Consider the following 144,179-nt stretch of genomic DNA (forward strand, 5'->3'; position numbering starts at 1 on the left):
CACAATAAAACTATTACGTACTAACTAACGCAACTTCTACTGGAGTAAACATGAAACAAAATTTGAAAACTCATTTGAAGTTTGAAAAATTTTGTGGCCTATACTCCATTAAGGTGGTATTTTACAAAAAATATATGGGTCTTTTAAAGTCAGATTCCCCTAGACTTAATGTGGGGTCGTTTTAAGTCAGATTCCCCTAGACTGTGCACACCCCCAAACAAGCAAGAAACTGGGGTGGCACAAAATGGATGATGCGTGGTCAACTATAAACTAATAGTCGAAAGAGTTGGGGGTCTAGCCAAAAAAACATGATACTAAATGCACTTTCAAATAGAATGAAGTTGTATAATTGGAAGCAATCATGTAGAAGAATGAAAGAAAACTTATGCAACCCATCAAAGAACATATGCAAACCATCATGTTGTAGTTGTTTTAAAGAGCTAGAATGACCCAAAAGATGAATTAGCGATATTTTAGGGGAGAAAGGAATGAAGTATGGATCCTAATGTCTTTCATGAGGCTCAGATGAGAAAAAATAAGACAAACTAGGTTTCTTACTACACTTAGTCAATGCTTGGCTCTCAACTACAGGAATGGTGTACTCATGGGATTGTGTGCTAGGCAAATACTCTTCACCGTGAGGGTTGAAAAAATTATAGAGGGTCTCTGAGGCAATTGTCTCAAGTGGAAATTCGAGGTTCTACTGAAATGGTGGGTGAATGGATGGTTTAGTTGTGGTAGATGGTTGGATTTTAGGAGGTGGTAACTCAGGTGGATGGTGGTCAATTGGTGGTTCATCAGTTGGTGGATCCTCACACGCTCTTAAGAAATCATAGAAATCTTCATCTAGCTTAGTTGAATCCATAAAGTTGTGGTTCGTGGCATTATCGTTAAGAAATTCATCTATTTCATCCATTATTATTTCCTCAACTGCCAAAGTAAATTGAGATTCACATTGCTCTAAAAATGTTACTTCCTGTTTCTCTTGCACATTAACTTGTTCATGCCTTAGATTAGAATTGTTAATCTCTATTTTCTCACCCTCTTCCTCTAAAACACTATAAGTATCCTCCCTGACATCATTCGAATGTGTCGAGGAATCATCCAGCCGAGTGCGGTTAGCAAACACAAAGGCCTGGACATGCTCAACAGGAGGGTCCATATTAAGAGAATGCCAATAGTTATCAAATTTTTCCTTCGTCACATCTTTATAAATATCTTCTAATGTGTCATCATTATATTCATCTTCAGATGGATCAATGGGAGGTTCCTCGGAGGCATATCTTAAATTTGAGTGGTCATCCAAAACAAGTCCTAAAGAGTCATCTTTAAGAATTTCCTCATCCAGGTAGGGTGTGGAGTCAACATAATGATTAATGGGAGGGTCATGGGAAGGTAATGATTCATGAAATTCAAGGAAGGTATTAACTAGGTTGAATGGTGTGGTTATGGGAATAGGTTGTTCTAGTTGTGTGTCGATCTCTGGCAAGGTTGAAAGTTCTTTGTTAGGTGAGGGGATCATGTAAATCATCTGGGCTATGTTCTGAAGAATAGTTAGGTTATGAAGCATAGTTTGGGAAATTCAGTCTGGGAAGGGTGGTGAACTAGATGGTTGGGTAATTTCTAGTATGGTGGAAGGGTCTGGCTGGTATGGTGTGTGATAGTCATAGTTATTGGCGTTTGAGTGACTCAGGTTGATATTGTATTGTGATGGGTTAGGTTGAGGTTGAATAAATATACGACATGAATGGGCGGTGTGGTCTGGATCTGAACAAATTGTGCCCAAAAAAATGTTTGGTTCATTGTACACACTCATTACGGAACTAGAAGTAGACGACACTGGTTGACTCCTTGTATAGTTTGGATGACTAGAAAACTCTTGATTGTATGGGTCACTATAAAAATTTGAAAATTGAGGCTCATCATTATTATTATATCCTATAGTAGGCTCAAACTCTTGATATGATGGGCAATGAGAAGCCCAATGGTAAGGAATACCACAGCATGAACATGGTGAAGGGTTTTCATAATATTCACATGATTGCTCTTGATATGATGGGCAATGAGAAGCCCAATAATAAGGACTACCACAGCATGAACATGGTGAAGAGTGTACATAAAAATCACATAATTATTCGTCTACATATTGATATGCCATAATGGTTTTAAAAAAAAATATTTTAGGACAATTAATATGCAAACAAAACTCTAACTATAAATTTCTAAATAGGCTTGTGGTATTGTGTTTTACAAAAAACAAGCCTAATTATACTAGAATTAAAACTTCTCTGACAGAAGAGACGAAGAGTGAAAGAAAGAATACCTAAATGCCTCCTTGCAACGCGTATGAATAGCATCTTGTATATGCAATTCCAGTGTATTAGAAGATAAAAACACTGAATATACTTGAACAAATAAAAGTTTGAACTAACCTGTGAAATCGGGCTTATACAGAAGAGGATGCGGGGCACGCTTGGAATTAGCCTAAACAGGGCGCGAGGCGCGCTCTTGGCTGACTCAAAGTCCAAGTGCTTGAGCATGGGGGGCGCTCAGAATTTGGCTAAGTAGAGCACAGGGTGCGCTTAGAATTAGCCTAAAATGGGCAAGGGGCGCGCTCTTGCCTAAGCCTATGTCCAGGCACTTCAGCGCGGGGCGCGCTCAAATGATAGGGTACTTAGAGCGTGGGCATGCTCTCCAAAAAATTTAAAATTTTTACATTAGTTTTCTAAGACGTCTAGTAAGTCGTCTGTAAAATTTCAGATCAATCGGAGTTATGAAAGTTCTTCTATTGCCCTACAAAATTTGTGAAACAGTTGTTGGACACAACACAAACAAACGAATAGTTAACCAATCAAAACAGAGCCAAAAATCGCCAAAATTTTATTGGAAAATCCTGATAGATCATGCGTATTCCTGTAAAAGATTTAGAGCATTTGGAGTTCTACAAACCTTCCTTATCGATTGTTGTTCCAGAAATTAAGTGTTGCAAAACTATAGAAACACATTGGAAACAATCCACTAGTTAGGTGGTCAAAACAAATTAAAAACACTTAAAAGTTTTACTACAAACTCCTAACTTATGATTGGTACTCCTGTAAAAATCTTATAATTTTTGGAACTGCCTAAGTAACCTTACTCGTCAGTGTTTCCCGGAACTTACGGTTTGGAAGCTGAAATGCAGCACTGTAAAGATTGAATTAGTTTGCTTGGTAAAATAACTTGGAAAAATCGGAAAATATTCCAGTAAATTAAGAACACCTTAAAGATTATTCCTGTAAATTTGCAGAATTTTTCAAAATTTATAAATACCTTTTTGTAGTATTCTTCAGTGTGAATCCGCAAACACAAGGGAGGGCATGCGCGCTCTGAACAAGGCAAAATGGAGGGCGTGCGCCCCTGTGTCTAAAACAGTGAACAGTACCAAAAATGCAAGAAATAAGAAAGAAAAATTAAAATGGTGGGTGGGTTGAGAATGGGAGAATGCCCTTTGGATTGAACCAATTGAATTATTGTCCTGAATGAATTTAAGATGGCAGCGGCGCCATTTGATAAAGACAAATTTATGTAGACTAACTATCTATGCGTAAACACAAATAATCAATTACATAAACAAGTACTTAGATCAATATTCCTACTCTCAAATAATAATAAAGTAATATATAAAGAGTCAGGATTCGTTCCACTCCTAAACTACTAAGACATATTATAATCCAATTAATCAAACACAAGGAAACAATTATGAGAGTAATATTTATAGAGGTGAATTTATACTATGAAACTAAATATATGAATTTAACTTATACTAATTTAACTAAGCAATTGAATATGACTTGAATAAAATATAGAGAAGAAATTAGGGGGGTTTGATTCCACTTTGATTTATTCCTAATATGCTAGTGTAAATTATTGCAATCCTAACCAATTAAGATTAAGTATTTGATCCCTAACTATTTATGACAATCTCTGCCAACTAATAATTAGCATGTGAGGAAGTTCAACTCATTCTCATGGCAAATCAACTAATCTACTAGAGTGAAACTCTTAACTGGCCAACAATAATTCTAACTAACAATCAAGTCTTCATCAAGCTTCATCAAACCCTTCTAATGGAGGTTTAGCTAGAAGTAATTAGACTATCATTAATAGAAGAATAAATAGAAAACATAATGAAGAACAATAACTTGACTTTTATTAATCTAATGGAGGCTACAAACTAAACTAATTAACTAAAACTAAACTAAACTAAAAAGGGAGAGAACCCTAATTTTAAACTAAACTAAAGATGGGAGTAGCCAAGTTTTGTTTTAACCTTATCCCTCTTTATATAGGAGAGGGTTAGGTTACAATTTCGTGCATGGGCTTGGAGCCATGTTTTGGGCCATAAAATCAAGCCCAAAACCTAATTACATATGTCCAAATAGGGTTTCTCTACGTAAAATTACTTCAACACCCTTTTCGTCCACTTCTTTTACTCTGATTGGGTCACGTCTTGGACCATTAGAAAGCTCTTTTTGATCTGGTCGTTTTGACATATAGTAGGCCCAATTCCGAGGTCTGAGTCCAAAGATACGGCCTGCAGAAGTTCTGTTGACTTTTCTGCTCTTTTTTTACCCGCGTTGACTTTGACTTTTTAGCTTTGACTAGGCTTTAAAAAGGTTTTTTCTCCTTAAAACTTGGGCTTTAATCATTGAACTTCTTACCAACCAACCTTTGCTCCTTTCTCTTGCAAAAGTGATATATTTCTTTACATATTTGACTCCAATATCTGAAATACACAAAAATGCATAAACAGTACTAACTCTTATTTATTATACACATAATTGGTCTAAATATAATATTATTTAGGGGTTAAAACTATAGTTTTGGGCTCTTATCATAGATCATATTTATGACTCCAAGTGGCTTCTCGTGGATGGTTGTCGTTTCTGCGGGTCTGACGTTCGCCCTGAATTCTCACAATTTCCCATCCTTCATCAGCATATCAATCTCCTTCAATAACTGCAAATACCTATTAGTCTCATGGTTCTTAATCTTGTGGAATTGATAGTAAGGCATGCCCTTGACCTCCCTGAGAGTGTATTTTGGCAAGGTCACGAAATCCTCTTTCGCTATCCTCCTCAGTATATCTTCTGCTGTAGTATTGATAGCAATGAAGTTACTGGGATCCAGTTCCTCTTTTAGTATTCTCTCATACTTCCTACTTTGTTGTGGCTGATTATCTCGGTTTGTATAATGCTCCTGAGGTATTTTGTTATCTGATCTCGAGGAATCTCGACTCTCATGTCGATCACCACTCTCTTTATCTCTCTTCCCTATATCTGAAACTTGCAATACTTCTTTCACAGTGGCTGCCTTCAACCCCTCTTCTACTCGAATATCTCTATCAGCCTTATCATTCAACTCTTGTAGACTTTTCACTTTTTTTCTCAAAAGATATTTGTGCATAAATGACCCCAGTATCACACCTGTTTGGAAAGCCATGACAGCTGTCATCTCCGACTCGTTTAGCCTTTCCACTTATTGAGTTTCAGCCTTGAACCTGGCCAGGAAATCCTTCAATGATTCTTTCTTTCCTTGTTTTAACTGAAATAATACTGACACCTATTTTGGCTTCACCCTCTGGTGATCGTAGTTGGTGAGGAATCTTTCTTCAATTTCATGAAGACATGAAATGGTTCCCTCAGGAATTGTACAGAACCATTTCAGTGCTTTGCCTTTAAGGCTCGAAGAAAACGATCGACATAGTACATAATCCCAATACTTGGTACCCTGATATATCGAGAACTGGTGTTGATAGCTAAAAAGATGGTCCATGGGATCAGTAGTCTAATCATACTGATTGAACCATGGATTCTTGAACTTTGGAGGTAATAGCACCCTCTCTATATCCTTCTTCAATAGGTTTCGACTCACATCATCTGCTAGCTTACATATCGAGGCTGATACCTTTTCCAGCACCTGGTCGTCACCCTACATCATCTCTTACACCATTTCCTTCGTGATTGGTGCTTTTACTTCTTCCTCTTGTATTGTCCTTGGCGTCGATTTTGCTACGGATTGAACCTCTTCATGATGGCTTTTCCTCATTTCCTCGACATGACTCTTCCTTACCACTGGAGTGCCTGAACTTGATGCCTCTCTATATTTCTCATACAAAGCGTATTCAGCACGCTTCTCATTCTCTTCTCTCGCAACTTTATTTTTAGCCAATAAGATTTTGTTTTGCTTTTCCAATTCCTCCAACCTTCTCAACAAAGTTCTCAAAGACACCTCTTCTTCATGTATTTCCTCTACTTCTTCCATCACTCTACTTGCTGATTTTCTGGTTCTCCCATTCTTAGATACAGCTTGAGAAGTACTTCCTTCATTGACCATCATTGCTTTACTTGCTGTAGTACGCTTTGGAGGCATCTTGATTACCTTCTTCAACACTTCACTAATCCAACCAAAGTTTCCTGAACACAAACAATTACTCTTCCAAAATGTAGATTCGAAATCGAAAAAAAAATAAAAGAAAATATTTATTGTTTTCGACGCACAGATGGTGCCAATGTAATGTTCGGTGAAACTAAGCTAAGATTAACAGCACTGAAGAATTGAAGATGAAGATTGCATCAGAATAAAAGTAAGGTCTTTATATTGAGTAACAATGGAGGTTACAAATTTCTCTCTCTCTCTTCACTCTAGTTTTTACAGATTTTTGTGTAATGAATTTGGAATGAATCATTTCGTCCCTTTCCGGTCTTTATATAGTGCTCCAATTATAGTCTTACCCAATCAGTTCCTGCCACGTGCCCTTTCTCTTCTTTCTCCTCCTTTTTCCGCTTTAAACCTGCAATATACAAACTATGTACAAAATATCGATAGCCATGTTGATATTCCTAGTTAATCATGATATTTGGGCTGAAATATTAGGCTGACGATATTTGCCCATGACAGGCATAATAAACTAATAACCAATGGAAACATGTGTTTTTTTTCTTTTCTTCTGCCGTTAATGATTTGTGCGGGCAACTAGTTTGTGAATGCTTAAAAAGCTCTTTTTTTAATAAAAAAAAATATGGGGTTTCTTGAATTGTTTCCAGTTTGCCACCAAGGAATTTGGGTTTTAATAAAAAATACGGGATTTCATAAAGTTTGATCATTTCGATCTCCGTATTATAAGTGAAAAAGCGTGGTACAAGGTTAATGTGATCATTGTGATGTTCTAAATTCTAAGCTAGGGCAACAAATTAATTTTTATTTTTTGGAGTAGAATGTACTCTTAATCCGTGACCGTAGTGAATTCTTGAGGTCGCTTTTCTAAAGTCACCCAAAAAAACAACTTGATTCGTGTCACCCTCTCCTGTGTCTGACCGTACCCCCAAATAACACTTCTTTTTTGTCTGACCGTACCCCCCCCCCCCCTCTTTTCTCATCTTCCTCTATCTTCGCCTCCAATCTCTCCTCTATCAAACCTGTTCTCACAATCTACCTCGTTGGATCTAACTCTCCCAATCGTCTCTCTATTCTCGCTCTCGGAATATCCGCTGCTGTTTAAAATCTGCAAGTTGGAAATATCTGATCTGCTAAAGAACTCAAATCAGATTATTGTCAGTAGGTAAGAGATTTCAGTATATTCGGTCACTCTCTCTGCTGTTAAAAATATGAATTTGTAATACTCTCTCTGCTGTTAAAAATATGAATTTGTAATACTATGGATGTAGATGTTACTCTCTTTGCTGTTAAAAATATGAATTTGTAATACTATGGATGTATATGTTACGGTTCCTCAATTTGTTTGTACTTCTTTTTTACTTTTTTCATTTAAGTTTTTTCATCCAATCCTAGTATTAGTCCCCTGATTACACCATTATTGTCTTCTTGAGAAGCACTTACGTAAAAGCTCAATTCCAAAGCTTATCAAAGGCTAGAACTTAAAAGGTGTTTTAAAACACACAATGTAAACTATGCAGTTCACATTTAACGAAAGAGAAGGCCTGACATTTCCAATTATTTAGTCTTTTTCTAACAATTACTAAAGTTCGGATTAAACTAGTTTTCTGAGATGATGATCTCCAAATATACATGTGCTCAAGGGTGTATTATATGTTGTGCATGTTTCTTCGTGTCTCCAGGTGTTCAATATTTCTATCAATAGTTCTAAGTAAACCATCTCCCTAATTTATTTTGTAATAGTTTACTGTTCTAGCATTTTGACTCATTTTATTACAGATATCACTAGGGAGTTGACAATCCGAAGGCAATCAACGTTTGTCAATCTCCACACATCATAATGTTGGGACCGAAACAGATTTTTGGTTTGGGTGGTAATTTCTCTATCTTGTTACATTCTCCAAATAATTGTGATCGTGTTTTTATGTGCATATCTATGTTATAAGTAAATTGTCATCATGACAACGACTCAAGCAAATAGCTTAGTTGGTATCCGATATGTCCCTCACGATAAAGAGTTATGCTTTGCAGTAGTCCATATTCTAATTCATACTCTTAACTTGAGTCATCATCGATATCGCTTTATGGTATTAAATGCTACAGTTTTAGGAGTTTAGCACTTACATTACTTGCTTCCTATAATCCTACATAGAATGTGTGCCTTGAGAAAAATGCCTTTATACCTTATTGGAGAGAGATGTTATATTGGAGTCATGTCATATGCTTCTAGGATGGAATTTCCATTCATAGTTATTCTAAAACTGTTTAATCATACATTCATGCATACTTGTTTTTTCCGCCAATTTGGTCGCTCAGTGGTTCGTGCCGATTACCTTACACTTCGGATGGGATTTATCATGGTAAGCATAAACTTTGTATATATTCTATATAACAAATTGATAGCGGGTTTTCTTGCACCTAACTCTTACCTTCAGATGTTTTTATTTTACTTATACATGCTCTGATATTATGTAAGAGTAACTTTGCTTGATCTTTTCATTCAGTACTAAAAGTACTTATACAGTATGTTCCTGATATAATTTTTGCTTACCAGTCTCTAGCCTAATTATCAGTATGCAAGGAAGTACTATGTTTCTTGTGTTCTGTTAATACCAACCAAGAGCATGTTGTTCCTAATACCTCTGTGTACTTACCTAGCTCCATCTCGAACCTTAATCTATTGTCTGTTTTCAATGTTTTCCTTAATGCTAAACAACTTTTAAATCAGATTATTGTCGAGAGGGTCGAGATTTCAAAGATATTTGTTCTCTCTATTTTCCAGTAATTATTATTTACATTCAAAGCCCCAAAAAATCATTGTGTTGAGCCGGTCCCCAGTGTAACCATTTGTACGCTTTTAAATGGTGATCATCTACGTACACTGATCTTTTAAATGGTAACAATCTTCAAACCACCGAGCTACCGGTATCAAACAAAAGGTCAATCCTAACATGTAAGCTTCTTTATACCCTATACAAGTATGCCACACATTAGAGTAAAACATCCCTCATGGTAACGAACATAAAACTGCCTCGCAACTGGTATATGTCTATTAAGGTATTGTGTAGGGACTTCAAATGATGCCGAAGTAGAATGGTAACCTTATTTCTCTTTGGGGGTAGCCATTAAGTAAGATCCGAGGAAAATGTTCCGAAAAAGTAGCCATTATACAAGGTATGAGGAACCACAAAGATTGTTCACTAATTCTCATACTGTTTGGGTTTCCTATCCTCTCTTCGACACCTTTCTCTTCTTCAATTAGGGTTCTTAATCTCCACCCTAACCTTGTTTAGTCTGTTTGGGGATCAAACTTAAGGTGCATGTTTCTGGCTTTGTGTGTTTGAGGAGTGAGGGAGTGTGTGTGCTTGTGCTTCCTTCAAACCTGTTGAGTAACGATAATACCGCACCTAACAGATTGCACATAGTGCCTAGACCAAGTCTTTGGTAAGGGTATCTGGACAAGAGGTAGCACAAGCAGCTAACTAGAAGAGACTATCATCGAGTCTTCAAACTCTACTTAACAATAAACCTTCTCGGAGAAGGACAAACAAGATCTTCAAAATAACAATCATTATGGATACAATAAACAAGGCCAAAGATATTAAAATCACCTTACTTCTCAATTGGAACCCTTGAAAAGGCATTTAGTAACTTCATGCTACAATTTTGCACCTTGGCTTCCTAAAACTACAGTTTCATTGTAAGCTCTCAAGGGCAACAACAACAAGACCGACATCATCCGTGTGAGAGATAGAAACGAACACCTTTTTCTCGAAAGAAAAAAAGACACTTTATAGAATCAAAGAGATTGAATTTGAACTTCGAAATAAACTCTTTTTTGTAAAGCTTTATGAAATGTTTATGATACGTCACAAACATGTTTATCATGTGTCACATAAAAAGTTTATAGTACCTCGGATATTAAGTAGAGGTTTAACAAACAAAGTTAGTTTATGAGCTCACCATCAACATTGATACAAGAAAATACGATTATGCTTTTTAGAAATCTCTTATTAAGTTCACTCATAGCAGATGTACAAAACTTGTGCTACAGGCTCCATTTCATTCAATAGGCGAATATCCATAATCACATAATTATTCAACTTTCTATTCGAGGTACAAGTCAGAGATCATTAGACTTCAGAACAACATTAGGCAAAGTCACACATCGTAAGAGTAGATAATTAGAAACTAAAGTACATGGAATCACGGTAAATAATGATAAAATATTACATTTGGTCCTACGAAAAAGTAGGCAATAGTCATGCTTGTTCATATATCAAGGCAATTTAATATCAGTAAGCATACTAATATCATTTTTCATCAAAATCACATACAAGATTCAAACAAATTAAGACTACATACCAACTTAGAAATCGGTGAACGAGAGGTGACTCACCAAGTGTGGCAAAACACAATTCAGTAATATTTATCAAAGGAGTTATGACAAATATCCAATATAATACTATAGTGGATGAAAAACGATCTGAATTTTAAAGGTATTACCCGCACATTGTAGAGACATAGTCCGAACAAAGCTTTAAGCAAACTTAACTAAAGAGGAAGGACTCTTTCTCGGTTCGATCCTATGTTCCATGAGTTCACCTGATTTTGTTAGCCGAATGCAAGCTTACAACCGTGCACCAAAGACACATGCTAATCGAAAAGACAAAGTTGACACAAACCCGCGAGATAGTTAAGAAATTTACCTTATCAGCAGGCCCTCCGTTTCCTACACAGGTAAACAAAAGCAGATTAAACATAAAAAGTGACAATTTAAACAAGAATATAAGACATGAGCGCATTCTTTTTTTTGGCGGTGCATAATTTTTCAATTCAATGGTAAATCTGTGCACAAAACTCAGATCTAGCCTCTGGTACTCCCAAATCCGACTACATTTAAGATCCAAAAGATTTATGTGAAAGGATACCTCAAGCACAAGAAACTAAAATGTGAGATGACCCCTCAGGCAGCACTACTCATAGTTGAAAACACGATCCCTAAGACAATCACATATAAAAACTCAGTTACAAACATAAAGAAATCTCATTCATTTTAACATGCGATCAAGCACAATATGATATGAATGTTGTTGCTAATTAGCTTCTCAATCAAATTTACTTGAACATCACATTTATTATATGTACTTTCTCTGCATATTTTCCAAGTGTATTTCTTTATATATATCATTCATGCATGTTCTACCATGTCATGTCCCAATAAACCAATATAAGGGATGTAAGTAGACTTACGGCTAGTGGGTTACACCACTACTGTCGGTGTCGAAAGCCCCAACCACATCACCAACTAGAGATCCATTAGCGTTTACACTTACGGGGAGGTTTGAAGATGTGGAACCAAGCCTTACTAGATGCATTCAGTATAATCTACGTAGACAGATTAATTTTTCTCGTATTCTAATTGAACTATTTTATTTTTATAGGAGGGAGTGGAGAACTTGATAATGAATACCAAAGTGCCTAATAAAAGCCTATTGGAAATCATTAACAATGATTGGAATAGTGGTGATTGGATCAATTGGAGGCAAAAGAGTGGTATGGGAAACACACTAACTTTAGCTAAACTCGAAATCAATTGGGCTTTCATAGAAGCACTTGTTAGATGTTGGGAGCCAAATGACATGGTTTTCAAATTTGGCCCTCATCAACTTTGTCCTACACTAGAAGAATGTTCTCATCTTCTTGGCATGTTTTTTGAAGGAAGCCCTGCTTTTCCCCACCTAAAAGATAGCTATATAAAGGAACTTGTCGATTTCCTACGTATCTCCAAAAAAACTCTTGAAAAAGAAACAAATGGTCAAGTGAAAACTTGCTCTCTTGATTTTCCTATCGCTAGACACTTGCATGTTGGTAATCCAAACGATAAAAAAAATTCGTTAGGGCGTGCAAATTCAATAGACTTAGCAATTGTGGGACATGTTCTTCTTCCGAATAACACAAACAAAATTGATGCCTCTTTATGCAAAATTATTCAAGAAGTTAGAACTGGGAGCATTACTATCGTACCAATGATATTAGCAGAACTTCTTATAGGTTTGACCAATTGTGTCATAAATAGACATACCAAGCTTTCAGGATGCGTTCCACTTCTTCAAGTTTGGGCATATGAGCACTTATCAAATTCCTTGGTGAAAATGAAAAGTGTTGGAGATAGCAGATATAATCTTGTCAAAACAAGCATTAGCAAGTGTCCTTGTACAATTCCTAAGGATGCTAACGCATGGTACACCAGCTTAAATTCTTTGAAGACGGAGGACATCAAGTGGAAATGTGATTGGCTCTTGTGTCATAGAGATATTTATCTACATATTCCAGGTTGACAAAGTATTGTACTTGTCGGCTTTCATGGTTCCACTCCATATGTGCCACTTCGAGTACTATGCCAGTTTGGTTGTGTTCCATTCAATCCAACCACCGCTGATCTTGAAAATGACCGTGTTGATTTTACTTCTTACTCCATCAAAAAAGAAATTATATATGTCAAGACATGGGACCCGAGAGTCAATCTGTTTTTTCGTTTCTTCAAAACAATACCTCTACCATAAGTGAAGTAAATCACCTTGCTCCAAAGCGTGAGCAGAGAAATTTGATGGAGATCAAGAAAACCCAAATAACAAGATGTCCACTTGTAATAATGCAAGAAAAGAGGGGATTTAATCTTTGTCATGATCGCATTATACACCAACCTCCACCAATGCATGTAAGTCCAATATTTTAAATTATATTGTTTTATTTATTTGGCAATGTATTTTATTTATTTGGAAATGTATTTTAACTTTAAATTAGTGAACAAATTTATCCAAAACGAATAACAATAAATTAGATACAACTTTACTCTATCATTTTCAAACAATTCCAAGACAAATAACAAGATTTATTACCCTTTACTCACTGTGCAATATTTGACGTATTCGGTGTTACCCTTTACTCTTGCCAAATATGATTAGTTGTATGCTTCTGTCCTAGGACAACACATTTATTAATGGTACTTCCTTTGCGCTATTTTCCATGTGTATTTCTTTATATATATCATTCATGCATATTCTACCATGTCATGTCCCAATAACCCAATAGAAGGGATGCAAGTAGGCTTACGGCTAGTGGGTTAAACCACTGGTGTCGGTGTCGAAAGCCCCAATCACATCACCAACTTAAGATCCATTAGCGTTTACACTTTTGGGGAGGTTTGAAGATGTGGAACCAAGCCTTATTAGATGAATAAACCAATTATCTATATGTTTAAATCATGATTGAGAATTTTTGTTTGTTTATGTCAACTGCATGAAAGTTCACTTTTAAATTTGAAAGTGTATTTATGCTTTAATTTTGTTATAAATATTATCCAAAAGGAATGACAAGAAATAAGATACAACTTTACATTAGCATTTTCAAACAATTCAACATATAAAAGCAACCAAATCGTTATGTAGATTTACTTTATTGAATATCTATATTCCCATGTAGCTAACCATTTTCTTATGTTTTTACAGCTACACATTTTTGGTTCTAGGTATTTCTGTTATTGTGGAAAATATTGAAAAAAGGAAACGGTATGTTTTCATTCAGATTTGTGGTATTCCTAATCCTACAACTAATATTTTCTTGGCCTCTAACTACCCGTTGTCATTACAATATATTTCCAAAGCTAACCACTATTTGTTTTGTCCTTGCAGGTCCAGTTCTTTTGGTTTTGTTTTCGTTCCGAGTATTTATGTTTCTTGGAGATATTTTTGTCAAACAAATTGGTATGTATTCATTCGCATTTGCTTTACTCCTTGTTTTAATTTGTTTTCACCTTGAAACTACGATTTACATGGTAATGCAATTGGTGGAGACGGTCTCATATAAGTCGTGCAATCCTTGTTAATATTCATGCATTTCTCTTGCGCTTAATATTCTTAATATCTCCTAATATATTAGTTACTTTGGGTGCATTTAATAGGTGAGTATTGAGTAATAATGGCCCAAATTTCATTATTTCATTTATATATAACAAAGTAAGTGGTCATATTTATGTTTCATATATATTGCAAGTTTTTCACATTTATGACAACCACGGTTGAAATAATAAGTTTGAAGTAGTTGGACTTTATAGTTTTTATCCGTTTATTAATCTTTTCTTGGCTTAACTTCCCGTTAGAGAAAAGAAACAACTTTCCTAAGCAAAACTTTCAACTCTTTAATGCTCCAGTTTGCCCACCATGTAGGAATTTCAATTGACACGACATAAGAAGACTTCCCTCTCGTCCCTACTTTTCCACTCTCAGTGTTTTATTGCACAATGGATGCAGCTGTGGAAGGTTTACCAGTAGCACTACACCAAATTGATAGGTTCTTTGGTAGATTTTATAGTCGTCGGAATCGACATACTACCCTACCAACTACTACTCGGCCGCGTCTTCATAATCGTCGGCCCCGTAACTCTTTCGCCCAAATTTCAGCATACATCAGGAGATTAGACTACCTACCAGAAATTGCATATCCAACTACTCAAAGACGTACAATTATTTCCAGACGTACTTCTTCTCGGATTATGGCGGTGGCATCTCAACCTGAGAGTTCAATACATATTCATAGGAGACCTGATCACGCAGAATCCTCTATTAGTAATCACATGGTTAGAAATTATGCAGAAATATCTTCAGCAAGGGAGAGGGTCGATGATCTAGATGAAAATTGCCCGCTCATTGATTGGGTTCGTATGGATGGAATTCCTGCACCAAATTCTTTGGTAAGGGAGACTATATCTGATTTACCAGAAAATGTGCCCCGTATTCAAAAGTTGACAATCTACCATATCCAACAGAGACTTCAAGAGGTTGTGATAGGGTTGGAAGTCAAGTAGATAAATGTTTGCAACTAGATAGTGTATCTGATTTTGATTTAGCAGACAATTGCCCGCTCATTCAGTGGCTACGTAATCTAAAGGTTGCATGCCCAGTTGATAATAACAGCATTTCCCACAAAATGCAACGGGTGGAGCAGAAAAGGGCAAAAAATACTACAAAAAAGAAGAGAGCCTGTGCAAAACAGACAAGTGAGCAGCATGCATCGACGCAGTCAATTAATAGTGCTAGAAGAAAAGCTGCACGCATTTGCCAAACCTCTGAGCAAAGAGAAGCTCATCGTCGCCTAAACACTGCTCGTAGAGGTTTGGCTCGTGGATTGCAAATGGATGCAGTACGACATTCCCTCATAAGGCAAAGTGTAAAGCATGGTAGGTCTACAAATACTACAAAAAAGAAGAGAACTCGTGCAAAACAGACAAGTTCACAACATGCATCAACACAGTCAATTAATAGTGCTATAAGAAAAGATGCACGCATTGGCGAAACCTCCAAGCACCGAGATGCTCATCGTCGCCTAGACACTTTGCGTAAAAGGTTTGGCTCGTGGATTGCACATGGATGGAGTACAAAATTCCGGACAATCTAGTAGAAGATTAGCATTTGTAAAGGCAAAACCCTGTTGAAAGGGTTGTTCAAAACTCCCTTAATGCGTTTAAGTAGCGAGTTGTTGGGCAAAGACTTGCACGTCAAACAATTGCCGTCAAAGAGTTGTTATTGCTTTCGTCAAAGAGTTATTTCACGCGAGCGTTCTTCATCAAAGACTTCACGGTGTTCAACTTATGGTGTGTGAAGACAATATCCGTGAAAACACCGATCGCCACCTACTACGCAGGGCGACTACATACCACTCTCTAACGCATACAAGTATTTAGAAAATCATGCAATGATATTTCATGGGTCGGTTGTCCTCTATGCAAAAAGAAAATTTCCGATCTAAAGATTTCTGCGCAGTAATTGCTCTTCTTTGTATATTTTCTTGGAATATGTTTGTACTAAGTGAGAACCTCGCTTATAACAAGAATTGATGCAGGTATTTGTACCTCTTGCAAGTTGGAAAAACGGGACAACACTAACACTGGCATGTTCAGTGTTAACAATTCAATGGATCCGGGCATTGTACCTCTAGAACTGTCTCGTTTGTCCAATCTAGAAAGAATTCTCATTGCCAGGGTGCATCCCATGATGTCTGTGTATCGTGTTAGGGGTCAACAATATAAGTACAGTGGTAATGTGATAAATTTCTCCCAAGATGTCAATCTGATTGCCACTGTTCTTCCATTCAAGCCCGCTGATTTATCTGCAATTCTTGTCGTTAATAGAGGGGGGCCACATGCAAGCAAGGAATTCCGTGTTCGGCGAGAATTTGTACGCACAGCCTTGGTTTGGTTGAAAACTTATAATCGGTACTATAATGATATAATTATTGATGATGGAACTATCGAAGGACTACCTCTAGATGGACAACCTGATGACCTACCACATATGTCCCGACCTGTGGAAGATATCGACAACGAAGTTTCTGCCATACCTAGGGAAGCCGATGACGATGACAGGCCACCTGACTTGTATAACCAGGATTTGCACATTGATGAGTTTCATGTTGTTGGAACTATTTCTATTGAGCACAACCCAATCAACAAGCACGTCTCCGGAGGGCATTTATGGTACCAAATGTAGATCAAACTAATGTCCATATGCCTTTAACAACTCACATCATTGATGAGTTTTCAACCCTAGGATATATTGTTATGGCATTTCCAACTCTGTTTCCTTACGGTGATGCTAATCTACGACAAGCTCGCCAGCGGAAAGTCAATCCATTGCCGTACTTCCAGTTTTTGATGAAATATCATGATGACCGATTTGCTAGAGATACAAGATTCCGCTACTTTGCTTGGAACTCTCTTTCAAGGTGGCAGGCACTTTCTTTAGGTGATGTTTTTGTGAGGAAGAATCCAGGGGATGCTGAGTTGTCAATTGAGGAAATTCGAAATATGATTTCGTCCGGTGACAAGCAATTAGCTAATCATGTCTCTTACTTTGCTAACAACATTAAGTGGTACCCGTGTTATTGGTATACAAGATTGAAAGAGCTGATCGCCATGGTTAAACAGATTAGGTGCACCAACCATCTTCTTCTTCACACTTCACACTTCTGGCGACATGCAATGGCGAAATCTGTTTAGATTTTTAGATCTTTCTAATGATCTTGAAAGGATGTCTCTTTTAGATAAAAGAAGGGGACGCGCAAAGTTAATTAATGATAACCCAAATGTTGTCGCTTGGTTCTTTCAGGCAAGAGTGGAATTCTTCTTTCGGGATTACTTACGATATGAGTTCTCTGTGGTTGATCATTGGTACCGGTTTGAGTGGAAAAATCGTGGTAGTGGTCATGTTCATGTATTTCTTTGGCTAGCAGATGCTCCAGATGTTACTAAGATTGCTACAAGTGCTATCGATAGATCTAATGTTATTGATTATTTTGATAGACTTGTTTGCACTGTTAACCCAGACCCAAGCATGTCTAGAAATCTCCAAGAACATCCTTGTGCACGTATTTTGTCACTCGATTTACAACTTGATACAAACGAAGATGACTATGTTTCGTTGGTCAATTGGGTCATGCGACACTCTATATGTGGGAGTCATTGTTTGCGCTTACACAAAACAACCAAACAAATGATATGTCACTTTAGATACCCATTTGATGTAATTGGTCAGTCGAAGATTGTAGAAGAGCCTCCCAACAGTAACATGTATCGTTTCCTCGGCCGCCGAAATGATGAACTAGTCTGTTCCCACAATCGTAAGATTTTGTAAACCTGGCGTGCAAACATTGATTGGACGCCAGTCTTTTTAGTGCAATCTGTTGTCAATTACATTGCTAAATACGCCGCTAAATCTGAACCAGCTTCTAAAAGTTTCAAAGATACTCTTTAAGATATTGTTGAAGATTTTCATCGGCCCTGTCAAAATGCAAGATCTGCTTTCAAGCGCCTACTTATGAAAAGTGTCTCTGAAAGAGATATTTCTGCCCAGGAAGTATGTCACTTGCTAATGGGGTACCCATTGACCCGATCATCTAGAAAGTCTGTACTCTTAAATGTTAGTGAAAAGAGCATGCTAGCATCAATTGTACGCCGTCAAACAGTGGCCGACGAGGATGAAATTGTTGGAACAGATCCAACCTTTGTAGGAAGATATCTGCAACGACCTTTTTGTTATGAAAATATTTCCCTCCTGAATATGGCAAAAAGACATTATTTCAAGCAGCATGTTTGGCACACTTCTCGAGTTGACGCAGTTGTGCGTTTGGTTCCGAGCTAGACGGTGACATCCTACCAAACACTGAAAAATGGGAATCATTTTGTCGTCAACAAGTCTTAATTCATCATCATTATCGAACTCTCGAAGAAGCTCGGGGAGAATTTCCCTTGTGGTCTGAAAGATACTATGACTTGGGTTTCGAAATCACTCATGGGATTATTCTTCCAGAACCGATAGATGAAGAGCTTGAAGATGGTATTGAGGTAGAGCTTGGGTAATGTGAAGAATTACCGGGATGAGTGGATGATGGCAAAGAAAGAATGGGGCCCATGTTTGTCCCTGGGGAAACTGTGGAATTAGGAAGAAGAGACTTCGACATTTCACACAATTGGGCTGAAGGTTTACATCGATATCCAAATATAGAAATTGATAGAAAATTTGTCCATGCTCTTCGTGGTGGCAATGAACTAAATCATGAACCTCAAACAGTTGTACCAGATCATGATTTATCTAATGAACAAAGACTGGCTCATGATATGGTAGTTAGAGCCCTACAAGCTGGAGCATGTATTCGGTTAATTGTTTGTGGGGGAGGAGGCACAGGCAAATCCACACTCATAAATGCAATTGTGTATTCAGTTACTGCAATTTTCAAAACAAACAAAGCAGTGTGTGTCATGGCTCCTACTGGAGTTGCCGCTTTTAATATTGGAGGTGCAACCATCCATCATGAACTATCTTTCACTGTGGAACAGAAAGGTGTGAAACAAACTTCCAAAAAGATTGAAGGTGATCAATGTCGACGTATGCAAGAAGACTTTAAAGACACCAAACTTATCATTATCGATGAGTACAGTATGGTTGGAAGAAGTATGCTTGCAAATATTGACCGGCGTTGTCGAGATATTTTCGCAAAAAACGAGCCATTTGGTGATGTATCTATTATCCTCGTTGGTGATATGCGTCAATTACCTCCTGTATGTGACAGTGCATTATATGTCCAAGGTAGGTCTATTCAAAAACAACATGGTGGAATTGTGTATTCTAGTTTCGATAAATGTGTTCGGTTATCACATATATTTCGACAAGCAGGGGATGACCAAGCATCATTTCGAGAAACACTGTTCAGACTAAGTAATGGAACTTCAACCGTCAGTGATTGGCAATTATTTCTAACTCGGGATATTTCCTCGCTCAATATGGATGAGGTTAACACCTTTAAAGATGTTTTGCGTCTTTTTCCTACCAAACAGCCTGCACATGATTATAATCTCACCCGACTTATTGAGCTTGGTAAACCAGTTGCTCGAATTGTATCACTAAATAATTGTGAGACCGCTACCAAGGTTTCGTCAGATGATGCAAAAGGCTTGGAGAAAGTTCTGTGTCTATCACTTGGTGCACGTGTTATGCTTCGTTCAAACATTGCCACCACAAATGGGCTGGTTAATGATGCAATGGGCACTGTTGTAGATATTGTTTACGGAAATGGCTGCAAATCACCGGAAGATATACCTCTTGCTGTTATGGTTGACTTCAACCACTATCGTGGTGCTAGGTTCCGTCCAGATTCTAATACAATACCTATTACTCCACAGACATCAAATTGGAAGTCAGGTAATGCTTCATGCCAGCGCATTCAGGTTCCCCTAGTACTATGTTGGGCGATAACAATTCACAAGAGTCAAGGCCTTACTCTTGATCGGGTTGTGGTAGATATTGGTGAAAGGGAAAGCCTCGGTTTGACTTTTGTTGCTTTGTCTCGTACAAAAAAGTTGTGTGATCTGGCATTTTGCCCTATGTTCTCTTTGGAAAGACTTCAAAAGATTGGAAAATGTGTTGGTCTTAGAGGCCGATTGCAAGAGGAGAATTGTTTGTTGCACTTGTCTGCTTCAACCATTTGATGTTCTAAGAAAATCTTATAGTTGAAATGTTATTTTCTTGTTTTTATCTCGGTATGTAGTATTCATCTTTCTACCTTTATTTCTATTTATATTGTTTGCAAATTCACTTCATCAAGATATTATATATTTATCATAAATGAATATCTACTTTCGTTATCATGCTTAATTTTGTTGATTGGATTTATGCAAGTTCTTCCACAAGTAATGTATAGGAGGACATTTTTTGATAGCTGCTGCATATGGATTTTGTCACTTCAACTACTGCCTTTTATATTATAGTTGTTTGGACTTTTGCTAGCCCCCCTTTCTGTATCTTTTGAGTTGAGTTGAGCAGTTTGTAAACTCAATAACTGTGCAACTTGTTATATGTATAGTAGTTTAGAACCTTTGGGATGTTGTTATTTTGGTTCTTCTGGTAATATGATAGGTTTAATGATTTTTAGACATGACAGGTTTTTTATGATTTAATATTGAAAATACAAAGGAGGTTATGTCGAAATTTTCATTGAAGAGTTTGTTTTCCTTAAGTTGTAATGTCAAACTTAGTTAGCGTCGGCATCATTTTGGCCTCTTTGATGCTCAATTTTGTATGACATTTATATTTGTAGTTCAATGTTGAGTGTTTTAATTGTCTTTGATGTATTATTGGATCTTCAGAAGTTGTTGATCATGGATTTCTTTGACAGAGCTTTATCAATCAATAAAATTGTCTCAATATTGTGTTTGGTTTTTGGCCTTGATATTGATTATGATCTATAAACATTCATGCGTATGTGCACTATGAAGTAAACCTTTGATTGAACTTTCTTCTTTAATTTTTAGAAATGGTTGTACTTGCAACATGTTTTTTTTTTCCTTTGCAACTATGTACTAGCTAGAGGTGCTTGATATGTCTTTGTGGGCATAGACTGCATACCCTATTGCTTAGCTGGAATAGTGCATTAGTCATTCTATGGTTTTAAAACTTGTTATTTCATAACAGCATCTTCAGTTGTAACATTTTATTACCATTTCCTGGAAGTCGTAGGAAACTATATTAATCTTGCACAAGTAAAAATGAAGTCACACACAACCCACAGTGATGTTTCACATATTAACTTGTTTGGGAAATAAACAATTTTTTTTATCTTGGGATTAAAATGTCAAGAAATTGTTAGTGAGGCTGACGTGGGAATGTATATAAGAATACAACTCCTCTTATTAGTGCGAGATAGATAGAAATCGAGGGGCAAGTCGTAGAAATAAATAAATAAATATAATTTTTGTTATATATAAAAAAAAAAAGAGTCAAATAAATTATATACTATGCTCACGCCCCACTGCAATGCAGTATACTAGTTAGTTAGGCATAGGATTCTGGTAAATGTGGAATGTGTGTGTGAGTGTGTAGATTGGATTGCACTCCATAGTTACATGCCAATTACGCAAGGAATTAAACAAACTAGAATATCGTGGAGACGCCGTAAGAGAACCAATTACCAACCAAGCCGAACGAAGGAAGGTTAAAATAGGAAAATAAAATAAAATAGAAAATAGTCATGCGAGCGTGTATAGCATCTTTACTGAAGAAAGCCCGTACTTTTGTGAGCCTCGCCACCACAGCAACCGCCGCCTCGTTATCGACAGCTACTACTTCCAACATGTCGGACGAAATGAAAACCCTAAGAACACGGGTGTGCATAATCGGAAGTGGGCCCGCGGGTCACACAGCCGCCATCTACACATCACGTGCCGAACTGAAACCCATCCTCTTGGAAGGGTGGATGGCCAACGACATCGCTCCAGGTGGCCAGCTCACCACCACTACAGACGTCGAAAACTTCCCCGGTTTCCCCGATGGCATTATGGGGATAGAACTCATGGACCGCTGTCGCAAACAGTCCCTCCGTTTTGGCACCCAGATATTCACCGAAACTGTTAACAAGGTCGATTTATCTAAACCTCCTTTCAAGGTCTCTTCTGATTCCATCACTGTTCTGGCTGACTCTGTAATCGTTGCTACGGGTGCTGTTGCCAAGAAATTGAAGTTCCCTGGATCTGAGGTGTTCTGGAACAGGGGGATTTCTGCTTGTGCGGTCTGTGATGGGGCCGCCCCCATTTTCAGGGACAAGCCCTTGGCTGTCATTGGGGGTGGAGATTCCGCTATGGAGGAGGCTAATTTCCTGACTAAATATGGATCTAGGGTTTATATTATACATAGGAGGGACACTTTTAGGGCCTCCAAGATTATGCAGAATAGGGCCTTGAGTAACCCTAAGATTGAAGTGCTCTGGAATTCGGTTGTCAGTGAAGCCTATGCAGATGCGGACAAGCCTAGTTTGGGAGGGCTGAAGGTCAACAATATGGTCACTGGGGAGGTTACTGATCTCAAGGTCTCGGGCTTGTTCTTCGCAATTGGCCATGAACCTGCGACCAAGTTCTTGGATGGACAGTTGGAGCTCGACTCTGACGGGTATGTTGCTACAAAGCCTGGTACAACTCTCACCAGTGTTCGAGGGGTTTTTGCTGCTGGTGATGTGCAGGATAAGAAGTATAGGCAGGCTGTCACTGCCGCCGGTTCAGGTAATTGCTTCTCATACATTGTCTCTATTAATGGTGAACAGCACCTGGTTTAATTAGAAGCAAACACCAACGTACTTTAACATTTCCATGGTCTCCAACAATTTTATCAGTCCAAGTGAATCAACGTCATCTTAAAATTAGAGTCATATCAAACATTGTATACCTGTTTATGATTGTAAAGGAGTTTTTTTCCTTTTTATGTTTATATTTTATGATTACTAGTTCTTGTACCTGTCATTTTTCCTAGGATGGTCAACTCAACCAACACAAGTACTTTTTTGTGCACAGAGAAGTTAATGACCACATTTGTTTCATAATTTACTCGAATGTGCCTTCACTTAGGTAAATTACAGAATCAGTAATACACATTTAGTATTGATCACTTGTTTCTCTTTGAACTGTATTTGTTGATGTGATTTTCTGCATCGGTAGATACTGGATGTATTTCCAATACCACCTGTGTTGATATATACACATGATAAATCATCAAATTTCCTTTGAGATCGTCTATTCTTTATGCTCTTTAAGGTCCAGTCGAGCATGGTATCTCTATGACGCAACAAAATAACCTCCCTAAAGTAAAATAAAATAATGGCGGAAAGTGAAAGTATTCGCGCATAGGAAATTTGTCTAAACTTTCACATACTTGCATATTAGAAACGTTAAAAGTATCTCGTGGTTGCTATTTACTAGCCCCTTTATTATTGTTTGCTCTGTTCATTTGCATCTGGAAAGTTTATAGGCTCATTATACCACACACAGATAGAGTGCTGAGTTTATTATAATATCTCTTGTGCGCGGAAGATGCCATCGGGTGTGACTTTGACAAAATATTTTAAATAAAAAATGGACTTCATTATCTCAACTCTGTAAAGCTGCTGGTCAGAGTGTTTCTCCCAGACTGTTTGAAAATGAAAGTGTAGCTTCAGATTCAGTAATTTTCATTGCTTAAAAGAAGACATTAATTGGATCTTCGTTATAACCCTCCTCCCTCCCCCTCCGCCTTTTTTTTTTCATTACTTAGGTAAGTTGTCTTCTCTTTTTTCTTAATATTTGAATCATTACACCGCAGGATGCATGGCAGCCTTGGATGCTGAACATTACCTACAAGAAATCGGATCTCAAGAGGATAAAAATGATTGACTCTTTCTAGATTCTTCTTCCAATGTGGATTTCTTGGTGAACCAAAAATCTAGTCTGTAGCGGGGAGAATAATCTTGACCTATCCCCACCCAAGTCTCCTTGGCATTCTCATTGACATCTTCTGTTGTAATCATGAAAATGACATCCCCATGGTGTTTGAATTATTTGCTTCTTGTTTGGCCACGATACCTTATAAGATGTTGAAATTTGGATTCTATGTTCTGCTACACATCTGATTCTATCAACTTTTGGGTTCTCTTTGTTCTAGGAGCTCTCGAATGACATTTACTGTTGCAATATTTATAACCAATATTTGCTTTAGTTTATCTTTGGGTCAATTTGAGATACCCCCTGTTTGAGAATTTTTTTTTGAGATACCCCCCATTTTGAAAATCAAGAGAGATACCCCCATTTTGAAAATCAAGAGAGATACCCCCCCAACTAACGTCTCCTGTCAGTCAGTGAATTAGTTTCTACTGACCAAAACACCCCTGTGTCCATTTGAGGAGTTTGCCAACGTGGATTAATTGTCCACGTAATCATTTAAGTAGCACTATTGATCTAACCAACGGATGTGATGATTTAACCATTATTGAGTTTTACAGGGGGGTATCTCAAATAGTTTTACATATTATATGGGGGATTCTAACATAAAAATATATTATATACTGTAGTATGGTAGTTAGAGATATGTAACTTAAGTTGTCATATGCAGAAATGGTACTGTTCAGCTCTATGTTTCCAAACATAAGGTTTGAATAGTCTGCAGATGTATGTTGTAAGAAGTGACATAACATATAAGTATGACAGTTATAGTATTATATCTACTCGTAAAGCTTATATACAATAATATATAAGTTGTGCACAACACTGTATAAGTTGTGCACGACACTATATAACAAATAAAGTTTATATACGACAATATATAAACTTATATACGGCAATGTATAAGTTGTGCACGACACTGTAAGGTCAGGTATGAACATTCACTGTTCATAATTCAATGGTATAGTGTAATGTTCATACTCCTAGTGGACTATAAACACTGAATGTTCATACTCTTGTTAGACTATGAACATTCATTGTTCATAGTCCTATCATACTCTTGTTGGACTATGAACATTCAGTGTTCATACCATTGAATTATGAACAGTGAATGTTCATACCTGACCTTACAGTGTCGTGCACAGCTTATACATTGCCTTATATGTATGAACATTGAATGTTCATAGTCCACGAGGAGTATGAACACTGAATGTTCATAGTCCAATAAGAGTATGAACACTCAGTGTTCATAGTCCACTAGGAGTATTAACACTGAATGTTCATGGGTTAATTTGAGATACCCCCCTGTTTGAGAGTATGAACATTCAGTGGACTATGAACACTTAATGTTCATAGTACACTATGTAGTATGGAGGACAATAGAGTAGCATTGAAGATAAGATAAGATAAGAGAGTAAAGATAAGATAAGGGGCAATTTTGAGAGTGAATAGATAAGAGAGAGAGTCTTTCTTGAGTGGTATTCCATCTCCTTGTCTCTACCATTAACCCAACATAATATTGTTTAATACAACATCAAGCAAGACAGACATGACCATGTCTAAAATTCGAAAGGCAAAACAATATTTAAACCTGCTCTAAATAACAAGGGTACCCAAAAAATCTGACAAACATAGTCATTAACATAACCACAAATATAAAGTGTTCAAACCCTTAAGCCACCCCTGCCCATAGGTATTGGTGCTTGGAATTGGCTTCTTGGTCCTGCATCTGGTGCACTTTGTCCTGCGGCAGGTCCATTTTGTCCTCCACTTGCTAGTGATGGTCCCCCAATGCTTTGTCCTATTCCATTTCCTCCACTTGCTTGTGATGGTTCAGTAATGCCGTGTCCTCTTCCTCTACCCCTTGCTGTCTCTATATCAATTCCATCCTTTTGAGCAATCTAAGCAGCACTAGGTCCTTTGCATGTGGCTTTGTTGTGACCTACACACTTACATTTGCTGCACTTCATCTTTCTCTTCTGCCTAGGGTTTGAACCCGGTGGTCTTTCTTCCTATGCATCTCTTTTTCTATTTTTCTTTGGTTTTCCAACTGGTCTTTTCAATGGTGGTGGAGGACAAACATGTGGAGGCTGTGAATAGGCTTAGGCCCTAGTTATTACAAGCATATATAGTTATCACAAACATAAAATTATTCACTTACTTCTGGCCAATCATCTGAGTTTGGAATAGGCCTCACACCTTCTTCATATGTCTTTCTGTATGTCGCCACAGTTAGGTAATCACTACACATCCTGCATCACTAGCTATCATTGTGTGAGACCAAAGAAAAATTGAAAAAGAAATAGATTGAAAGCATTGAAAACAACATTGACTTGCCTTCCCAAATTTAGCCTTCTGAATGATATGATGCACACTGCATGGATACATGGTTGACCAGTAAGTTACCACTTCTTGCACTCACATGTGTGATCAGGTATGTTCACAGTCCACCTTTGCCCCTCTTTGCCTGTGACAATCCATTCATAATCATTAGAAGAAGTCCAGTTGTAGTTTGTCACACCCTTCTTCATAGTCTCATAAATCTTCTTGACCCTAGGCACCACATCATTTCCATCCAGTGAATTTGCAATCAATTTTCTCTTTCTCATCAAAGTCATAAGTAACAATGATAGTTCTTCAAAAAAAATGTACATACAGGCTTATCCCTTAGATTCAAAATCCAAGCATTAAAGCTTTCAAAAAAATTGTTAGTTATATGCTCACAAGTAGTGTGAGTTTGTAAATGTGACCTGCAAAATGACTCCAGACCTCGACCAGCTAGCCAATCATGAGCTTCTTTGTTGGCATTTTTCAACTAATCCAACCAATACTGACAACCCCTAGTCTTGTAAGCCCTTGCAGCTGCCCAACATATGTTTTCAAGGTGTTTTCCACCTTTGAATTTGTTCTTGAAGTTTTTGTATAAGTGTCTGAAGCATAACCTATGGTTTGAGTGTGGAAATATATCACTAACAACCTCCTTCAAGCCCTTCTGCTGATCAGACATAAAAGTAAGTCTTCTCTCATGCTCCTCTAAATAAGGTTGCATTTGAATTAAGAAAGCAAACCATGTTGTGGCCCTCTCCCCTTGCATAAATACACTGCCACTGGAAACAAACCATTATTGCCATCAAGTGTAGTAATATTCAAACACACACCACCATAGTTCCCTTTTAAAAATATCCATCAAGACCAAGTACAGGCCTACAACCCTTAGCAAATCCATTTATGCTTCCCCTAAAAGCAATGCACATCCCATTGAAACAACCATCATCAACATTAACTGAACAAGTAGCCCAACTTCTAGGATTTTTACGCAACACAGCTAAGTAACAAGCATGACCAAGCAAATATGAATTTTCATAGTTTCCATTTACTTTCTCAAGTATCTTGTGTCTAGCATGCCACCCAACAAAGTATGTTATTCTCACACCATAGTCATACCACACTTTATTAATTATATCCCTAGCTTTGTAAGATAAGTGGTGCAATTTAATTTCCTGTTCATATGCATCTGCAATGAAGTCAGAATTGCACAAATAGTTATGCCATTCTTCACTACCTTCACAACTTTCAACATGGTATAAATTCATACCTTTCAACTTACAAGTGAAGCCATCGCCTGCATTACCATATGGCACCTTGGCATAGAAGTACCACTGGCAATCTAAACCCCAAGTACTTTCCTCTGACTCAATTCCCATCATTCTTTATCAGTCGATACTCAAACCCATTCAAAATTGCATACTTCCTAAAGTAGTTCCTACACTCTTGGATTGTTGGCCACTCCATGCCATCCACTGGTTCGTCAACTGTCTTGTTTGGCACAAAATCCACTTGCACTTCCTCATTTGCATACAAATCATGTGTGTTACCTTCAAATTCTTCATACTTAGGAGGGAACTCTTCTTCAGACTCTTCTGATTCACTTCTATATTCCTCTTCAGTTGGAATATTATCAAGAGGATCATTTTGAGGCATTAAAACTTGCTCAGGCAGTGTAACATCTTCTGGCAATGGATCATCTTGGAAAGATGGCAGTATGTCCAACTCTCCTTCAGGTAAGTAGTTTGCTCTCATAGTTTTCTTTCTTTTTGTTGAAGAAGCTTCAAAACCAGGTACTGAAGTTTCAAACTGCTGTTCAGGTACTTCTACTGGCTCTTCTACATGCACAGTCTCAGTCTCAGGTTCAACTAATTTAGGAGTTAGAAATATCCTTGGAGGTCTAGTTTGCTTCAGTGTTCATGGGAGTAATAAATATCTATTCCACGTCATTACCTTCACATACTACTTTAAACACTTCACCATCCCCAATTGAAAATCTTTTAGGAGGCACAACAACAAATTCCACAAATAAATTCAAAAGACCAGTATCATCAACATCAGAATCCTTCACAAACATCATACAGTCACTGTCATTCTTTATACTTAGTATATCCCCATTTAAGCAATATATTAGGTCACCACCAATCTCAAGTTCATAACGAAATGGGTTCAGGACAAGTGTAAGAATCAATGGATTCAATCGAACCAAGCACAAATATTTTGCATCAACATTAAAAATGCAATAATCAGACCCATTAATATAATCTTTAGTAGACAAGTAGTCACTATAGTCAATGAATTTCCCCCCATGGTGCACCCTCATTTGTATCTTGGGCAATGGAGTTTCACTGAAAGAAGACAAATTTAGATCAACATATGACACTAGAGTTTTACACACATTCAACAAGTATAAAATATATTTCAACTAGTTATAAAATTTTGGCAGAGAACAACAAATTCTAAGAACATTCAACAAGCATGAAAAATGTCATAACTTTAGCAAAATCAAAATCAAAATGAAAGAGAGATGAACTTACTTTAAGCCTACGATAGTTGGCAATGAAATTTCTAGTGGAGGAGTTGTTGATTTTGCGATTTCTTCATCGGGTTCGTCAACAATGGAAATTGGTGGCACTTCGTTACATTTTCTTTTTCGGGTTTGGGTGCTTGATCCTCCTCGTGTGTTCGTGGATGCATGTTTAAAATGACGGTTTAGAACATTGATAATTAAGGTTTATTTGCTGCTAGTTTTTGTCGAGGTGAAAAAGAAAGTGAAACTGACTTATCGCGCTGGTTTTTTTTATTTTGCTAGACTTTTCGGTATTTTGCTGGATTTATCAGTATTTTTAGGAATAATTAACTTTTCATGGACAGTCCAGATTTGATCTTAAACTATTCACGTGGATGGTGGAGATTGGCTGATTACGTGGACAATTAATCCACGTTGGCAAACTCCTCAAATAGACACAGGGGTGTTTTGGTCAGTAGAAACTAGTTGGGGGTATCACTCTCAATTTTCAAAAGAGAAGGGGGTTATCTCAAATTGACCCTTTATCTTTTCAGTAGTTTTCTTAAGAGCATCATCAAAGCATTTCCATTTTGGGTTGTGACACCTCAGCAGTTTTGGTACCTCAAAAATTCTAAAACGAAGGGAAAAACCAGCGTGGTTTGCGCAAATTTGGGTAAAAAAATTTGGATGGGAATAGTTGTCCTGTGCCAATCTAAAGTTTTTTAAAACGGAAATAGTTGTCCTATCCCCTATTGAAACACATTTTATTTAAAACGCGCGCACAAGCTTCCAGTAACATTTCCTCGCGAGAGCTTCAGCAAGATAACTCAAAACCCAAACCTTCAATTACCAAATAAAAATTCGTTTTTCAACCAAATTTGATCTCTATTGTTTGCAATGGATCAACATTGTCGAGCTGGACGTAAGAAGACTATTATGCGTGGCTCGGGGAGTTCAAATCCACAGGAAAATGAGAATGAACTCGTACCGAAAATGATTTCAATTTTCCACGGAGATTGAGTATTGTTGATCATCCGACGTTGGCTCCCGATCCAGACAAGCATGTTTCGTGTTTATATAACACTGACTAAGTAAGTATGAGTTTATGAACGTTGTTCAATTGATTTTGATTTAAAATCGTGTTTAGAATTTAACGTATACTAACTATTTGATTAAATGCCTCAACGTGTAGAAAATGAGTTCGACAAAATGGAGATGCGCAATGTCGAGTATTAAAGACTTCTTGAGTCATCTAGTGGAAAGAGGGGAGGAAATGAAGCACGTAAGAGCTTCAAATTTTGGGAACACCTTTCGGTCCATTGATATAGTGTACGAGCATTTAGACTGATCGTCCACTGATATTTGCATTGGCGGAACGATGGTGGCACACCACGCACACTTTTCACCTTCCATGTGGTGAGATTGGTATCACACCACTTGACTTTACAATGCTAACGGGTTTAAGTGTGGGCGAGAAGAAGCCAGTTTTGTTTGATTCAAGTATCGAATATGATTTTGAAAGGTTGAAGACTCTACTGCCTTCGTTGTTTGATTTTGAAGGTAGACTTGTTCCAGGGAATATAGATAGCAGATACATTTTGAACCTGCATATCAGAGAAACATTCATGCATTGATTAGATGTAGAATATTGTTTAGAACATGAAGTTGACACCCTATATTTGGACCCAAACTCTGCGGAGGAGGATGAGTTTATCAGGATTTTTTTGTTATATTTTTTGGGCCAAGTCGGTTTTACAACAGGAAAATCTGGGGTACAGGATGGTTGGTTAGCGTATTTAGTAGACCTTGATAGCTTGGAAGATTTTGACTAGGGAGGTGCTTTCATGGCACATTATATACAGGACTTGATTTGTTTGTACAAACAAATCAAATGGGGAAGCAATGCAATGGAATTACTTGGATGCTACAGGTAATTCAATAGGATTTAACTTTTAAGATATAAGCTTTTATTTTGTTAGTTAAATATTATATAATTTAAATTAATTAGATACACTTTCATTTGATTATTTCAGTACTGGTGGTATGAGTATTTGGCTTGCTTAAACCCTATACTGAGAGAGGATTGGGATAAGGACTTATGGCCTCGCCCACAGGGATGGGCTGCAGACGGTCACGCTAGATTAAGGGATGAGGTCCATAATGATCTTCAAGCTGCGAGGATCCAAATAGAGATGAAAAGTATGAGATCTATTGTTTGGAGTCCGTGGCAAGGTTCTCAATTTGAGAATATGCATATCTGTCAGCATAGTACTCTAATGTCGTTAAAAATATTCATATTGTAAGCCCCTGATATACGTGTTTGGTTCCTTGGAGATAGGGTGACTATGCAAACCATTGGATATACATATATTCCTACTCCCCCACCCACAGATATGCGTGCCATGGATGTTTCAGAGAATTTGATTGAACGGAATCGCATTGAGAGTGCGTGGCCGTGTTTTACAAATAATGTTGATGTGAACTCCAGTCTTGATTATGAGACTTATTGGCGGAAAGTTTCTAGGGGAAGTCCACTGTATAGAGGTGCAAACATGGATGTCGCAACTAGTCAGAGTTTTAGGCGAGACGTCCAATTCCCAGAACCTGCAAGTTCCACAAGAACATCTAGAGTATATCATAGTTATACACCCCCACCTAGTGATCCATATGACCCATGGTCATACCGCGTTGTTAGTTCTCAGGGAATGGAGACCATATTTCACTTGGAGCGTTTGGTGCTTGTACTTGAGTTACAACAGTTTAATGATGTATATTTATATTTCATTATGTTAATTTAAACACACTATGTATATTTAACTTAGATACAATATTGACACAATGCAGGAAATAGTGCATGCTTAATTATCAGATGAAATGCAAATCAACCAGGGGATTCGAGCTAGTTTAATTGAGCACACTCAATAGTATTATGGCTATTTAGACGAAAAACGAACGCAAAGAGCAAACGCTGAGCGTAGGATGGATGAGATGACAAACGAATTGGAAGCCTTGGTAATTTTATTATATGTTTTACATTTTCAATTTTTTATTTATATATATCCAATTTTAGATTTTAATTGCATTATGTTGATGCTTTAGAGAATTGCTACTGATATCATGTAGCAAACATAGTGCTCCTAATAAGAGAGGGCGAAAACGGAGAGGGAGTGGCCAGAGCAGTTAGGGTAGTGCTCCATAGTGCTATATTGCACTATTTTGTAATAATTTAGTGATGTCATTGTTGTTGTTGTTGTTGTTGTTATTTTTTAGGGTTTGAACAGGTTTTTGAGAATCTTAACATGTTTAGGTATATAAATTATTTTGATTAAACAAAGGAGGTTATGTCCAATTTTTTTTATGCATTAAATTAATTATTACATTGTGTTAATTTAAAGTCAAGATATTTGGGGGCTAGTGAATCTATTATTTGCGTTAATTATTACATTGTTTTAATTATTATAGTAAGTTTAGAATTTATACATGCTTTTTGTTATGTAGACAAAGAAATTCTCATGTAAACAATCAAGCCCTTGTGAACGTGACTAATAAACCCATAGGCCTCCAAGCCAAAATTGCATTGCATAATAAAGGAAAAATACACTAAAACAAAGGGATCAATTTATACGTTATACATTGGCATTATTCCCAAGGGGGGATCAATTTATTATTCCCAAGGGAGGATCAATTTATATCCGTTGGCATTATTCCCAAGGGGGATCAATTTATATCCGTTGGCATTTATTTCCAACGGATATATTTCTATCCGTTGGAATTTATTCATAACAGATATATTTCTATCTGTTGGGCCTTTGCATATATATTCAAAGTCATTTTCATTCCTCACTTTAGCTTCTCATTTTCATTCTCTAATCTTTCTCAACTTCAATTTCTATCTCAAGTTCAACTACCAATATGGGCGGATCAAATATTGTGCACATTTCTACACCTGAGATTTGTCAGTGGTGTAAGGAAGTTGGTCATTACACTACTTCATGTCTATACATTAACATCAAATGCCCAAAACCTGAATGCAACGACATGATGATAGTGGTCATAACTAGCAAGGATGATGGAACATTGGAAGACAAACTTCTAAAGTGTGATGTTGATGATTGTTCCTCAAATATCAACATCTATCATTCAAAAAAGATTGACATACATGTATGTCATTTTTGCAAGGAAGCAGTAGATTTCTGCCCTAGGTGTCGCTTGTGCGATCAATGCAATCCTTCAATGTGTGGTGGAGAAACAAGTCGTACCTCTTAGAATTTAAGTGTAGGGATATGTAATATTTGTATTTTGTTTAATTCCCTAGTATATTGTCTTTAATTATTTTTCATGTGTTTTTAATTCCGTAGAATTTTATAAGATGTTTTGTGTTTTTATTTCAAATTAAGTTGTAATGTTTTTCATTTCTAGTTGAGTTGATTTGTTTTTAATTTCAACTTATAAACAAACACATTTTTTTAAGAAAATATACTTTAATTAAAACAAAATACAATTTTATTTAAAGAGAAACATACACGTAAACAATAAAAACATATTACAACATAAAATTTAAATAAATTAGTACGCTAAAACATAATCTAATACTACTTAAGTACACGTCCAGGCTCAACGGTACAAAAGCCCAATGGTACAAAAGCCCAACGGTACAATTTTTGCAAATCCTCTCAAATCGTTCAGGCCCAACGGTACAAAAGCCCAATGGTACAATTTTTGCAAATCCTCTAAAATCGTTAAGGCCCAACTGTACAAAAGCCTAACGGTACAAAATCGAAAAGATTTAAGTTTTTATTAAAAAAAAAACAAAAAAATGATGGACGGCAAAAGTAGTCCCTCCCACTCTTGGACAGGTCAAGTTGTAGCGTGAGAGACATTTCTATATTCTTCACCATTTTGGTTCCAGATTTGACAATTTCGAAAATCAAAACAATGTTTTGACAGCGTGTTAGTGATGATAATTGCCAAATAAATTGTCAACTGTCCCATTAGAAATGAATTATAGCATCGCGTTGATGATGCTCTAACTAATCGAGACATGGTTCCTGGAAACTTTAGTCGTTTTTTGCTACAGAATAGATAGTCTTCCTACAAAGTAAATAGTCTTCTCCTCAGTTTGTTACTTTGTTTCGCTAACAATCCTGAAAGACAAGTACATTCCCTGCCACCTAATAATTGTTTCCTAAATCGGCCGTCTTGCCCACCTGCACAAAGGAACACAACCATTAAAGTGAGAGGGTATGAGCCACTGGCTCAGCGGTGGTGCATGTCACCCCATATGCAGGAGGTTGTTACTACCGCTGTCATTCTAAGATGCATTTGACATCAGGTTTTGACCTCTTTTATGTTCTTCTATCATTTAAACAGATGTCGAAGAAGAGGATAGCTACCAGGTTCTTTGGAGATCTGCCAGAGAGCATTGGGTTACAATGAAGGAATATTATAAAGCTGTAAGTAGCAATTTCCAAAAAAATAATTTCTTTCCCATGCACATCATTCCCTCTTCATACACTTGGACACTCACAGATTAAAATACTTAATTCTAGATGATATATACTGCTGCCATTACCTTCACAGGCTGTAGAGGCGTTATCAAAAGGAAATCGCATTCTAGCTGAGAAGCTTCTTCAACAGGTAAGGTTATGAAGTTCTGTGTTTTGGACCTTCCAGATGATACAACTATCTTACTAGCAGCATAAACGTCAACCTTAATATTTGCCTTTGGGAAGTAGTATATTATTGGTATTTACAATGTGTGGTATATCAGTAGGAGTTATTGATCTCAAAATGTTGAAGGTGGATGATGCACCAGGATTTTGTGTACTTTCGAGGTGATTAGCTAGAATTCAAATGCAGTTACATTTCCCTAGAAGTTAGGAATGACTCAAGGTACTTTAAATATGAGATAGTTTCAATACTTTGTCAATTGGTCTTGTGATGTACGGAAATAGGTTTCATGAATTAATGGTGGCGCTGTTCAAAGTCAGAAAAATTGGCAATTGGTTAATCTGGTAAAAATTGTGAAATGTGGACGGTAAATTCTGTGAAATAAAGCTTTGTTTCCTTGAGGTGGGTATGCCTATGGTTTTATACGTTTGAACCATAAATGAGAAAAGTACAATGCCATTTATTTTTGTACTTCAGAGGTAAATTTAAACTTTGGAATGAAAAAAACGTGCTTTTTTTAAAAAAAATTAAAAAACAAAAATTCTTCTAAACTAGTATTTAATTTATAAGGCTTTGGAGGATATCAAGAAGCTTTTGTTTGCTTGGTCCAGGAGTGTCAATCTTATTAGGGAACTTAGATGACTTCACTAGAATCCTGTATGCACGAATTTTTTTTAAAAGGAATAATAACAATATAAGTTATTATAGCAACAATTTCTTTTAACGAAGAACCAAGTACCACAGTATTAAAATGTCTGCCTTGGATGGTAAGTTAATTTGCAAGTGGGGGATCATAGGATTAAAACTGAAATTGGCTTGCTCTCATGTGGAGTGACAACCCATGTAATCAAAATAGTTAAGACGTATGATCGGGATACTCTAGTTTTTGCGGGGTTGTAATTAGCTAAATTAGCAACTTGCTGAGGTTTAGCTACTTTTGTAACCTAGTTTGTGAGTGAATATACATTTCATTGATAAGAAAAATGTTACAGTCGTGTCACTCTATGGAGCTCTTATGTGTGTATATACCCATGGCTTACTATGGTATGCCTAGTAGGTGTAGCAGAGTCCAATAGTAGTCCTTACTTTTGTAGACTGTACTGACCTATGTGAGATAGGTGTACCACTTCAGAGGAGGTCAGATGATCCTGCCTCCTATAGGCTCCTGGAAACAAAAGTAGCAAGATGGTTCCGCAACTTCGGAAGGCTCTGTTTATACTGTGACTTCCCAGTTTTAGAGTGTTTAAGGGTAATTTGGCTGATTGAGGTGTAGAGCGGCGTATTTTAGCTGATTTTAAAAAGAACCTGCATTTAATTGTAACTTGTGGTTTTTGTTTTTGTAGAGCCTTCCCTACTTTTCACGAATGACGACATCTAGACTGTCTCCCATCTCCCATTGATTTTGGTTACTAATAGATGGTAAGTTTTTTCGTAGGTAGCAGTTTCCTTGTCATCTTCCATACACCTATCATTATATGATGAAAAGGCTGAACAGAAGATGGACACTGGGTAGGAATGACAGGGAAGTTAGCTTGGAAAGCAATTGTAATGCCTTAAGTCTGGAATCTGTAAAGCCATAATAAATGCATTTGTTCCCTTGAATTGAAGGTAGATACATAGTAGTTGTTGATTAGAGATTGCCTAAACTGGAGACATAGAGTTGGAAGGTGTATAACATATTAATTTTTTATCTCCAAGGAAAGCATGGTAATTGGATTTGTTCATTTCATACAACTTTGATGCCTGTATGACCCCTTTGGAGATGATATGAATGAAAGTTACAACTCTAAGGGTATTAAAACAATAAAGTTGAAACTAGAATCTTAGTAAGGTACATGTAGATAGCACTGTGCTTGTTATAAGGAGTTACATTGAATATTTACACATACTCTGAAGTTGGTGCAAAACTTTATTGGCGGTTGTTTCAATATCAAAGATCTTTATTAGGATTCACCAATGGAGATCATTTTTGATAAGATGTCAGGCCTGATCTTCTTGTGAAACTCTCTCGTGGCCTGATTTGAGCAGCTTTGATTTGGCTGTGATGTAGGGCTTTACTCCCGGAGTTTTACCCCGTCATGTTGGGATGTTCTTGTTTTTAAGCAATAATTTTCCAAATGTCCATGGTAGCCATCAATCTGGTCTCGGAGAATCAGTACTTGGGTTTAAGGGGTGACAGATGGAAGAGGATTATCTAAAAAAAAGACAGATAGTGGACAGCTTCTGTTGGCAGTTCCACAGTTCTGTGTTTTGCTTGGATCCTTGATAACTTTCATGTTAGTTTAATAAAAATAAAAATAAGGGTTTTTTAGACATCCCCCCATTTCAAAGATGAATAAGACTTGCCCCCCCCCCCCGCCCCGCAAATTCAGGGAAATTAGACTTGCTCCAAACTCAGACTCCATCTAAGTCAATGCAGTTTGACCGTTATCTCCTTGTGAAATGTCCAAACTACCCTTTTGAGTGTAAAATTACCTAAATAGCCCTTGACTTCACAAGACCTTGAAAATAGAAGGACACGTGTAAACATCTTGTTCACTCCGATCAACAGTCCAGATTGCATCCCTATTACGAACCCTAAAATTCACTTTTTCACTTTTTTTTTTTATAGGAGAACCCTAAAATTCACGCTCTCTCATCTTCAATTACTAACCTTAAAATGTCTTCCGCTTCTTGTTCATCCCAAAGAACTTGTTATCATGGAGATCCAGTATCTGTTAAAAGGTCCAATACAGACACGAACCCAGGTCGATTGTTCTATGGATGCAAACATTACAACAAGAACAACCCAGAATTGTCTTGCCACTTTTTCGACTGGGTTGATAAAAATCCAAATCGTCAACAGAACAAGGAAGAAGCATTGGAGGCAAGAGTTGAAGCTTTAAAAGCAAAAAATCGTAGACTGAAGATGGTGAATCATCAATTGGAGTTGGAGGTGAAGAAGATCAAAGTCAAATGGTTGTTGGTTGTTTGCATTATGGTTATCTTATGGTTATTCTACTTTTAAAATTAGTGTTTATTGTTATCTTAGAATAGGGGTGTTTATCTAGTTAGAGGTTTATATTGGGGAGGCAAGTCTAAATTAAAAATAGTATTGTTGGGGTTGTTTCTCTAACTATATGGTTAGATTGGGAATGCATGTACTTCAACATATCAGTGATGTTAGTTGTTAGTCTAAATAAATATTAGTGATGTTGTAGTTGTACTTCAACATACTTGTTAGTTATTATAGCTGTGATGTTAGTTGTACTTCAGGTGTAATTCCTCTAGTTGTAGTTAGTCTTTACTAAAAATAGCAACTAGAACTTTGAGTTATAACTATTTCTTAAACTTTCATTGAATTTTGACTTGGGAATTAATATGTTAAGATACTTTTTCATTAATGGGATGGAATTATGAAGTTACTTTTAGGTAAGAATGAATGCTGTTAGTAGATTGAGGTAAAGATTGGAGACCGTGTTGTATTCTTTTCTATTCTTCTATAAAAATCTTTCTAACAGGTTCCAAGAAGAGTAAAAACTTCTATAAAAGCTACTCATGGTGGTTTTCAGTTCATTTTCAGTTGAGTGGTCTGACATAAAGTGTAGAAATGGTGATAGCCAAGTTATGCTCGATGGAGGTGGATCATGACAATATAGAGGAATCTTGTGCTGTTGTCATAACTATGTTGAAAGCAAGGGTGAATAGTAGGGTTTTCATGGAGGTTGTGTTGAAAAAGGATAAGTTGAGGATGACTTCATGTCGTAAGTGTAGGGAACTTTGTTTCATAGAGATGGAACGTGGAAATGGAAGTGGTGGAGATGGAAGTGAAAATCATGAGCATCTGGAAACAGATCGGCCACCACCAGGTTATGAGCATGTGGAGAGATCAGCTCGAGAGAAAAATGTACTTGTAGCTCTAGCTTAAGGTCTAGCTCTAGAGGTAGATGCTCCACCACCAGGTTTTGAACATCTGGTCAGATCAGCTCGAGGGAAAAATGTACTTGTAGCTCCAGCTCTAGAGACAGATGATCCACCACCAGGTTTTGAACATTTGGTCAGATCAGCTCGAGGGAGAAATGTATATGCAGTTCCAGTTCCAATTCCAGCTCCAGCTCGTGGATTTGGTAGGAGATCTACAAGGGTCTTGCCACTTACAGCTCAACGACCACAAGCAGCACCTCAACATAGGCAACAACTTAAGGAAGTGGTTCAAGCACTTCCTGCTGATGGTGTGCCCATGCCGAAGCTTAAGAAGTGATGAAGTGATGTTGTAATGTTGTTGAGAAGTTAGGGAGTAATGTTTTGTTTTGATGTTGTTAAGAACAGATGAAGTGATGTTGTAATGTTTTGATGTTTTGATGTTTTGATGTTGTAATGTTGTGTTTTGATGAAGTGATGTTGTAATGTTGTTAAGAAGTTAGTGAGTAATGTTTTGTTTTGATGTTGTTAAGAACAGATGAAGTGATGTTGTAATGTTTTGTTTTGATGTTGTAATGCTGTGTTTTGTGTTTTGAGCACTCTGTAAAATGGTACAATCTTTGTGTTTTGTGTTTTGAGCAATATATGTTTTGTACAATCTCTAGACATTTGATTAGGTACATGATGGATAAGAATTATCGTGTATGGGTTTTACATGTACGGATCCGGTGGTGGAGCCAGTGATTGAAGAAGAAAACACTGAGGCTGAAGGGCTTGGGATGGGGAATTTTGATGCTTCTTATGGAGTGCATGAAGTAGTTGCAGGTGATTTGAATGAGGATGAAGAAAATCATATGGGGGATTTTGAACCACCACTTGTTCTTGAACCTGATTTAGGGAAGAGGTACAACGAATATAAGAATATGGCAAAACAAAAGCTATACCCTTCATGTGAGGCTCCTGTTACTACACTTTCGGTAATTGTTGACCTTCATAACTTGAAAAAGAAATATGGTTGGTCGGGAACTAGTGTGTCTGCACTTTTGTCCCTTTTGAAGATATGGTTCCCATGAGGAATCACTTTGCCATCAAAGTACCCTGTAATGAAAGCAATGCTGAAAGATCTAGGAATGAAAGCCACAAGTATCGATGCATGTGAGAACAATTGTATGTTATACTGGAAAGATGATGCTAAGTTAACGAAATGTCGTCAGTGTAAAACACCTAGATACAAAGTGAAAGAAGGAAAGATGGGTAAGAAAGAAACAAAAGAGCCGAATAAAGTTTTGAGACATTTTCCTATGATTCCAAGGCTCAAGAGGTTGTACACTATCCCATGGGTAGCTAACGAAATGACATGGCATGACCGAGCTACACCTTCTTGGGATCATATGCGACATCCTATCTACTCAATCTAGTGGAAAACATGTAAACTTAGCGGGCTGCATAACACATGGTTATAAAGTATGTCGATTTGTTCAGATAACACTCAATCGATATATCTTGAGCATGCAAAGAAGATTGTTTACACAAACTATCACCCTTTTCTTCCGTTGGGTCACCCGTTTCGGTTAGGCAAATACTTGGGACTTACGATTGAAGAGTTGAACATTGCTCCACTAAGGTTAAGTGGACAAAATGTTATGCAACAGGTGAGTCATATCAAGTATAAGCCGGGTAAAATCCAACAGGTAGCAAAAAAAACACATCTGATGTGAATTTGGATGATTGTGTAGATGATAAAGATGTTCAAGTTACAGAGGCTTGGTATAAAAGGTCCATTTTTTAGGATATGCCCTATTGGCCCACTAAGAAATCCCAACATGTTGTTGATGTGATGCATATTGAGAAAAATGTTGTAGAACTTCTACTAAATTACATCCTAGACAAGAAAGACAAGTCAAAAGATACAGTAGGTGCGCGAGAAGATATGAGGAAGATGCGAATTCATAGTGGTCAGTGGATGCAATCAGACCCAGTCATAGGGAAACCAAAGACGAGAAGTTACACTTTTGCAAAATTTTGAAGGACTTGAAGCTTCCTTCTGGTTTCTCATCAAATCTGAGCAACATTGTCACTTTAAATCCACCTGGTTTGCTCGTAATGAAATGACATGTGTCATTCTATGTTATTTGCTACCTGTATTGTTTTAACATACTTTTCCTAAACATCGTGGCCTGCGAAGAGCTATTCATCAGATAAGCTTATTCTTCAACTTGTTGTGCTCTAAAGTTTTAGTCCGACAACATATCTAAGAGGCCAAGTACATGGTTGCAGAAGCATTGTGCGTGCTTGAAAAATATTTTCCACCATCGATTTTTGATATCAGCATCCACCTCATGGTGCATTTGGAGGATGAAGTGCTACTTTGTGGAACTGTGCATCAAAGGTGGATGTTTCCATTTGAACGGTATGTAAATTAATTTTACCTTAATATCTTCTCTAGCTTTTTCTTTAATTGGATTTAAAAATTTGAAAGTGTATACTTAAATTTCTTATTGTAATAGGGCGATGAAAGAGTGTAAAAATATTCCAAGCTAACAAATTTCATTGTAATAGGGCGATGGTAGAGGAAAAGTGGTTGCAAAGTCAGAAATGCAGATACAAACAAATTTCATTGTCTGGTTATATAACAAGGTATTGTTTAATTCATCCATTAGTTGAGTAGGAAATATGAAGTTAGTAATAATTGCTTTCTAACTATCGTCTTTTTACAGTTATTGGCTGCAAACGACACCAAGAGTGACTTATGGCGATTAGTTGAAAGACCATTGCACCAAGCTAAAACATATAGAAAGTACCGCATCAATGGTTTTGTTTTTTCTACTAGGTTGCATGACGAAACAATTGCCACACAAGATAGTGGTGTTTGCATGGAGGCAATCACTTCGTTTACATCAAGTAGGAAAGACAAAAATCCAGTAGATGCATCGACAAAATGGTATGGGGTTATTGAACAAATATTAGAGCTGGACTATACAGACTTTCAACAAGTAGGCTTTTATTGCAATTGGGTGAGGGTGGAGGACAAGACCAATGGCTGCAAGCTTTGTCAAGACTCTAATTTGGTCTTGGTTAATCTTAATAAGATGAAAAGTGTAGATCAGTACTTTGATGAGCCGATCATTTTCGCTTCCGAAGCTAGTCAAGTGTTTTACTCGAAGGACTTGAAAAATCCTAATTGGTCGGTAGTCATCCATTCACCAAGGCAATTGATGTGTGGAGGTGACTCACTAGATGTACCAACTGTTTTCCAATCTACCCTTGAGGACTAACCTAATTTGAAGCCTTTGATGAAGTGCTTACAGTCTTAATATGTATGTTATTGTGTATATTGATAAGAGCCCAAAACTGTCGTTTTAACCCCTTAACAATCGTATTTTTAGACCAATTATGTGAATAATAAGTAAGAGTTAATACTGATTACGTGTTTTTATACATTTCAGGCTTCAAAGTCCATTATGTGCAGAAATGTGCCACTTTAGCGAGATAAAGGAGCAAAGGTCGGTTGCTAAGGAGTTTTGTGATTAAAGGCCAATTTTCAAGAAGACAAAGCCTCTGTAAAGCCCGGTCAAAAGATGAAAAGTCAAAGTCCACGCGGACAGAATTAGTGCACAAAGTCAGCAGAACTTCCGAAGATCATATCTTTGGACTTAGACCTCGGAATTAGGCCTACCTTACGTAAAAACGACCGGCTCAGAAAGAGCTTTCCAATGGTTTAAGTCTTGACCCAATAAAAGGAGTAGAAGTGGACGAAAAGTTTGTCAAAGCCAGATCTAGCTGAAGAGGCCTTTTTGGACTGAAAGAATTAGGTTTTGGGCCTAATTCTCTGGCCCAAAACATGGCTCCAAGCCTATGCACGACTTTGGATCTGAAACATATAAAAACAAATAAAAGCTTAGTTCTTAAGTTATCTAGTTTTATTTAGAAAACTAGTTCCTTGTAATGGTAGCTAGGGTTAGATTAGAATAATTTAGATCTAGACTTAGTTTTACATTAATTCATTAGTTAATTCTTGTTCAATTTCAGTATTACATTATTGTTATTCATTTGATTAAATTAATAAAATAGTTTATTATTATTCAATTCGTTTTTTGTCATTACAATTATAGATCTAGTTTAAATTCTTGTTGATATCATTTCTTAATTATTAATTAGATTTCAATTATTGTTTGTTAAATTAGTAAAGTTGGAATCTTGATATTATGTTTAGTTTAGATTCATATAGAAATGATTGCGGAATTATTCTCGGCTAAACCTCCATTAGAGGGGGTTGCGAAGCCTTGATGAAAGCTTGATTTGTGTTAGCGTAGAATAGTCGTAATTCCTTTCCACTCTAGAAATGATTAGTCACCATGAGAATGGGTTTAATCATTCACATGCTAGTTATAATTGGTAGAAATGTCATGTGTAATTAGGGATTAGGAAGAACCAATTGTTCTGCGAAGTAGTTCAATTCGGATTATGACGATTCGTTGTTAGCAAGTTAAGTTGAGTTAAGGTGGAATCAAATCCCCCCTAATTCCTTATCATAGAATCAACGTAGTATTTCTGTAGTTGAATTATCGTATCTTGTTAGTATAAATTGAATCTGTAGTATAATCGTGGAATAGAAATTTCACATAATACATTACTCTCACCATTGTTCTTTGTGTTTGTTCAATTGAATTTGTTTAAGTCTTGAGAGTTAAGAGTGGAACGAATCCTGACTCTATATATATTGCATGAATCTATATGTGAGAGTAGGAAATAAAATATTGATACCGTAAGAATAAGGTTAGAGTAATCTAATTAAGTTTTTACGGGTTATCAAATGGCGCCGCTGCCATCTTAATCTCGTTCAAGACAAGAATTCAATTGATTGAATCCAAGGGGCAATTCCCCATTCTCTACCCACCCAACCTTTTAAATTTTCATTCCTATTTCTTGAATTTTCGGAACTGTTCACTGTTTTAGGCATTGGGGCTGCGGATTCATAGAGGAAAACACTGCAGTAAAGGTATTTGTAAATTTCTAAAAATTCTAAAAAATTACAGGTGTAATCCTTAATGTGTTATTGATTTAATGTAATTTTTTTAGAAATTTCCTAATTGTTTACCTTGTGAACAAATACGATCTTTACAGTGTTGCATTTCAGTTTTCAAACCGTGTGTTCTTGGAAAAACTGTCGAGTAAGGTTACTTAGGAAGTTCTAAAAATTCTATAATTTTTACAGGAGTATCTATCCTATGTCAGGAGCTTGCAGTAAAAATTTGACGAGTTTTTGAATTGTTTTGACCTCCTAAATAGTGGAGTGTTTCCAGTGTGTTTCTGCAGTTTTGCAAACACTTAATTTCTGGAACACCAGCTCATAAGGAGAGTTTGTAGAACTCCAATTGCTCTTAAAGTTTTACAGGAACAAGTAGGATCTTTTCAGGAGTCTCCAGTAAAATTTTGACGATTTTTGGCTTTGTTTTGATGGTGTTGTTTGTATTGTGTCCGAAAACTGTTTCACAAAGTTTGAAGCGCAGTAGAGGGACTTTCATAGCTCCGATTGATCTGAAATTTTACAGGCTACTTGATAGACGTCTTAGAAAACTACTGTAAAAATTTCAAATTTTTTGGAGCACGTTAACCTTACTGGAATTAGATCCAAGCCACGAGCGTACCTGTGCCCAAACGCCTAGAACTCTGAGCGCACCTGCGCCCAAACAGAGCGCGACTGTGCCCTAAACTGCTGAATTTGCCCGATTTCCTCAGTTTTGTTCCAAATTTTCATTTCTTCAAGTCATTCATAAGCGAAGCAAGGAGGCATTCAGGTACTCCTTCTTTCACTCCTTGTTTCTTCTGTCAGAGGAGTTTTAATTCTAGTATAATCAGGCTTGTTTTCTTAAAACGAAATACCACACGCCTATCTAGAAATGTATGCTTAGAGTTGTGGTTGCATATTAATTTCCCTATAATATATTTGAAAAACCAATATGGCATATCAATATGTAGACCAACAATCATATGATAATTATGTAAACCCTTCACCATGTTCATGCTGTGGTAGTCCTGACCATTGGGCTTCTCAATGCCCATCATATCAAGAGCAATCTTGTAATTATTATGGGAACCCTTCACCATGTTCATGTTGTGGTAGTCCTGATCATTGGGCTTCTCAATGCCCATCATATCAAGAGCAATCTTGTAATTATTATGGGAACCCACCCTTCACGATGTTCATGTTATGGTAGTCCTGACCATTGGGCTTCTCAATGCCCATCATATCAAGAGTCTGAGCCTACTATAGAATATAACAATAATTATGAGCCTCAATTTTCAAATTTTTATAGTGACTCATACAATCAAGAGTTTTCTAGTCATCCAAACTATTCATGTAATTCGACCAATAACAATCAACAAGCCATTCAAATTTCAACCTAACCCATCACAAGATTTACATTAACCAGAGTCACTCAAATGCCAATAACTATGACTATCAAACACCATACCAACCAGACCCACACCACCAAGCTTCCCCTCAGCTAACAACATTCGATGAAATAATGGCCCAAAACAAAATAATACTTTAGGAAATAAACCGGAACCTAAAGATACTAGGTTCACCTACGCCAGACATTTCTACCATGCCAGAGATCAACACTATTCCCATAACTAACCCAGTCAACCTAGTTCACACCTACCCTACATTTCATGAACCATTAACCTTCCGAAGACCCTCCCATTAACCTTGATATTAACTCCACACCCCACCTGGATGAGGAAATTCTTGTAGACGACTCTTTAGGACTAGTTTTGGATGACCACTCAAACTTGAGCGATGTCTCCGAGGAACTTCCCACTGATCTACCTGATGATGAATATAATGATGACACTTTAGAAGATATTTATAAAGGTGTGACGAAGGAAGAATTTGATAACTATTGGCATTCTCGTAATATGGACCCTCCTGTTGAGCATGTCCAGGCCTTTGAGTTTGCTAACCGCACTCGGCTGGATGATGTCTTGACACATTCGAATGAGGCCATTGAGGATACTTGTAGTGTTTTAGAGGAAGAGGGTGAGGACATGGAGATTAACAATTCAAATCTAAGGCATGAACAAGTTAATGTGCAAGAAAATGAGGAAGTTACATCTTTAGAGCAATATGAATCTCAATTCAGTTTGGCAGCTGAGGAAATAACAAGGAAAGAAATAGAGGAAAATCTTAAAGATAAAGCCACGAACCACAACCTTGTGGCTTCAGATAAGCCAGATGTAGAGTTCTTAAGAGCATGTGAGGATCCACCACCCTATGAACCACCAACCAACCACCATCCACCTGAGTTACCACCTCCTATAATCCAACCATCTACCACAACTAAGCCATCCATTCACCCACCATTTAAAAGGAACCTCGATTTTGCCCTTGAGCCAATTGCCTCAGAGACCATCTATAATTTTTTCAACCCTCACAGTGAAGAGTGTTTGCTTAGCACACAATCCCGTGAGTACACCATTCCGGTAATTGAGAGACAAGTCTGACCGAGTGTAGTGAGAAACCTAGTTTGTCTTATTTTTCCTTATCTGAGCTTCATGAAAGACATCAGGATCCACACTTCATTCCCTTCTCACCTAAAGTATCGCTAATTCATCTTTTTGGTCATTCCAACTATTTAAAACAATTACAACATGATGGTTTGCATATGTTCTTTGATAGGATGCATAAGTTTTCATTCCTTCGCTTACATGTTTGCTTCCAATTATACAACATTATTACGTTTTGGGGGTGCATTTAGTATCATGTTTTTATGGCTAGACCCCCAACTCTTCTGGCTATTTGTTTATAGTTGACCACGCATCATCCACTTTGTGCCACCCCAGTTTCATGCTTGTTTGGGGGTGTGCACAGTCTAGGGGAATCTGACGTAAAATAACCCCACATTAAGTCTCAGGAATCTGACTTTAAAAGACCCACGTTTTAAAACAAATTTTTACAAACCGATTTTCAAAAATTTGTTTGGGGGTGGGGTGTTTGGTTTTTCCATTCTTGATCACTCAAATTCCTATTCTTACCCCCACCTCGCTCCCTTGAAGAGTAGCTAGATTTCTTCTTGTTTGTTGTTTTGATATTGTTTTTTTTATTATTTTTAGTAGATAGGATGTTACGTTGTTAAATTTCGTAGTTAACTTTGAATTTGGTAGTTAAATGTTGTTTGAATTTCAATTTTAATATAATGTGGTTCTTTTCAAATTGTGCATGGATTTTATTGTTAATCCCACCTTCCCGAATTGTTTGGGGGTGATATTATTTATTCTATCATGATTTGTAGAAGATCCTCCATTTTAGAGTTTGTTTTGGAGTGAAGGTTGAGAATATTACCGTAATTGGCATACCTATGATTAGATGTGGTGGTAGGATGAAATCCAAGAGAGTTTAGAAGTTACTAGTCTAAATCCAGTAGAAAAGATATTAGGGTTGTTATAGAATCAAGAATATGGGTTGTTTCTGTTTCTGGTTTTGGAAATTTCTGTTTCCGACAATTGCCTTAAAATGTTTTGGAAATTTCCCGATTCGTTTTGGAAACCTAACCCTATATAAACTTCATTTATTCTCCACACACACACATCTCTCACATCCATCCCTAATTTTTCACTCCCAATTTTCGCTTAATTTTCCTTCGCACTTTGGCACTATTAAAGACTCTCGAAGAGCGCTCTAATCAATCAATCATCGAAATTCTACCCTCGAAAGCACCTGCACCTAAGTTGAGCGACTTCAAAAAACACTGTAAATCCAAAACCCGACCCGGAGCTCGAACTCGAGAGACGCGAAATTTCCGATTTTTTGCGTGGATTGTTCCAGGATAGTTGCAGCTGTTCCAGAGAGTAGTTTTGTGATGACATCCTCGCGTATCATACTGAAACAGTCTTTCGAAGACTTGTTCCAAAGTGACACCTATGGTGCTTGGTTTTGCGAAGTAATCATACAAGCAGAATGGCAATCTTTAATGGTAAGTTCTGATGAACTTTACTCCCCTGCACTTGCCTCGTATTTTTATAACCATTATACATTCTTTTATCGGATGGATGGAGAACAAGTGTTCTCCATCAACATTGATGACGAAACAATGGAGATAACTAAGTCCCTATTGGCTTTTGTTCTTGAGATTCCTATGCCTGCTAAGATTCAAGACCCATGGGGCAACATAGTTGATAATTTCTCTGCCTACAACTATGAGCTTTTACATGAGAATTATGGGTCCGGCATTTTCCGTGTAGAGGACCAAGGGACATATAACGTAGCCCTTGGTAGCTTGTCCCTTAATGTGATACAATAATGTTCTTTATCATGCTAAACATATTAGGGAAGTGGCATTTTTCTTCTGCGAATGATGCCACTTGCGATGTTTTCCTTGCTTTAGCTGAGGAACGCCTGCTATATGACCTTCCTAAGACCTTAATGTCTAGTTTAGCATGAGCCCATAGCATGAGGCATAAGTATCTTCTTATGCCTATATTAGTTTGCCGTATTATGCTATGTTTCTTCCCTATTTTTTGTGCCCGTTTCACGGACTGGGTTGGGGGTCGACATTGTGAGACCCACCAATTCTATTATTTGATCTTTTCGTGCAATGACTTGGCAAGGGTGGAGGATACAACCTCATCAGGTTGCACCTTACCCCCCATCCGACCAAGTGGCGCTTAACATGTTAGCATCTGTAGATGATAAATGGCAGCAAGCTTGGCAAATTATAATGGCATGGCAGGTTGCGAAGGAACCTCACTTCTTTATAGAAGAGGAGGATGACGAGTAAACGCTGGAGTGGAGGTAAGTTTTTAGTTTTAGTTAGTGTCCGCTTATGTCCCAAACAATTTAATTGTTAACCCCATAATGGGTGGAACTCTTATAGAGTTCATACGTCCGGTTTTTATTTCCTATATTAGTATGTTCTAACCTTGTTTTGCAGATGTTCCAGAATTTCACGTGTTTCCATGGTATTTTTCTACCCTCTTTATTTAAATGCTTTGAGGACAAAGCATGCTTCTTGTTTGGGGCATAGAAACACGTGTAATTAAGGCATCTGTTAGGATATAGATATGTATAATATGCATTTGTTTTCAAGTTAAAAATTTCAAAAATATAAATAAATAAGTTTATGCTATACACTTAGGAATATTGGTATTGTTTTCTTTCTCTATGCTCTTAACAATCTAGAAGTCTCAAGTAGCTTTTGCATCGTAATAATTGTTAGAAACTTAGGTTAATATGTAGGTAATAATATTTGCATCTATCTATAAATATATTACATGAGTATCTATGATTGTTAGCAATAAGTTTCAAAATCTAGGCTAGAGTACTTATTCTACAAATCCTGTGAGAATATAGCCTAAAGCCTTATATGAGCAAAACATTTGAGAAATGACACAAGGGAGAAGTAAAATCCGAATAGAGAAATCACACGTCCACTTGCTTGATCACTATGCCATATCCTAAGCGAGAATTTAGGCCCTCTTTGGATCGATATAGCCGGAAATTCAAACCTATGAATTATTTTTCGCTAGTTGCCCCTTTGAGCCTTTCTTTAGCCTTCCATAAACCACAATTCCTTTACCCCGTTACAAAAACAAAACAAAATAAAAATTCAACTTACCCAATCTAGAATAAGTCCGAGAATAGAATGAGTGAAGAAAGAAGAAGAGAAAACCCGCGTGAAAACAAAAATTAGTTAGTTGCTTCGAGGAAAAGAAAAGAAGTTTCCATCCAAGGAAAAGAAAAAGAAAAATAGAAATAAATAAAACTCCAAAAATAGAATAAAAGGGATTCAAAAGCTAAAGAAAAGAAAAAAAAAAATATGGCTAAGGATGGAAACAAAGTATAGAAGCAAAAGAAAATAACAAGGTTTTCTAAGTTACATAATATGAAGACTCTATTATCTCGGACTTGTCCTTTTGAATATCCATTTCCTTCCTTCTTAAACCATCTCCTAATCCCCAACACCCTAATAAAGACTTCTAGCTCAATTAGGAATAGGTTAGTGTGATAGTAAGTGGCAGATGTGTTTGATCGACTCCGGCTTCCTTGTTTGTCATTGAGATTGTAAGGTAAAGTGTGCCCACTGCACACTGGAGTAGCAAAACTTGAGAGGAAAAATCAGAGTTCTTTTTGTCTTGACATTTATGTGAGGACCTACTTAAAGACGCTATTCCGAGTTTTCATAAACGAACCTGCTAGGCATTTCATAGTATTACTCATAGTATATATATTTGTATCATAGATGATTAATTATTATGCATATATTAGCTTAGGTTTTTAACTTGGTTATTCTTATTCATTTGCTAGTGAGATGTATAGATAGTTTAGACATGAATGAGGAAACAATAGTTTTATTTCTTAGTCGTTGTAGTATAGATGAAGTGTGTGAGTACCTTCACTGGAAAACTCTCAAGAGGCTATAACTCGTCCACTAGGGAATTCCTAGTGGTTTAAGGCCTTATTGCATATGCTAAATGCAATCGCACTCAGCGAAACGAAAGTAGTTAGAACTCTATTTTTGGTCACTTATTCTAATTTCTCATATTTGCTTGAGGACAAGCAAAATGCTGTTTGGGGGTGGTTTGATAAGAGCCCAAAACTGTAGTTTTAACCCCTTAACAATCATACTTTTAGACCAATTATGTGAATAATAAGTAAGAGTTAATACTGATTACGTGTTTTTATGCATTTCAGGCTTCAAAGTCCATTATGTGCAGAAATGTGCCACTTTAGCAAGATAAAGGAGCAAAGGTCGGTTGCTAAGGAGTTCTATGATTAAAGGCCAATTTTCAAGAAGACAAAGCCTCTGTAAAGCCCGGTCAAAAGATGAAAAGTCAAAGTCCAAGCGGCGTAAAAACTTGATTACAAAAAGTCACAGAACTTCCAAAGACCATATCTTTGGACTCAGACCTCGGAATGAGGCCTACCTTATGTCAAAACGACCGGCTCGGAAAGAGCTTTCCAATAATCCAAGCATTGACCCAATCAGAGGAGTAGAAGTGGATGAAAATTTTGTCAAAGCCAACTCCAGCTGAAGAGGCCTTTTTGGACTGAAAGAATTGGGATTTGGGCCTGATTCTCTCGCCCAAAACATGGCTCCAAGCCCATGCACAATTTTGGATATGAAACATATAAAAACAAAGAAAATCTTAGTTCTTAAGTTATCTAGTTTTATTTAGAAAACTAGTTCCTTGTAATGGTAGCTAGGGTTATATTAGAATAATTTAGATCTAGATTTAGTTTTACATTAATTCATTAGTTAATTCTTGTTCAATTTCAGTATTACATTATTGTTACTCATTTGATTAGATTAATAAAATAGTTTATTATTATTCAATTCGTTTTTTGTTATTACATTTATAGATCTAGTTTAAATTCTTGTTGATATAATTTCTTAATTATTAATTAGATTTCAATTATTGTTTGTTAAATTAGTAAAGTTGGAATCTTGATATTATGTTTAGTTTAGATTCATATGGAAATGATTGCGGAATGATTCTCAGCTAAACCTCCATTAGAGGGGGTTGCGAAGCCTTGATGAAAGCTTGATTTGTGTTAGCGTAGAATAGTCGTAATTCCTTTCCACTCTAGAAATGATTAGTCACCATGAGAATGGGTTTAATTGTTCACATGCTAGTTATAATTGGTAGAAATGCTATGTGTAATTAGGGATTAGGAAGAACCAATTGTTCTGCTAAGCAGTTCAATTCGGATTACGATTAAATGCCGTTAACAAGTTAAGTTGAGTTAAGGTGGAATCAAATCCCCCCTAATTCCTTATCATAGAATCAACGTAGTATTTCTGTAGTTGAATTATCGTATCTTGTTAGTATAAATTGAATCCGTAGTATAATCGTAGAATAGAAATTTCACATAACACATTACTCTCACCATTGTTCTTTGTGTTTGTTCAATTGAATTTGTTTAAGTCTTGAGAGTTAAGAGTGGAACGAATCCTGACTCTATATATATCGCATGAATCTATATGTGAGAGTAGGAAATAAAATATTGATACCGTAAGAATAAGGTTAGAGTAATCTAATTGAGTTTTTACGGGTTATCAAAATTATTATTATTCATTTTGTTTGTTATGTATCTCTCTGGGGTTTATTAAATTGGTGGTATGTGTGATAAGGTAATGAAAAACTTTTGTTTGGATTGAATTGTGTATATACTTTTATTTATTCTTCTTTCTCACCTTTCATTATTATATTTTTCAGTACCAGACTACTAATAGACTATTTTGCAATATATGTTAGGATTTCATTTGAAATGGTATCAGGTCAACCACATCCTAGTGCATCTCAACCTTCTGGCTCACATGCATCTCAGCCTAGTGCATCTCAACCTTCTGGCTCACATTTGAAATGGTATTATGTTGTAATGTTGGCATGTACGAATCGTCTCATACTGAGTATGGAAAGTTCATAGGCCACGATGAAGTAGCGGGATATGGGCTACATCTGTAGTAGCCCTTTCCAAAGCATCAACATCAAAACACGTCGTGTCTTCCTCATCCGGTGCTGTCCCAAAACGCCTAGCTTTCGGCAAATTCCAAGCCCGCTTAATACATTCTCGATAGATACAAGCATTGTCATCCAACTTCAAATTAATCTTAGCAAAAGTCGGAACACCACCCCAATACATCATAACCTTTGTAATCAAAGTAAGGAAGGGCTGGTCTACTTACCAACAGCCTTAATCTCATTTAACAAAAATTCAAGTATGCAAAACCCATACCTCTTGTTCTGAAGGGTCTAGAGAACATGCAAACAACTCAAATTGATGTCACTGGCTTCCGTGGTAGAAATCACATTTCTACCAACCCACTGAGCCACGACCAGCTAGTTTCATCTCAGAGACGTCTGACGAACACAGTGCGAGTTCGTATCGCCCTCCAAGATAGTCTCCTTCATCAAGGGCTCGATTCCACCAAGTTGAGACTCCTACATTGTGAGTACAATGGGTTTTCGGTCAATGCCCATAATCTCAGACAAAACTTCTGTCGTCAACTCCCTCCGACTACCATTCACCTTAACAAAAACCCTACCACCATCAACCTCCCTCTTTCTATAGAAATCATACACCAAATCAGTGTGATAAAACGCCTCTTGAGAATACCACAAACTATGCCACTTCCTAATAACCATTTTGGCACCATAAAAGCTTGTTCCGGAAGAATCTTTGGTGGAGGAGGATCCATTGGGTTTGGGTTTTGAATTTGGGGTGAAGTAAGGTGGGGAAGTGTTTGAATTGAAACTCTACCGAAAAAATTGGATTGGGTCACGGTGGTTGGTATGTTTTTTTTTTTTTTTTTTGGTCGATGGTGTTCTTGGAGGCAGAGAAGAAGAACTCACGAAGCATTTTTCTTTCTCTGTTTTGGTTTTTGGAAAAATCAAGTGTGAAACATGTGCGTACGTAGGGAAAACTTTTAGGCCCAAGCCTAAAACAAATTCCGAAATTCCCATCCTGTTCTATGCCGCGTAAAATTCAAACTAAAATTCTCGATTTGTTAACAGTCTAATTTTAGTGAATGAGCTATAAAAACGATCAGCAGAGAAAGTACAATCCAATGATCTATAGAAAACTCAAATCTAACTGTGGTTGACATATAAAAACATGGAAAATGCCTCAGAACGCGTAAATGATATAAGTTATATGATCATAAGAAATCTAAATTCATAGATAGTGTCAACCCGAAATAAAAATATAACTAAATAGCATAAACAACAAGAATAGGAAGTTGAGTGATCAAGAAAGAAAAGACCAAACACCCCACCCCCAAACAAATTTTTGAAGACATAGTTTAAAAAATTTGTTTTAAAAATGTGGGTATTTTAAAGTCAGATTCCCAAGACTTGCTAGATTATTGTTTATAGGGTTTTAATATTTTTTTTTTATTATGAATAAGTCTAATATAAAGGAAAACAATAAAACAATAAAGACATAAATCACTCTATAGAGAAACATGACTCAAAAACCGAGAAAACATGCAAGAGTGGAAAACGTGATTTACGTTAAACGTGGACTTAGGATCCGGTACTTATAGCCACACACTCCAAAGGAGGGCTCGGTTGCCTGAATGGTGCACTCACCAATATATGGAAATGAAAGGAAGTACACCAAACATCAAAGGTCAGTCCTCATAGACAGGGTCTTGTAAAAAGACATCCTCCACATCTGGGGACATTAACTCATGAAAATGTTTTAATCATTGGTCATTAACTTTAAAGATATTGTTGTCCTTGGAATTTACCAAGGTGATTGCCTCGTAAAGGGTGACTTCAGTAACCAGAAAAAGACCAGACCAACGGATTTTTAATTTTCCAGGGAAAATATGCAAATGGGAGTTGTAAAGCAAAACCTTTTGACTAACCACAAACTCTTTACGCAAAATTTGTTTATCATGAACACGTTTCATGTTAGCTTTATAATCTTTCACGAGATCATAAGAATCGCTATGAATTTCTTCAAGCTCATTTAATTGTAATTTGCGCTTGACACCTGCCTCATCCATATTAAAGTTAAGGTTCTTTATAGCCCACATAGCACGGTGCTCTAATTCAACGGGCAAGTGACAAGGTTTTCCAAACACAAGTCTAAAGGGAGACATTCCTACGGGAGTTTTAAAAGCTGTCCGATATGCCCATAAGGCATCAGTTGGACACTTAGACTAATCTTTCCGATTAGTATTGACTGTCATTTCTAATTTTTTTTAATTTCCCTATTAGAGACCTCTACTTAGCCACTAGTTTGTGGATGATAAGGAGTAGCCACCTTATGGGTAACTCCGTACTTCTTAACTAATGAAGCAACAACTCTATTACAAAAATGCATTCCGCCATCACTGATAATGGCTTTAGGGATGCCAAAACGACAAAAAATAGATTCCTTAACAAAAAACACAACTGTCTTATGGTCATTGCTATAGCAAGCCATGGCCTCTCTCCATTTGGAAACATAGTCCACGACAACAAGAATATAAATAAAGCCGTGGGAAACAGGAAAAGGAGCCATGAAATCAATGCCCTAGACATCAAAATTTTTTACCACCATAACGGGATTTAAAGGCATCATATTACATTTAGTGATACGCCCAAGTTGTTGGCAGCAAGCACACGTCTTGTTGTGAACCTGTGTATATTTAAAAAGAGTAGGCCAATAAAAACCACATTGCAGAACTTTAGCTGCCGTTTTCATACCACTAAAATGGCCACCACACTCTTTGTCATGGCAGAAGGATAAAACCTCATTATATTCCCACTGAGGAATACAACGACGAATAATTTGATCTGCACAATACTTAAAAAGGTAGGGCTCATCCCATAGCTTAACTCTGGCAAAAAATCTTTTACGTTCATTTCTTGACCAAACATCAGGAATAATATCAGAAGCTAAATAATTAACAATGTCGGCATACTAAGGTGCAGAAAAAAATAGAATAAAGATGCTCATCAGGAAAAGAATCAGGTATGGACTCAGAATCACTATCACTGGCATTGGTAAGTCTAGATAAGTGATCGGCAACTACATTTTCGACCCCTCGTTTACCCTTAATTTATAGGGTAAACTCTTGCAGGAGAAGAATACAGCGGATTAATCTCTGTTTAGCATCCTTCTTGGTGAGAAGGTACCTAAGAGCTGCATGGTCAGTGTAAACTAAGGTCTTAGAACCAACCAAATAAGGGCAGAACTTATCTAAAGCATAAACCACAGCCAAAAATTCCTTTTTAGTAGTAGTGTAATTTCGTTGAGCATCATTTAAAGTCTTACTAGCATAATAAATAACAGTGGACTTATCATCTAGTTTCTAGCCTAACACAACACCAACAGCATAATCGCTAGCGTCACATATAAGCTCGAAAGGTTTAGACCAATCGGGAGGCTGTATAATCGGTGCAGATGTTAAAGCGGCTTTTAAAATTTCAAAAGCCTGTTTGCAATCATAATTAAAATCAAATATGGCATCTGTTAAAAGCAGATTAGTTAAAGGCCTAGCTAATTTAAAAAAATCCTTGATAAAACGTCTATAAAAACCTACATGGCCTAAAAAGGCCCTAATGTCACAGATAGCCCGTGGTATAGGTAGAGACACAATTTTATCTAATTTGGCTTTATCTACTTCTATGCCGTCACTAGAAACAATATGACCTAGCACTATTCCTTTCTTTACCATAAATGACACTTCTCCCAATTTAAAACCAATTTTTTCTTCTCACACCGTGTCAACACCTAGGAAAGGTTAGACAGGCATTCACTGAAAGAGTCTCCATAGATAGAAAAATCATCCATGAAAACTTCCATAAAGCGCTCCACCATGTCACTAAAAATATGAAGCATACACCGTTAGAAAGTACCAGGAGCATTACAGAGACCAAAAGGCATCCGTTTATAAGCATATGTTCTAAAAGGACATGTGAAGGTAGTCTTGTCTTGGTCGTCAGGATCGATAATGATCTGAAAACAGCTAGAGTAGCCATCTAAAAATCAATAATAAGCATGACCAGCTAGACGTTCGAGCATCTGATCTATAAAAGGTAAAGGAAAGTTATCCGTTCGTGTCATAGCATTTAAGCGCCTGTAATCAATACAGATCCTCCATTTCATAGGAACTCGCATGGAAACATATTCACCTGCAACATTATGAACAACAGTAACCCCCGATTTCTTAGGAACTACTTGAATAGGATTTACCCATTCGCTGTCGGAGATGGGATATATGATACCCGCATCGAGTAACCGTAAGACTTCTTCCCTAACCACTTATTTCATGGCAGGGTTCATGCGACGCTGACGTTCGCGTGAAGTATTCGCATTATCCTCCAAATGTATGTGATGCATGCATACACCAAGGTCAATCCCTTTAATGTCGTCTAGGGACCAACCGATCATGGAACGATGTTCTCTAATCACCCTAATCAAATGTGCCTCTTCATCAGCAGATAACTGAGAAGATATGATCACCGGATGACTACCATCCAGATCAAGCTAGATATATTTCAACTCAGCAGGAAGAGGTTTAAGCATAGGGGTGGGAGGAATGGGTAAAAAGGTTTTTTGGGTTTTTGTATTTTTGAAAACATATATGAAATGCATGAAAGAAAAATGGAAAATTTTAGCATGATATATCTGTTTTACCTTCTACTCATATACCAAATTCCACAAGAAAAATAAAACAAGCATATTGATAAATGTAAAACTAAGGTTTTACCTACTCTTAACTAATTATGCTAAGAATAAGTAAAACTAACAAGGGTTTACTCTATATCAAAGTTTTCTACTCTCGATTATCTTGCGATATGGTGGAATAAAGAATTCGTTCCACTCCTAGTTTCTTAGACTTAACAGTTTCACTAATTTAACAATTCTATAATATCAATGAGAGCAATAAGTAAATTATACTAATATGATGAAATAACTAATTAAAATGTTCTAAACTATACTATGGCAATTTGAGTATAAAATGTGAATGAGAAGAGAGGTATTAGGGGGATTTGATTCCACCTTGATTTATTCTTAATATGCTAGTATAGATTTGTTGTAATCCTAATATTTATGCTTTCACATGAAGGTTGGGTATTTTTAATCCCTAATTATTCTTGGTAATCTCTACCAACTAATAATTAGCATGTGAGGAAATTTAAACCCATTCTCATTGTGAATTAACTACCTTTTAGAGTGGAATAGATTACTACAACTATTTATATACTAACACATCAAGTCTTCATCAAACCCCTCTAATGGAGGTTTAGCAAAGATTCATTAGACTATCATTAATAGAAGAATAAGAAGAAGACATCATAATAATAATAACTTGGCTTTATTAATCAATGGAAGAGAGTCTAAGAATTAAAACTATATTAAAAACTAATAGTGAATAATTAACTAACTTAAAACTAATTAAAGGATTATATGAATTCAAACCTAAGTACTTAAGAGTTATGCCTTAGTCCTCTTTATATAGTAGAGGGCTAGGTTTACAATTTCGTGCATGGGCTTTGGAGCCATGTTTTGGGCCCTTAAATCAAACCCAAAAACTAATTACTTAAGTCCAAAAAGGGTTTTCATGCTAGAAATTACTTCAACAGTCTTTTTGTCTACTTTTACTCCTTCGATTAGATCAAGGCCTAGACCGTTAGAAATATCTTTCCTAGCCGGTTGTTTTGACATATAATAGGCCCAATTCCAAGGTCCGAGTCCAAATATACGGCCTACGAAAGTTCTGTTGACTTTTATGCTCTATTTCTACCCGTGTTAACTTTGACTTTTCAGCTTTGACCGGGCTTTAAAAATGATTTTTCTCCTTAAATCTTGGCCTTTAGTCATAGAACTTCTTAGCAACCAACCTTTGCTCCTTTTTCTTGCAAAAGTGACATGTTTCTTCACATATTTGACTCCAATACCTGAAATACACAAAAACACGTAAACAGTACTAACTCTTATTTATTATACACATAATTGGTCTAAATGTAATATTATTAAGGGGTTAAAACTACATTTTTGGGCTCTTATCACATATAATTAAACGTCATAATAAAGAAAAACAACAATAAAACATAAAATATAGACTATAAACTATCTATATGGACACTAGGGAGCTGCCTAGTTAGAATTTGTGCGTGACTCGTCACGACGTCGAGAAGATCCTTCTCCTTGATGATGTCGAGTCTTAGCGTGTCTATCGCTACATGAGAGCACAAATAGAGAGGTGGAGGCAAAAGATAGAATTAAACAGAGAATAGTATCACTTTGGATTACTTTATTTTGTTTAATTCTCGTTTGGAGATGCCTCATCTATTTTTTTTTCAAGCAAAAGATATCTTTAACCATATCTAGGTTTTGACAAGAAGATAAAATTATACGTGAATCCAATATTATTTTGGTTACTCCGGAGCGTATAACTTTTATTTTTATATCCTCTAGTTTTGAAAATTATGGAGAGATATTTTAAGAAACTCATACTCAAAAAGTTGTGATTCTAAATGCTAAGCTTTTGAAAACAAATCATAACAGGTAATCTTAAGCAACTTTCGTGTCGGCTCTTTATTGAACGCAATCCAGTAAGACTATGGCTTCAGTTATGTGTGTTAGGGGGTTTACTGCGTAAGACATAATAGAACAATTTAGCTTATTTGACACTAGTGGGTGGTGGAACTAAGTCTTTTTGGTGAATTTTGGTAGTTCTTGTTAAAATAGGATGAGAACCAATGCTCTATTCTGTTTGTTGTAAGTACCTTGTCCTTGTCTGAATGTATTTGATGGTTGACGTGATGATATGTTGGTGAGAAAGGGACAATGATAGGGTTATATACTAAAATCATTACTTTTGTATTAACTCTAATTCTTTATATTTTGAATGAGAATTATATGGGCAAATATTATGCATATTATATATGTTATTAGTTATATGCATGCGTCTAATACTTTATATTGTAGATGATATGGTGTGTGGTGACACACAGAAGATCATATCATCAGTACCTTATAAAGTACAAGTAAACGTTCACAACCTAGATGGATTTGGACAAGCCATTGGTACGATTGTAATATAATCTGGTATTAGTCTATCTTGACTACAGGATTACACTAATACACTTTGTGTGTATTGAATAGGACCAAGTGAGGTTGTTTCTCTTTATACTAACTATATAAGAGAACAAACACCTCTGTTATTATGGATGCTTGTCCTTTTAATCTGGATATAATAACGGGCACTTTCGTGCATTATACATTGCTTTAAATCATCAATGAGTGAGATTCATTTGTGAATCAACAAACTCGATGGATTGGGTAATGACATTGTATGTAAGGTGTGTTGTTGATTATAGAAGGAATCTGTGACCCACAGGAAGTTGGGTTGATGATGTCCTCTTGAGGAGCTCATAAGGATTGTCATGTAAACCCTACAGGTGGATTTAATCTGACATGACAATGAGTTTGAGTGGTACTAGTCAAGGACATAAGAAGTTGATTAATGTAGTTGTTAGTAACTTAACTTAATCAACGAGCATTTGATATCTTAAACACGGGGAGATCAACGAGCATATAATAGGGCGCCCATAAATGTAATACACGTAATTTGGGATTAGGGCGGTAGTGCAACAATGGCCTTTAGTGGAATAAGCCATTTGTTGACAGACTTGGGCCGTGTGTTCTAGGCGAACATGGGAAGCCCAAGCCCGTCAGGAGACCTAACACTAATTTCTCCTCATGGTCCCTGTTGTAGCCTATAAAAAGAAACCCTTCTTCTTTGGCCGTTTTTACTAAGTGTTTTCTCAAGAAATATAAGTTCCAAATTCGCTTTTGATCTTGCGAGTGAGAGAGGCCTAGAGAGAAAGAAGGGGCTGGAAGATTGCTGTCCACACAACGTCCATTCTAAGGATAGGAATACAACAAAAGATCAAGAGGTTGCTGATTCGTAGAGCTTGGATTCTCAGAGTTATCACAGTTGATCAAAGGTATGATTCTAAACAAAATTATGAACACCCTTTATTCCGATGCGCATAGGTTCTCACGGTTTGTAAATCATTCAATGAAACCATAACGGTTCCTACAAACAATTGGTATCTATATGGTTTAAGATGAGACAGAAAGTGTATGGTGATATGGGTGACCCTTAGTAACACATAACTGATCCTCAAATCTTCCTTAGAAGAATGGAGATTACGTACTTCTAAGGGTTGGTCTATGTGGAATCCATTGCCCATTTTATTTGTGATAAATCACATGACTATTGATGTATCGAGAATCTTGCATTAAAATAACAGAGAAAACAACTATTTTTGGAAGAGAAATGTAAAATAAAGAAAGGAAAATTTATATACTCGCTCCACAGGTTCACATTTAGTCAAACGATGGTATAAGAATAGTTAATAACATAAAATGTGGTACAATTAGGAGGAGGGTATTAAGCATGTATATGACATACCCTCCTACCTAATGTCTTAGCCCACAAGCAAAGAGGAGAGGGAGGGTTTAAGCTTCTTCACCTTGTATGGCATTCCTTTTCTATTCTTAAGTGAATTGTTTAAATTTTGTTTTTTGGACAAGTAGAATGCTTACTGAAATCAAGAGAAAAGGAACATTAAGACACTTGACACATTTATAGGGGGATTTTCACCAGATTGTTTAGTGCAAACATCAAAAAGTGTCATTTCTTGTTGCTGAAGAAGATATGCTTGTCATTTATAATCGCCTATTAATGATTCTTTGTAATCGATTATATCAGCAGTCAACTCATGATGAACCGTTTGTTTCATATTGTTAACATATTTTAGCTAAAACTATGATCTTAAATGTCTGACTATGTTGGTGCAACTTTATGGTTGCATTAAAATGATTTTGACGACATTTCTTTTTTGGCAGAAAAACCATCTCTCTGGCTTACAGAAATCTTATTTAAAGATATCATTTGATACCGTCCAACAACTAATGCTCGTGAGAAATGATCTACTGCCAGTTGTTCAACACAACCAGGAAAAGATTGATACTGCAAAAGCATATGAATCCATATTAACCGAGAAAAGGTATCAAGATACATGTCTCTGTGAACATGTCATTATAGTTGTTAACTTTCATTTTTTTGTTTAAATTGCTACAAATATCAGAGCCTTTTAGTTTGTGACCTTTGTTGCTAGGGTTGGTATCTATGCCTTTTCTGTGTTCTAAGTTTGTTGATGTGTTATTATGATGAACTACAACAATCAAAGACATCAGGATTTTATAGAGTGCATCGTTGACCTCCGCGAGTACGACGTTCCCTTTCATGTCCGCTTTGCCATTGACAATGGTGATTTCATTGCCACATTTACCAGTGTGATGAGCTTTTGTATGTTATCTCTAATTTACCTGTTTGCCTCTTTTGTTGTAATTCTAGGAACTTTCTTTGGTTGTAGATTTAAGGTGTGGGCAATGGGATGATGTTAGTGTTTCTAGTACTGGTGTTATCTTAGAGAAGAGGACCGATCTTTTACAACACGCTGAAGTTCATGTTTGTGCATTTGATATAGAAACAACAAAATTGCCATTGAAACTTCCTGACACAGAGATTGATTTAATTATGATGATTTCTTATATGGTAGATGGACAAGGTTACTTGATAATTAATAGAGAGGTGCATGTTCGTAAAATTTTATATTTTAAGCATTGCTATTCATGTGTCCAATGAAACTAGGTTCAATAGTGGTAGTAGAAAGTACTAATTGGAAATATATTTGGTGTGGGGATCAGGCTTCTTAAGATTCACTAGTGCTTTCCATTGTCTACATTGTATAGCCAATCAATTGGCTTATTTAAGATCACAGTGTCAATGGAAGAGTCAGGCTTCCTTAAACGAGGTGATATCTCACTATAGGAGAATGCTCAGTTAGCTGATCTATTAAAATAAACAACACAAATCAGATAGGTATATGATTGTTAATTGTTGTCCTCCTTTACTTCTTTTGCATATGAAAGGAGATTGCACTCATTTTTTGTCTGTTTGATTGTTGCATGTCTCCAGTGTGTATGGGAGGATATAGAAGATTTGGAATATACACCAAAACCAGAGTTTGAAGGCTATTTCAAAGTGAAAAATGTAAAATATGAGGTATCATATTTATAATTATCTATTTGTTAATGGTCAACCAGTTGAAAGTCAGGTAGATTGTTTAAGATTTCGTCCTATTTGTTCAGACTTAATTATATTGCTTTACAATCTTGTATATGCAGGAAGAACTCCTTAGACAGTAGTTTGCGCATATGTGGGAGGTGAAACCTGGTATTTATGTGACCTACAATGGTGATTTCTTTGACTTGCCTTTTCTTGAAACTAGAGTGGCTCATCATGGGATGGTGATAAATGATGTATGTAGCTTTTTTCTCTCTACGATGTGTATTTATTAGTCACATCTAGCATATTTCTGACTTAGATATTAAACGTTTTGAGTTGCTTTCTTTTTTGGTTTTTGTATTTTTGTAATTTTATTATGTAGTTATTTTTACCATATTCCACTCCCCAAACATGTCAAGAGTAAATTCTTGAATGTTGTTTTCCTGATATCATATTCCTCCTACTAGGGTACCATACAGTTCCAGATGTTGGTAGGTGATATGGAGTTTGTTAGCTGCGTGGATCCTTCGCTAGTTTACGTTTATCCTGTCCCCAGTCATGTCTGTATACCCTCAAAAATTAAGTTCATTTTTGGAATGAGAAATTTTGAAGATACGAATGACAAACTCTTATGGACTGCTCTACCGATTGAGCTAGACTAAGTAGCCTATTCAAGGGTTTAAATGACAAACATATGCACACTCAGTTTGATGTAACTTGTTTGAGAATTTATGACCGGCCAGATAATTTATGTTTATATTATTTTGATTTTGTAAATACCCCAGATTTCCATATGAAGATACATATACGCTGATCAAATCCACCCTATGGATTTCTAAGAACTATCAATAGAAAAGAACCTAAACTTACCAACCAGATGGTACATGGTAATGGATATGTAGTTGAGGAAAGGAAACTTTACTGTTGAAAGTGGGAAGTTGTATAGTTCTGTATTAAGTATTAAAAAGTGACCTGTTGTCCTGATTTTTCAGGAATTATGCAGACACTTGATGCAAGGCATATGGAGCTATTTTTAACTAAAGGATATGAGAATGGGAGCTGGGAGTACCAAGAGATAGGATCTCATGAAATCAATAAGCATACTGATTGAGCCACTGGAGGCATTTTTGACATCAAGCATCTCAGAGATCCTTCTACAGTTGGTAATTAATCTAAACTACACTATAAACAAACTCAATACTGATAGAACTTGTAACTGGATACTAAATCTGTATCTTATGAACTGGAACCATTACTGGATAAAATTTGTATACAGAATGAGTGTCTTTTGAGTGTATAATAATGTCCAGATGTTGTTATTTTGATTAAATTGTTCAAATGATTGGACAGAGGTCTTGAATATCAAGTCATGGGTGGCGAAACCTACTGATAGGCAACCGAAAGCTTGAATTGCTCTGTATGATGTGGCGTGGTAAACACCATTTTTTCTTTTCTTATTATGGTCTTGGAGTTGGTGTTCTTTTATTTGGTGTAGATGCTATGGGTGTCATAGATGTAAATCAGTATATGATTATGAACCAGTTGATGCATGAATCGTCAAACCTTCATATAATAATATGACACCTTAACAATGTATGTAGTGGTAGTCCTTCACTCAGTATCGACCTTTATGTGTCTTTAAGTGAAAATTTTCATGCAGTAGTTCTTTACTTCTTTAGGCATAGAGTAAACGTTTGCCCTATGTAATCTAAAATTACATACTATAGAATAAACTGCTACTTGTTCATATCCCAGCCACCAAGAGTGTGATAAAGAGTTTCTTATAGGTTTTACTTGAAGGCATCAAGAGCTAATGGTGAGGTAGATAAGACGACTAAGTATCTGGCAGTACTCTCACTACTCGACCATGAACGACTGTGCTACTGGCTGGTCAGTGGAGGATATAAAATGGAGGGTGGTGGAGGTAAAGGTGTTACAGCATATGTTTCAGATCATGGATGGTAACTGGAGTTCGATGTACACTCAATGTACGTGTTGGCCTCTTTACTTTGCTTTCATTTCTGATTTGCATCAAATTATGTTTTCATGGATATATAAGCATTGTTGGAAGCCTGTTATCCTAAACTTATGTGGATCCTTTTCTTCTTTCAGCTAGTCTACATTCATTTGGTTCATCTGCCAATGGCTCCATTCTAATTGCAGGTTTATTCATCGTTAGTCGTCGATATATGGCTATAGTTATATGTGCAAGGATGGATATTTGGTTATGGTTTTATCGATGCTTATATCAATTTTTGATAGTGCATGACTTGGGACCTTTATCTATGCCTCATATTTGGATTTGGAGATTTGAACATAGACATATGTGGCAGAGATGTATCATATCTTGAGCCCCATTGTCTTACACTAGTTATTAGTCAATGGGTATTGTCTCATGTGCGTGGTATGAAATTTCTCTATGGATGGCTTTAACTACTTGATTTACGGACACCTGAAGCTGATATATGTATAGGGGATAGACTATATATTGTCACAATATATAAGTTGCATATATGTATAGGGTATAGAGTATAATGTATATGTATATGGATTTAAGCATGTTGAGCACATTTTTTATTTTGCAGATGTTAGATCAGCGACTTTTGGGTGCTATTAATTTCGGTTTCCACCTATTTGCCAAGCGTACCTCCAAATACAAAGGTTAGTTCTTAAAAACTATGGGATGCTTTATGATCTTTTTGTCTAATGGTATACATGCTTGTGCACTTTAAAATAAATGGGTGATTGGAAGATTCAAGTTTAAGAACGAGAATGAAATTCTTGTTCTTGGTCAAGTTTAACTTAATAGGTGCAGGTCAACAAGATACTTGTTGTTCTTGCTTATCTAGAGCATCCCTAGCTTTGTGTGTTGTCACTTTCTAGAGCAACCAGACAGGAAACAATGAGTATTCATGCAATGCGCTTCATGCGAGATTAGGTTTTTTTTATTTGGATTTGGATTAGGATTAGGCTGATTAAATATTGGAAATGCGTTATTTACTTCATTATGTTTTATGATTAAGTATAAATATATATTGGTTTTCCAAGGGAATGAATGGAATTAGTACTTTATGAATGCTACTTGAAGTTTAATTGATTATATTAAGGAGTGTAGTCTATTACAGATACAATTCTATGGTCTATGGTGAATGTTTTCATTTATTAGCACTATTTTTTTTTTTTTTTAAAAAGGATAAAAACAATCACTGTTTTAACAAAATTGTCATGAATAGGTGACTTGTTTATGACGGTTATTAGATGAATACAACACTGTTTTTCCAAAACATCACAAAAGAGTTGATTTTTTGTGACGATTTTTATTTATTTGTTACTATTTTATACAATGGAAATAGGCTAGTCTGGAACAAATATTTGTGACGGTTTTGGAGAAAAAAAATGACCACCACTCTGTCACGGTTCCAGTGACAAAAGACCTTTTGTCACTGTTTTTAACAGTGATAGAAAGCCTTTTTTCTTGTAGTGTATTCCATTCTAGAAAGTAGTTAGTTTACCATGAGAATGGGTTTGATTGCTTAACATGATAGCTGTTAGTTGGTAGAGATTACCATGAACAATTATGGATTAGAAAGACCCAATTGTTATGCTAAAGCATTGCAATTCGGATTACGACAAGTTTTGCTAGTTTATTAAGTTGAATTAAGGTGGAATCAAATCTATCTAATTCTTTATCTAGATTCAATTCTTAGTATTTTAATTGCCATCTTATTATTTAGAACATTTCGATTACATTATTTCCCTCGTTGTTAGCATAATTACATTAATACGTACTCTCATTAACTTTGATAGAACTGATAATTGTCGTTAACGTTAATTTTAAAGAACTAGGAGTGGAACGAATTCTCTACTCCACTTATTGCAATAGCATCGAGAGTGTAGAACTTTGATATAGAATAGAAGATAGTCTTAGTTTTACTTACGTTTGAGTTTCATCGCTTATTTGTAGATAAAACTAGCGTTTTCCCTTTTATCAAATGGCATCGCTGTCATCTTAGTTCTATTTAGAATTGTTTTCATTATTATTTTTAGTCTTCCCAAAGTCCCATTAAACCCACCCACCCTTGTTTGGTTCTAACAGTGATTGTTTGGTTCAGAAACTAAAAAAATTTACAAGAAAAAGCCTGAGCGCGCCCTGCGCCCATCCATGGCAAAGTTTGAGCGCCCCCTGCGCTGAAATGCCTCGAACTCGAGTTTGACAGGAGCGCAACCTACGCCCTATCTAGGCTACTTGTGAGCGTGACCTGCGCCCTCTTCTAAACAGCCCGATTTTCACTGGTTAGTACAAACTTCTATTTCTTCAGTGTTTTAACTTGTTAAATACACTGACCTCGCGTATACAAGATGTTATTCATAAGCGAAGCAAGGAGGCATTCAGGTACTTCTTTCTTCCACTCCTCACATCTCCTGTTAGAGGATTTATACTAGCATATCTGGGTTGTTTTGACTGTTGTCATGTGATAAGAGCCCAAAACTGTAGTTTTAACCCCTTAATAATCATACTGTTAGACCAATTATGTGAATAATAAGTAAGAGTTAATACTGATTACGTGTTTTTATGCATTTCAGGCTTCAAAGTCCATTATGTGCAGAAATGTGCCACATTAGCGAGATAAAGGAGCAAAAGCCAGTAGAACTTCCGAATGCCATATCTTTGGACTCAGACCTCGGAATTGGGCCTACCTTATGTCAAAACGACCGGCTCGGAAAGAGCTTTGCAACGGTCCAAGCCTTGACCCAATCAGAGGAGCAGAAGTGGACGAAAAGTCTGTGGAAGCCAACTGCAGCTGAAGAGGCCTTTTTGGACTGAAAGAATTGGGTTTTGGGCCTGATTCTCTGGCCCAAACCATGGCTCCAAGCCCATGCACGAATTTTGGATCTGGATGTATAAAAAACAAAAGCTTAGCTCTTTGTTAATGGTAGCTAGTTAGACCTAAATTAAGATATAGAATTATAGATCTAGTTTTATTAATTAAATTAAGTTTTAGTTCCATTTAAATTCTTGTTTTAGATTAAATCTCTGAATCATTGTTCTTGATTGATTAGATAAATAAAGTAGTATTTTTATCAAGTTTGAGTTTTGTCATTTCCATTATAGATCTAATTTCAATTCTTGTTCCTATTTCATTCCGACCATTAAGTTAGATTCATTATTGTTCAAATTAAGTAAATCTAAATTTCTCACATTATGTTTAGTTTAGATTCAATGGGAAATGTTAGATTGATGATTCAAGGCTAAACCTCCATTAGAGGGGTTGATGAAGCCTTGATGAAAACTTAGTTGTTTAGTATAGAAACGTTTTAGCATCTATTCCACTCTAGAAGGTGGAGTGTTTAGCCATGAGAATGGGTGGGCGACCTCACATGCTAGTTAGTACTTGGTAGAAATGCCATGAACACTAGGGATTAGACTCGGAATTCTTGCCGTGAAAACGTAAGAATCGAGATACCACAATCTGTACTAGGTGATTAAGTTGGATTCGAGGTGGATTTAATTCCCCTCTAATTCCTTTATCTAGAGTCAAACAATAGTATTTCCATAGCATTTGTAGTTAATTTCTAGTAATCATCTTAATTAAGTATCGTAGTATAATATTTCGTAAAGCTCTCATTGACTTAAGAGCGACTAGTTAGACTTAGAAAACAATCCATGCTAGGGAACTAGGAGTGGAACGAACCGTTACTCCATTTAGTGCAATTAAGCATTGAGAGTAGAAGCTTTGATAATCACGTAAAAGAATAGTTCTAGTTTACTTACGTTGTGAATTCATAGTTCATTTCGTAGGTAGACTATTCATTATATAGTTATCAAATGGCGCCGCTGCCATCTTAGTTGCACTTTAGCATTGTTTTCATAATAGAATTAGTCATTTTTAAGTCCCATTTAACCCACCCACCCTTGTTTGATTCATACTGTGGTTGCCGTTTCAGTTTTGGAAAAATTCCGCGAGAAAATACAGCGGCAAGGAGAAGGAGAGCGACCACCGCTAAGTTCTTGGAATTTTGTTTACCCATGGCGGCCAGCCGCATACCAAGCGCGACCAGCTCAAACACTGGAACTTCGACTTCCATCGAGCGACCACCAGCCCATTTGGAGCACGACCACAAAAAAACACTGTAAACTGAAAATTACTCAGAAGCGCTTGGCCTTCTATCTTGGCGCGACCGACCAGCCCAATGTTAAAATTTCGGATTTCCACAGTTTTGATTCAAACTTTGATCTTTCATATTTTTCAGTGTTCTAATCTCTTATATACACGAACACGCCGCATTACACAAGGCGCTATTCATAAATAAAGAAGCAAGGACGCTATCGGTATTCCTTTCTTCCATACCTCGCATTTCCGGTTAGAGGTTTTCTACTAGTGCTATATCGAATTGTTTGGAGTGTTGCATGTTTAGTTAAGCTCAACTTAGTCTTGCATGAGATTAAGGTCCAGTCGAACAAAACAACAAAAACGTAATTACACGGCAACAAACAAGTCAATCTAGTACACAACCCACGACACCTCTAACTACTATCACACACACCATACGACATAATGGTGAAGAAAGAGAGAGACTCCTCTCTCTAACTTTTCAAAGCCTTGGCGATAGCCCTAAATCGTGCATCGTTCTAGCGGACCGATTGGGGATTTTTGAATCCCCCAACATATTTAATTTGTTACCCGTCTTTCATGGGTTAGACCATGAAAAACCTTATCGACACATCGCGTAGGATTGAACAAGTCCTTACGACATTCCACCATCCTACGGTTGGTGCGAGCAAATTAAATTAAGGGTATTCCCTTTCACCCTAGCCGATAAAGGCGTCTTTGGTTAACTGCCCAAGCGCCTAATTACGTGGACTTCGTGGGCTAAACTTGTTCACCTGTTTATGGAACATTTTTACCCCCTAAAGACGGATGAGATGCTTTCAAAGATTCATTTTTTTCGGCGAATCCTCATGAATCATTTTACGAGGCATGGAATCGTTTCACCGATCTCCTTATAGAGTGTCCACATCATAACTTAGCTAAAGACCGTTAGTTAGTGCCTTTTCAAAGGTCTTCTACACCACCATAAAGAAGTCCTTGACATAATGAATGGGGGTAGTTTCCTAAGTAAAGGAGCCCGGGAGGCTTACAAATTTTTAGAAGACCAAACTAAGCGGAATAATAATTGGGGGAGTGATGATATTCCCGCTCCGCTAGTTCTTCTTCAGATCAAAAAGCCGCCCGGTATGTTTGAGAATAAAACCGATCGAACTTAAAAATTTACTAGAATCTCTAACTAAAAAAAGTAGAGGCTATTTACGTTCAACAAAAGCCTATCCCGTCATGAATGTAAACTCCAACCCATGTAATTTCTGTTTGAGTCCGGAGCACCACGACAATTATTGTCCTCTAGCTTATGAACAACAACCACGAAGCAAGATAATGTTTACTCTATTAATAACTATCCTATTCCTAAGCCCTTGGAGACAACATCCCAACTTCAGTTGGAGAAATAATCAACAAGTAACACCTCCGTGTACAATAATCAAAGCGTTAGGCAAGCAAACAATTATAACCAAGCTCCACTTAGGCAAGGACAAGGACAAAGTCAAGGGAATTATAATAATTATAACAACCAAAGCGCCAACCACGACAAGGTCAAGCACAAGGTCGAATAATTATAATAATTATAATACTAATAGAGGTATCGTTCGGTTAATAATACTAACTATCACAACCCACCCATAAATAATCAACGAGATAGTTCGGTCGCACCACCCGTGACTACTACACCTACACAACCGGATCGTTATCGGCGCTTTATCTGAGTTACCCAACAACTTTTCCAAACAATGACTCAATCAAACCAACAGATCTTACAATCCATAAATCGGGGCATACAACGGTTAGCCCAAGAGAAAGCCCAACCAAAAGGCGTGTTTCGGTCAAGCGATACCAAACCCTAAAACGGCAAACACCGCGCCTTTGAGGTAAACGGTAATTCTAGTATGCGGAAACTACAATCGTAGGTGACCTAAATGCCATCACCACTCTCCCTTACGGAAGAGTGGTTGATAACAAAAGTAACTAAGCCTATAGTTACCCCATCGATTACTCCCTACACGGATATCGAACTAGATACCGCAATAGAAACTGAGGAGCCTACCGCGGTAGAGGTACCAGTTAAATCACAACCAAAGAAACCGAAAGCCAAGGTTACCGCGACCATATCGCGAAATATAGAATATAAACCACCGTTCCCCTCAAAATTAGCCATGCTAACTAGGGATACAAACTTTGAGGAAATTAGGAACGTTTTCAAGAATCTAACGATAAACCTCCCTTTCTCGAAGCTATTAAAAGCTTCCTAACCACGCTAAGTTTCTTAAAGAGTTGTGCACTACTAGGCGTAAGACGCGAACATACCCAAAGGCGCCTTTTTAACTGAGCGGTTCCCGAACTTTATCCGAAAATAATGGAATTGTTAAGTACAAGGACCACAGGTAGATCCCTCTTGTCAAATGCACCTTAGGAGATTCCTACACGGCGACGGCTTTATTAGACACGGGGGCTAGTGTTAACTTACTCCCCGTATTACTTGTATAAACAAATAGGTCTACAAAAATGCAACCTACAAAAATAACGTTGCAATTAGCGGACGGGTCAATTAAGTATCCTAAAGGTGTAGTGGAAAACGTGCTTGTTAAGGTTCGAGATTTCTACTATCCTGCTGATTTTGTTATCCTCGTCTGAGGAAATTAAGCTAATGACTCTGTACCCGATCATCTTAGGGCGCCCGCTTCTTGGCAACGCCAATGCGCTTATAAATTGTCGCGATGGAAAGATGTCCTTATCTTTTGGCCATCTTTACGTCGAGGTAAATGTTTTAAAATGATGAAACAGTTACGGATTAGTCTATAGATGGGGAGGTTAGCATGATCGAGAGTTTAGCTCAAGATTATTTTAACAACACGTTTCACGAAAACAATATGTACAAATTCCTTTCTTTTGGAACTTGATTTTGTGAATGACTCCTACTTAGAGGAGGTCAACACCATCTGGAAATCCACACCAATTGTAGACCGTCGGTTGCTCCATATCTTGAGTATGAAGACTTGCTACCTAAGCAAGTTTTCATTCGCAAATAAGGACACTTATGAAACATCAACGGACATTCTGTCCACACCAGTGCTTAAACTTCTTCCCCCGGAGTTAAAATATATTCAACTTGATCCGGATGGTAGTCACCCGATAATTATATCTTCTCTGTTAACTAAAGATGAAGAGACATCTTTAATAAGGGTGATTAGGGAACATCGGTCTGCGATTGGTTGGTCCTTAGCTGACATTAAGGGCATTGACCCTAATATCTGCACTCATCGTATCCATTTGGAGGATAATCACGAAGACTTCTCGCGAACCTCGGTAGCCGCTTGAACCCCGCCATGAAAGAGGTGGTTAGGGAAGAAGTCTTCGCGATTACTTCGATCTTGGGTATTATATACCCAATCTCCGATAGCGAATGGGTAAGTCCCATTCATGTAGTTCCTAAGAAATCGGGAATTACCATGGTGCGTAGCGGGGAAGGGTGACTATGTTGTCACTCGAGGTCTATGAAATGGAGAATCTGTATTGATTCTGAGGCGTTTAAATGCTATGACACGAAAGGATCACTTTCCCTTACCATTTATAGATCGGATGCTAGAGCGTCTAGGCTGGTCATGCCTTTTATTGTTTCTGGATGGCTACTCGGCTATTTTCAGATTATTATTGATATTGATGACCAAGAAAAGACAACCTTCACATGTCCGCCGGAACATATGCCTATAAGCGAATGCCTTTTGGCCTTTGTAATGCTCACCGTACCTTCCAGTGATTGTATGCTTCATATATTTAGTGACATGGTAGAAGCTTTATGGAAGTTTTCATGGATGATTTTTCTATCTATGGAGACTCCTTCCGCAATTGTTTGTTTAACTAACACTAAAGGTTTTGACACGGTGTGAAGAAAGAGCCTCGTTTTAAATTGGGAAAAGTGTCATTTCATGGTCAAAAGGGCATAGTACTAGGTCATATTGTATCTAGTGATGGCATCGAAGTAGATAAAGCCAAACTAGATAAGATAGCGACCCTACCTAAACCCACGGATTTGTCCGGTGAGATTAGAACCTTTCTAGGCCATCTTGAGGGTTTTATAGGCGGTTCATTAAAGATTTTTCGAAAATAGCTAGGCCTTTTAACTAACTTGCTTTTGAAGGATGCAATCTTTGATTTTAATTTTAACGTAAAATGGGCTTTTGAAACCTTAAAAAGCATGCAACCACTGCACCTATTATACAGACCTCGATTGGTCTAAACCTTTTGAACTCATGTGTGATGCTAGTGACTATCGCGGTTAGTCTTTGTCTTGGGACGAAAAATAGATAATAAGTCCACGGTTATTTATTATGCTAGTAAAACATTAAACGGCGCTCAACGGAATTATACAACTACTGAAAAAGAATTCTTAGCTGTCATTTATGCTTTAGATAAGTTTAGTCCTTATTTGGTTGGTTCTAAAACTTTAGTTTACACGGACCATCAGACCATAGGTACCTTCTTGCAAAGAAGGATGCTAGCGAGAGATTAATCCGATGGATTCTTCTCCCGCAAAATTCACATTAGAAATAAAGGACAAAAGAGGGGTCGAAAACGTAGTTGCCGACCACTTATCTAGACTTACAAATGGCGATAGTAGTGATTACGAGTCCATACCGGACTCTTTTCACGATGAGCATCGTATGCTATTTTTCATCACCATGGTATCGGGACATAAATTAAAATTATTTAGCGGCTGATGTTATGCCTTATAATTGGTCAAGAAATGAGCGTAAGAAGTTCTTGGCGAGTCAGTCAAGTTATACTCTTGGGATGAGCCCTACCTTTTTAAGTATTGTGCGGATCAGATTATTAAATGGTTGCATTCCCGGTGGGAATATAATGAAGTTCTATCGTTCTGCCATGACAAAGAGTGTGGTGGCCACTTTAGTGGAATGAAAACAGCCGCTAAAGTTCTTCAATGTGGATTTTATTGGCCTACCCTTTTAAGGATGCCCAAGTGCATTGCAAGGCGTGTATTAGTTGCCAACAACTTGGGCGAATCCGCGGCGTAATATGATGCCATTAAATCCAATCTTAATAGTAGAAATTTTTTATGTTTGGGGTATTGATTTCATGGGCCCTTTCCACTGTTTCCCCACGGTTATATTTATATTCTAGTTGCCGTGGACTATGTGTCTAAATGGATAGAGGCCCTAGCTTGCCGTAGCAATGACCATAAGACCGTTGTATTTTTATTAAAGAATATATTTTCTGTGGGTTTGGCATTCCTAAAGCCATCATTAGTGATGGTGGAACACATTTTGCAACAGAGTTGTTGCATCCCTAGTTAAAAAAATGCGGAGTTACACACAAAATAGCAACTCCTTATCATCCACAAACTAGCGGACAAGTAGAAGTTTCTAATAGGAAATCAAAAAGATTTTAGAAACAACGATAAACCCTGATAGGAAAGACTGGTCGAAGCGTCTATCGGATGCCTTATGGGCATATAGAACTGCTTTCAAAACTCCTATAGGTATGTCTCCCTTTAGACTTGTATTTGGGAAACCATGTCATTTGCCCGTTGAATTAGAGCACCGTGCTCGTGGGCTATAAAAGCCTTAACTTCAATATTGATGGCGGGCGTCAAACGAAGTTACAATTAAATGAGCTTGAAGAAATCCGTGGCGATTCTTACGATCTCGCTGAAGGATTATAAAGCCAACATGAAGCGTGTTCATGATAAGCATATCTTATGTAAAAAGAGTTTGTGGTCGGACAAAAGGTTTTGCTTTACAACTCCCGTCTACATATTTTCCCAGGGAAACTAAAAACCCGTTGGTCTGGTCCTTTTCTGGTTACTGAAGTCACCCCTTACGGGGCAATTACCTTGGTAAATCCCAAGGACAACAGTACCTTTCAAGTTAATGGTCAACGGTTAAAACATTTTCACGAACTTTTGTCCCCTGATGTGGAGGAAGTCCTTTTACGGGGACCACATCTATGAGGACTGACCTTGTCATTTGGTGTACTTACTTTCATTTCCATATCTTGATAAGTACACCATTCAGGTAACCGGGCCCTCCCTATGGAGTGTGTGTGGCTGTAAGTACGGATCCTAAGTCCACAGTTCACATAATTCCGTTTTCCACTTTTGCATGTTTTCTCGATTGTTGAGTCATGTTCCTCTATGGAGTGAATTATGTATTTATTGTTTTTAGGTGTTTCTCATAATAAACAAATAAAATAAATTAAAATTCTTAAAAATCATAGACATAGCAATCCAACAAGTCTTGGGAATCGACTTTAAATCCACCCGCGTTGTAAACAAATTTTGTGTTTAAAATTTGTTTGGGGGTCAAATCAGTCTTTCCATCCGGATTGCTTTCGAACTTTCTAGTTGTGTTGTTTAGGTCCATTAGTATAGTTCATTGGGGTTGGCGTCATCTAATTTAGTGTTCATTAGTTAAGCATAACTTACGTCATGCACGCACTACGAGGCGTTTTGCACTATCTTATTATTCACCCCGGTCGGAATAGAGTAGTTTATGGATCATTGGATTGGAAATTCTCTCCTGATCATTTCCATATCTCATTCGAAAGGAATCGGACCGATAACGAACCGGAAATCTAGTTTGAAATTGCGCTAAAAATCGGCGAAAGTCGAAATATCTGAATGGGCTTGGGCCAACTTCGCTCACCACAATGGCGCCAGCATACCTTTCCAAAACAAATCGCGACCTTCATCTTCTCCAGCCGCTTGACACAAATTACAAATCCAAACCCTATCAACCAAAATAAAAAAAAAATAAATAAATATATAATAAAAATAGAATACATCCTGATAAGAAGACCACCGCCCATTGTGAAACACCAATCTTCCACACAATCCTACCGTTTCCACCAAGAAACCACCCACCAATTCGAAGTTTTGAACCTGCGCCCGAACCTACCATAACCACCACTGTTGGTTTAGTTAGTTTTCATCAAACTCGAATCCACCACCATCTACAAACCCCAAATCAGTTCAAACTTCAATGGCGCTTACGACGTAGAATTCTGCGGAAAAACGCGTTTCGAAACGATTCAGCGCCATTTTATGGCGCGGAGATGTTTAAGAAGAAATTGGAACGGACTGTGGTATTCGACGAGAGGATTTCTATCACTATGATTTGGTAGAACAGTTTTATAAGAAGCGAAAGTGGAGGAAATAGGATTTTCATTAGGATAGCGAGGAGCGGAGGAAGAAAGTTCTGAGGCGGTTGTTGGTGAGCTATTAGGAATCACGCAGTAACCAACCTAGATCGACCATTCGGGAACCCGATATCTGCGGTTCCTGTTTTGATGAAAGATCTGGTCATAGAGGGTGAATACAATCACGATATCTCATTCGTTAAGCGGGCGACCACGAGAACCAATCAATGGCCGTAGCTCGATGGATTGGTAAGAACGCCCTCGGGAAAGACAAAGTCAATGACATCGGACTTGATTAATGCGCGCGTTCTCTGGATTTTGCAAACGAAGGAGTATAATTTCTGCATCCTTGATTTAATTTTGAATGTGATTAGAGGGTGGGAAAGAGCACGCCTCTTCCCGTATTGATTACTAAGATTATGCTCTCATTTAGAGCCGTAAGCTAGATCTGCTCCTATTAATATCAAATTGCCTTCTAATGCAAGTATTTATAAGGAATGCATCCAAAAGACTTGGCCGTTGTCTGCGCCGAGAAAAAGAAGTTGAGTCGGATAATGTAGGGAAGATATGACATGGTTGGTTGAGGATAATTTTGATAGTCATACTTCTAATTTAGAACGAATGATAATCTTTAACTGGTTTTGCGATCGCGGTTATCGTATCTGTGAAGATATCGACATAGACAAATTGTAATTGAAATAAGCAAGCGAACTTTCGGGGCGAGAGTTGAAATGCTCGAAAGGGGTCGGGGAGATATCTTGTCGACTTGGAGGTTATCCACAAGAATCACCAAGCCCATTATGCGATACTCAAGGCGAGATGGAAGCCGCAGCTTGTTCAGATAGAGATGCTTCTGACGCATGCCACTTTCGTGGATGAGTGCATCTCGGTGAGTCCGAGAGGCATGGCGTCGTCGTCGCCCTTGAGCCGGGATGGCTCAAGCCATTCGTCACCACGAGCCGTCTCCATCTCGGGGACCATCTTCTTCACTGCGCCTAGGTGTTCACCATCGGTTGTGTCTGTTATCTTATCGTTTTATTGTTTAGTTAGTGGAATTTTATTTCAGTAGTTAGATTTAAATATTAAGTTGTTTGTTTTAGATTGCTTGGATTTCATATTATTTTAATATAATTTATTTTGATCATCTTTAAGTAAGGTTGTCTTGGAGTAAAAGTTGAAAATAGTGGTAGCATGATATGTAGGAGAGTTTAGATACCGGGGTTGTTAGGAAATCAAAACTATGGTTAGTTTCGGTTTGGGTTTGGCGGTTTTCTATTTCGAAATTGCCTTAAAACAATTTGGCAATTTGCCGATTCGTTTTGGAAACCCGAACCTATTTAAACTTCCATCATACTACACTCACAACCCACACTACACACCACAATCATCTTTCACTTTTCACTCCAACCTTTTTCCTTGTTTTCTTAGAAACTCACTTTCGCACCCTCTGCGTGCGTGCCAGCGCGAAGCAGACTTCGACTTCGCCCTATTATCTTGTAAATCGAAAAATCCCTAGAGCTGCCACTGCCAGCAGAAGCGACCAGCTCAAACACTGAAATCAAAAATCACTTAGCGCCAGCGCTACGCTAAGTAGAGCGACCAGCTCAAACACCGTAATTTCAAAACCAAAGAGCGACTTCGCTCTATCTGGCCAGCGCCAGCGCCTCTCCGATAATCCGAAATTTTTGATTTTCTGAGGTTCTTCCGGTTTTAGCGAGCTATTCTACAAGTAGTGTTGAGATGACACCACCTATAGTGATTCCCGAGCGGTCTTTTGAAGACTTGATGGGAACCTATACCTATGGAGCATCGTTCAAGCGGCGGATCGTGCAATTAGGATGGCGGCATCTTACGGTAAAATGATGACGATTCTTTTTCACCTAAGCTAACTGAATTCTTCTATAATAATATTTTTTTTTTTGTGCGAAAGAAGGAGAACAAAAAATTTTCCCTTACTATTGATGGTGCGACTATGGAATTCAATAAACACTTGATAGCTTTGGTTTCGGGATTGCCATTACGACCCTATGCACACGCGTGAGGATATATGACGGATAACTCATACCTATATGAATATGCCTATTTCCATGAGTATTATGGGGGAGGGTATTTCAGTATCATGGACCAAGACCAATATAACATCATACGAGTAGCCTATCACTGAATGTAGGCACAACCATGTTGTTCATCATGATGAACATTCTAGGGAACGACGGTTTACTTCGCCAATAATACCGGTGGTGGCGTTTTCCTTTGCTTTAGGCGAGGAACGTCGTAGGTATGACATTCCCGAGTTTTAGTTGCTACTTACTCTGAGCCCAGCCCATACCTTGAGGCATAAGTACCTTCTTATGCCTGTCTTGGTTTGCCGCCTTATCGCTACGCTTGCCTACCCGTATTCGTACCGCGATTACCGCATTTGGAAAAGGGTCGAAATCATGAGACCCACCAATTGTGTGGGTAAGATCATTCCGAGCCATGACTTGGCGGGATGGCGAGTGCAACCACATTTGGTTGCCCCTTACACCCCATCGGACCAAATAACACTAGAGAGGTTAGCACTAGTTGATGATACACCGGCGTAAAGGCGGGCAAGTTGTTATGGCATGGCGGGATCGAAAAGAACCTCATATAGAAGAGGAGGATGGCGAGTAGATCTTTGGGGTGCGGGTAAGTTTTAGTTAAGTTAGTGTCTGCTTATGTCCCAAGCAATTTAATTCTGCTAACCCCATAATGGGTGGAACTCTTATAGAGTTGCGTCAGTATTTTTATTACTATATTTGTATGTTTTAACTTTGTTTTGCAGATGTTCCTGAATTTCCGCGCGTTTCAATGGTATTTTTCCTACCCTCTTTATTTAAATGCTTTGAGGACAAAGCATGCTTCTTGTTTGGGGGGCATAGAAACACGTGTAATTAAGACATCTGTTAGGATATAGATAGGTATAATATGCACTTGTTTTCTAGTTAAAATTTCAAAAACTCAAAAATAAAAATAAAAAGTATGCTATACACTTAGGAATATTGGTATTGTTTTCTTTCTCTATGCTCTTAACAATCTAGAAGTCTCACATAGCTTTTGCATCGGAATAATAGTTAGGAACTTAGGTTAATATGTAGGTAATAATCTTTGCATCTATCTATAAATATATTACATGAGTATCTATGATTGTTTGGCGATAAGTTTCTAAAATCTAGGCTAGAGTACTTATTCTACAAATCCTGTGAGAATATAGCCTAAAGCCTTATATGAAGCCGAAACATTTGAGAAATGACACAAGGGAGAAGTAAAATCCGGATAGAGAAATCACACGTCCACTTGCTTGATCACTAAACCATATCCTAAAAGCGAGAATTTAGGCCCTCTTTGGATCGATATAGCCAGAAATTCAAACCTATGAATTATTTTCCGCTAGTCACGCCCCTCTGAGCCTTTCTTTAGCCTTCCATAAACCACAATTCCTTTAACCTGTTACAAAAACAAAACAAAATAAAAAAAATAATAAATCAACCTACCCAATCTAGAATAAGTCTGAGAATAGAATGAGTGAAGAAAGAAGAAGAGAAAAACACATTGTAAACAAAAGTTAGTTAAGTGCTTGAAAAATAAAGAAAAGAAGTTTCCATCCAAAGAAAAAAAAAATAAAAATAAAATAAAATATAAACTCCAAAAAAAAAAATAGAATAAAAGGAGTCAAAAGCCAAAGAAAAAAAAAAAAATATGGCTAAGGATGGAAACAAAGTGTAGAAGCAAAAGTAAATAACAAGGTTTTCTCTAGTTACATAATATGAAGACTCTATTATCTCAGACTTGTCCTTTTTGAATATCCATTTCCTTCCTTCTTAAACCATCTCCTAATCCCCGCAACACCTAATAAAGACCTCTAGCTTAATTAGGAATAGGTTAGTGGGATAGTAAGTGGCAGATGTCTTTGATCGACCCCGGCTTCCTTGTTGTCATTGAGATTGTAAGGTAAAGTGTGCCCACTCGCATTACATTTGGAGTAGCTGAAAACTTGAGTGGAAAAATCAGTGGTTTTGTCTTGACATTTATGTGAGGACCTACTTAAGGACGCTTATTCGAAGTTTTAAACGGACTGCTATTACATTTCATAGTATTACTCATTGTTATATGTTTATTTTAGATGATTGATTATTATGCATATATTAGCTTAGGGTTCGGGTTATTCTTATGTATTTGCTAGTGAGATGTATAGATAGTTGAGACATGAATGAGAAAACAATAGTTTTATTTCTTAGTCGTTGTAGTATAGATGAAGTTTGTGAGTACCTTCACTTTGGACTCTCTCCGGGGCTATATCTCATCCACTAGGGAATTCCTAGTGGTTTAAGGCCTTGTTGCATATGGTCAATGCAATCGCACTTTCAAATAAACGAGTAGTTAGAACTCCATTTTTGGTCACTTATTCTAATTTCTCATCTTTGCTTGAGGACAAGCAAAATGTTTGTTTGGGGTGGTTTGATAAGAGCCCAAAACTGTAGTTTTAACCCCTTAATAATCATACTTGTTAGACCAATTATGTGAATAATAAGTAAGAGTTAATACTGATTACGTGTTTTATGCATTTCGGGCTTCAAAGTCCATTATGTGCGAGAAATGTGCCACATTAGCGAGATAAAGGAGCAAAAAAAGCGCCAGAACTTCCGAATGCCATATCTTTGGACTCAGACCTCGGAATTGGGCCTACCTTATGTCAAAACGACCGGCTCGGAAAAGCTTTGCAATGGTCAAAGCCTTGACCCAATCAGAGGAGCAGAAGTGGATGAAAAGTCTGTGGAAGCCAACTGCAGCTGAAGAGGCCTTTTTGGACTGAAAGAATTGGGTTTTGGGCCTGATTCTCTGGCCCAAACCATGGCTCCAAGCCCATGCACGAATTTTGGATCTGGATGTATAAAAACAAAAGCTTAGCTCTTTGTTAATGGTAGCTAGTTAGACCTAAATTAAGATATATAATTATAGATCTAGTTTTATTAATTAAATTAAGTTTTAGTTCCATTTAAATTCTTGTTTTAGATTAAATCTCTGAATCATTGTTCTTGATTGATTAGATAAATAAAGTAGTATTTTTATCAAGTTTGAGTTTTGTCATTTCCAAAGATAGATCTAATTTCAATTCTTGTTCCTATTTCATTCCAAACCATTAAGTTAGATTCATTATTGTTCAAATTAAGTAAATCTAAATTTCTCACATTATGTTTAGTTTAGATTCAATGGGAAATGTTAGATTGATAATTCAAGGCTAAACCTCCATTAGAGGGGTTGATGAAGCCTTGATGAAAACTTAGTTGTTTAGTATAGAAACGCGTTTTAGCATCTATTCCACTCTAGAAGGTCGGTGTTTAAGCCATGAGAATGGGTGGGCGACCTCACATGCTAGTTAGTACTTGGTAGAAATGCCATGAACACTAGGGATTAGACTCGGAATTCTTGCCGTGAAAACGTAAGAATCGAGATACCACAATCTGTACTAGGTGATTAAGTTGGATTCGAGGTGGATTCAATTCCCCTCTAATTCCTTTATCTAGAGTCAAACAATAGTATTTCCATAGCATTTGTAGTTAATTTCTAGTAATCATCTTAATTAAGTATCGTAGTATAATATTTCGTAAAGCTCTCATTGACTTAAGAGCGACTAGTTAGACTTAGAAAACAATCCATGCTAGGGAACTAGGAGTGGAACGAACTTCGTACTCCATTTAGTGCAATTCGCATTGAGAGTAGAAGCTTTGATAATCACGTAAAAGAATAGTTCTAGTTTACTTACGTTGTGAATTCATAGTTCATTTCGTAGGTAGACTATTCATTATATAGTTATCATCATGTTTCTTTAATATTGGACTTAGCCTTGCATGAGATTAAGGTCAGGTAGAGAAAAAACAAATAACGTAATCTATCGTGAACGTCAGCACACACACCTATCTAGTATACCACACACTACACCTGAAATAATGGTTGAAGAAAGAGAGTCTCCTCTCTCTGAATTTTACAAAGCCTTGAACGATAGCCCAAAATCTTGCATCGTTCGTGCAGACCCAGTGGGGGATTTCCGAATCCCCCCAAATATATTTAATTAGTTACCCATTTTTCATGGGTTAGACCATGAAAAACCTTATCAGCATATGCGTAGGATTGAACAAGTCCTTACCACATTCCATCATCCTACGGTTGGTGCGGAACAAATTAAACTGAGGGTGTTTCCTTTCACCCTAGCCAACAAGGTGGCATCTTGGTTAACTGCCCAAGCGCCTAATTTTGTGGACTCATGGGCTAAACTTGTTCAACTATTTATGGAACATTTTTACCTACCACTGAAGACAGATGAAATGCTTTCCAAGATTCTTTTTTTTTTTGACAAAATCCTCATGAATCCTTTTCAGAGGCTTGGAATCGTTTCATTGACCTGCTTATAAAGTGTCCACATTATAACATTGCGAAAGACACGTTAGTTCGTGCCTTTTTCAAGGGACTTTTACACCACCATAAAGAGGTCCTAGATATAATGAATGGGGGTAGTTTCCTCAGTAAAGGAGCCTTAGAGGCTTATAAGTTTTTAGAGGATCAAACAAAGCATAATAATAACTGGGGTGGTAGTGACGATATCCCCCACTCCGCTAGTTCTTCTTCAACAGTTAAGGCTGCCGGTATGTTTGAGATTAAACTCGATCCTGACCTTAAAACTTGAATCGAATCTCTCACTAGAAAGGTAGAAGTTATTTCTGTTCAACAAATGTATGTCCCCGTTATGAATGTCAACTCTAATCCATGTAATTTCTGTTTGAGTCCTGAGCATCCCGACTCCTATTGTCTTCTCGCCTACAAGCAGCAAACATCACAAACAAGTAATGTTTTCTCCATTAATAGCTATCCTATTCCTAACGCCCCTTGGAGACAACATCCCAACTTCAGTTGGACAAATAATCAACAAGTTACACCTCCAAGGTATAATAATCAAAATGTTAGGCCAGCAATCAATTACAACCAAGCTCCACCACGATAAGGACAAGGACAAGGGAATTATAATAATTATAACAATAATAATTATAATGCTAATAGAGGTATTGTTCTGGTTAATAATAGCTATCACAACCCACCTGTTAATAATCAACGTGAGATAGTTCCTGTCACACCACCTGTAACAACTACACATCCACAATCGGATCGTTTCGACGTCTTTATGCAAACCCAACAACAGATTTTACAGTCCATCCAACTTTTCTTACAACAGTTAGCCCAGGAGAAAGTACAACCCAAAGGTGTGTTCCCAGGTGAAGCGATACCTAATCCTAAAACAACAAACACAGCCTTTGAAGTAAACGGTAATACTAGTAATGAAAATGGAAACGTAGGTGACCTAAATATCATCACCACTCTCCGTTCTGGCAGAGTGGTTGATAACACCGTAACTATGCATGTAGTTACCCCACCAGTAGTTCCTATACCAGATATTGTACTAGATACCGAAGTAATAACTGAAGATCCTACCCCAGTAGAGGTACTAGTTAAACCACAACCTAAGAAACAAAAAGCCAAGGTTAGACATCCTGTTGATCCATACGCTAAATATAGAGAGAAACCACCGTTTCCCCAGAGATTAGCCATGTTAACCAAGGATACGAATTTTGATGAGATTAGGGAGGTTTTCAAAAATCTAACGATAAACATACCCTTTCTGGAAACGATTAAAAAGTTACCTCACCATGCTAAGTTTCTTAAAGAGTTGTGCACTACTAGGCATAAGACAAATATTCCTAAAGATGCCTTTTTAACTAAATAGTTTCCAACTTTAACCGAACATAATGGCATCGTTAAGTACAAGGACCCTGGTCGTCCTACTGTACAATGCACCTTAGGAGATTCCCACACGACGACTGTGCTATTAGACCTGGGGGCGAGTGTTAACTTACTCCTGTATTATTTATATAAACAAATAGGTCTACAAGAGATGCAACCTACTAAAATGGCATTGCAATTAGCTGATCGGTCTATTAAGTATCCTAAGGGTGTGGTTAAAAATGTGCTTGTTAAGGTTTAGGATTTCTACTATCCTGCTGATTTTGTTATCCTCGATACAGAAGTCGCTAACGACTTTGTTCCGATCATTTTAGGGCGTCCTTTCTTGGCTACTACCAACGCGCTCATAAACTGCCACGATGGTTCGATATCCATGTCTTTTGGCCCTCTTTCTATAGAGGTAAATGTTTTTAAAATGACGAAACAGTTCCCAGATACGACTTCGGATGGAGAGGTTAGCATGATCGAGAGCTTAGCTCAAGATTATTTCAAAACCACATTTCCTGATAATCAGATGCACAAATTCCTTTCCTTTGGAAGTTCCAACTTCGACAAGAAGTCCCTAGAAGTCGAGGAAGATTTCCTTCAACTCTTTTGCAACTCTTCCTTGCCACCTCGCGAGTCCCTCCTTGTCAACATCCATTCATCCCTTGACGCTATGACGGAAGATGAATTTTTCACCCTCTATCCCAGTGATTCTTTTAACCCACCTATTGAGGAATGTCTTACATATCTCAAGGCTTCTGATGATCTAGACCTGAGAGCTCTAGCCGAACCCCATTCATCCACCTCACATCATCCTGTCACTCATTCATCTTCCATCACCAATTTTCCTAACCTTCCACCTTTTCAAAGGAACCTTGAGTTTGCACTTGACCCTCTTGTTTCTCCTGTGCTTCATGATTTTCTAAGTCCTCCTAATACGGAAATAATTCCCAAGAAAAAGGCACTTGACACCTTCATTTTCAAAATTGAGACAGTTCCTACCTACACCATGAATGAGTTTTGTGCTAAACCCACATTCCCATTTTTTCCATTCTTTCCTTCTAAAACTTATACATATCCAACATATCTTCCACAAACATCCATTTTCTCATGATCATTCACTTGGACACCCTTTCGTTCAAAGATGAAGAAGAAGGTGTATGCTCGGTTACGTTCTAGGTCTATCAGACTTCGCTTTATTTCATTAAGTTGCATCGTAGAAAATCTTGGTGCTTGATTCTATTTGGGGGTGCATTCCATGTTAATTATTTATGGCAAGATCCACAACTATTTCGGTTGTTGATATATGGTAAACTGAATGTTCATTATATATATATATATATTTTTTAGAGATAAAGTCTTGAGTAGCTGACTATAAAAGACTCATTATATTATTCGGTGGACTCCATTCCAATCTTATATTTTGGTAAGTGCACCATTCAGGTAACCGGGCCCTCCCTATGGAGTGTGTGGCTATAAGTACTAGATCCTAAGTCCATGTTTAATATAATTCATATTTTCTACTCTTGCATGTGTTCTCGGTTTTTTAGTCATATTTCTCTATGGTGTGAATTATGTCTTTATTGCTTTATTGTTTTTCCTTATATTAATCCATATTAATAAAAAGTAAAAAAAAAATATTAAAACCATAAAAAGAGTAATCGAGGAAGTCTCGGGAATCTGACTTTAAAAGACCCACGTTTAAAACAAATTTCTAAACTCTATTCTATAAAATTTGTTTGGGGGTGGGGTGTTTAGTCTTTCCATTCTTGATCACTAAACTTTCCATTCTTATCCCATCCTCATCTCGTAACTAGTTGTTGTATTGTTTTTAGGAAATTTCCCTGTTTTCGTAGAATTTTATTTTGAGTTGTTTAGTCTATTAGTTAGATTTGGATTATGTAATCATTTTCAACTATTTGATTATTAGTTTAGTTTTTAATTTAATTTGGTTTTGTCTAAGCATGCGATGAATTTTCCATGAATCCCACCTTCCCGAATTGTTTAGGGGTGGTATTATTATTTCTTGCATTGTTTTTATCTTATCCACCGTTTTAGAAGTTAAATCTTGCAAATTGTGGAAATATGAGTTGTTGGGAATGTTGCCGATATGGGTGTGGCTAAGATTAGATATTGTTGTAGAAGGGAATTTCAATGAATAGAATTAGAAAGATGTTATTTTGAAATAGACCAAAAAGCTATTGGTTTATATTCGGAATATGCACCTAACTTGTTTCCGTTTAGGTTTTAGAATATTTTGTTTCCGGCAATTGCTTTAAAATTTTTTGGCAACTTGTTGATATTCGTTTTAAAAACTAAAACCCTATATATACTTGATTCACTCTACACTCACAACCCACACCCCTCACTTGCATCTCTCACCTTGAACCTCTAAATTTTTCCTTTTGTTTTTCACTTCATCCTTCTAAGAGTACACGGAGCGCGCCCCGTGCCCTATATAGGCTACTTCTGAGCACGCCTAGCACTGAAACGCCTAGAACTCGAGTTAGAAAGGAGCACGACATGCGCCCTTCAAAGGCCATTTCGGGCACCCCGCGCCCTGACCTTCGCAGCCGCTTTAATTTTTTGATTTTTTGTGAGTTTGTTTGTAGCACTTCTAGAGTGTGTTTATTGTGATGACATCTCCTACAATCATACTGGAGTAGTCTTTTGAAGATTTGTTCCAAAGCGACACCTCCGGTGCTTGGTTTCGCAAGATGATTATGCACGTAGGCTGGGAACCGCTAATGGTAAGACCTGATGAACATTATTCTCCGGCACTTACATCTTATTTTTATGATAATTGTAAGTTCTTTGATAGACCGGATGGAGAACAAGTGTTATCCATCACCATTGAGGATGAACCAATGGAAATTACGAGGTTCTTCCTAGCTTTTGTTCTTGGACTTGCTATACCCACTAAAATACAAGACCTATGGGGCTATTGGGTAGATAATATGTATATCTACACCTATGAGTTTTTGCATGAGGCTTATGGGGCAGGATTTTTTTTTATCGAGGACCAAGGGGAATATAACGTCGCCCTTAGTAGCCTGTCCATGAACGTGGGCACTGTTATGTTTTGGATCATGCTAAACATATTAGGGGAATGACATTTTTCTTCTGTGAATGACGCCACTTGTAGCGTCTTCCTTGCTTTAGCCACGGGACGTATGCTCTATGACCTTCCCCGAACCTTAGTTTCTAATTTAGCACGAGCCCATAGAATGAGGGATAAGTACCTTCTTATGCCTGTTTTAGTTTGTCGTATTATGTTGTGTTTCTACCCTATTTTTTGTACCCGTTTCACGGATTGGGTTAGGGTCGACATTGTGAGACCCACCAATTGTATTATTCGATCTTTCTGTGCAATAACTTGGCAAGGGTGGAGGATACAACTTCATCAGGTTGCACCTTACACCCCATCCGACCAAGTGGCGCTTATCAGGTTAGCGATCGTAGATGATAAATGGCGTGAAGCCTTGCAAATCATCATGGCGTGGCAGGATGCGAAGGAACCTCATTTTTTTATAGAAAAAGAGGAGGATGACGCTTAAATACTAGATAGGAGGTAAGTTTTTATTTCAGTTAGTCTCTGCTTATGTCCCAAGCAATTTGATTCTTGTTATCCCCATAACGGGTGGAACTCATATAGAGTTGCGTCTATTTTTCTTTATCTATATTAGTATGTTTTAACTTTGTTTTGCAGATGCTCTAAATTTTCACGCGTTTCAATGGTAACTCCTATCCTCCTTAATTCTTTACTTTGAGGACAAAGTATGTTTTTGTTTGGGGGTGGCATAGAAACATGCGTAAATTAAGGCACCTGTTAGGATATAGATATGTACAATATGCACTTGTTTTATAGTAAAAAGTTTAAAAATTCAAAAAAAATAAAAAGTAAAAATAAATAAATAAATAAAAAGTTATGCTATACACTTAGGAATATTAGTATTGTTTTCTTTCTCTATGCTCTTAATAATCTAGAAGTTTCACGTTAGCTTTTGTGTTAGAATAGTTTTTAGAAACTTAGGTTAATATGTAGGTAATAATCTTTGCATCTTTCTATAAATATATTGCATGAGTATCTATATTTGTATTGGCAGTAAGTTTCTGAAATCTAGGCTAGTATACTTATTCTACAAATCCTATGAGAATACAGCCTAAAGCCTTATATGAGTGAAATATTTTAGAAATGACACAAGGGAGAAGTAAATTCCGGATAGAGAAACCACACGTCCACTTGCTTAATCATTATACCATATCCTAAGCGAGAATTTAGGCCCTTTTTGGATCGATATAGCCAGAAATTCAAACCTTATGAAATTATTTTCCGCTAGTTGCCCCTTTGAGCCTTTCTTTAGCCTTTAATAACCCGCAAATCCTTTACCCTTTGAGTCTGAGAATAGAGATGAAGAATAGAAAAGAGAAAGACCTTTGAAATCAAGAAATTGTTAGTTGCTTCAAATAAGAAAAGAAAGTTTCCATCTAAAGAAAAAAAAAATAAAAGAATAAAAATAAAATAAAATAAAGGGTTTTTAGACTTGCCCCCCCATTTCAAAGATGAATAAGACTTGCCCCCCCAAACTCAGACTATGTCTAAGTCAATGCAGTTTGACCGTTATCTCCTTGTGAAATGTCCAAACTACCCTTTCAAGTGTAAAATTACCTAAATAGCCCTTGATTTCACAAGACCTTGAAAAATAGAAGGACACGTGTAAACATCTTGTTCACTCCGATCAACAGTCCAGATTGCATCCTTATTACGAACCCTAAAATTCACTTTTTCACTTTTTTTTTTTTTTTTTTTTTTTTTTGATAGGAGAACCCTAAAATTCACACTCTCTCATCTGCAATTACTAACCCTAAAATGTCTAGCTTCTTGTTCATCCCAAAGAACTTGTTATCATGGAGATCCAGTATCTATTAAAAGGTTCAATACAGACACGAACCCGGGTCGATTGTTCTATGGATGCAGACATTACAACAAGAACAACCCAGAATTGTCTTGTCGCTTTCTCGACTGGGTTGATAAAAATCCAAATCGTTAATAGAACAAGGAAGAAGCATTAGAGGCAAGAGTTGAAGCTTTAAAAGCAAAAAATCGTAGACTGAAGATGGTGAATCATCAATTGGAGTTGGAGGTGAAGAAGATCAAAGTCAAATGGTATTTTGTTGTTTGCATTATGGTTATCTTATGGTTATTCTACTTTTGAAATTATTATGGTTATCTTAGAATGGGGGTGTTTATCTAGTTATAGGTTTATATTGGGGACGCAAGTCTAAATTAAAAATAGTATTGTTGGGGTTGTTTCTCTAACTATATGTTTAGATTGGGAATGCATGTACTTCAACATATCAGTGATGTTAGTTGTTAGTCTACATAAATATTAGTGATGTCGTAGTTGTACTTCAACATACTTGTTAGTTATTATAGCTGTGATGTTAGTTGTACTTCAGGTGTAATTCCTCTAGTTGTAGTTAGTCTTTACTAAAAATAGCAACTAGAACTTTGAGTTAGAACTATTTCTTAGACTTTCATTGACGTTTGACTTGGGAATTAATATGTTAAGATACTTTTTCATTAATGGGATGGAGTTATGAAGTTACTTTTAGGTAAGAATGAATGTTGTTAGTAGATTGAGGTAAAGATTGGAGACTGTGTTGTATTCTTTTCTATTCTTCTATAAAAATCTTTCTAACAGGTTCCAAGAAGAGTAAAGACTTCTATAAAAGCTACTCGTGGTGGTTTTCAGTTCATTTTTAGTTGAGTGGTCTGACATAAAGTGTAGAAATGGTGAAGGCCAAGTTATGCTCGATGGAGTTAGATCATGACAATATAGAGGAATCTTGTGCTGCTGTCATAACTATGTTGAAAGCAAGGGTGAATAGTAGGGTTTTCATGGAGGTTGTGTTGAAAAATGATAAGTTGAGGACGACTTCATGCCGTAAGTGTAGGGAACTTTGTTTCATAGAGATCGAACGTGGAGATGGAAGTGGTGGAGATGGAAGTGGAAATCATGAGCATCTGGAAACAGATTGGCCACCACCAAGTTATGAGCATGTGGAGAGATCAGCTCGAGGGAAAAATGTACTTATAGCTCCAGCTCGAGGTCCAACTCTAGAGGCAGATGCTCCACCACCAGGTTTTGAACATCTGGTCAGATCAGCTCGAGGGAAAAATGTACTTGTAGCTCCAGCTCGAGGTCCAGCTTTCTAGAGACAGATGATCCACCACCAGGTTTTGAACATCTGGTCAGATCAACTTGAGGGAGAAATATATCTGCAGTTCCAGTTCCAGCTCTAGTTCCAACTCCAGTTCCAGCTCCAGCTCGTGGATTTGGTAGGAGTTCTACAAGGGTCTTGCCACTTACAGCTCAACGACCACAAGCAGCACCTTAACACAGGCAACAACTTAAGGAAGTGGTTCAATCACTTCCTGCTGATGGTGTGCCCTTGCCGAAGCTTAAGAAGTAATGAAGTGATGTTGTAATGTTGTTAAGAAGTTAAGGAGTAATGTTTTGTTTTGATGTTGTTAAGAACAGATGAAGTGATGTTGTAATGTTTTGTTTTGATGTTGTAATGCTGTGTTTTGATGAAGTGATGTTGTAAGGTTGTTAAGAAGTTAGTAAGTAATGTTTTGTTTTGATGTTGTTAAGAACAGATGAAGTGATGTTGTAATGTTTTGTTTTGATGTTGTAATGCTGTGTTTTGTGTTTTGAGCACTCTGTAAAATGGAAATGTTGTTAAAGTTCTGTGTGAACTTGATTTTGTCTGTTTCTTCTTTGCCATTTTGTCTGTTAGGGTACCTTGAGTTGTCTGTTTGAGTATCCTATCTGTTTTACTTTCTTATAACACATTTTTATTTGAATGTTAGGTTTCTTCTTTGCCAGTTTCTTCTAATCAACTAAACTGATTAGACATAAAATTTTGACTTATATATGTGAATTAGGTTACATGCTTGTGTGCCAAGTCTGAAAGTGGATGTTTATATTGTTATCACTTATCACTACCATTGTGGTGAAGTAAGGCTTATTGGTTCTCTCTCCATTTTATTTCAGTCAGAAGGTAGTAAAGATGTTTTATCAAGGCAACATGTGGTCATGGAGAAGGGTAGATATGTTCTCATCAAGACGGACAGTGGAAGTTCAGTTCAATTTGAAGAGAAGATTGGAGAACTATTTTACTAACAAAAAATCAACATAGAATCCGATTGATTTCACATTTCAACATATAAACCCAATAAATACCTGTAAGACAACCAATCACTCTTCAAATTTTGAATGTCATGGACCATGACTCTTGCAAATTCTCTTTAACCCACAGAAGCTGTAAAAACTAGTCCTCCATTAACCATTATCTTTTAAATAACTAAATTCCAAGCATAAAATGCCTATAGTTCCTCAAACCAGAGAAACACAGGTACAAGCAAACATAAATTTTCAAACACAGATATCCTTTATTTACAATCTTGAATAGCAATAGCCATAATAGTTGTGTTTTCATGTGCTCATTATGAACAAAAAATCAACAATATAACCTTAACCATTTCTGACATGAGTTACTAACAAAAAAAAACCTTGAGCATAACCTTAACCAAATGTCTGACATGAGTTACTAACAAAAACACCAAAAATAATTCACTCCACTCCTATACATACCCACATCATTTGGGTCTGACAACTTGAAACTTCTTCCTTGATGTTGGCAAGGGGCCGGGAGCAAGAATAGGTAGTATTTTTTTAGTTGCTTTGAATGGTGCATCCCCCACTTGTCTTGGTGGCACCCAAGGCTGAGATGCTGGTCCTGCTAGCATAAATGGAGTTGATCCTGGTCCATGTGGCGTTGGCCTTTTGGTTGCTATTGGTGCCCTGACAGTTCCCCCAGTAGTATATGTCAGCTCGGCTGCTTCAAGCACACTAGTGGATGACTTGCCTGATCGCTTAGACAAGAAATCACCAAATGTGTGCCTTTGTTCTGGTGCCTAATAACATAACATAACATAATTTTAAGCTAATCAACTAGGGTCTGACATAGGGAGCATAATATTATAAGCATATTGTAACTTAAAACAATTACAAAATATACCTTAAAAACTTGAGCAGTTTTTTATCTTCTTACTCTTGGTGGTCCAAAAGTCAGAGTTGCAGGCTGAGCTGTTGATTGAGGAGTTTCTGATGAAGCCTGAGATGCTTGCAAACTTGATTTTAGAGCTATTTCAATAGTTGACTTTGTTGCAGACTTTGCTTTGGATGCTTCAGTAGGAGCCGTTCCTTCAGAAGTTGATTCTACATACTTCTTCTTACATACCCTCTATGCTGCTTTTGATGATGCTGATTGAGTGGATTCTATAGCTTCCTCAGGAACAGGAGCTGATACTTGTGATGCTTGAGTAGATTTTTTAGCTTCATCTGGAACGAGAGCTGAAGCTTATGATGCTTGAGTTTCCTTTTGAGATTGTTTGCCATGCTTATCTTTCTTTGCAGTAGGAAGACCTTGACAAGTCTTGGCATTGTGTCCTGGGTGATTGCACTTAGAACAAACCCTCTTTGCTCCTTTTGATGATGATGCTTGAGTAGGAGATGATGTTTGTGATGATTCAATAGATTCTAGAGCTTCATCTGGAACAGGAGCTGAAGCTTGTGATGCTTGAGTTTCCTCTTGAGATTTTTTTTCATGCTTATCTTTCTTTGCAGCAGGTAGACCTTTACAAGTCTTGGCATTGTGTCCTGGTTATTTGCATTTAGAACAAAGTCTCATTTGCTTGTTGGGATTAACTTCTTCATCTGCTCCTCTAGTCCTTGCCTTTTTGGGCCTCCCAATGCCTCTGACATATGGAGGTGGCATGATTTGTCTTTCAAGATCTTACATACATAATATATGTTAGTCCTTTTGAGATTCGGAAACTACACAATCATTAATTATAGATAGACTATAACTTACACAATTCATAGGCCACTCAGACATATCAGGCATTGGCATGATGTGTCCCATGTAAGCAAGCTTGTAGGTTGACACCCAATAATAGCTACTACAATATTCTTTCCAATACACTCTCCTTGGATACAACACTACCACTGCATGTACACAAACTATACCAGATAACTACCACCTTATACAGCTACACTCATGGTCAACTAAGTTCACACAAAATCTAGTTCCATTTTCAATTTTAACACTTATCACCACCTCATTGCTTGACTCCACATGATACCAATGGACTTTTTTTTTATCAGTTCTTTGATTCTCTTTTCCACTTGTGGAACTAGACCATCCTCATCCCATTTCTTGGCCTTTTCTCTCCTCTTGTACAGAAAAGACATTAACAATGTATGATATTTATCAACAAAAGGAATTATTGGCTTATCCCTCAGTTCCAATATCCAATTGTTAAAAGGCTCAGAGAAGTTGTTGCTAATATGATCACACTTTGTAGTAAGATCAAAAATGCTGGAATCTGTCCAGGAAGAAGTGGGAACTAAAGTGTTATTGGCAAAGTTGGGAATCAGGGTAAAAGTTATACACAAGGAGGAAAAGTGGGTGAAATGGGAAAAGCCGGAGGTGGATACAAAGGGTCCCCCAACACCGATGGGTCGGTCAAGAGGGGTGGCGGGCTATGGAGGAGTCTTATGGGGACAGCTATGGGGAAGTGATAATGGCGTATAGTGGCAGTTCTAAGAGATTATCGGTTATCTTTCAGGAGCTTCTCGCGGTCCTTAAAGGGCTGGAAGGCGCGATACAGCTGAGAATCAAACGGCTTCAAGTGCAATCGGATTCCATGCAGGGGGTCCAGATCTTAACTAAAAAAGGAAAACCACCGTGGTACTGTAGGAACTTGGTAGCACATATCCAAGCTGTGAGTATGGAGTTTGATCACTTATCATTTGTCCATATCTTCCGGGAGAGTAACCAAGTAGCTGATTACCTAGCGAAATCGAAGAGAGAAGTGTGTAATGATTTTTTGCTCTTTATTCCCCCTATGGATCGGAAAATGCATGTATTGACCATGAGGGATAAAGAAGGTATTATGTACTTGAGATCCTGATATATAAAAAGTTTGGGGACTGAGCCCCTAGTTTTTTCAAAAAAAAAAAAAAAAGATCAAAGTGTGACCTAGCCCAACATTCCACATCTTCTTGTAGCAACCATGCCTTGGCTTCCTTACATTCTCTTCCTAGCTTCTCCATTAACTTTTCAAACTCTATCTTCTTATAACACTTAGCTGCACCCCAAACTATAGTCTCTAAGTATTTGGCTTTAAAGTACTTTTTGAAATTCTTGAACATATGCCTAAAGCAAAACCTATGGGGATTCCTAGGAAATTCATGTGCCAGAGCCTCAACCAATCCTTTCTGTCTATCTGAAATGAATGTCACAGGTTCCATATGTTCATCTATTCCATACTTCTTCATTATATTCAAAAACTCAATCCAACTATCTTTATTCTTAGACCTAGTTATATAAATGGCCACAGGAAATAAGCCATTGTTTCCATCCAAGGCCACCATGCTTAAGCATTGCCCTCCATACTTCCCCTTCATAAAACATCCATCTAGTCCTATGATAGGTCTACAACCATTCAAGAAGCAGGAAAACAAACACACATATCCTCAAATTTCAAAGTACCATCAGTTCTAGAATAACATGCTTTGGATCCTGGGTTACTTTTCAAAATCTGTATCAAGTAAACATTTGAAATAGTTCAAACACCACTATGATAAACAACCAAATTATTTACAAATATAAATAAGGGTATAAATAACATACCTGATCACATAGCACATGCAACATGTTATAACTTGCTCCATAGTCACCATGAATATCTTGCAAACATTTCAACCTTGCATGCCAAGCAGTCCAATAACTAATACTAACAGGGAAATCTCCTCTCATGACTTCAGCCATGATAAATCTTGGAGACATGGTCTTGTAATGTATATTCATCTGTGCTGCAATCTTTCTTGCAACCCAATTTGCATCAGCCATCCCATTCTTCAGTTCTGGATCAGTTGAACATATATGTTCATTTACAAATGTATTTAATCTCATTGTGAAGGCATCAGGCCTCAGTCTCCAATAAGCAACGCAAGGGCAGTCTTTACCCTTATAGCTACCCTTACATTTAGCTCTAATCCTGTACCTTTCATTGACAGTCCTCATATCAACTTCAAATCTATTATTTATGCAATAATCTGAAATTTCATGCCTTTGAGTTTCAATGTCAGGCCACTCCATGCCAACTTTCCATTCATCAGAACATGTTGGCATAACTATCTATCCTTCATCCACATACACATTGGAGGTTTCATATACAAAATTGTAAAACTCATCACTCCTTGGTTACTGCCACTCTATTTCTTCATCTGATGAGTTTATACTATGGTATCCCTCATCAGGATCAAGCTAATCAATCTGAGGCTCCCTAGGTGGGTTTCTAAACCCAACCTCAACATCAATCTCTACTGGATCATTTGTTGTAGGTCTTGGTACATCCACATACTCTGGCAGCTCAGTATCCATTTCTTCATCAGAAAACTTATTAAAATTACTAAGTTCAACCAAGAAGCTATCTTCCTCATCAACTAGTACGCCTTTACCCTTCATATGTGTTGTACTTTTCTTCTTTCCCTTTGCTTCTCCCTTGTCCTTACCATTCTTCTTATTTTGCTTACTACCAAATCCCTTGTCATTAAAACTCTTCTTCTTCTTTTGCATGGAATTCCCCTTGTCATTTGCATTCAAAGCCCTCTTCTTAATCACTTTTTTTAAATCCATTAGTGTACACATTATTTCATCATATTCTTGAGATGGTGGAACAGCACTTTCACCCATATCATTCTCCACAAATACATGACAATACCCTTCATCATCAACAACTAACAAATCAAACATTCCTAAAATACCACTATCACTGTTTACATACACTTGCTTACCACTAACAAGATTAAACAACTTAATGTTCATATAATCCAACTTTGACATGTGACTAGGTAGACTAACATTTGTAGCAAAGTCTATCATATTCAACTCATCACTATCAACATCAAGCATTTCCTTAACTGGATATTTTGATCTGTAATCCAAATGTGACAATTCCTATCCATTTCTTCTTTTTGAAAATGACCAAGCATAATGTATCTTCAAATTTTTCCTATCACCCATTCTGTAATACAAACATAAAAATTGTTAACCCCACTTCCATTCATAAAAAACCAAAATTATATCTTGGGTTGAATCGAAATTGTCAAAATTATATACAAATTTAAACTACATGCATAAAATTGTTATCTTTCTCAATTTCCCAAGTACCAAATCAACATATTCCACCAAAAATACTTAAAACAACTTTAAAACATAACATAATTACCTACAAATTGCAGTAAAATTCATCCTTGCTTCTCCTCTTCAAGTTGCAACAGATTAACAGTTGAAAATGACAACAAATAGCACTTGCTATGAAGACTAACACTAAAACAACATGAATTTATCAAACACGACCTAACACCATAACTCAACACAAAAAATGAAAGCTAGAGTATCTTTTCCCACCTTAAAAATGAGAGAGCGCGAATTTTAGGGATGCAATCTGGACTGTTGATCGGAGTGAACAAGATGTTTACACGTGTCCTTCTATTTTCAAGGTCTTGTGAAGTCAAGGGCTATTTAGGTAATTTTAGACTCGAAAGGGTAGTTTGGACATTTCACAAGGAGATAACAGTCAAACTGCATTGACTTAGATGGAGTCTGAGTTTGGGGGGGCAAGTCTAATTTTCCTAAATTTGGGGGGCGCAAGTCTTATTCATCTTTGAAATGGGGGGCAAGTCTAAAAACCCTAAAAATAATAGGAAAAAACAATAATTTTCTGCAGGTGGAAATATCTAAATGACATGGTAGATTGGTGAACTAAGATGCATTTGAAACTGATCTATTTGTGTACTATGCTTGTGTGTGACGCAGAAGCATATAATTTTCATGTTAGCATGTGTTTACGTATATGACTAAAATACATATAAGTACTTGTTGTTACGGTTAACAATTCATATGTTTTCTTTCTTCTTGTAGACAAGCCGCAGTAAGTGGAATTTTCATGGAAAGTGGTGGCAACGAGGAATCAAAAAGACCTATGAAGACTAGTACACCATTTCCATGTCTTCAAATCGCCAAGGATCTCGCACTTGGCAAAGCAAAAGACAAGAATTTTGTGTTCTCTCCTAGTTCCATCCAACTCGCACTGAGTCTATTAGCAAATGGTGCCAACGGTTCAACCTTAGAAGAATTGCTGACATTTTTGGAGGCTAAAAACCTTAATCATGTCAACTCTGTTGCTACAAAGCTAATTGACTCATTCACTGAAGAAAAAGGACCCATTTTATCATTTGCTGGTGGGATATGGGTTGAAAAGTCTTTGACTCTGAAGCCAACATTTGAAACTATTGCAGAAAATGTTTACAAAGGGAAGGCTGAAGCTATGGATTTCCAAAATAAGGTAATTCATCTTTATTCATCTTTTATATAATTTAATTGTTGACATTGTGCAAACTTGACTTCATCTTTAGGGTAGACTGGTAGAACCACTATAGCATTGTTCCAAAAATGAGTCTACTATATATATATATTTTTTGGAGATAGGTAAGTAATTCATCCATATAGTGAAAAGAACATTACAGGGCGTATGCTGCACAGATAGGAGAAAACAAGTTTAAACATACAAGTAAACAAAATTCGGTTACTCAAATCTGTAATAGCAGCTTGGAGAATATTTGCTGGAACTTACAAAGGGATATACCCAAGGCTAGAGTTGCTCCATGTCTAAAGGCAAATCAACCCTAAAATTTGCTTCCCTTAGTGTGTGAGTGTCCAGTTCAAGAGAAAACTTTATCAACTCATAAGCATTTGGTCCATGGCATGAGAGGTGGCAGCTGATAGACAATGGCGGCGAAGATTAACCATTACTAAATCACCAATCAGAAAGGTCTGGAGGTGTCGGTGTTTATCAGCATGGGCCTTGTAGGTAGCATAAGATTTTTCTAGGCAAGCATGGATGTGTGTACCCTACATTATATTTCCAGTCCAAAGTGTACTCGGACCATGGACCGGATGTGGGACCAGTGGTAGACTAGTCCAGTGGCCGTCCAAATAAACACTTTTGGATCATTCGGTCTTCTAATCCGTCAAAGTTCAGAATAGGTCTAGGGCCCATCCGGGTGGCCCAAGTTCATAGATCCAATCCGTTAGGATGATTCTGATCCAATAATCCGATCCGCGGAAGCCAAAAATCCTAGTGCAATCCGATAAGATCTTGCACAATGATAAAATAAAATCTTAGGGAATGATCCTATTTTAGATAGGATCATACTAGGATTCATCAAGGAAGGCAATCTCCGAGAATCACTTTCTTGGCCACCAAGGCAGAAGATTGTTATATATACGGAGGCTTCTGTAGCCTCCAGAACTACGTTTTAAGAGACTTGATCCCGGATTCCTCACTGGGTACGTAGGCAACCAGAACGTTGGTGCAGTCTCTCTTCCTCAAAAATCCCAATCCCCATCTCTTTCGAGCTTTCGGAAGCACCATCACATCGGGAGTGTCGAGTTAACTTTTTGCCCCGACATTCTTTGGCGCCGTCTGTGGGGACCGAACCCACGACCACGTGGTCTTTCGTTGAAGCGTGATATCCTCGACCTTATTTTTCATACGTCCTTGTTACCATGACTGAACAAATTGCGATGAGTAACACATAAGTTGCCAATCGGCATATAGCGACTCGACAGAACATGGAGACTGTTCCAGGCACCACCACAGAGGTGGGGCAGTCGAGTCGTCGTAGATCTTTCTCTCAGAATGGAGGAAACAGACTATCTGAAATAGTTCCACCCACTCTGGAACCACTAGGAATTCGGGAATCTAATCTCGATGTCCTCGCCCCTTATAACGCTAAAGAAGAGCAAGAGCTGCCGAATACACGCCGGGGATGGTCCCATCGAACCAAAACACAATGCTATCACTACGATGTTCGAAGGGGTCGGGGAGGCCGACATGGTAACCCATGCGCCTCCATCAGGAACCCGCAATACCAATCGGATCCAGCTCTTATCTCTCTTTTGACAAGAATAGTTACGGAAAATGAGAGTTTGAGAAATCAACTAGGCAAACGGCCCAGAGACCTTGAGGAGCACCAATCGGTCGAGTCCCCTTTGTCTGAATGTAGGCAAAGGCAAAGGGCCGAACCGGGACAGCGCAAAGATCCTGACAATGGCCAAAACCTTATTCACAATAATGGTCGCGTTAAAGATCCAAGCCAAAGCCGGACAATCCACCCTATCGTGCCGGTCCCCCCTCATTCACAACCAAACAATGTCTGGGATCGTTTGGGCACAAATCCTCGGACAAACCAGTCACAACAATCTAGAACGTCAGCAGCTGCATTTAGTTCCAGTTCAGAAACGCCACCATCCATAGAGGTGTCCGGATCAAGATATGAATCCTAGCACACGAATTGGAATGAAAGTCCACTACTTGCTAACATAGTGGCAGGCAGAAGGCGGGGTAGAATCGAACGTCAGCAACGACCAAATCCCAATCGAATCTTAGCCTGTGATGAACGGATCTGGAGAGAAGAGAATCAAGATGAAGACAACTATGAGAATATGAATGAACAAAGGGTTAAGGAATTGATTAACCAAGCCGTGACCAGGCAAACCATCCGAGACGATCCACTCTTGGAGAGGGCTGTGCGAGGTCCAAAATTTTCACCCTTTGTAAATGACATTAGGGACTGTGTTCATCCTCCGGCATTCAAACAGCCCCCTCTTCCAACTTACGATGACGTGGATGGACGTCCGAACGAGCACGTCATGAGCTACCAAGCAGCTATGACCTTATGGGAATTTCATGAGTTGTTAATGTGTCGTATTTTTCCAACAATGTTGAAAGGATACGCACTGTCCTGGTTTAACAAGTTGGCTCCGCGTTCAATTGATTCATTTACCAACCTCAGTGATATGTTTGTTGAATGTTTTCAGTAGAATATGAAGACGAAGAAGAGTCCGAGCACACTGTTCAATCTCGCTATAGAGAAAGGTGAAACAATCAAGAGTTTGGTACGACGGTTCAGGAAGCTTCACGCCGAAGTTCAGGATGTGAGTGATGCTTTCGCAATACAGGCATTCCATCAAGCATTGCATTTCGACAGAGATGGACTTTACAACTCTCTTACTCGAAAGCCGCCTACCACCCTCTCTTATTTATTCACCCGAGTGGAAGGGTACGTTCGAGTGGAAGATGATCAAAAGTCTCGACAGAGAAAGGATGGCGCAGATCCCGTTTCCAAGGACTCCATAATGGATAAGATTACCAATCAAGGTAACAAGAGGAGTACTCAGAATAATACAAAGGCCCCCAAATCTAGATGAAAAGGTATTCTTTGACTCTTGGCCTTGCAGACCTGTACGAAAAAATCATAACTAAAAAAATGTTACAGCCAGCTCGGCCGCTACCAGAATATCCTACAGGTAGGCGGGATAAAAATCAAAAATGCAAATATCACGATGATATTGGGCATGAAATAGATCACTGCAGAGCTTTAAAGAAAGAAGTTCAATGCCTCGTTAAAGAGGGACAGCTTACTGAGTTTGTTCAAAACAAACCTCGGTCAGCCCATATCAACTTGGCTGACCACAACGTTATCGATGTATGCCACGCAGTGTCAATAGCGTCTCCCGCCATCAGCGCAAGATAGAAACACGCTTGAAACTTCGTCATATACAAGATCATTACCAGGTCAATAGTTTCAATTTTGACCAAGGTATCAATACGGGGACCTATGAAGGCCACGAGTTGAAGCTCACTGAGAATGACGAAAAGGGGGTTTATTACCCTCACAATGACCCTGTTGTTATTACTGCATGGATAGGAATCTTTAGGGTGCAGAAGATTTTTATCGACATAGGAAGCTCAGCTAGCGTGTTGTTCACCAGGGATTACTCCATAATGAAACTATCAAAGGACTTGATCATAGAAGACCGTAACCCAATCATTGGATTCAACGGAGAACCAGCCCATGCCATTGGAAAGGTTCATCTCCCTGTCACGGTTGGGCATCAATCTGTCGGGATAAATTTCCTTTTGATAGATTGTGGTTCTTGTTACAATGCAATTTTCGGTAGGGATTGGATCCATGCAAATCAGGTTGTTGTATCCACCTTCCACCAGGCGTTGAAATTCCCCACGCCTATAGGAGTATGTAAGATCCACAGTGACAAGATGATGTCACATCAATGTCATGATTTGGCACTAGAAGATACAAGGAAATCCAAAGTCTGGGGCAACACGATCCTCCAGGTTGATCATGCCAAATAGCAATTACAGAAATGTTAAGCTTATCAGGTACGAGAAGCCCGACTCTCTGAAGAAGGTCCCTCGATCGATCAGTTGGAGGAAGTTCAGATAAGGGGCGAGAGCCACGAAACTACTTTCATCGCTGCTGTCTTACCTCCAACCGAAAAAAGAGCTCTAATTCACCTGTTATAGGATTATCAAGAAATATTTGCATAGGATATCAACCAAATGCCCGGAGTTGACACGGATCGTAAACACCCACGACATCGATATTGACGAGATTCAAACCGGTTTGACAAAGACCAAAGGATGGATGGCTCCGGGCGAACCGGTCAATACCGATTGGTAAACTGGATTGGAGTAGGGTTCATTAAAGCGTCGAATACCCGACTTGGGTATCCAATATCGTCAGCGGTTCCAAAGAAAAATGGGAAGCTCAGGGTTTGCATTGACTTCACCAACCTAAACAAAGCTTGCCCAGTGCATCCATACCCATTACCTCGCATCTCAGATCTAGTCGATGCGACCTCGGATTTCGAGGGTCTGTCGTTCATGCACGCTTCCTCTGGTTATAACCAGATACCTCTGCTTGAGGAGGACCAGGTGCACACGACGTTCGTAACGGACCACGGCCTGTATTGCTTTAGAGTCATGCCATTCGGTCTGAAAAATGCAGGTGCCACCTATCAGAGGATGATGAATACAATGTTTGCCGATCTGATTGGGTGTATCATGGAAGTTTACATCAATTACATGGTGGTCAAATCCAAAGAAACACCCGACCACCTTCAGCATTTGCAAGAGGTATTCGATTGGCTCGTACGATATAAACTAAAGTTGAACCCTTCGAAGTGTTCTTTTGGGTTAGCATCTGGAAAGTTCTTAGGATTTCTGATGACTCGACAGGGTATTGAGGCAAACCCTGAACAGATTCGGGCCATTCTCAAAATGCCCCCACCCTCGAATAAAAAGGAAATTCAATGGCTCGCCGGTCGTTTGGCAACCCTGAATAGATTTATATCAAAGTATTCGTATTGATGCAGGCCATTTTTTCAAACGTTGAAAGGTGCCTCAGTTTGGAATGAGGACTGTGATAGGGTTTTTAAAGAAATTAAAGCATACTTGGTATCACCCCCCATCCTGGTTAGTCCGCAAACTGGCCAAGACATTGGAATTTATTTGGCAACTTCTGAGATCGCAGTATTGTTTGTGGACAACCCGGAGGAGCGCTCAATCTACTTCATTAACAAAATGTTGACTAGATCAGAGAGTAGATATTCTAAAATTGAGAAAATCGTGCTTGCCTTGGTGCATGCAGCACGCAGACTTAAGCCATATTTTCAGGGACGTGTGGTTAAAGTGTATACAGAATATCCCTTTCGCAAGGCACTCGGACGAGCCGAAGAGTCTGGCCGCCTTGCTGATTGGTCTAGCTACCTAAGTGCTTACCATATCTTATATGAGCCTCGCACTACAGAAAAAGGTCATGCTTTAGCTTCTCTGATGGCGGATTTCCCAGTAGAAGATATCATGGTTTCACCCGAGTTATTCGAGGAAGAACAACTGCCAGATTTTCCCAACCACCAACCTGGCTCCATTGAAGAGAATTTCACTGGAGGCGAGGCATGGGTTGTGTATACAGATGGTTGAAGTAGTAAGAAGGGGTCCGGGATCGGTTGTGTGATAGTCGACCCAAACGGTAGCCGAATCGAGAGGTTCGTCTGACTTTGCTTTCCTGCTTCCAACAATGAAGCCGAATATGAAGCCGCAATATTTGGAATGAGAGCAGCGCTTGAAATGGGGGCAAAGACAATCAACATGGTAACGGATTCTAAGTTAGTTGCTTGTCAGTTTGGCGGGTCATATCAAGCACGAGATGAGTGAATGGCGGCTTACACTACAACAAATATGACATATGACATCGCTAATTTTACATCACTTTCAGCGAAGTGATGTCATAAGAAAACTATGACATCACTTTTCTTAGCATGTGATGTAATATCACATTTTTTTTTAACATCACTTATTTCAGAAGCTGATGTAGTAGAGTTGTACAACATCATTTTAATTAGTGATGTCGAGATAGTGATGTAGTAACACTTTTTTGCGTCACTCGCTGTGTCACTTATAAAGTGATGTAATATTTATGTATTCAACATCACTTTAAAGGTGTTGTCCCTCACCGTGTCACTTATAAAGTGATATAATATCTATATATTCAACATCACTTTAAAAATGAATTTGCCAAGTTTTCAAAATCACTTATAATGTGACTTCCAGAAGTATTATTATTAATATACTTCTTAATTAAATTAATTAGTTAGAAAAAGACCATCTAAAAAATTAGGTTAAATATAAATAAAACAGGGTGGACGCCGGTTTGCTAGACTAGCCGCCCTTAAATGAAAAATAGAAAATAAAAAACTACCACCAATACCCAAAAGGCTTAAACCCCATAAGCAAGGCCCGGCCCATAAATTTATAAGACCTAATACATACGAAGAAGAAAATTAAGAATGGAACACGCCCTCACTTCTAAATTTTGGGGATTTTTGAGATGATCTTCAGTATTTTATTTTCCAAAACCCTACAATCTTTCATTAAACTGAAATCGGAGATAGATTGCCGCGTGCAAACAAGTTTGATATTAATCGATTACAACATTGAAAGGTTTCACTACACCATTTGGGTGATTTTGCAACAGTTGGGATTTTTTATTAGTAACACTTATTCATCCGTTAGCAAGTTACTCACATTTATAATCTGTTAGAAATAATATCAACCGTTGGTGAAATACTTGAATTATTCTCTAACATTTCTTTAGTTATTTAGTGAAGTTTCTCTATATGTTAGAAATTGATAAATGTAAAAAGAGGAAAAGAAAAAATAGATCGGAAAAAAAGGAAAACTTAAGCGGGAGTTTTTCACATCTCGCACTCATCGAAAAGTAGAAAACCCTAAAGTTGAAAACAAAAAAAACACGACACCAAAAAGCCCTAGCCGTCTTTAACCTCAACACACCGACAGCAGCCACCACGTACCTCTCCCACCCACGGTATGCTACTTCTTTCTTTCTTATCTCATCTATGTTTCTTCTCACTTTCTTGAACCTAGGGTTTCACCCGTGTTTATGTTCGATTTGTTTTTTGTTTCCTTTTTGTTTAGGGTTCATTTTTAGGCTTTTCAAATTTACTTGCAAATCCACAACATATTCACAAGTGATGTTCGAGAACGAGTCATTGGTTTCTTGTTGGCAGCTCATCTGAAGATGAAATTTTGATGTCAGGAATAGCTATGAAGGTACTTTGTCCCTCACTTTCTTTTTGAAATTTGAAAATTCCAGAACAATTGTGTGTTAATTTCTGAAATTTGGTGCAAATTAGGGCTAAAAGTGGTATCAATGAGTGCCCTAATTCAACATATTAATCAGTTTTTCAAGTTGGTTTTAAAAAATGTTGCTTTGTCATTTTGCCTTTTCGGTTTGATGTAGATTTTACCAACAACTCTGCTTCGTAGATTGCTATTAGTGCTTATTTGATAGAGCTAAGAACAGAGATATTTAAATTTGTGGGAAATTACAGGCCTTTTTAGTAAATGACTACTGAGCTTGAAAACCATATCACAGAGCATTTAATTAAAATATGCATATTGAAAATGCTTAGAATAACTTATGGGAATTGATATGGATTTAATCCAACAAGAAGGAGAAGCAAGACATTATTAGAACAATGGAGTTTTATTATTTCTGGAGCACTTGCTATCCAAGTATATAGAAGACTATAAGACTCTCTGGCTTCTTTCTAACATTTTAGTAGAAACTCCCTTTACCATATATATCCTATCTCTAGTCCCTACACTTTCTAGATATTTATTACATCAAGTAATCTACATATCTCCAGATTTATTGTCTAGAAAAATCTATAACAACTCTAACCTTCTAGTAAAGTGCATCAAATTTTAGCACTCCTCCTCGATGTACTTTCCTGATTCTCCGAGTATGTGGTGTAATAGGTGAAACTTATCTCGCGGTAGAGCTTTTGTAAAGATGTCTGCCACTTGCTCCTTAGTACTGCATTAGTTGAGTTTGATTTTTCCATTTGCTTCATCTTCCTTGAGATAGTCATACTTTAGTTGTTGTTCAATTTCATTTAATTAGTAGTTCTTTGCCTTTGTGGGTTTTGAATTGTGTTTTTTTAGGTTACCTTACCTATTTTTTACAACTTTTTGGGTTTGTTCCCCAAATCTCACTTCGTTAACATGTTCTTGTGGCTCGATTAGCCTTTGAATTTGTCAGTTCAAAGGTGAAAACGAGTCAACACATGCTCTTATGAAATTTCAATTATGTTCATTCGTTATATTAATATTTTTCTATGATAAATTCTGTTTTTTTTTTATTACGAGCTTCTCATATTTATGAGCTTCTAATTCTTATTTGTATTGTAATTTGACATGTAGTTTTATTTTTTATTTTTATGTTGTGTTGGTGGAATATTTGGACGTAGGCTAGAAGAGATGAAATGAATGATGCTCTGACTCCTGCTTTGAAGGCATTCTTTTTGTATCAAGTTGTTTATGTTTGGCAAGTCATTTGGTAGATGTGATATTACATTGTTCTTATCAGCTCATTGTTTTTGCAACGGTAACACATGTTCATACATTAAGGGTATGTGATTGTGTGAATGTCATACGAGTAATGGAGCAAAATCTTCACGGATGTGCAGCATGATCTGCTACTGGCCATGTGCAGGTTGACTTTTAAACTAACAATAGTTATTTAACCAATTTTTTAAAGTTGGAAATATCTGAAGTGATGCCTTAGAATTATGTCCATTTAGATTACTTGCTTTAAATGAATTAAGTTGTGATTCTTTTGTAAGTAACTATGCCAATTAACATGAACTTCTTAGTTCTTCTTTTTGGCTAGAGTTAGATTAGGTTGAGCCTTGTTCACTAGCATATAGGACAAGGAATTGTTGATAAATAATTTCTTGGATGTTAGCAAATTTATTGGTGCTAGTTTGTATGCACTTAGTGGGTCTAGCTTTGTTGGTAAATACTTGTTTGGTGTGACTGAATTATTGTTCAAGTCAAGTTCCCCGAGTTCTCCACGTGAGATGCGTTAGTGCAGTATTTATGTTACTATATGTACATGTGTAACTTGGTTTTAACTTGGGAGGGAGTTTGCCACATGTTTCCATGTAGGCGGCACCTCCACTAGTAGGAAGAGGCAGAGAGTTTGCTACGTGTGCGTACTGCATCCCTAAAGAAAAGTGTGACATGTAATTGAGTTACATGTATTGTTTCTATTGCTAAGGAAAATACTAAAATAGGTCTTACTACACCAAAGTCATGAAAGAATGTTAAGGAAAATACTGAAACAGGTCTTACTACACCAAAAGTTATTTTTATAATTTTCGTAGTAATTTTTATTATCCTCATAAGTATGTGATAAAAGTTGTATAAGATGGACATCTTCTTGTTGGTAACACTTTTTAGTTTCATAATCTAATATAAACCAAAGTGTGGATGTAAAGGGGCTTATAGATTTATCAATACGTAATATTTAAATTGTCAGGGGGAATTAACCTATTTCTTTTAACCTTTCGCTTTCCAAAATCAATATTCTGTTGGAACCTTCCTATTAGCAGTAGATCTTGGTCAATCATTATTTTTTCCTTAATTTGCAAAACAATATTTTACTACCTGTAGAAATTTGACCGAGAAATCCAGAATACATGGTTTTTGTTAGTTTATTCAAGTACTGCTTTGAATGATTTAACAGCTCCGTGTTTGCTCCTTATAATGAGTATCCGCAGTTGCTTGGCTTACTCTTGAAATTGTTGAACAGTAAGTTGGCCTGGTCAACTCAAAGAAAAGTACTAAAGGTATGTTTTTGTGAGATTATCGTATTTAGTGTTTAGTTCTGTTACTTTTAGAGTCTTAAATATCATGGCAGTGTCTCCAGGTCTTAGGCATCATGGGTGCTTTGGATCCCCATGTACAGAAGCGCAATCAACTAAGCTTGTCAAGATCACATGGTGAAGGTGCATGTGCAGGTAGTGATAGTGGTCAGCACATTCAGTCAATGGATGAGCTACCTATGGACCTTCGGCCATCTTTTGCTATGTCAGAGGATTAATATTCTACGGTAAAAGCTGAAATTTGGATTTTGTAATAGTTATACTATCTATCTTTTGTTATTAGTTCTTAATTGTGATTTACAATAACTAGGTTGATATTAATTCTCTTATGTGAATCCATCGAAATCCCTCACTTTCAAGTTACCACCAAAAGGTGGTCAGTTCTCTTCTGTTCATCTTCAAGGTACGATGCATATGCGCAACAATATGGTGTGTTCTTTAAATTAGCATATTTGTCAACTTCTTCATATCTAACTTCACTTGTGCTTTCTGAGATTAGTCGATGGGCCTTGCATGTGTTCCATTTTTACCAAAGGTGAGTTCATGGAATTCACAAGTTTACACGTTTCCATTTTTACCAACAATCTGAGAATCATGTTTTTTTTCTCTCTTTAAATTGTATTACTGTTTAATTATTCGGAATGCAACATAATGACCTTCCATATTTAGAAATGTTTTTTTTTTCTGGGCAGACACAATTTTTAGATTACTCCGCTAGTGATGCAAGAAAATGGATGACAACGTTTTTATTTTAACTCAACCTCTAACTAGCTTTTGGCAACGGGCTGGCCTTGATTTTGAACACAAGTAACTGTCTTCTGTAGAACTTCCTTTGTCATTCAGGTACTATATGATGCGGATGTTCCGTATGTTTATTTTCTTTTTATAAAATTTGCATTGATTTTCTAGGACAATGTTTCATACTGCAGAAAAAAAAAAACAAAGTGATTTGTTAGGTTGTGATAGGTTCTTGGATTAAATTGATTGCATCAAGCCAGGCTATGATAGGTTCTTGGTTGGGTGATTGTGGTTCTCTTTGGCTCATTTCGGTATTGCATATTAGATTTTGTTGGTATATAGTGTAATATTTGTAATTGAAGATGATATTTGTGTAATGAATGTGATTTTAAAATACATTTTATCTTTATTTGATGATAAATGACTAGGAAAATGGTATTATATTGGGATGATATAGGCAATTTTGTTTTCTTTTTATTTTTTTTATTATTTTGATAAATGGGACATCACTTTTAAAGTGATTTATAGAGTTATTTCACATCACTTTACAAGTCATTTGGAATCTAAATGAAACATCACTTTCTAAGTGATGTTAATCGGTCTTATTGATTTCACTTAAAAAGTGATGTTAAACGTTATAACATTACTTGTGGACATCGATTAAAAAGTGATGCAAAGTTATAACATCACTTGTGGACATCAATAAAAAAGTGATGTGAAGTAACATCACTTGTGGACATCGTTTAAAAAGTGATGTGGAAAACCCTGACTTTTCACGTCGCCACTAGTTACATCACTTGCAAAAGTGATGTCGTATATTTTTGACATCACTTATGAAGTGATTTTAAATGTCTTTTCTGTTGTAGTGTTATTTAGATATTATACGCGACCTCGCTGCAAAATTTGAGTGCACGCATCTCCATTTTCCAAAGACCAAGGACTGATGTTCAGCACGCTGATGCATTGGCCTACCTGTCAACAGCAGTTGATTCAATTGAACCTCGCAATATCAGGGTAGAGGTCCAGTTACTACCTAGCATTGACCTCCCATTGCCAGATATGGCTGACATCTACGCTGTCGAATGCAAGGCATTCACGCAGATTTATCACGATCCTACTCTGTGCAAAGCGGCGGGACAAGCACCAAGAGCATCCCACTCAAGATTCTCCTCACAGCCATGAGGAGGATGCTGACATCTCCCCCACGGTGGATATTAACTCTGCAATGGTGGATAATGAGGTTGTACAGGAGGAAGATTTTGTAGTTGATTCCGAAACGGATCTTGCTGACAATGCTCCTGAAATACCAGATGATCAGTTTTCCGACATCGAGTCAATGGAACTTCTACTTCCCGATTGGCGTCGAAATATGGTTGAATTCTTACGAAATGGAGAACTCCCCATAGACAGGGCTTTATCTGACAAAGTCAAATGGGATGCATGGCAGTTTGTGTTGTTACCTACCTCGGAAGGGGGGTCCCGCTGATAAGAGCCCAAAACTGTAGTTTTAACCCCTTAACAATCATACTTTTAGACCAATTATGTGAGTAATAATTAAGAGTTAATCGCGATTCGTGTTTTTATGCATTTCAGGCTTCAAAGTCTATTATGTGCGAAATGTGCCACTTTAGCGAGATAAAGGAGCAAAGGTCGGTTGCTAAGGAGTTCTGTGAATAAAGGCCAAGATTCAAGGAGACAAAGCCTTTGTAAAGCCCGGTCAAAAGCTGAAAAGTCAACACGGGCAGAAAGAGTGCACAAGTCAGCAGAACTTCCGAAGGCCGTATCTTTGGACTCAGATCTTGGAATTGGGAGTAGCTTATGTCAAAACGACCGGCTCGAAAAGGGCTTTCCAATGGTCCAAGCCTTGGCCCAATCAGAGGAGCAGAAGTGGACGAAACATCTGTCGAAGCCAACTGCAGCTGAAGAGCCCATTTTGGACTAAAGAAATTGGGTTTTGGGCCCGATTTTCGCCCAAAACATGGCTCCAAGCCCATGCACGATTTTTGGATCTGGAAGTATAAAACAAAAGCTTGACTCTTTGTTAATGGCAGTTAGGTTAGGAAGCTAATGTTAATGGAGTTTAGGGTTAGAAAAAGTTAGATCTAGATTAGTTAATTACTTAGTTTTCATTCCATTAATTAGTTTCATTCTTTGTTTTTAGCTTAGTTATTTAAATCATTGAATATCATTCATTAGATAAATAAAATAGTTGTTATTCATTCAATCATATCTTGTTCTTATTGTTCTATTAGATAAATAAAGTTAATTAGTTCTCCATAATCTAGTTTCATTTTCATTTATTTATTAGCCTAAATCCTTAGATTTACTTATTTGTCATTATTAGTTTAATTCAATTATTGCATGAGTAGTTTCAAATTGAGTTTAAACAAATAAAGTTCAACTCTTTATATTATGTCTTGTTTAGATTCAATTGTTGGGAATGGTAGAATAGAAAATTCACATCAAATCATTACTCTCACTATTGTTCCTTTTGGGTTTGATTAGTTGAATTCAATTTAAGTCTTGAGGGTTTAAGAGTGGAACGAATCCCCGACTCTCGATATTACTTCATTATTGAGAGTAGAAATATTGATATAAACACGTATTTACGTAATTTGATTATTTGTGTTCACGCGATAGATAGTTAGAATCATTAAAATCACTTTTATCAAATGGCCATCTTAATCTCGTTCAAGACAAGAATTCAATTGCTTGAATCCAAGGGGCAATCCCCCATTCTCTACCCACCCATCCTTTTAATTTTTCATTCTTGTTTCTTGAATTTTTGGAACTGTTCACTGTTTCAGGCATAGGGGCTGCGGATTCACAGAGAAAAACACTGCGGTGAAGGTATTTCTAAATTTTCGAAAATTATGAAAATTTTCATACATATTATTTAATGTGTTGTTGATTTACTGGAATATTTTCAGATTTTTCAAAGTTGTTTTACTTTGTGAAAAAAATACGATCTTTACAGTGCTGCATTTCAGTTTTCACACCGTATGTTCTTGAAAAACAGACGAGTAAGGTTACTTAGGGAGTTCTAAAAATTCTATAATTTTTACAGGAGTATCTATCCTAACTAAGGAGTTTGTAGTAAAAATTTGATAAATTTTTTATTTGTTTTGACCTCCTAAATAGTAGAGTGTTTCCAGTGTGTTTCTGCAGTGTTGCAAACACTTAATATCTGAAACACCAGCCAATAAGGAGAGGTTATAGAACTCCAATTGCTCTAAATATTTTACAGGAACAAGTAGGATCTGTCAGCAGTCTCCAGTAAAATTTGGCAATTTTTGGATTTTTTTTGATGGGTTAACCATTCGGTTGTTTGTATTGTGTCCGAAAACCGTTTTGCAAACTTTGAAGGGCTGTAGAGGGACTTTCACAGCTCCGATTGATCTGAAATTTTACAGACTACTTCATAGACGTCTTAGGAAATTACTGTAAAAATTTCAAAGTTTTTGGAGTACGATAAAAGGCCTAAAACTTGAAAACCCTGGAGCGCGACCCGCGCCAAACCGAAAGCACGACCACACAAAAACACGGACATTCGACAAAACAGGGGGCACTTTCGCCCAACCCGCACCCTACAAGGAAATTCATCGTGAACAGCCCGATTTTCATAGGAAAGTTCAAATTTCTATTCCTTAAAGTTATAAAGTGTTTCTAACTTGTTAAATACACTGAAATCGCATATACAAGACGCTATTAGAGTTTAAGCAAGGAGGCATTCAGTGCTCCTTCTTTCACTCCTTGTTTCTTACGTCCGGAGGAGTTTTAATTCTAGTATAATCAGGCTTGTTTTTTAAAACGAAATACCACACGCCTATCTAGAAATGTATGCTTAGAGTTGTTGTTGCATATTAATTGCCCTATAATATATTTGAAAAACCAATATGGCATATCAATATGTAGACCCGACAATCATATGATAATTATGCAAACCCTTCACCATGTTCATACTGTGGTAGTCCTGACCATTGGGCTTCTCAATGCCCATCATATCAAGAGCAATCTTGTAATTATTATGGGAACACTTCACCATGTTCATGTTGTGGTAGTCCTGACCATTGGGCTTCCCAATGCCTATCATATCAAGAGTCTGAGCCTACTATAGGATATAATAATAATTATGAGCCTCAATTTTCAAATTTTTATAGTGACTCATACAATCAAAAGTTTCCTAGTCATCCAAACTATTCATGTAATTCCACCAATAACAATCAACCAGCCATTCAGCCTCAACCTAACCCATCACAGTACGACATCAACCAGAGTCACTCAAACGCCAATAACTATGACTATCAAACACCATACCAACCAGACCCACAACCATACCAACCAGATAGTCAGCTAACAACATTCGATGAAATGATGGCCCAAAACAAATTAATAATTCAGGAAATAAACCGAAACCTAAAGATACTAGGTTCACCTACGCCAGACATTTCTACCATGCCAGAGATCGACACTATTCCCATAACTAACCCAAACAACCTAGTTCACACCTACCCTACATTTCATGAACCATTACCTTCCGAAAACCCTCCCATTAACCATGATATTAACTCCACACCCCACCTGGATGAGAAAATTCTTGTAAACGACTCTTTAGGACTAGTTTCGGATGACCACTCAAACTTGAGCGATGTCTCCAGGGAACTTCCCAATGATCCACGATGATGAATATAATGATTACACTTTAGAAGATATTTATAAAGATGTGACGAAAAGAAGAATTTGATAACTATTGGCATTCTCGTAATATGGACCCTCCTCACTGAGCATGTCCGGGCCTTTGAGTTTGCAAACCGCGACTCGGGCCGGGATGATGTCTCGACACATTCGAATGAGGCCATTGAGGATACTTGTAGTGTTTTAAAGGAAGAAGGTGAGGACATGGAGATTAACAATTCAAATCTAAGGCATGAACAAGTTAATGTGCAAGAAAAGAGAAAGTTACATCTTTAGAGCAATGTGAATCTCAATTCAGGTTTGGCGGTGAAAATAACAATGGAAGAAATAGAGGAAAATCTTAAAGATAAAGCCACGAACCACAACCTTGTGGATTCAGCTAAGCCAGATGTAGAGTTCTTAAGAGCATGTGAGGATCCACCACCCGATGAACCACTAACCAACCACCATCCACCTGAGTTACCACCTCCTATAATCCAACCATCTACCACAACTAAGCCATCCATTCACCCACCATTTAAAAGGAACCTCGATTTTGCCCTTGGAGCCAATTGCCTCAGAGACCATCTATAATTTTTTCAACCCTCACAGTGAAGAGTGTTTGCCTAGCACACAATCCCATGAGTACACCATTCCGATAATTGAGAGACAAACTCTGACCGAGTGTAGTGAAAAACCTAGTTTGTCTTATTTTTTTTCATCTAAGCTTAATGAAAGACATCAGGATCCACACTTCATTCCCTTCTCACCTAAAGTATCGCTAATTCATCTTTTTGGTCATTCCAACTATTTAAAACAATTACAACATGATGGTTTGCATATGTTCTTTGATAGGATGCATAAGTTTTCATTCCTTTGCTTACATGTTTGCTTCCAATTATACAACATTATTACGTTTGGGAGTGCATTTAGTATCATGTTTTTATGGCTAGACCCCCAACTCTTCCGACTATTTGTTTATAGTTGACCAATGATCATCCACTTTGTGTCACCCAGTTTCATGCTTGTTTGGGGGTGTGCAGTCTAGGGAATCGGACGTAAAATGACCCCACATTAAGTCTCGAATCGACTTTAAAAGACCCGTTTTAAAACAAATTTTACAAACCTATTTTCAAAATTTGTTTGGGGGTGGGGTGTTTGGTTTTTCCATTCTTGATCACTCAAATTCTATTCTTACCCCACCTCCCCAAGCTGCCTTGAAGAGTAGCTAGATTTCTTCTTGTTTGTTGTTTTGATGTTGTTTTTATTATTTTTAGTAGATAGGATGTTACGTTGTTAAATTCCGTAGTTAACTTTGAATTTGGTAGTTAAATGTTGTTTGAATTTCAATTTTAATATAATGTTGTTCTTTTCAAATTGTGCATGGTTTTTATTGTTAATCCCACCTTCCCCATTGTTTGGGGGTGGTATTATTTATTCTATCATGATTTGTAAAAGATCCTCCATTTTAGAGTTTGTTTTGGAGTGAAGGTTGAGAATATTGTCATAATTGGCATACCTATGATTAGATGTGGTGGTATGATGAAATCTAAGAGAGTTTAGAAGTTACTAGTCTAAATCCAGTATAAAGATATTAGGGTTGTTATAGAATCAAGAATATGAGTTGTTTCCGTTTTGGGTTCGAAATTTTATTGTTTCGGAAATTGCCTTAAAGCTTTTGGCAACTTACCGATTCGTTTTAACAATTCAAAACCTATAAAAACTTCATTCATTCTACACTCACAACCCACAATACACCTAACTTCCATTTCTCACCTTTCACTCCCACGTTTCCCACGTTTAAATTCGCATTTTTCACGAATCAACACCTCGGGCCGCCAGCGCCTCTGAGGAGCGGCCACAGCGCTACACTTTTGTCGAAATTTTGTTCAGAGCGCCAGCTTCAAGGTCAGCGCGACTTCGGCCAAACACTGGAATTCCAATATACAGAGCGCGACTCGCCCTAGTTGAGCCTTCTTCGCCGCTGACTTCCGTCGACCGGAAAAATTCCAGTTTTCTGGGGTTGTTCCTTGTTCATTCGCGAAATGTTCCAGGCGTGGTTCGAGATGACATCTCCTATAATAATACTGGAACAATCTTTCAAAGATTTGTTTCAAAGCACTACTTATGGTGCTTGGTTTTGTAAGTGATCACACACGTAGGCGGGAACCGCTTATGGTTCTTGCTAGCATTTGTTCTTGGACTTGCTATGCCCGCTGAAATACAAGACCCATGGTGCTATTGGGTAGATAATATGTATGTCTACACTTATGAGTTTTGCATGAGTCGTATGGGGCGGGCATTTTCCAGATCGTCGACCAAGAGCAATATAACGTCGCCTTGGTAGCCTTGCCCATGAACATAGGAACTGTTATGTTTTGGATCATGCTAAACATTTTAGGGAATGGCATTTTTCTTACGTGAATGATGCCACTTGTAGCGTCTTCCTTGCTTTAGCCACGGGGCGTATGTGCCATGACCTTCCCGGAACTTTGATGTCTAGTTTAGCTCGAGCCCATAGCATGAGGCATAAGTACCTTCTTATGCCTGTTCTAATTTCCCCGTATTATGCTATGTTTCTTTCCTATTTTTGTGCCCGCTTCACGGATTGGATTAGGGTCGACATTGTGAGACCCACCAATTATATTATCAGATCTTTCCGTGCAATGACTTGGCAAGGGTGGAGGATACAACCTCATCGGGTTGCACCTTACACCCCATCCCACCAAGTGGCTTTAATAGGTTAGCAATCATAGATGACAAATGGCGTGAAGCATGGCAAATTATCATGGCATGGCAGGACGCGAAGGAACCTCACTTCTTTATAGAAAAGGAGGATGACGAGTTAAACGCTGAAGTGGAGGTATGTTTTTAGTTTCAGTTAGTGTCGCTTATGTCCCAAGCAATTTATTTCTTGTTAAACCCATAATGGATGGAACTCTTATAGAGTTAAGGTCCGTTTTCTTTCTATATTAGTATGTTATAACCTTGTTTTGCGATGTTCCAGAATTTCACGTGTTTCCATGGTATTTTTCCTACCCTCTCTATTTAAATACTTTGAGGACAAAGCATGCTTCTTGTTTGGGGGGGGGGGCATAGAAACACGTGTAATTAAAACATCTGTTAGGATATAGATATGTATAATATGCACTTGTTTTCTAGTAAAATTTCAAAAATTCAAAAATAAATAAATAAATAAGTTATGCTACACACTTAGGAATATTGGTATTGTTTTCTTTCTCTATGCTCTTAATAATCTAGAAGTCTCATATAGCTTTTGCATTAGAATAATTGTTAGAAACTTAGGTTAATATGTAGGTAATACTCTTTGCATCTATCTATAAATATATTACATGAGTATCTATGATTGTTAGCAGTAAGTTTCTGAAATCTAGGCTAGAGTACTTATTCTACAAATCCTGTGAGAATATAGCCTAAAGTCTTATATGAGTGAAACATTTGAGAAATGACACAAGGGAGAAGTAAAATCCGGATAGAGAAATCACACGTCCACTTGCTTGATCACTAAACCATATCCTAAGCGAGAATTTAGGCCCTCTTTGGATCGATATAGCCAGAAATTCAAACCTATGAATTATTTTCCGCTAGTCGCCCCACTGAGCCTTTCATTAGCCCTTCCATAAACCACAATTCCTTTACCATGTTAAAAAAAAAAAAAAATAAAAAAATATATATAAAAAAATAAAAAATCAATCAACCTACCCATTTTAGAATAAGTCTGAGAATAGAATGAGGAAGAAAGAAAAAAAAGAAAACCCGTGTAAACAAAAAATTAGTTAGTTGCTTCAGAAATAAAGAAAAGAAGTTTCCATCCAAAGAAAAAAAAAAATAGAAATAAATCAAAACTCCAAAATAGAATAAAAGGGAGTCAAAAGCCAAAGAAAAGAAAAAAAAAAAATATGGCTAAGGATGGAAACAAAGTGTAGAAGCAAAAAGTAAATAACAAGGTTTCTCTAGTTACATAATATGAAGACTCTATTATCTCCAGGACTTGTCCTTTTGAATATCCATTTCCTTCCTTCTTAAACCATCTCCTAATCCCATGACACCTAATAAAGACCTCTAGCTCAATTAGGAATAAGTTAGTGTGATAGTAAGTGGCAGTTGTGTTTGATCGACTCCGGCTTCCTTGTGTGTCATTGAGATTGTAAGGTAAAGTGTGCCCACTGCACACTGGAGTAGCGAAACTTGAGCGGAAAAATCAGAGTGATTTTTGTCTTGACTTTTATGTGAGGACCTACTTAAGGACGCTATTCCGAGTTTTCAGAAACGGACCTGCTAAGCATTTCATAGCATTACTCATTGTATATATGTTTATTCGTAGATGATTGATTATTATGCATATATTAGCTTAGGTTTCGACATGATTATTCTGTATTCAATTGCTAGTGAGATGTATAGATAGTTGAGACGTGAATGAGGAAACAATAGTTTTATTTCTTAGTCGTTGTAGTATAGATGAAGTTTGTGAGTACCTTCACTGGAAAAACTCTCACGAGGCTATAACTTCGTCCACTAGGGGAATTCCTAGTGGTTTAAGGCCTTGTTGCATATGGTCAATGCAATCGCGACTCAAATAAAAACGAGTAGATAGAACTCCATTTTGGTCACTTATTCTAATTTCTCATCTTTGCTTGAGGACAAGCAAAATGCTGCTTGGGGTGGTTTGATAAGAGCCCAAAACTGTAGTTTTAACCCCTTAACAATCATACTTTTAGACCAATTATGTGAGTAATAATTAAGAGTTAATACCGATTCGTGTTTTATGCATTTCAGGCTTCAAAGTCTATTATGTGCAGAAATGTGCCACTTTAGCGAGATAAAGGAGCAAAGGTCGGTTGCTAAGGAGTTCTGTGAATAAAGGCCAAGATTCAAGGAGACAAAGCCTTTGTAAAGCCCGGTCAAAAGCTGAAAAGTCAACACGGGCAGAAAGAGTGCACAAGTCAGCAGAACTTCCGAAGGCCGTATCTTTGGACTCAGATCTTGGAATTGGGAGTAGCTTATGTCAAAACGACCGGCTCGAAAAGAGCTTTCCAATGGTCCAAGCCTTGGCCCAATCAGAGGAGCAGAAGTGGACGAAACATCTGTCGAAGCCAACTGCAGCTGAAGAGCCCATTTTGGACTAAAGAAATTGGGTTTTGGGCCCGATTTTCCGGCCCAAAACATGGCTCCAAGCCCATGCACGATTTTGGATCCGGAAGTATAAAACAAAAGCTTGACTCTTTGTTAATGGCAGTTAGGTTAGGAAGCTAATGTTAATGGAGTTTAGGGTTAGAAAAAGTTAGATCTAGATTAGTTAATTACTTAGTTTTCATTCCATTAATTAGTTCATTCTTTGTTTTAGCTTAGTTATTTAAATCATTGAATATCATTCATTAGATAAATAAAATAGTTGTTATTCATTCAATCATATCTTGTTCTTATTGTTCTATTAGATAAATAAAGTTAATTAGTTCTCCATAATCTAGTTTCATTTTCATTTATTTATTAGCCTAAATCCTTAGATTTACTTATTTGTCATTATTAGTTTAATTCAATTATTGCATGAGTAGTTTCAAATTGAGTTTAAACAAATAAAGTTCAAATCTTTATATTATGTCTTGTTTAGATTCAATTGTTGGGAATGGTAGAATAGAAAATTCACATCAAATCATTACTCTCACTATTGTTCCTTTTGGGTTTGATTAGTTGAATTCAATTTAAGTCTTGAGGGTTTAAGAGTGGAACGAATCCTGACTCTCTGATATTACTTCATTATTGAGAGTAGGAATATTGATATAAACACGTATTTACGTAATTTGATTATTTGTGTTCACGCATAGATAGTTAGAATACGTAAAATCACTTTTATCACCCGCCTTTACAGAAAACCCATGGGTTCAGGCCCACTCCTCCGGTGCCTTACTCCTGAACAGGGACAACATATTTTAAAAGAAATTCATGAAGGCATATGTGGAAATCATTCGGGTTGTAGGAGTCTCGCTCACAAAGCTCTCACCCAAGGATACTGGCGGCCATATATGCAAAAAGATGCCAAACAGTTTGTCCAGATATGTGTACCATGCTAGAAACATGCTCGGATCATTAAGCTTCCTGCGAATGAGCTTCATCCCATACTTAGCCCTTGGCCATTTACTAAGTGGGGACTCGACATTGTGGGTCCTTTACCTAAGGCCCCAGGTAATGTAAGGTTTCTCTTGGTCGCAACTGATTACAACACGAAGTGGGTTGAAGCTGTATCCTTGAGTCAGATTCAGTCTTCAGACGTCAAACGGTTCATCTGGCGCGATATTGTGTGCCAATTCAGCGTCCCAACTGAAATGGTATCGGACAACGGCCAACAGTTTGATTCTACTGAGATCCACATCTTCTGCTAATCCTTGAAGATACGGCATAACTTCTCTATGCCCTACTATCCCCAGGGAAATGGACAGGCAGAAGCAACGAACCATGTTATTCTGGACACGTTGAAGAAAAGGCTTGAATCAGCTAAAGGAAATTGAGCCAAACAGTTACCGGGGGTGCTTTGGGCTTACAGGACAACCCCCCATCGTTCAACAGGAATGTCACCCTTTTCATTGGCATATGGAACTGAAGCAGTACTCCCAACTGAAATAATCGCTCCAACAGTGCGCACACAAGCCATCTCCACAGAGGTTAATGCTGACATCTTGGCTCGTGACAGAGCCATGGTGGAGGAGCTTAGAGATGAAGCCCTGCAGAATCTCATGACTTACCAGGATTCTATGAAGCGCAGTTATGACAAGAAGTTACGTGCACGAGCATTCAAACCAGGCGATTGGGTCTTATGTACAAGGCAAAGGAGCAACGAAGAACCCAACAGCGGGAAACTCGGTGAGAACTGGGGAGGGGCCTTTTATCATTGAAAGGCCCGCATCCAAAGGTTCTTATTTTCTCAAGAACTTGGCTGGCGATGTCCTAACCAAACCCTGGAACGCGTATCATTTGCATTTATTTCCCAAGTAAATTACTTATCATTAGTTCCACCAATAAATTTCACATACATTGTACTTTCCTTCCATTTTTCATCAATAAAATTCATTTCCATTTATGTTGTGTTTTAATTTCAAATTGGTCATTTAGTTTTAAATTTATTAAACCCGGGTGACGAAGGCCATCCTGCACTTCAGTTTCGGCTTACACCTGGTATCATCGTTTGACAACGCAAACCCAAGAATCATAATGTATTGTTTTTGGTCTGGGTGTGATCGCTTAGGTTACATCAAGCATCTACCCTTGGTGGCGTAATCTAAGCTACACTCCGATTAATCAAACCAATAAGGCACTTCTGGTTATCCTTTGGTCTCCACAAAGATCATCTACTGGAGAATCTTTGCAATGTAACTACGCTTGTTCGTCAAGTGCCTTAGTTGCATTGATATAGTCGTGACAACGGTAGACCACCGTATAATCTTTTATAAGGATGGTTACACATTCAACATATCCAACTTATTGCCTGAGTTTTTATCTCTGCCGAGTTAAAACAAGCTAGTTCATGCAAACATACATGTACACCATATCTAAAATATGATAGGAACAGTTCAAGTACTGTTACGATATCGGGATAACTCCTCCTTCAGCACATCAAGCTCCACGTCTCGCGCGGCAATTTCTTTGGCTAAGCGAGCATTCTCCTCCTAATGGCTCTCATAGCGTAGCGTGGCTAACACCCGTATCTGCAGTCCATATAAATATTAACGTGTTAATTCGCTTCTTTACTAATAAAGTTACAAGTTCAAGTGTTGTTGTTTACCTTGTCTAAATCCCGTTGTAACGCGTCAATCGCTTCCATAATATCTTCCGATGGCAGCACCGGCGACGACTATTGGGGATCAGGATCAGGATCAGGATTTGGACATTGCCTATAGGCAGATCGGCGGCGCGGCCACGAGATCCAGATGACGCGGAATTAAGTACTTTCGTTCCTGTATCAGATACATTAGGGGTTCGCTCTCTATGTGACGCCGAACGCCCATCAGATACACTCGACCTATCTGTTGCAAAGGTCGGTATCATACTACTGATAGGCACTATATCTAAAGGTACTCTCGAAGGCCTACCACTCCTAACATGGAACCCAGAATCACTGGAACTTGCAGCTAACCCAAAAGCCGGAACAGTATAGGGTGGTGTTTCTCCCAATTGCACACCCTTCCCTCGATCATTTCTGGGGGCATATGGTTCCTCCTCGTCCTCTGAGCTACTGGGGGCATCTAGTTCCTCCTCATCCTCTGAACTACTGACAACAAGATTTCTCCTTCGCGATGGACCAGGCACTGTTCCTAGCAAGCAGAATTATAGTCAATTTTTATTTTCGTGTCGCAAAGTAAGTTGTTCCACAAAAATGCAATGCTCGCACACACATGAGTTACCTGTGGTAAAGTTATTTCCACGCGGAGTTCCAGCATTATTCTCCGAGTTCAAATGGACACTAGATGTAACCCGAGAACTCACACTTTTGGTGTGCTCCCATGAGTAAACCGGTGGCACATATGATATGTGTCGGGTAGCCAATCTCCGACGAGGCCTTCCATGCATCTCTGGCGTTGCTTCCCTTGCCACATTTGGTACTCGAGCGCCACGAGGAGGGTCACTGCTAAAGGTTGCGCTTCCTAGCGCTCTCGGCACCACACCAACAACATGACCGGTACCTACCGGCATTGGCATTACATCACATATCCACCAGACCACCTCGTCTGGATATGATAAGTCATACGCCATTGGCGGTAGGCTACATAGTACGTTCAAATTACTCCACATTTCCTCAGTCAATTCCCCTTCGGGAGCACGAATCTCATCTACACCTAATCCGGAATGATAAATTTGGTTAGTTGGCAAATATGAATGATTAATTCGAACTCATTTAGAGGGTCAATTTACCTTTAAATGTACACGGGATGAATTCTTCGTATTCCAGCCATATCCAGTTACTGAGTATGTAACACGGTGTGTCCCATCCTTTATGGCTACGAATAAATCCAGTAAACTCGAACCCCCCCCCCCCACCTGCGATGTCACCCGAAGGCAAATACGGCCTCTGGAGGGAACAGGTTCCGAAACTAAAAGGTAGTAGATGGACTCCCAGTTCAGATGCAAGTTGTACGCTTGGCGAATCGCTTCCAGCCGAGAGATGATCATGTAAAATGTTACATACATTTGACCTGGTGAAGCCTCCCATATGGATAGCAAGTAGACCAATAGCTCGTTTAATGGAAACCGGAGACCGAAGAGAAGTTGATAGTAGCTCACAATAACTTCACCCGGTCTCACTTCATCCGTTAACGACGTTCCCCTCATCTGCGGTTTTCAAATCCCAATGTAATCTGGAATGTTGAATCTCGTTCGGACGTCTTCAGCTGTTAATTTCATCACCATCCGATCCATTATCAAGTTATCTCCTGGCACCCATCATTGAATTGGTGGCGCATGCGTCGTCCTGCATTCATGTGGCCAGTTCAGTACACAAGCTATAATGCATATGGACATGCAATGCGTGTTCAGTACAGTAATTGGAGATAGAGATAATGAATATGGAAATGCAATGCATGTTACGCTTACTGTTGGCCCAACCACTTAGGCTCATTATTCATGACCCACAAGCCAAAACAAAAACAAAAGCCCACCCAACAAAACCATCAGGTCTTCTCCTTATGTTGCCCACTATTTAAAAGCCCAAAATTCACAAGCCCAAAACCAAAAACCTAACATCTACAAGTCCAAAGTGCTGCTGATCCTATACCACCTGCACCGGCACTGGCACCAGCACCGGCCGGTTCAAGCGTTTTTACCATCGATCCGGCCGTTTTTCAGCCGGTTCTGGTGTTTTTACAACCGGTTCAGTAGTTTTCCAGCTTGTCCAGGTGTTTTTCACCCGGTTCAGGACGGTTTCAGCCGGTTCAAGAGTTTTTACATCCGGTTCACGTGTTTTACAGCTTGTCCAGGCATTTCTCTTGTTGATTCTGGCTTTTCCCTGCCGGGTCAGTGGTATACAAGCTGGTTCCAGCGGTACCGATTTAGGCCTACTTATATATGGATCTGGCGAATTTTATCTATTTTCATACCGGGTCAGGCTGTTTCCTTTTCGGGCAGCTAGTTTTCAGGCCGGGTCAGTATATTTTCCTGCCATGTCAGCAGTTTGCTAGTTGGGTCAGTTCTATTTCAACTCATTTTGTTTATTTTTAGGCCAAGTGAATTAAGTGAAAAATTGAAGAACACTTACATGATAAGGCTTGGTTCTTCACTTCTCTCCTTATTCTTCTTTATCTGCTTATCTCTTTCTTTTACTCTCCATCCACACAATTGTTATCTCACTCTTTTAACTTATCCACCAACCCATTTATTACAAACATTTTTTATTTACCCCCCAACCCCTTTTACTTTTCCCACCTTTTGACTTTAGCCCCTCTTATGATTCATATAATTTATTAATTTACACCCACTTCTCTATTTTTAGATTAACTCTCATTGTCTTTTTTTTTTTTTACCTAAGACAGTCATTTCCGTTTATACCCTTCACTTTTCCCACTTTTGTTTCTTTCGACTATCTCACACTTTTTCATCCATCTCTATTACATACTTCTTATTTTTTCCCATTACACGTTCCACTTTCTTTATTATATCATTTTGGCTTTTTCCATCATTTTTCTTCTTCAACATACCACCTTCATCTTCATTTGTTCCTCTGTTGAAGAGGGAGCAAATGTGTGTACCCTACATTATATTTCCAGTCCAAAGTGTACTCGGACCATGGACTGGATGTGGGACCAGCGGCAGACCAGTCCAGTAGCCGTCCAAATAAACACTTTTGGATCATTCGGTCTTCTAATCCGTCAAAGTTCAGAACAGGTCCAGGGCCCATCCGGGTGGCCCAAGTTCATGGATCCAATCCGTTAGGATGATTCTGATCCAATAATCCGATCCGCGGAAGCCAGAAATCCTAGTGCAATCCGATAAGATCTTGCACAAGGATAGAATGAAATCTTGGGGAATGATCCTATTTTAGATAGGATCAGACTAGGATTCATCAAGGAAGGCAATCTCTGAGAATCACTTTCTTGGCCGCCAAGGCAGGAGATTGTTATATATACGGAGGCTTCTGCAGCCTCCAGAACTACGTTTTAAGAGACTTGATCCCGGATTCCTCACCGGGTAATGTAGGCAACCAGAACATTGGTGCAGTCTCTCTTCCTCAAAAATCCTAATCCCCATCTCTTTCGAGCTTTCGGAAGCACCATCATATCGGGAGTATCGAGTTAACTTTTTGCCCCGACAACGGACATCAGCATGAATAGACTTAATACGAGCAACAAAATCATAAGCATCAGCACACAAAGGTATAGCACAGATGGAATATCAGCCAGATCAAGTACAATATTAGGGGAAAAGCCTGTTACTGTCATAAAGGGAGATTGCCCAGTAGATCGGCTGACCGAGTTATTATAAGAAAACTCAGCCTGGGCAAGAACAAACTCCCAAGATTTTCGGATATCACCCACCAAACAACGAAGAAGATTTCCCAAACTGCAATTCACAATCTCTGTTTGACCATCAATTTGAGGGTGGAATGCAGTCGAAAACTACAACTTGTTAGAGTGTGTGGACCGAAAAGAGAAATAGTCCCACATTGAACAAGAAAGGAGTTCATCATTGGTTGATAAAGTGGGAAGATCACTAACTAGTACCGAGGCCTTTTAAGATAAAACCCCACACCTATGGCCAAGATGTGGCCCAAAGCCCAATGGGTGGTTAAGTGGGGGACAATATCGGTACTAGATATCCCATGGGCGTGGAGGCCCAGGCCTGGCAGGTGTGCCCAGGTCCTAACACAACTTACAGTCAAAGAACTTACATTACATGGCATTCTTAGAGCAAGGAATAAAATGAGCCATCTTAGAGAATCTGTCAACAAGGACAAAAACAGAATCCATGCCTCTTGAAGTCCGAGGTAATCCAAGCACAAAATCCATCGAGAAATCCTGCCATAGTAAAAATGTATTGGTAAAGGGGAATATAAACCAACATCGGGTGACCACTACAGATTACCAAGACCAGTTTAATTTTCGAGAACCAATCCACAAGTTCTTCCAGTTGATTTTGTGGCAATACATTTTAATATCCCATGTAAAACTGTAAAAGATGTCTAGATTTGGTTAGCAGAGGAAAATGTTCATGTGGGCTACGAAGTTAGTTCTGATAATAAAGTCTCTTGTTTGCTGAAAACTTCAATCTTACCAAAGATATTGTTTCCTCTGAACTTTTAACAGGTTTTGGGATAAATCTCCCTCAACTTGATTCAGTTACTTAAAAAACCCTCGCTTGCGGACTAATCCACAAAACCTCCCTGTTTTTCGAAATAAGAAAATAAAAATAATAATGACCTGAATACCCCCGTCATCTACACCAGTCCACCTTCTTCTGTTCTCTATTTCAGTTCCAAAAATTTCTCATTTTTGAATTAGTGTAGAAACATCTCGCTATTCAGATGTGAAATATCAATTTCTTTGTTATAAAACACTACCAAAATCAAAACAAGAAGTTTGGTTATTTAAAAAGCATATCTAAACCATAACCCATTGGAAAATCTCCGACTTCTTTCGGAAAACAATAATTTTGCAAACAAAAAATCAAACTTTCAAGTTCTAGAAGAGATGGAGATTAAATTAAGAAGATGGTCGCTCCAAAACTACGGCAAACAAACCAAATCGGTGAGAATCTTCAACTTTTAATCCTATTTTTAGAAATTTGTATGAAAAAAATGAATTTTCATATGTGAGTTAGTTTGTTTGTAAATACAATTTACATTTGTTTAGTGATTTCACTCTGTATTTTATAGTTTTCATAGTTTTGCAATTTCAAGTTTGGGTTTATTATGAATTTTTATGTTTGTGTATGTAGTAGTTTTACTATGCATTTTTATATTTTCGTAGTAGTTTTTTCTCTATATTCTTAAATTTGCGTAGTGTTTTTACTCTGTTTTTTCATGTTTGTGTAATATGTGGTGATAGTTTTACTCTGTATTCTTAAATTTGTATAGTAGTTTTACTCTGCATTCTTAAATGTGCATAGTAGTTTTACTCTGCACTTTTAAATTTGGCGATTAATTTATTTATGTTATTTTAAACTTTGCATAGATAGTCTTTGTTATTAATTGGTTTTCTCATTGTAAATGAAGGAAAACGAGAATAAGTCGCATAAGACCTTTAGAGCTTCTGCATTACCTACGCTTTGGGGTTGTAGCAGATTTTAAGAAAAGGCTTAGAGTGAGGACCATATCTCAACAATGAATATGGGATCTAAAAGAAGAATGCAAGAAATGATGAGTTGATTTTTGTTTAATCAGTTCTTGGTGGATTTGTTATTAGATCTTTGATGTAATGACTACAATTGTTAGAATTCGGATGTAAAAAGGCTGATTTGGCTTAATGTGTTGTTGGTAAATGATGTAATGGGAACCTCGCTTTTATCTTTTCAAGTTGGTAAAACAATTGGGTTTGTTTTGTTTCAAAAATATATTGTGTAAAAATAATTTTGCATAGGTTATGATCTGTTTTTTCTCTATGAAAATTTAACTTTTCATAGATCAAATTATTGTGTAAATTTAAATTTACATAGATAAGTTCTCAGGTGAAAATACATTTTAACAAGGTTGTATAAAAAATTACATGAGTTCGCTTTGTCGATATTAGATTGGTCAATTTCAAATAAATGTTATGTGAAAACAATTTATCATGCATAGTTTCTTATTTGTGTTGCATACTTGCATGTAAACACACTCTTCTAAATAAATTTAAATTTTCATAGATCAAGTTACTATGTAAATTTAAGTTTTCATAGTTCTAGTGACTATGTAAATTTAAGTTTGCATAGTACAAATGTTTTTTCGTCAGACATGTTTTGTTTCACAAATCTATTATGTAAATTTAAATTTTCATATGTAAATTCTAATTTTCTTATATCAAACTACTATGTAAATTCAAATTTTCATATATCAAACTACAATGTAAAAAAATTAAATTTTCATATGTCAAACTACTATGTAAATTTAAATTTCCACATGAAAATCGAAATCTCTCTCAAGCTAGCCGCAGTGGATGACCCGATGGGAAGGACATCTTCATCAAGGAAAAATAAGGGGAGTGTGGCGAGTGAACTGAACCCAACTCCTCATTTATGATTCCAATACTAAACATTACACCAGGAATCACTTCTTGATAGAAAGCAAAGTCTTCACTTGCCAACACCTTGTTACACAACTTGACATTCTCGAATCGAGTAAGTGTGTCGCCAACCATTTCCACATGTTCATGCAAGGTTTCATCATTCATGACAAATTGGGTAGACGGACGCCTTCTCCTTCATGTCAATAATAGCCTTGCATCCGTGTAATCAAGCCTGTTTTGTGACCACTGCATCCAAACTCCATGCATATCAACATGATTAATACATAATTTTATTTCATGCGTTGTTTCTTACAATTACATAGAACAAACACGTAATGGAGAGAAATATACTACTAACTTTAAGCAAGTATATCCCGCTCTAAGAGAATCCACGAATATCTTCGCAAAAACTCGTCATACACTAATATTTCATAAGCATCACAGGCTTGATCAATCAAGATGTGTTTTAAAGCGAAATAGAAAGGTCAAGTATGGATGATAGTTACCTCTTTCAGATCTCCACGAGTCGGTGTAGGCCATTTGTTGTAAGACACCTCAAAGTGCCCCTCAACATCACCACATTTAACATACCCCTGCCAATATAGAATTCCAATAAACCACATTTCTTTTCGGGCATCTCATCAAACAACCTCTTTGCTTCCTTAATACTCCCAACCAATGCATATCCATTAATCATAGTATTCCAATGCATATATCCGTAAATCTATATTTACATAGGTATGCAGATATTTTCAACATTTAAAAAGCATGACAATATCACCAATTTAAATTTTAATGACATGAATCTAACGAAGAAGAGAATAAGTAAAATTAAAATAAAGAAGAAGATTGAAAAGAGGATAATCAAAAGTTCAAAGAAGTGTATTGAAAAGAGGTTAAAACAAAAGTTAAAATAAGAAGATTTCTCTCATGTCAAACCTTATTCTTTAATGATGTGAGAATGAAGAGATCAAATCGCGAAAATAAAACTCAACTCCGAGCTGAAATCGGTGTGTTCTTTGTGTCATTGTTGGTTAAAAATGGCGAGAATAAAAACCCCAAAACAGAGTTGTGTGCTGGAAAAGAAAAAGGGTAAAAAAGGAAATCAATTTTGTTTGGAATTTAAAAATAGACCGAAATTTTATTACTTTAGCAAAAAGAGGGAGTTTATTTCATAAAAGCTTAAAAATAGGGGGGTTTAATGGGTTGGGCCGACATGGGGGAGGTTTTGAGTAATGGGTTAGGAAGGCAAGGGTGTGAGCCACATTTCTTGGAACTTTTAATATTAGCTGTCATAGAAGTGATTTACTTATAAAGAAAGACCCACCATTAATATCTCCAAAAACAACCAAGGCTCTTTTTTCATCCATTCTCTATAATTGTTTCCAACATCTCAACATGGCTAGCCGTCACGTTTTACAACTTGCTCAAAGTGGCTCCCGTCCATTTCTTCACTCCATAACCATGTCGTTAGTTACTCTCTAATCCCTCTGACTTCCATGCACTTAAGGTATATATATATTTTATTAAAACTTCTCTTTTGTAGGCAAGCTATACTTGGTCGTATTTGCCTTAAATCAGGAGCAAACATCCAGTCATGGAGACGGATGAGCAGGCAGTACACCCTTTGCACTTGTGCGACTTGCCAAGGATCTCGCACTGGGCGAAGCCAAGAACAAAAATTTTGTGTTCTCTCCATGTTCCATCCAACTCGCACTGAATTTGCTAACAAATGGTTCCAAAGGTTCAACCTTAGAAGAACTGCTCCACTTTTCCGAGGCTAAAAACCTTACTGATCTTAATTCAAATGCAAAATAACTGGTCAACTTACTCAGTAGTTCAACTAAAGAAGGGCTACTTCTATCTTTGGTTGGTGGTGTTTGTGTTGACGACTCTGTAAAGCTAAATCCTACCTTCAAAAACATTGTGGAGAATATATACAAAGGGAAGGCTGAAACTGTAGATTTCAAAGATATGGTGAGTTATCATTTCTAATTTTCTTCTTGACATAGTTTTGTGCATTCTTTATTTTTCTTTTCTGAGTTATACGAAGGATAAAAACACAAGTACCTGATTCAGATTTCTAATGCGCCCATAATTCGGAATACCCGAACATTGCGATATGCATTGAATATTAAAGTGCACGTATTCTAGGCCACTTTCTCCAGTTGTTGGTCTAATTTGCACCTTCTGTGTTTCCCCTGCATTCTCTACATTTTTCACTCAGTTACAGAACTTGGAGTGCCTTTCATTTACTATTGTTTTTGGCTACAACCGATGACTACGCAGGTGAATGGGCAGTAGTCAATGAAGTGAACTCATGGGCTGAAAATAATAAGCAAGTAAACATTACACCAAAGACTGACAGACAAACACAACAACAAAGTCCACGGGCGTTAGTTAGTTAACAATAAAGTCCACGGGCTTTAGTTAGTTAGATTTGTGTAACAAACTTTTTATAAAATTACCCTCATATACAATTGTACTTTTCAAAATCTAAACTTTAGTACATTGTACTTTTTTAGTGACAAGAACATGCAAGGTACTTTTACAATTTGTACAATGACTATAACGAGTACTATTCCGTTCAAATTCTGTCACCGGATTCAGGCGAAGGGTGACATGGCATACGATGTGAACTGCAACTAATTGCAACGTGTGAAATAATAACCAATTAAAATAAAAAACACATACACGCGACTCTCTTTCCCTCTCTTTTTTCCTCACGTGACCTATTTTCCCTCCCTCCACTCGCCTCTTTTATGGGTTAGAGTTTTTGAGTGAAACAACCCCCAAAGAAATATGTCATCAAACTCAAACAATTCACAACTTTTGTCTATCAATGCGAAACCTTTGTGTGGGTGTGGTGTTCTAGCACCTATTGCAGTGTCTGGAACAGAAAAAAATCATGGTAGAAGGTTCTTTGGGTGCGTTAATTATAGAAATAGTTGCTATTGTCATTTTTTCCGTTGGATCGATCCACCTTCAAATGAGTTGGTTGAGGAGAACACCCAACTCGTGCAAATGGTTGAAAAGCTATTAAAGACCAACGATGAGTTGCAGAAAAAGCTTAAAATAGAAGAAGAGAAGGTGTTAGTTATGAAGATGAAATTGGACAATGTTTTAAAGCAAAAGAAATGGCTTTTGTTTTTCATTTTTTGTTACTTGATGTATTGACTTGGTTACATTTCTATGTAGTTCTGTAGAAGTTGGACATTGTCCTTCATGAATGAATGAAGTTGTTTGTCTGAATGAATGGATGAAGTTGTATTGATTGATGCATTTTTTGGATAATGTCTAATTGATTATATATTATATTAAACACTGACACAAAACACAAGAGGACACAACTTGCAGAAAAGAAGAAAAAACTAACATAGAGCACAACTTGTAGAAAATAAACAGAAGACAAGAACATAATCCTAAACAAGATAGTGTTACTACAATTTAGTCTTAGAATCACCCCCTTGTTATTATTTGCATTCGCCTTGTTATTATCTACTTTTTTTGTTTCCTGGAGATGGTGTAATACCATTCCAATTGTCACATGTTCTCCAACCTTGTTGTCCTAATACTACTTGAGGATATGCTTCTCATAGTTGTTGAAATTGTTGTTCCCAGGCCTTAGTAAGGCATTGACATCGGTACTGTTGAAAATTGAGGACATGGTGATCAATGGGGATTGTAATGGAAGAAGATAATTGTTGAAGTGTGAAGAAATAAGCTACATCTTGGGTGTTTATATAGTTGTTTGGGGTTAGACTGGGTAAGTAGTCAATTGTTGGAATCTGTAATATGTTTTGGAATCTGTTTACACCAATTTACAATGTGAGCAACCATTCCCACCACTACATTCATTCAAATCCATTGTCTTGTTCCAATGCATTCATAATTCATATAAGACAAACATAATTCATTCAAGTACATTGAACCATTCCCACAACTACATTGAACTATTGTCTAGTCATGAAGTAAAGATTACAATGTCTAACCTAAATATTACAAACCAGAAGACACCAAAAAATGAACAATGTAAGTGGCCCACAAACTAACACACTATACCACAAAAATGAACAATGCACAATGTGCCTGACCACACAACATAAAGCCAAAAATGAACAATGTACCATAAAATAAAACCAAAATCGGTTCCAATGTGACTGACTAATACCAGGCCTTCCTTTTTGGCTAATGTTTTTTAGCTCGACCACCAGGTTTAACCTGAGAGACTTCAGCAGGTTCAACTTGAGAGACTGGAGCAAGTTTAGTTACTTTAAAGTTTCCAACTACACCTTTAAGTTGAGATGCTTCTGAGACTCCACCTCTTCCTCTTCCAATTGCAGCTGATGCTTCTGAGGCTTGACTTAGGGCTTCAACTTGACTTGCTCCTGGTGCTTCACTTCTTCCTCTTCCTCTCCCTCTGGCTCTCCCACCTGATGTTTGTGAGCCTTGAGTTGGAGCTTCCACATGACATGATGATTGTTCAACTTGAGTTGGAGCTTCAACAAAACTTGGACTTGATGCTTCACTTCTTCCTCTCCCTTTGTCTCTCCCAACTCTTCCTCTCCCAACTGCAGCCGATGCTTGTGAGCCTTGAGTTGGAGCTTCCACATGACCTGATGGTTGTTCAACTTGAGTTGGAGCTTCAACAAAACTTGGACTTGATGTTTCACTTCTTCCTCTCCTTCTGGCCCTTTCTCTGGCTCTCCCACCTCTCCCTCTTCCCATCTCTTCCACCTTTGTCATTGGCCTTTTTCCAGATAACTAATAAAACAAAACATTAGTAAGACTAATATAAGACATAACTAAGAGTAATAAAACAAATTAAAACAAAACATAACTTACCCTCACATATTGTTCTCCTGTCTCTGGTGATGTGTACACACCATAACCATATGGAATTGACTCTCTCATATTAGGCCTTAATGAACTATATGTATCTCCATTATTTACTTTCTCATTATTTGCTTCCACATCTTGGTTCTTCTTTCTCCACCTGTTGAATGATTTGAACATGAGTATATAATATAATAGACAATATCTATGTGATAAGCAAAAGACACAATTACTTACAGGGATTTTCTCCTTAGGCATATTATCCTTATTAGGACATCTCTTCTTGTTGTGACCAGGTTGCTTACGTATTGAACATGTCATCACCCTTCCTCTCCTACTAATTTCAGTTGTACTTGTATTTGGTTCCTCATTCACCTCTTGCCTTCGGTTCTTCTTTGGCCTGCCAGGCATTCTTCTATTTGGGGGAGGTAAAAACTTTTCATTCTCTGTCTTAGGCCACTCTTTCTCTCCATTAATTGGTTGTAGGAAATATGAGTAAGCCTTCATGTTCATATCTTTCTTCAACCAATGTGCAACATAATCATCAGGGTTCACTTTGGCATAGAACATTGCATGACAACATGGTATCCCACGTAAGGACCACTGCCTACATGCACAAAAACCATCTTTCAAATAAACGGCATATTATTCTTTCCCATGTGAGACTTTATACTTGTCTTGACATCAATATTCTGCTTCCCAATATCTGTGTGATTTTCTATTCTTTTCTAACTTCTGCCTAACTCTAGGACAAATCATGTCATTCCATTTCTTCATTTCCTCTACTTTCTTGTTGTTTCTTTTAATGCACTTCTTTCTTATTTCCTCTAACATGTAAATAATTGGCTTTGCTCTAGCTGATTTGATTGTACTATTAAAGCACTTAGACATATTGTTCTCCACATTATCACAACAGGTTTCCAAAGAGAAGAAATCCCTACACCATAAGCTTGGATGATGCCTCTTCATTTCCTCAGCAGTTTCAGAACACACAACTTTAACTTGATTCATCACCTCTTCAAACTGTGTAGTAGTAGAACTTCTACTAGCTTCCCAAATTCTTCAGTTGTGTACCATTAAACTTCTTTCTAAAGTGTGCATATATATGCCTATCACAAGACCTTTTCTCACAATTAGGAAACATATCAGCCACTGCTGCCAACAATCCCTTTTGCATATCAGATATCATAGTGAAAACAATGGTGTTATTTATCCCAATGTCTCTTACTAGTAACTCTAAGAACCACACCCAATTCTCTGTGTCTTCGGCTGCAACAACATGCCAGGCTATTGGGTACATCTGGTTGTTTGCATCTCTCCCAATTGCAGATAACAACTGACCCTTGCAAAAACCTTTCAAGAAAGCCCCATCTAACCCAATAACAGGCATGCATGATTCCTTCCAACCCTTTTTCAAAGCATCCAGGCACACATACATTCTTTTAAAAAATAATGGTTGTGTTGGGCCATTGCTACCTCCTAGCCTTTCTGTGTCAATTACCACTATGCTTCCTGGATTCTTGTTAAGAAGCTCCTGTGCATAATCCCTCAATTTATTATAGTGTGCAACTAAAAAAAATTCGACTTGATTAAATGTTCTTTGTTTTTCCCTTCTACATTGCACTTTAGTAACATAAAATTTGAAAGTATTCATCACCTCCTCCTTAAAGTCATTGTTTTTCCAGCAAGGATTTCCTAGTATCCTGTTCATATACTTCCAACATAACTGATAAGAGCCCAAAACTGTAGTTTTAACCCTTTAACAGTCATACTTTTGGACCAATTATGTGAGTAATAATTAAGAGTTAACACTGATTACGTGTTTTTATACATTTCAGGCTTCAAAGTCTATTATGTGCAGAAATGTGCCACTTTAGTGAGATAAAGGAGAAAAGGTCAGTTACTAAGGAGTTTCGTGATTAAAGGCCAAGATTCAAGAAGATAAAGCCTTCCTAAAGCCCGGTCAAAAGCTGAAAAGTCGACACGGGCTGAAACAGCACACAAGTCAGCAGAACTTCCGAAAGCCGTATCTTTGGACTCAGACCTCGGAATTGGGCCTACCTTATGTCAAAACGACCGGCTCAGAAAGAGCTTTCCAACGGTCTAAGCCTTGACCCAATCAGAGGAGCAGAAGTGGACGAAAAGTCTGTGGAAGCCAACTGCAGCTGAAGAGACCTTTTTGGACTGAAAGAATTGGGTTTTGGGCCTGATTCTCTGGCCCAAAACATGGCTCCAAGATCATGCACGATTTTTGGATCTGAAAGTATAAAAACCAAAGTTTAGCTCTTTGTTAATGGTAGCTAGTTAGACCTAAAATAATATAGATAATTCTAGATCTGTTTTCATTAATTAAATTAAGCTTTAGTTCCATTTTCAATTCTTGTTTTAGATTAAGTCTTTGAATCATTGTTCTTGATTGATTAGATAAATAAAATAGTTGTTTTCTCAATTTTGAATTGTGTTATTTCAATTTATAGATCTGATTTTAATTCTTGTTGATTATCATTCCGTAGTTTAAATAGATTGAACCATTGTTAGTTAATTTAGTTAAGTTAAATTTTAATATGATGTGTAGTTATAATGAAATGGGAAATGATGGTTTGATGACTCAAGGCTAAAACCTCCATTAGAGGGGTTGATGAAGCCTTGATGAAAACTTAGTGGTATAGTGTAGAAACATTGTAGAATCTATTCCAATCTAGAAGGTCGCGATTAAGCCATGAGAATGGGTGGACGACCTCACATGCTAGTTAGTACTTTCGGTAGAAATGCCATGAACACTAGGGATTAGAACTTCGATTTTTCTTGCCGTAAGAACGTAAGAATCGAGATACAAGAATCTATGTTAGGTTATTAAGTTGGATTCGAGGTGGATTCAATTCCCCTCTAATCCTTTATCTAGATTCAAGCACAATCATATTTCCATAGCATTCGTAGTTAAATTCAAGTAATCAAATTCAGTAAGTATCGTAGTATATCACCTTCGTAAAGCTCTCATTGACTTAAGACTGATTAATTAGATTAGAAAACAATTCCATGCTAGAGAACTAGGAGTGGAACGAATTTGTTACTCCACTCTATTTCGATAGACTTGTGAGTAGGAAACTTTGATAACATAGCAACATAAATAGTTTAGTTTACTTACGTTTTGATTTCATCGTTCATTTTCAGGTAAGCTATTCATTTTATCATTTATCAAATGGCCCGCCCATCTTAGTTGCACTTTAGCATTGTTTTCATAGTAGAATTAGTCATTTTAAGTCCCATTAAACCCACCCACCCTTGTTTGATTCATACTCGTGGTTATTCGTTTTTGGCGTTGAAAAATTCGGACACGAATTACGGATGAGCGATCGGCGCTTATAAGGATGCTTTTTTATGGTCTGGACTTCGAGCGACCGCCATCATATCTTGAAAGCCGACCCACCCTCACTTCTTGGACTACGAGCGACCTGCCCTCATACCAAAGCGCCAACCCGCCACTTATCGACAAGGATGCGACCGCCTTACTATGCAAAATTTTGCGGATTTCTACAGTTTGTTTTGAACCCGATTTTTAAGTTTTTTTTCAGTGTTCTAACTTGTTATTTACACCGAACACGCCTAAACAAGACGCTATTCATAAAAGCGAAGCAAGGACGCTTATCGGTATTCCTTTCTTCCATACCTCGCATCTCCGGTTAGAGGTTCATACTAATATATCAAGATTTTTGGATTGTTTTGTGTTTAGACTTAGACTTGCATGAGATTAAGGTCCGGTGGGAGAAAAACACCGAACGTAATTAACCGTCAACAAACAAACATATCGAGTATACCAATCACAACACCTCTAACTACTATCCCACCAACCATACGACATATAATGGGTGAAGAAAGAGAGACTCCTCTCTCCGACTTCTACAAAGCTTTGAGCGATAGCCCTAAATCTTGCATCGTTCTAGCGGACCGGTGGGGATTTTCGAATCCCCAAACATATTTAATTTGTTACCCGTTTTTCATGGTTTAGGCCATGAAAAACCTTACCAACACATCGTAGGATTGAACAAGTCCTTACAACATTCCATCATCCTACGGTTGGTGCGGAACAAATTAAACCGAGGGTATTTCCTTCACCTTAGCCGATAAGGCGGCGTCTTGGTTAACTACCCCAAAGCTTTTAACTCTCAGGACTCGTGGGCTAAACTTGTTCACTATTTATGGAACATTTTACCCACCCCTAAAGACGGATGAAATGCTTTCCAAGATTCATTTCTTCCCACGTAACCCTCATGAATCATTTTCGAGACTTGGAATCGTTTTCACCGATCTGCTAATAGAGTGTCCACACCATAACCTAGCAAAGACACGTTAGTTTGTGCCTTTTTCAAAGGACTTCAACATCACCATAAAGAAGTCCTTGACATAATGAATGGGGGTAGTTTCCTAAGTAAAGGAGCCCCGAGAGGCTTACAAATTTTTAGAAGAACAAACTAAATGCAATAACAATTGGGAGTGATGATATCCCCCGCTCTACTAGTTCCTCTTCAACAGCTTAAGGCCGTGCAGTATGTTTGAGATGAAACCCGATCCAAACTTAAAAATTTAATCAATCTCAAACTAAAAAGTAGAGGCTATTTCTATTCAACAAAAGCCTATTCCCGTCATGAATGTCAACTCCAACCCATGTAATTTCTGTTTGAGTCCCGAGCACCTCGACTCTATTGTCCTCTCTTTATGAACAACAACAATTATTAGAGCAAGATAATGTTTGCTCCATTAATAACTATCCTATTCCTAATGCCCCATGGAGACAACATCCCAACTTTAGTTGGCGAAACAATCAACAAGTTACAACTCTGTGGTTTAATAACCAAAATGTTAGGCAAACAAACAACTATAATCAAGCTCCACCTAGGCAAGGGCGGGGACAAGGTCGTGGAAATTATAATAATTATAACAACCAAAGCGCCAACCACGACAAGGTGTAGCACAAGGTCAGAATAATTATAATAATTATAATACCAATAGAGGTATCGTTCGGTTAACAATAGTAACTATCAAAACCCACCCATAAATAATCAACGTGAGATAGTTCCAAATCACACCACACTGGACTACTACTACACCTACACAACCGGACCGTATCGACGCCTTTTATACAAAGTTACCCAACAACTTTTCCAATCAATGACTCAATCAAACCAACAGATATTACAATCCATAAATCATGGCATACAACAAGTTAGCCCAAGAGAAAGCTAACCAAAAGGCGGTTTCCGTGACAAAAGCGATACCAAACCCTAAAAACAACAAACACGACCTTTGAGGTAAACGGTAATACTAGTACGGAAACGACAATAGTAGGTGACCTAAATGCCATCACCACTCTCCGCTCTGGAAAAGTGGTTGATAACAAAGTAACTATGCCTATAGTTACCCCATCAGTACTCCCTACACCGGATATCGAACTAGATACTGAAATAGAAACTGAAGAACCTACCACTGTAGAGGTACCAGTTAAACCACAACCTAAGAAACAGAAAGCCAAGGTTACACATCAAGTCGAGCCATACGCTAAATATAGAGCTAAACCACCATTCCCTCAAAAATTAGCCATGCTAACCAGGGATACCAACTTCGAGGAGATTAGGAACGTTTTCAAAAATCTAACGATAAACCTTCCTTTTCTCGAAGCTATTAAAAAGCTACCTAATCACACTAAGTTTCTTAAAGAGTTGTGCACTACTAGACGTAAGACCAACATACCTAAAGACGCCTTTTTAACTGAACAATTCCCAACTTTATCCGAAAATAATGGAATTGTTAAGTACAAGGACCCGGTCGATCCCTATCGTAAAATGCACCTTAGGAGATTCCCACACGACGATCTAATCGCTTTATTAGACTTGGGGGAAAGTGTTAACTTACTCCCCGTATTACTTGTATAAACAAATTGGTCTACAGGAAATGCAACCTACAAAAATAACGTTGCAATTAGCGGACATGTCTATTAAGTATCCTAAGGGTGTAGTGGAAAACGTGCTTGTTAAGGTTCAGGATTTCTACTATCCTGCGGATTTTGTTATCCTCGATACAGAAGTCGCTAATGACTCTGTACCGATCATCTTAGGGCACCCCTTTTTAGCAACTGTCAATGCACTTATTAATTGCCGCGATGGTAAGATGTCCTTATCTTTTGGCCATCTCACAGTTGAGGTAAATGTTTTTAAAATGATGAAACAGTTACCACGTCTATAGATGGGGAGTGATAAGAGCCCAAAACTGTAGTTTTAACCCCTTAATAATCATACTTTTAGACCAATTATGTGAGTAATAATTAAGAGTTAATACTGATTACGTGTTTTTATGTATTTTAGGCTTCAAAGTCCATTATGTGCAGATATATACCACTTTAGCGAGATAATGGAGCAAGGGTTGGTTGCTAAGAAGTTCTATGATTAAAGGCCAAGATTCAAGAAGACAAAGCCTTTGTAAAGCCCGGTCAAAAGATGAAAAGTCAAAGTCCACGCGGGCAGAAACAGTGCACAAAGTCAGCAGAACTTCCGAAGACCATATCTTTGGACTCAGACCTCGAAATTGGGTCTACCTTATGTCAAAACGACCGGCTTGGAAAGAGCTTTCCAATGGTCCAAGCCTTGACCCAATCAGAGGATCAAAAGTGGACGAAACATCTGTCGAAGCCAACTGCAGCTGAAGAGCCCTTTTTGGACTGAAAGAATTGGGTTTTGGGCCTGATTCTCTAGCCCAAAACATGGCTCCAAGCCCATGCACGATCTTTGGATCTGAAACATATAAAAACAAAGTAAAACTTAGTTCTTAAGTTATCTAGTTTTATTTAGAAAACTAGTTCCTTGTAATGGTAGCTAGGTTAGAAAAAGTAGATCTAGATTTAATTAGTTTTAATTAATTAGTTTTAAATTCTTGTTTTAGTTTAAACATTTGAATCATTGTTCTTCATTCCATTAGATAAATAAAATAGTTATTATTAGTCATTTCGATTTTGTCATTTTACATTTATAGATCTAGTTTAAATTCTTGTTTGTTATCATTCCGTAGTTTAAATAGATTGAACCATTGTTAGTTAATTTAGTTAAGTTAGAATTTTAATATGATGTGTAGTTATAATGAAATGGGAAATGATGGTTTGATGACTCAAGGCTAAAACCTCCATTAGAGGGGTTGATGAAGCCTTGATGAAAACTTAGTGGTATAAGTGTAGAAACATTGTAGAATCTATTCCAATCTAGAAGGTCGTGATTCGCCATGAGAATGGGTGGACAACCTCACATGCTAGTTAGTACTCGGTAGAAATGCCATGAACACTAGGGATTAGAACTCGAATTTCTTGCCGTAAGAACGTAAGAATCGAGATACAAGAATCTATGTTAGGCTATTAAGTTGGATTCGAGGTGGATTCAATTCCCCTCTAATCCTTTATCTAGATTCAAGCACAATCATATTTCCATAGCATTCGTAGTTAAAGTCAAGTAATCAAATTCAGTAAGTATCGTAGCATATCACCTTCGTAAAGCTCTCATTGACTTAAGACCGACTAATTAGATTAGAAAACATTCCATGCTAGAGCACTAGGAGTGGAACGAACTTCCTACTCCACTATATTCAATAGAATTGAGAGTAGAGAAACTTTGATAAATATAAGCATCATAAGATAGTTTTAGTTTACTTACGTTTTGAATTCATCGTTCATTTCGTAGGTAGACTATTCAATTTTATTCTTTTATCAAATGGCGCCACTGCCATCTTAGTTCACTTTCGTATTGTTTTCGTAGTTTAATTAGTCTTTTTAAGTCCCATTTCACCCACCCACCCTTGTTTGATTCATACTGTGGTTGTCCGTTTCAGATTTGAAAAATTCCGCGAAAAGTTACACGGAGCGCGACCCGCGCTTAAAACACTGTAATGTCAATTTATACTGAGCGCGACCCGCGCCCACATCAAGCACGACCCGCGCTCAAAACACTGTAACTTGATTTATACCGAAGGCCATACTACTTCAATCTGGCGAATCTCCACTTCACCGGTGATTTTGTCGGATTTCTGCAGGTTTGATTCAAACTTTGATTTTTCAAGTTTTTCAGTGTTGTAACTTGTTATATACACTGAACACGCGTAAACAAGACGCTATTCGTAAGCGAAGGAAGGAGGCATTCAGGTACTCCTTCTTTCACTCCTCGTTTCTTCTGTCAGAGGAGTTTTAATTCTAGTATAATCAGGCTTGTTTTCTTAAAACGAAATACCACACGCCTATCTAGAAATGTATGCTTAGAGTTGTGGTTGCATATTAATTGCCCTATAATATATTTGAAAAACAAATATGGCATATCAATATGTAGACTAACAATCATATGATAATTATACAAACCCTTCACCATGTTCATGCTGTGGTAGTCCTGACCATTGGGCTTCTCATTGCCCATCATATCAAGAGCAATCTTGTAATCATTATGGGAACCCTTCACCATGTTCATGCTGTGGTAGTCCTGACCATTGGGCTTCTCAAATGGCGCCGCTGCCATCTTAGTTGCACTTTAGCATTGTTTTCATAGTAGAATTAGTCATTTTTAAGTCCCATTAAACCCACCCACCCTTGTTTGATTCATACTGTGGTTGTCCATTTCAGCGTTGAAAAAGTTCCGCAAAATATACACCGAAGCGACCACGCTTATAAGGAGCGCTACCGCTGCGCTATACTGGACCTCGAGCGACCGACCAGCCACTTATTATCTGAACCACCGCCATCACGCTTCAAAGCGAAGCGCACCTGCCCCTAAAGCAAAATTTTCCGGATTTCTGCAGGTTTGTTTTGAATTTCGATTTTTCAAGTTTTTCAGTGTTTTAACTTGTTATTTACACTGAACCACGCGTAAACAAGACGCTATTCATAAGCGAAGCAAGGACACAATCAGGTATTCCTTTCTTCCACACCTCGCATCTCCAGTTAGAGGTTTCTACTAGTATATCAGAATTATTTGGAGTGTTGCATGTTTAGTTAAGTTCGACTTAGTCTTGCATGAGATTAAGGTCTAGTCGAAGAAAAACAACTAACGTAATTACAAGGCAACGTCAACAAACAAGTCTATCTAGTTTCCCACCCACTACACCTCTAGCTACTATTTCACACACACCACCTGATATTATGGCTGAAGAAAGAGAGACTCCTCTCTCTGATTTTTATAAAGCCTTGAGCGATAACCCTAAATCTTGCATCGTTCTAGCAGACCCAGTGGAGGATTTCCGCATCCCCCCAAATATATTTAATTTGTTACCCGTTTTCCATGGTTTAGACCACGAAAAACCTTATCAGCACATGCGTAGGATTGAACAAGTCCTTACAACATTCCACCATCCTACGGTTGGTGCGGAACAAATTAAATTGAGGGTATTCCCTTTCACCTTAGCTGATAAGGCGACGTCTTGGTTAATCGCCCAAAGCGCTAAATTCGTGGACTCATGGGCCAAACTTGTTCAAATTGTTTATGGAACATTTTTACCCACCCCTAAAGACGGATGAAATGCTTTCCAAGATTCACTTCTTTCGACATAATCCTCATGAATCATTTTCAGAGGCTTGGAATCGTTTCACCGATCTGCTTATAGAGTGTCCACACCATAATCTAGCAAAAGACACGTTAGTGCGTGCCTTTTTCAAAGGACTTCAACATCACTATAAAGAAGTCCTTGACATAATGAATGGGGGTAATTTCCTAAGTAAAGGAGCCTCGAGGCTTACAAATTTTTAGAAGAACAAACTAAACGCAATAACAATTGGGGAGTGATGATATCCCCCGCTCTGCTAGTTCTTCTTCAACAGTTAAGGCCGCCGGTATGTTTGAGATGAAACCCGATCCAGAACTTAAAAATTTAATCGAATCTCTAACTAAAAAAGTAGAGGCTATTTCTATTCAACAAAAGCCTATCCCCGTCATGAATGTAAATTCAAATCCATGTAGTTTCATTGGAGTCCCGAAAGCATCCCGACTCCCACGTCCCTATAGCCTATGAACATTCTTGTTCCATTAATAGTGAACCTAACTCCCTTGAGACAAAATCCCAACTTCGGTTGGAGAAATAACCAACAAGTCACACCTATAGGTACAATAATCAATATGTTAGGCCAACGCACGCTTATAACCAAGCTCCACCACAACAAGGATTGGTCGGGGGTAATTATAATAATTATAACAACCAAAGCGCAAACCTCGACAAGGTCAAGCACAAGGTCAATGTAGTTATAATAATTATAATGCTAATAGAGGTATCGTTCCGTAAATAATAACTATCACAATCCCCATAAATAATCAACGCGAGATAGTTCCAAATACACCACCCGTGACTACTACACCCACACAACAACCGATCGTCTTGACACCTTCATACAAGTGAGCCAACAACTTTTCCAAACCATGGCTCAATCTAACCAACACATTCTACAATCTGTAATAATTTAAACCAACAATTAGCCCAAGAGAGAAAGCCCAACCAAAAGTGTTTCCGTGCCAAGCGATACCCAACCCTAGAGCGACAAACCGCACACCTTTGAAGTAAACGGTAATACTAGTACGAAACTACAATCTGTAGGTGAGCTAAATGCCATCACCACTCTCCATTCGGAAGAGTGATTGATAACAAAGTAACTATGCCTATAGTTACCCCATCAAGATACTCCTACACCGGATATCAAACTAGATACCAAATAGAAACCCTAAGAACCTACCACCGTAGAGGTACCAGTTAAACCACAACCTAAGAAACAGAAAGCCAAGGTTACACATCAAGTCGAGCCATACGCTAAATATAGAGCGAAACCACCATTCCCTCAGAAGTTAGCCATGCTAACCAGGGATACAAACTTTGAGGAGATTAGGAACGTTTTCAAGAATCTAATGATAAACCTTCCTTTTCTCGAAGCTATAAAAAAGCTACCTAACCACGCTAAGTTTCTTAAGGAGTTATGCACTACTAGGCGTAAGACCAACGTACCTAAAGACGCCTTTCTAACTGAACAGTTCCCAACTTTATCCGAAAATAATAGAATTGTTAAGTACAAGGACCCTGGTCGTCCTACTGTACAATGCACCTTAGGAGATTCTCACACAACGGCCACGCTACTAGACCTGGGGGCTAGTGTTAACTTACTCCCGTTTTATTTGTATAAACAAATAGGTCTAAAGGAGATGCAACCTACTAAAATGACATTGCAATTAGCTGATCGGTCTATTAAGTATCCTAAGGGTGTGGTTGAAAACGCGTCTTTGGTTAAAGTCCAAAATTTTTATTACCCACCGACTTCAAGTTATCCTCGACCGCGTAAGTCACTAACGACTCTGTACCTATCATTTTTTAAGCGTCCCTTTTGGCTCGCCAACGCCGTCATAAACTGCCGCGATGGTTCGATGTCCTTGTCCTTTGGCCATCTTTCTATTGAGGTAAATGTTTTCAAAACGAGGACACAGTATCCCGATTCATCTACAAATGGCGAGGTTAGCATGATCGAGAGCTTAGCTCAAGATTACATCAAAAACATGTTTCCGGAGAAACAGATTAACAAATTCCTTTCCTTCGGAAATTCCGACTTTAACAATGACTCCCTGGTAGTAGACAAAATCGAAGAAGAATTCCTGCAACTCTTTTGCACCGCTTCTTTACCACTTCACGAGTCCCCCTTGCCAACAACCATTCATCCCTTGATGCTATGACGGAAGATGAATTTTTCAATCTCTATCCCAGTGATCCTTTTGACCCACCTATTGAGGAATGTCTTGCATATATCAAGATTTCTGATGATATAGACTTGAGAGCTCTAGCTGAGAATCATTCACCTTCCATCACCAATATTCCCCACCCTCCACCTTTTCAAAGGAACCTCGAGTTTTGCACTCGATCTTTTAGTTTCTCCCATTGCTTCATGATTTTTAAATCCACCTAGTAAACAAATACTTCCCAAGGATAAACCACTTGACACCGTCATTTTCAGACTTGAGACAATCCCTAACTACACCATGAATGAGTTTTGTGCTAAACCCACATTCTCATTTTTTCCATGCTTTTTCTCTAAAACTTATCCCAATCCACCATATCTTCCACAACCATTAATTTTTCCACACTTATTCACTAGGACACCCTCTCGTTCAAAGATGAAACATAAGGTGCATGCTCGGTTATGTTATAGGTCTATCCGACTTCGCTTTCATTCCACTAGGGTCACGTCGTAGGGAAATCTTGGTGCTTGATTGTGTTTGGATATGTTTTCTGTGATATTTATTTATGGAGCGATCCACAACTATTTCGGTTATTGATATATGATAAACTGCATATTCATACATATATTTAGATAAAGTCTCGAGTATCTGACTATAAACGACTCAAATTTTGTGTTTGGTGCATTTCCTTTCATTTCCATATATTGGTGAATGCACCATTCAGGTAACCGGACCCTCCCTATGGAGTGTGTGGTTGTAAGTACCGGATCTTAAGTCCACGGTTCACATAATTCACGTTTTCCACTCTTGCATGTTTTCTTGGTTTTTGAGTCATGTTTCTCTATGGTGTGAATTATGTCTTTACTGCTTATTGTTTTCCTTTATATTAAACCTAATTCATAAAAAGTAAAAAAGTTTAAAGCTATAAAAATAGTAATCTAGCAAGTCTCGGAAATCTGACCTTAAAAGACCCAAGTTTTAGTACAATACCAACTTTCTGGAGTATAGGCCAAACAAAAATTTCAAACTTAAAAAGAGTTTTCTAATTTTGTTTGGGGGTGGCGATTTTGGTATTCATTTCAAATCTTGTTGCCACCCTAAGCCCTGTCATGTTTACTCCAAAGAGAGTTTGTGTTAGTTAGTACGTATATGGTTTAATTGTGCTTCATATTATCATATCATCTTTACAATATTTCTCTCATTACGAATGTAATTTTTGCAATTTTTGCCACGCTTTCTATGGTAAATTCTTTCCTTATCTCTTTACACTTTGAGGACAAAGCGTTCGATTGTTTGGGGGTGGGATAGAAACATTTGCAAAAATTAGACACTTTTAGGATGTAAATTACGCACTTTTATTTATAAAATGTTAAAAATTATAAAAATTAGTTAGTTACATAATTTAATTGTGCTATTGAATTGTTTCATGAACCCCCTTCTCCCAAATTGTTTGGGGGTGGTATAGAAA

General features: G+C 37.6%; 1 protein-coding gene, 3 long non-coding RNA genes and 1 other non-coding gene across 7 annotated transcripts; 4 read left to right on the forward strand and 1 right to left on the reverse strand.

Moving 5' to 3' along the window:
• The first annotated feature begins 21,807 nt into the window (after nucleotides 1–21,807).
• On the forward strand, nucleotides 21,808–24,396 carry LOC147474386 (thioredoxin reductase NTRB-like). Its single transcript, XM_086582334.1, has 2 exons — nucleotides 21,808–23,038; nucleotides 24,111–24,396. Exons 1-2 carry the CDS (start codon nucleotides 22,015–22,017, stop codon nucleotides 24,179–24,181), a joined length of 1,095 nt encoding a protein of 364 aa, XP_086438460.1. The 5' UTR covers nucleotides 21,808–22,014; the 3' UTR covers nucleotides 24,182–24,396.
• Nucleotides 24,397–34,093: 9,697 nt separating this feature from the next.
• Nucleotides 34,094–96,853, forward strand: LOC147474387 (uncharacterized). The gene is made up of 3 exons (XR_015209556.1): nucleotides 34,094–34,513; nucleotides 34,641–34,697; nucleotides 96,346–96,853. It is a non-coding gene; the product is annotated as an uncharacterized LOC147474387 (long non-coding RNA).
• On the reverse strand, nucleotides 69,147–69,249 carry LOC147474388 (small nucleolar RNA R71). The gene has a single exon (XR_015209995.1). It is a non-coding gene; the product is annotated as a small nucleolar RNA R71 (small nucleolar RNA).
• A 6,654-nt stretch (nucleotides 96,854–103,507) lies between the features above and the next one.
• LOC147474389 (uncharacterized) lies at nucleotides 103,508–107,220 on the forward strand. 3 transcript variants are annotated; one of them, XR_015208173.1, is made up of 5 exons: nucleotides 103,508–103,921; nucleotides 105,124–105,186; nucleotides 105,284–105,368; nucleotides 106,404–106,769; nucleotides 106,853–107,220. It is a non-coding gene; the product is annotated as an uncharacterized LOC147474389 (long non-coding RNA). The 3 variants fall into 3 exon arrangements; XR_015208172.1 differs by having other exon boundaries at nucleotides 106,404–106,506; nucleotides 106,587–107,220; XR_015208171.1 differs by having other exon boundaries at nucleotides 106,404–107,220.
• Nucleotides 107,221–126,991: 19,771 nt separating this feature from the next.
• On the forward strand, nucleotides 126,992–128,711 carry LOC147474390 (uncharacterized). Its single transcript, XR_015208671.1, has 2 exons — nucleotides 126,992–127,624; nucleotides 127,702–128,711. It is a non-coding gene; the product is annotated as an uncharacterized LOC147474390 (long non-coding RNA).
• Nucleotides 128,712–144,179: the final 15,468 nt, after the last annotated feature.

The sequence above is a fragment of the Coptis chinensis genome, chromosome 9 (genome assembly GCF_015680905.1).
Source record: "Coptis chinensis isolate HL-2020 chromosome 9, ASM1568090v1, whole genome shotgun sequence".
In the NCBI taxonomy this organism is placed as follows: Eukaryota; Viridiplantae; Streptophyta; class Magnoliopsida; order Ranunculales; family Ranunculaceae; genus Coptis; species Coptis chinensis.

Excerpts from the sequence above, each read along its gene's own strand:
- LOC147474386 (XM_086582334.1), top strand. The coding sequence starts at position 22,015 with ATGCGAGCGTGTATAGCATCTTTACTGAAGAAAGCCCGTACTTTTGTG. Across the intron at positions 23,039-24,110 it reads TGTCACTGCCGCCGGTTCAG|GATGCATGGCAGCCTTGGAT; the intron begins GTAATTGCTTCT and ends ATTACACCGCAG.